General features: G+C 38.4%; 9 protein-coding genes and 3 non-coding genes across 15 annotated transcripts in view; 8 read left to right on the plus strand and 4 right to left on the minus strand.

Moving 5' to 3' along the window:
• Positions 1-497: 497 nt before the first annotated feature.
• On the plus strand, positions 498-13,797 carry LOC146469915 (uncharacterized). Its single transcript, XM_085122755.1, has 7 exons — positions 498-1,273; positions 3,912-3,955; positions 5,089-7,448; positions 8,613-8,658; positions 9,366-9,608; positions 11,259-11,336; positions 11,959-13,797. Exons 1-7 carry the CDS (start codon positions 528-530, stop codon positions 12,150-12,152), a joined length of 3,711 nt encoding a protein of 1,236 aa, XP_084978881.1. The 5' UTR covers positions 498-527; the 3' UTR covers positions 12,153-13,797.
• Positions 13,798-14,478: 681 nt separating this feature from the next.
• On the minus strand, positions 14,479-27,311 carry LOC146469916 (uncharacterized). The gene is made up of 5 exons (XM_085122771.1): positions 26,695-27,311; positions 18,586-18,890; positions 17,462-17,563; positions 16,772-17,098; positions 14,479-16,044 (listed from the first exon to the last, which is right to left on the minus strand). The coding sequence occupies exons 1-5, from the start codon at positions 26,796-26,798 to the stop codon at positions 15,803-15,805; spliced, it is 1,080 nt and encodes a 359-aa protein (XP_084978897.1). The 5' UTR covers positions 26,799-27,311; the 3' UTR covers positions 14,479-15,802.
• A 6,995-nt stretch (positions 27,312-34,306) lies between these two features.
• LOC146469917 (ephrin-B2a-like) lies at positions 34,307-42,998 on the minus strand. The gene is made up of 5 exons (XM_085122775.1): positions 42,754-42,998; positions 38,524-38,822; positions 37,561-37,662; positions 36,982-37,161; positions 34,307-36,227 (listed from the first exon to the last, which is right to left on the minus strand). Exons 1-5 carry the CDS (start codon positions 42,861-42,863, stop codon positions 35,998-36,000), a joined length of 921 nt encoding a protein of 306 aa, XP_084978901.1. The 5' UTR covers positions 42,864-42,998; the 3' UTR covers positions 34,307-35,997.
• Positions 42,999-47,612: 4,614 nt separating this feature from the next.
• On the plus strand, positions 47,613-57,700 carry LOC146469918 (ras-related protein Rab-11A). The gene is made up of 6 exons (XM_085122782.1): positions 47,613-47,907; positions 48,001-48,162; positions 48,513-48,546; positions 51,756-51,949; positions 53,011-53,091; positions 54,461-57,700. The coding sequence occupies exons 1-6, from the start codon at positions 47,868-47,870 to the stop codon at positions 54,604-54,606; spliced, it is 657 nt and encodes a 218-aa protein (XP_084978908.1). The 5' UTR covers positions 47,613-47,867; the 3' UTR covers positions 54,607-57,700.
• Positions 57,701-60,641: 2,941 nt separating this feature from the next.
• LOC146469919 (transient receptor potential cation channel subfamily A member 1-like) lies at positions 60,642-95,645 on the plus strand. Of its 3 annotated transcripts, none has more exons than XM_085122757.1 (30): positions 60,642-61,017; positions 71,935-72,031; positions 73,029-73,204; positions 73,754-73,870; positions 74,471-74,579; positions 75,802-75,908; positions 75,997-76,044; positions 76,837-76,973; positions 77,319-77,367; positions 77,577-77,765; positions 80,145-80,237; positions 81,087-81,169; positions 81,571-81,732; positions 82,774-82,891; positions 83,570-83,739; positions 84,276-84,357; positions 84,893-84,952; positions 85,445-85,525; positions 85,798-85,868; positions 87,834-88,029; positions 88,776-88,960; positions 89,390-89,450; positions 89,592-89,666; positions 89,811-90,014; positions 91,108-91,176; positions 91,467-91,577; positions 92,586-92,710; positions 93,243-93,363; positions 93,978-94,046; positions 94,657-95,645. In XM_085122757.1, the coding sequence occupies exons 1-30, from the start codon at positions 60,967-60,969 to the stop codon at positions 94,669-94,671; spliced, it is 3,231 nt and encodes a 1,076-aa protein (XP_084978883.1). In that variant the 5' UTR covers positions 60,642-60,966; the 3' UTR covers positions 94,672-95,645. The 3 variants fall into 3 exon arrangements, with proteins under 3 accessions (XP_084978883.1, XP_084978882.1, XP_084978885.1); XM_085122756.1 differs by lacking the exon at positions 60,642-61,017 and adding an exon at positions 66,232-67,162; XM_085122759.1 differs by lacking the exon at positions 60,642-61,017 and adding an exon at positions 70,521-70,620.
• On the plus strand, positions 75,378-75,459 carry Trnas-gcu (transfer RNA serine (anticodon GCU)). Its single transcript has one exon. It is a non-coding gene; the product is annotated as a tRNA-Ser (tRNA).
• On the plus strand, positions 78,130-78,211 carry Trnas-gcu (transfer RNA serine (anticodon GCU)). The gene has a single exon. It is a non-coding gene; the product is annotated as a tRNA-Ser (tRNA).
• Trnas-gcu (transfer RNA serine (anticodon GCU)) lies at positions 79,050-79,131 on the plus strand. The gene has a single exon. It is a non-coding gene; the product is annotated as a tRNA-Ser (tRNA).
• An 8,895-nt stretch (positions 95,646-104,540) lies between the features above and the next one.
• On the plus strand, positions 104,541-115,509 carry LOC146469923 (astacin-like metalloprotease toxin 2). The gene is made up of 5 exons (XM_085122672.1): positions 104,541-104,655; positions 112,917-113,069; positions 113,579-113,708; positions 114,845-114,939; positions 115,370-115,509. The coding sequence occupies exons 1-5, from the start codon at positions 104,541-104,543 to the stop codon at positions 115,507-115,509; spliced, it is 633 nt and encodes a 210-aa protein (XP_084978798.1).
• Positions 115,510-115,714: 205 nt separating this feature from the next.
• Positions 115,715-116,992, minus strand: LOC146469924 (uncharacterized). The gene is made up of 2 exons (XM_085122789.1): positions 116,467-116,992; positions 115,715-116,245 (listed from the first exon to the last, which is right to left on the minus strand). Exons 1-2 carry the CDS (start codon positions 116,727-116,729, stop codon positions 115,798-115,800), a joined length of 711 nt encoding a protein of 236 aa, XP_084978915.1. The 5' UTR covers positions 116,730-116,992; the 3' UTR covers positions 115,715-115,797.
• Positions 116,993-117,905: 913 nt separating this feature from the next.
• LOC146469925 (D-galactoside-specific lectin-like) lies at positions 117,906-119,885 on the plus strand. Its single transcript, XM_085122673.1, has 4 exons — positions 117,906-117,971; positions 118,611-118,686; positions 119,043-119,209; positions 119,546-119,885. The coding sequence occupies exons 1-4, from the start codon at positions 117,906-117,908 to the stop codon at positions 119,666-119,668; spliced, it is 432 nt and encodes a 143-aa protein (XP_084978799.1). The 3' UTR covers positions 119,669-119,885.
• A 2,283-nt stretch (positions 119,886-122,168) lies between these two features.
• The window catches only part of LOC146469926 (cold shock domain-containing protein E1-like), a 23,179-nt gene continuing 2,444 nt past the window's right edge, over positions 122,169-142,903 (minus strand). The window contains exons 3-30 of one of the 2 annotated variants that reach the window (XR_014867131.1): positions 141,509-141,692; positions 140,968-141,095; positions 140,452-140,485; positions 139,898-139,994; positions 139,118-139,212; positions 137,757-137,831; positions 137,117-137,173; positions 136,378-136,478; positions 134,997-135,060; positions 134,106-134,168; positions 133,899-133,985; positions 133,253-133,520; positions 132,659-132,741; positions 131,501-131,596; positions 131,272-131,319; positions 130,684-130,755; positions 130,314-130,396; positions 129,583-129,691; positions 128,928-129,020; positions 128,492-128,571; positions 127,718-127,907; positions 127,148-127,315; positions 126,300-126,407; positions 126,136-126,219; positions 125,011-125,090; positions 124,718-124,786; positions 122,399-123,579; positions 122,169-122,361 (exon numbers count right to left, since the gene is read on the minus strand). Coding sequence is in view for 1 of the 2 variants with exons in the window: in XM_085122763.1 (XP_084978889.1) it covers positions 123,369-123,579; positions 124,718-124,786; positions 125,011-125,090; positions 126,136-126,219; positions 126,300-126,407; positions 127,148-127,315; positions 127,718-127,907; positions 128,492-128,571; positions 128,928-129,020; positions 129,583-129,691; positions 130,314-130,396; positions 130,684-130,755; positions 131,272-131,319; positions 131,501-131,596; positions 132,659-132,741; positions 133,253-133,520; positions 133,899-133,985; positions 134,106-134,168; positions 134,997-135,060; positions 136,378-136,478; positions 137,117-137,173; positions 137,757-137,831; positions 139,118-139,212; positions 139,898-139,994; positions 140,452-140,485; positions 140,968-141,095; positions 141,509-141,529 (2,664 nt within the window). In the remaining variant the exon portion in view is untranslated. Of the gene's footprint in view, positions 123,580-124,717; positions 124,787-125,010; positions 125,091-126,135; positions 126,220-126,299; positions 126,408-127,147; positions 127,316-127,717; positions 127,908-128,491; positions 128,572-128,927; positions 129,021-129,582; positions 129,692-130,313; positions 130,397-130,683; positions 130,756-131,271; positions 131,320-131,500; positions 131,597-132,658; positions 132,742-133,252; positions 133,521-133,898; positions 133,986-134,105; positions 134,169-134,996; positions 135,061-136,377; positions 136,479-137,116; positions 137,174-137,756; positions 137,832-139,117; positions 139,213-139,897; positions 139,995-140,451; positions 140,486-140,967; positions 141,096-141,508; positions 141,693-142,903 lie in introns of both variants that reach the window. The other variant, XM_085122763.1, reaches the window with a different exon arrangement.

The raw sequence follows: 142,903 nt of genomic DNA on the forward strand, positions 1-142,903 counted from the left end.
TATGTTTCTGTGTCTATTCTTTTAAGGTGCCCTAAATTTTGCTATTGCAATGGATGACTTGTTTCATTGTTTAAACACTACAGCATACTACACATAGTCCATTACGCAACAAGTCCCTTCAACTAGTCCCCTTGTGTGTTATCTTTTACAATAGCTTGTGATTGATGATATTCTTGGCTTTACATATTTCATTGCAGGGTATGATTGAGTCTGCCAAAGTTGACTGTCTTAATCATGTCACTGCTTCTAGAGAGAGAAAAGTCCAGTTTACAGATTCATTGAAACTTGTCTTAGAACACCGCAAACAAAATACAAATCCACAATTCTACGAAGAAATGTGCAGACTTGTTTTAGAACTGCAAAGTCTTCTTGGAATGAAGGAGAAGACATTTGAAACCTTTTTTGATTACGGCATGTTCCTTTTTGCCCAAGGAAACTATTCCGGAGCTAGAAATGCCTTGGAAAATGCTCTTATGGGATTTAGGGCATTCAGCAAACCTTCCCTTACAGGCAAGTGCCACTTTCAGATGGGTGTCGTGCACTGTCACATGGAAAGCTTTCAAGAAGCTTTGACATCATTTCAAGAAGCTCTGGAATGCAACCAGATTATGGTTGGAAAGGGAAACATGTCAACTGCTATTTGCTACCACTGGCTGGGATATGTGTACCGGAGACAACATATCATGGATAAAGCCTTTGAAACACAGAGCAGAGCACTGAAAGAGATGGAAGAAAACACAGGGGACATTACAACGGGAAGCTTTATTAGTGACTCATGCTTCGAGTTAGGATGCATTTATCATGAGAAAGGACACTTGAAAAATGCTGTTGAGTTCCATCAAAGATCTTTATTGATACGTGAGGAGCGAGGTGCTGGTTTTAAGCGTAAGCTTCAGTCATATCTCTATCTTGCCAAGGTTTTGATGAGTGAGAGACTCAAAAGGCCTTGTGCATCTAATGAGTATGCCAAAATAACATCTGAAATTGTTTCTTTGCTCGACAAAGCTTTGACACTGTGTAAAGAACAATCCCAGTGTGGAAACTTATGTGAGAGATTTCCAGTTATCATTACTGCACACACATACCGACTAGCAAGCATTAGAGAACTTCTGTTGTTAGCACAGGAACTTTGTGCAAATCTTATCTCCAACGTAGCAGAAGGGAGCAAAGATGACAAACAGAAAAATGAGAATCTTATCAGAGAATTCAAGAAATTGATGAGGACAGTTTTGGATGAAAGTGAACTGCAAGAAACATCGTGTGGAGAGAGCAGGTACAGTGTAAATTTGTATGGCTGTTGTCAGTAGATGTTAGTTTTAAAAGACTTGGGTAAGGAGGTGGGGCTGGTACAATCATTACTAGTCTGACTGATCTCTGGTGAAAAACCCTTGAAATTAATTCTTCATTCTTTATTGACACCTTGCCTTCCAGGGCTTTTCTGGAATGCTGTATCCCCCCCCCCCCCCCTTTCCCACAAATGTTGCAGCTCTTCTATTTTTAGGTCTACATGTAGATTTTAACTGGTTCTCACCCTGGCTGTGACATGCTGTTTCTCCATATTTGTCGCCAACCATGTTTGTTTTTTTCGTTTTCCTTGTGATTTCAATTATGTTTTACACACGCCTTTTAAACAAGAAAAGTACAGTGTTGTGGGGCTCACGTAAATGCTAAATGAAATCTTCCCTGTATGGAAGACTAACCGTTTTAATAAGCCCTGCCAAACATAAGAATACTAACATACCCAGCCATTTTTAATGTATATCTTTCTTATATAATAGTTAATATATTTGGTTCTTGTTTTCCATTTCAATTGTTTTCTATTAGACTTGAACAAGGGAAACATAATAAGAATTAACCTGCTCATTTGCAAAATTTCAAACCAAACCTAAACTTAAAGCACAGTGGGAGAGTACTTGCCTCCCATCAATGTGGCCCGGGTTCAATTCCTGGACTCAGCATCATATGTGGGTTGAGTTTGTTCTTGGTTCTCGTCCCTTCTCTGAGGGTTTTTCTCCGAGTTCTCCAGTTTTCCTCCCTCCACAAAAACCAACATTTTCAAATTTCAAGTGGACCTGGAAACAGTGGATAGAAGAGCCACCTCATGGATTTCACTGAAATTCCCAATTGAGTTTGACACTTTTAGATATTTACATGTACATATATATTCTCCAGGCCAACTGGAAGAGTGTAAAAGACCTATTTTTAATACTTACGTGACACAAATTGCTGTCAGCGTCACATCAAAAAAATACTCTGCATACATGCATACTTCAGCAGCATTTTCCTTGGTATAATGACCTATAAAGTATGTATTTAAAAGTATAGGAAAACAAAGAAATTGTTTATATTCCTTGTTTGTACAGGTGTACATCTTCAAATTTGCCAACAAGATCTGGGAGTGGCAAACAAAGATTGAATCACAAAAAATAGTTCCAACAAAAGAAAAAAAAAGAAAACTGGCAAATCCCAAAACAAAGCTGATTCCATACAGAATGTTGACAAGTGGTTAAATAAGTTTATCATAGTTGACAGATGTATCTTTTTGGCCATTGACACAGGCATACTCGGAAATACGTATTTGTACAAAATCCAAGTTCTCCCAACACGAGTCAAACCCATGATCTTCTAAGTACTTGTTTGGATGCTCTACCACTGAGCTACAGTCTGAGAGTTGTGGGAGCTAAGGCCATTAAACTACATGCTCAATAGAACCATGCTAACTTGACAGCTCCCAAGGGAAACCAAAACTAGTTTGAGTTCGCGGGGCTGGTTTTGAATTTCAAGTATCCTGTCAATAATTAGTTTGTGTTAACCATAATTATATTTATTAAGTCAAAATAGAGCAAGTGAAACTACAGTGTATAAGTTGTGTTAGTTCGGTTTTATTGTTAATTAGTGTAGTTTTTTCTGTCGTTGTTTGTTGATAGTTATAACTCAAAAACCACCTAAACCTTTTAGTCACCTTAAATAAATTAATTTTGTTAGAGGTGGCTGTGAACCCATCCCAGTACATTTTTTTGTAAAACTTTGCAAAAAATTATCTTAACATGCTGATCATAGTTCCGTAACAAAAAATGTGGTCATTTCTTAGCTGTAACCACTTTAAGCTAAAACTAGGGGAGTTTTTAACAGGTTATGCTGTTTCTATGGTAACTTATTTTATTAAAAATGACCATAACTTGTTTACCAATGTTTAGGCATTTGCTTGACACCATTATTGTAGTATTTGGCTGATAAAGAGCTGTAGTAATAATTTATCTAATTGTAATTGCTGGGAAGAACTGGAAACTGCCGTGAACCTGACCTGACAATTCAACTTGGGAATTCTTTTCCATGAGAAATTAGATCTTCAGATTCCCTGAAGTCATTTAAGAGACAATTAAAGGACATGATTTGTTAGTCTGTTTAATTTTACTTCTTAAATTGTAATTAACACGTGTATTTGAAGTTTTGAAGTTTATTTGCCTTTCTTTCTGATATATATTTCCCACTGTGCATGTATGTTTAGCTATGTAGTTTCATATCTAAACTCCACCATTCAAAGCAAAATAATTTTCCCTGAATTATGGAGTCAAATTTACTTTTTAGGTATATTGTTATCTGTCGTAGCTATAAGTAACTCTTGGTTTTGTGCATGTGGAGCTTTGAATTTGTAGTTTTAGTTACATGTAATCGGGGTCATCTGGGAGAACAGTGCTTTATTTGATACTTAGGCTAGGTCCACGAGAGGATTAAGGTGGGGACAGCAAGTCTTTTGTGACTCACTTAGCTCACAGCTCATGCTATAATCCTCTCACGGCTGACTGTAATAGAGAGCTTGCTCGCAGGCTTTTAAATACTGACTGATGTTACTTGAATAAATAGAGCTTTTCATCATCATTACTAAAACAAATCTTATTCTTTTACTTTAGGGATGAGGTCCTACATCTGGCTGATGATCAAGAACGTGAACAAGGTGTGAAAGTGTCTTCAGATGAATCATATTAATATTAATGTTTTGGTCCTACAGGGTATCTGAGTTTTATCAGTCATCTTTTAGGTGATGGCAATACTTATACAGGTCATTTATTATAACATTATATTAAAATTGATTATTAATAAAGATCACTTGGTGTCACTGCAGTGCCAAATTTCACCAGTGATTTTCTCTCAACAAGCAAACTATTGCCAACAAGGGCATGTTTAAAATCTGTATGTGTTTCTATACAGTTCTCATTATCACTTTAATGAGTGCCTTTCTGTACTTCCAACATAATTATTCAACCAATAGACATTGACAATTTGATCAAGTTTTCAAAATGATGGACTTACATGCAGTTGAATCCATCTTTGAGCTATGACTTGTGGTGATGTATAAGGAAAAAAACCCGTTTCTGATTTTGCAAGCTGTGTTGCGAACCAGTGGGTTTCATGATTGTATTTGAGATGACATTACAAAGTAGTAATTGTTCAGTTTTCAAAGTTTTCCTTAGCACTGCTAGTAGTAAAGTTTTAAAAAGCTTTATTGTCGTGTCAATTCAAGTTAAGTTAATGACAATCCTACTGTTCACAGTGTAGCCGTAGTTTGGCTTGGTTATTTGTATACTTACGTTACTGATTGTGGGTCACGTGATGGCCACCAATTCTTACGCCTGTAGTGCAAGGTTGTGATCAAGGGCGACCTACACCATTTGCAATGTCTTACATGGTTGGTCAAGAGGACAAAAGAATGAACAACAGAACAATGCTCCCAACCCTAAAAAAACAATACAGCTGCAGGTTATCAGGGTCCAGTGAAAATAGAGTTTTTGCAGGGTGCAGGTCTACTGTGTGATCATGAATGTTTACAAAAAGACCCTTTCGTTAAATGTCCCGCTGAATCTCAGTTTCCTTGACAAAACGTCAACATTCATATTTGATCAATGGCGTGCACCAGCTTAACCTGTTTCCCCAGCTCGGGATCATTCAACATAAAATGTAATACAATGGCACTCTTTTTTTATGTTTTTATGTTTAACTTTTTTTGTTGTTGTTTGTTATTGTATTGTTCAATTATTTTTCATTTTTCCCTTTCTGTCTCTCAAACGTTTGAAATATTTTTCTTTGCAGTGGCTCCTCCAGAGATCAATTTGCGTGGCCGTTTGGCCTTGGAAGCCTACAACAAAGCCCTTACTGAAGGAAAGACTTGTGTGAAGAGGGTTCCAGTTATGTTGATTGGACAGGATCGCTCTGGAAAAACCAGCCTGAAGAAATCACTGAGGGGGAATCCCTTCAACCCAGACGAAGACAGCACTGTGGGGGTAGATGTTGATCCCTCGTACTTCCAAGTAACCACTGAGGTCTGGAAGGCGGGAGAGAAGGATCAAGTATCAAATTTTGAAGACGCAATTTCTTATGAGCATCATGCGGCTCGATTGGTCGTCGAACATTTGAAGGAGGACAAATGCATTCTTGAGGAAAGGGCCGCCGAGTCTGTGCAGATTGAAAACATTCCCCTGGTTGACACAGTCGCTCCAAGTGTCAATGTTAGCAGTGAGTTTAATGAGGCCTCTTTAGACGAGTCTAGTGCAAGTAGTCATGTCTTAGCTGAATTTCCTTCAGATGTCAAAGAAGCTGTGCTAAATGAGACGTCAGGAAATGACACAGAATCTGTTCAGTTGTCCAGAGTTCCAGATTCCGACACCGTTGCTCATCCTACAGAGAAGAACGAAAACGTTCACCCTCTCCCCTCAGCAAAGATACCAGATGAGATAGAAACCCTGATTACAAAGTTACTGCAGGAAGTCGACCAAGTGAAAGAAGAAGATATTTATTCCGTTCTATGGGATTTTGGCGGACAATCAGTGTACTATGTAACGCATCCGCTATTTCTTACCTCAAGAGCAATGTATTTGTTGGTTTACGACCTCAGCCGAGATCCTCACGAAAGAGCCAAACCTGTTATGAAGCAGGGGATATTCAAGCAAATTGAAGACAGCTTTGACACGAAAACTAACCTAAAGTATCTTGATTGTTGGATGAGTTCCATTGCTGCTCTCGCCAGTCAAGATGAGAACCACCCTGTACATTCAAGATCAAAATCAAAGTTGCTGCCAGAGAAACTTCCTCCTGTGTTCCTAGTCTGTACGCATGCGGATATACCTTTTGGTGGAGTGGATCCTTTTGTACTAGCTCGTGAGGTTTATGGTTCTTTACAGACCAAAGCGCACAGAGCGCAGTTGTACGGTGATGTGTTTGTGATGGATAACACTAAATCAGGCCTTGAATCGGAGTGTTCGGAAGTTACACGCCTCCGAGAAACAGTACTTGCTGTTGCTAAGGAGCTACCGCAGATGAAAGAGGTCATTCCAGTCAGGTGGATGAAATATGAGAAGGCGCTCCAAATCACTCGGGAGGCGGGTCATAAGTGGATTTATGTTGAACGAGCAAGACAAATCGCATCTGAAGTGTGCAAAATTGATGACGAGCAAGAGTTTGTGACATTGCTTAACTTGTTGCATGATCAGAGAATTTTGATACATTTTGATGACACACCTGAATTGAAGAAATTGGTTGTCTTGGACCCTCAGTGGTTAATTGATGTGTTCAAGAAAGTCATTACAGTGAAGCCTTATGACTACCAAGAGAAAGAGTTCACAGAACTGTGGCATAAACTTGAGACAACGGGAATCCTGGAAGAAACGCTATTGCGACATGTTTGGGGTCCTTTGTTAGACCAGCAAGAAACCTCTGAAAGCCTCATTGCAATCATGGAGAAATTCAGCTTGCTGTGTCCTTGGCCTTCATCAGATGCCTCATGCAGCAACCAGTACCTGGTGCCGTCCATGTTGATGTCGCATCCACCGCAAGACATCATCAAGTTGGTTACCTCAGCACAACTTCCTTCTCTTTTCGTTAAGTTTGAATCTGGGCAAGTTCCTCTAGGCTTGTTTCCTCGATTCATCTTGCAGTTCTTTCAATGGGGCAGAGATGAATTTTGGAGCGCAGTTGACCCTCAGTTGTATCGAAATTTTGCCAGGTTTTACACTTCTGGAGACGATGACTGCTCTGTTGTTCTTTTTTGTCATTCCTCATCCATTGAGGTTGTTGTTCACGGAGGAAATGTCAGTCCTGAATTAGCGGAAGGTCTGAACACCTCTGCCGATGCGTTTGAAGTGTCCTGTGCTCGAACTGTGTATAGACAGCTGGGTTTAATGCTTGAATGCATGCGCAAGGAGTTCTGTTGGTTGAGGAACATGAGGTATGAACTGTGCGTCATTTGCCCGGTCTGTTGCCAAAGAAGAGTAGTGAACTATTGCCGCACCCACCACAAACAGAGTTGTCAGAGAGACGAATGCATGCACTTCTGGTCCGAGTCTGAGCTGCGCAGTGCCAATCATTTCATTATTTGCACAAGGTCGGCTACTGCATTGAAAAACAAAGTACATGTCAACCAGTTTGCAGCTTGGTTTGCATTCCCGGATGAGCCGGTAAATAAACACACTTCATTTAAAACTTTATTGAATAGTTCGCTGGAATAATATAATTAGTTTAGTAGAACTTTCGAAAAGCAATGAATTACTGGTACAATATTCACTAGTGAACTCATTCAAAAGCAAAGAAAAGCTACCTTCAAAACATATAGAATACAACGTCAAATAGTCAAATCATTTGCCGTTCAAGACCGGCTAATCTTGAAGCATTAGTACATTCGTGTATTCGCTGGTTTAGGGACCGGTCATGTGGTCAGTGTCGGCTCTCCGGTGAGTAGCGCAACATTTTGTAGGTTGAGGAGTCTTGTTATCTCCAGTATTTCCTCAAGGCTGGAAAATTTGCTGTGAAAGTATAGTCTTAACAGAATGTTTTCATTGAGATGTTACTGACGCCAGACGATCTGTTGTTCAGTCACTTCAATGAGTTGACGATGATGAAGGGCAGTATAACCGCTACCTTCTATCTCGTATATACATATATGTGTGTCTATATAGTATCCTACGGATGCCACTGGTTAAGCTATCCCTTTTGAAGCTAAAGAGCCTATTGTAGGTTCAAGGCTGTTGCCTTACAGGAGCCCGGTAGCCTGGGGAACCGAAGAAAATACTCTGGGCTTTTTTTGTAGCAGCACCCAACACTTCACATGTTGGGCTCCTAAGTTTTCGGCCCAGTTTGGCCTTGTGGGCTCCTTGAAATTTCTCACTTAGGCAACGGTGTTGAGGTTACACTCAAACTTTACTGATCTCAAACTAACGCGTAATTACAGATTCTTTTACTTATTCAGGCAAAAACTAACGAAAGAAAAGTCCTACGTTTCGGCGACATCTTAGCGCCATTGTCAAGGGAAACTAAAATTAAATATGCGATTGCAAGAGTACTGAGAGTTCAGAGTCACTTATTTGCATAAGTTAGACAAAGACCTTAGCGCAAATAGAGTTTCCCTTGACAATGGCGCTAAGATGTCGCCGAAACGTAGGACTTTTCTTTCGTTAGTTTTTGCTTGTATATGTTTATCTAAATCATTGCTTTTACTTATTGTCGGTCATTTTGCCAATCTCAGTAGAATTACCCAAGGATGTTTTGATAATTGTAGAATGACTACTTTTCTACGTAAAAAAAAAACCAGCTTTTTATTTTGTTGTCTTGGTTATTTATCACAGATTGAGAAGGATGAACGAGATGGAAGACTTTTGCCTTCTAGTGAAGGTAATATTTCTGTTTCTTTAGTATTTCCTCTTAAATTGATCAAGAGATCAATCCAATAATCTTTGTAAAAATTCGTCAGTTGGGCGTTTCGCACTGAAGAAATCACATTTATCTGACATTTAGGTATCACATGGGCATAGTTGGCCGCGTTCTGACAAAAATTGAGCAATTGAAACATGATTTGTCAACCTGACAGGAGTAGTCCAAGGTTTCCTTCTCTGCGAAGTCCTTGATAGTTTGGTTTGTTTGTTTACTTTTTACAAATTTACCTATAATAGTGTAATCTGGCCCCTTATCTTTCCATTGTTATTTATTTCGCCATCACGCAGTGTTATTGCCTCTAACTTGAATTTTTCTTCTGAGGTAAAACACGTTTTCCATACCAGGCCATGCATGCATGTGTTTTACTGCGGCCACTTGTTCGAAAGCCGATTAACGTTAATCCACCATTAAACGTTAACTGAGGTTTTCAGCTCGCTCGTTAAAAATGTTTTTAAAATCTAATTTTAAGCCAAGGGTAAAGAAAAGTCAAACTGAGGAACAGAAAGCTTTATTGTTTAGTAATTAAAATTCTCGTTAATCCAGGATTAGCTTTATCGGGCCTTGAACAACTGGGCCCAGTATGTTACGTTATGCCAGGGCAAAACGTTATACAGTACAAAGAAGGCGACCTCAAGCAAAAGGTGTCTTCATCTTCTATTTTACAGCAAATGAAGACAAATCCTTGAGTCTATCCGGCAAGGTGTTGGAGTCGCTGTTGTCGCCGTCATGTGATCCAAGGGAGGTCGTTCGTCACCTGGAACAGAGTCTGCCGTTGAACCAAGCCTCCTTGGAGCATCCGGAGCCTAGGACAAAGAGATTGATCCGCTGCCTGACAATGAAGGCAAAACATTCAAACAGGCTTGATGTGGTCAAACACTTGAGGGAAATTACACCAGCTGGGACTACTGGTAAGCTTGGAATTCCTTAATGCATCCTCGCATGCACGTTGTACCTGTCTAGGTTATTCGTTCTTGTTTTTTTCTTTCTTTTTTACCCTAATGTGTTCTATCTCTTGCCTCAAACATCCTTGTGCTAGTCGCAGTGGTCAAAAATTCAATTCGTCTATGTTAGGTACCGTATTTACTCGAATAAGCGCCGCCCCCGAATAAGCGCCGCCCTCGATTAAGCGCCGCACATGGAGCGGAATGGTTAATAAGCGCCGCCCTCGAATAAGCGCCGCAGCTCCGGTGCGGCGCTTATTTGAGTATTTCCATAAAATGATAAAAATACACTGCAATCGCTGCAATGCGGTTCTAAGCCAGCAATGGAAATTAATTTTCATCAATAGTGATGTTTTTCAGTTCGAAGTGAGTATATCTTGATGCTCTTTCATTCAGTTCTCTCTTCAAAATGTTCGCGTTCTTCAGTTCTTGCGTGAAGGCTGTAAACTTCGCCGGTACGACAAGCCCAACCTCTCTCTTTCTCTTCCCTGTAACTGTTGCAGCAAGGAAATGTTTTGGCTTTGTGGTATGAGCCTTTTAATAAGCGCCGCCCTCAAATAAGCGCCGCCCTCGAATAAGCGCCGCACAGGAGACACGAACAATTAAATAAGCGCCGCGGCGCTTATTCGAGTAAATACGGTACTTTTCAAGTTTTGGTTTTTTAATCCGAGGTAAGGCACTTAACAGAAACTGGACGACTGTTAGAGGATGTATGTACTATAGCACACTCCACAATTTTACGTGAGTTGGTCTGACGTACTATATCAAAAGGTCTGAACTGTTGTGGAAACGGAGTGGGACTGGGAAGAGTCGTGCAAGGCCCTCGAGACATCCACCCTATTTCGTTTTTCACCGCGAGGTTAAAAATATTCTCAGCACACTGGATTATTTGCATGAATAAATCTGGAAACGAAATCGTAGAAAGAAAGACAGTGCTGTGTATTCATTACTACGGAAATGCATGAGGTTAAGTTACAAGTTAAAACTAAATGTATTTATCATGGGTTACGTAACCTCATTTTTGGGTGTTTGTGACACTTTGTCTCAATGCTTCATTAGCGGGGCGTCGGGTATATATATGCTGAGGCCTCGATTTGTATTCATTCGAGTCATACGACCGCACTCAGTTCGCCCTCTAAATTAAATACCCAATGACTATATTTTATCAAGTGGTTTATTTTTCAAGTCTTGGCTTGTCATGTTTTGCTTTTGCATTATTCTAGCTTATGCTTTGATTGTTATATTAGTGCTATACAGTTGTAATTTTGTTTTTCTTATATTTTGCGCCAAATTGTTTATGAATATACTGTTTGTAATTCATTTGATATTGAAGACATAATAAAGAGGGTCGTACACGGCTCGTGTTGACACGCCCCATAAATGGTTGCTTATTACATGATAAATGTTTTATATTCGGTTGAGCGGGTGAGCGAATTAGAATATAAAAAAGGTAAATAACGCTCACTGTTCACACGTAGCCCTTGTCTGCCCGCTGGACTGTAGGTGATCAGTCTCCAGGCTGCCTTGTTTCCTTGTGTTAATATTTCCCCTTCAGAATACTACGCTTTTCATTGCGGTTTCGTCTCTCTGATCTAACCACACAGCTTTTCCTTCCAGGTCCTTTGCTTCCTGGGAACCTAGATATTCGGAATATTCCTGTTCGCCAGATGAGAGAACTAACAATTGACTTGAGCAGTAAGTGTTAGAGTGTAGATCGTATTGACTTTCACAAACAATTATTTGGAACAACCGCCGTGTACTGATAGAAGGAAAAAATTATTTACTTCAACCTGAACGTACAGATAGCAGGAAGAACTTGTTTAAAGAAAGTAATATCTTCTTTCCTTCCAAAAAAATTAAAGTAAAATATCGCATTGATATTCCATTTACACTTTACTTCGGTTCAATTAGCGCTATCCTACTAACATGGAAAACGGTCGTGTGTTCTCCTCCCACACACCACCCTGTGATTATCCCTCTACCCCGGCCCAAGTAACGAAACTAGGAACATCGGAAACTATGGATTTACTAAAGAAAACATCTTCAAAGTTTATACACTGCCTTATTCAATAACGAAAGACACAACGTTCCTTGCTGTTCAGTTCAAGGTAATCCACCATATTCCGTCAACGAAAGCCTTCCTGGCGTTTTTTGTATCGTTCTGTAAAGCAAGACGATTAACGACTTTACATTAACAAGAGCAAAGTTCAAAAAGATTTTTGTTTTGTCCTATTCCGTGTACATGTAAATTTCATGTAGTTTGCACACGGGATTTATGAGCATTATGCAAATAAGTGCTTGCCTGTTTGTGTTGCAGGCGGAGAAGAGTGGAAATATGTCGCTGAGAGACTGGGCCTCACCCCAAAAGAGATACGTTACCTTGACAAGCGGACTTTGAACCCAAGTGACGCCGCATTGGCGTTCATTAGTCAGCGGTGCTACATTAATGTAGACGATTTGTACGATGTCCTGAACGACTGTCAGCTACCTGTGATGGCCGACCTTCTGTGAAAGGGGTCATCTCCTGTAGGAAACTTTCCTCGCGATCAGTAAGACATTCAAATATCTACCTGTCGAGGTAGTCTGCTCAAAAGAATTCATTCTAGATTGCATCTTCAGATGGTAAATGAGGATCTCGCTCGTGCAAACAGTAAAAAATATTCACTTTTTCACCAGGAAAGCTCGAGGAAAACAGGGAGCCTAGAGAAACAGAAAATGTCCAACGACTAAAACAAACAACCAAATATAGGTTAGGGTCAGTTATTGAAAGACAGTTTAGACGGTGTCTTACAAAGCCACGTTTTCAATTTTGCGACCAATCATATCTAAACATTGTCTGCTGCTGACGGTACGAAGAAGGCTTGCATCCCAAACTAGAAAACTATTTATCTACTAATTTTAAAACACTTATAACAGATTTGGAGGCCCACTGATTGTCTTTATTCGCGGCCTAAGTCAAACTTGTTTAAATAACTGGCCTTATGTGTTTATAATCCTGTGAATATTCCTTTGAAAGCGCGGAAAGGAGTTTTACATTTTGTTAGTGGCCAGCGCCAGAGCTGTGAAGAGACTAGGAGAATTTAGTTTAAAAAAATATATTAAATAATAATAATAAGAAGAAGAAGAAGAAGAAAATTAAATAATCTCTTTATTAACATATTCCAAGCAAATTGCTATTTACAAGTGAAACGTAGAAAAAAGAACTATTAAAACAATTCATTTCGATTAAAAAAGAGACTACTTTCAAGCACAACAGAGCTATTTTCCAGCACATTATTTAGAAAGAAAAAAACAAATGTCATAAAGTCATATCATGATCGTATTCTAACTAAACATTGTGTGGCTCTATGACTGAAAATTATGAAGTTTTTTCAATAACTTTTAGACACTCCTTCAAACCATTAGAACAAATGTCATCTGCGACTCTCTTGTATATGTCGACCAAAATTTAACTTGGGAATTTTTGGTGGTTCTTGTAAAATCACATACCCATTTTCGTCTCCAGAGTCTCCTGTCCCTCTTACCCGGCGGGGCCTTCGCACGAGGGAAAGGAGCAACTGGTCTTCGTGCCCAGCCTGGGGCGGCTAAGAGGACCAGGCGACTGTGGGGACGAGAACGTCACATACTTTGCAATTTGTACAAAGCCTGCTCACGCCTGAGCCTTCTACGCAGACTCTATGTGGGCTCGTCTCGCATTCCTCCCGTTTGTTGTAGGAGAGGAATGCGTGACAAGCCCAGGGTCTGCCTGAGAGGCTACTTACGCCTTGGGGGCAATTAAATCTTTAAGACGCAGTATTGTCTAGCATTCTCTTTATATTATCGCACACTGCTTTATTAAGCAGAGATATCAAGGAAGTATAGAAAATGAACAAGAAAGTTAAACGCCTTTCCGTTATAACTGATCATTCTCCCATCTAGCACTAAAAGAATCAATATTTAAAGCAGCGAGGATAATGTACATGTTGATATTTAGAGGATTTGTTATACCGTCCAATAAAACAATGAATGCATACAATAGTCTAGCGCCGTCACACTTTGACTATCGTTTCGTTGTAAAGGTGAACTATGGCAAAAGTTTCCAAGTAGCTTCAGGAGCAGCCAGCTTATCACCATTGCAATATCAGTAAAAAGCTCCGAGGATTGGGGAGCGCAAAAAATTAGAATCGAAAGCTATTTCCCACCCCCCCCCCCCCCCCAAAAAAAAAAACACATTCTGGGTCCGCTACTGCTCTTCTACTTTGGGTAACAAATGTCCTCTTCCGGTGGGCGTTGGTAGGTGAGCGCCAAAACTCTTATCTTCCTCGTCCTCGGTCATCTTCCCAGTCGTCAAAATAACATCTGAGCGGCCGGCTTTGAGGGAAACGGTTACAGGCTACGCTTTTCTTTCCCGCCAAAAAGCAGCGCCTGGGAACGAAAGCTAAAGCAGTCACTCGTTCCCAGTACCACTGAGAGGGCACAGTAGAAACTTCGCCGAGTCATGTGACTTAGTCATGAGGGGAGCTACAGTAGGTAGCCTGTAGAACATACGCTCTACGTTTCAGAGGCCAGCGCAAAGTCCCAGGAGATCGTGGAAAGCGAATGACTAGGCTCGATTGCCAGCTGCTTTTCGGGAAGGGAGCAGCGGAAATCGAGCCTAGCGAGTGACCCGTCACTCTGGGCTACTAACTTGGTAAGCAGATAGGCTCCCCATGATCCACTGCGATTAAAAGGGGAAACTGGAAACGAGTCTGAATCCGGAGCCATCTGACAGTTTTTAGTAAAAAAAAAAAAGTAAGGCCGGAAGTTTGGTGCTTTTTGTAAAGCAGGGAGAATTACACTGACAGACCAGCAGCCCATATCAAATCAGTGCTGAACTTTATTTTTCAACGTGCAGATAACTGAACATATCAGGTTCAAAATATTTCATCTTCATTAAATAGAGATTATATACATATAATAAAGTATCTTATTTAAAATATATTTATAAAATATTGAGAAAATCACGTGATTATGCGGAAGATTTCAGTTTGAGAAGCGCGTACCAAGCTATATTCGTCCTTCTAAACGCTGACATCCCGTTTCTACTTTCTTGTTTTCCAATCTATTTGGGTTCACGAACAGTCGATCATCGAAAATTAAAACTGCGAACTCACTCAAATTAACAATCTAAGCGAAAGAAAACGAAAAAAAAAAAAACGTTGAAAAAATCTCTTTTTCAAATCTCTGATGAACCTTCTCTGATTACTTTAAAATAATCTCTACAACTACCTCACAAATGTGTATAAGATAATTAAATAGTAATTTGATTGTCGCTAGGTCGTGTCTTTTAATACAAAACGACACGGTAATATTGCTTTCCTTCAACACAAAACTCGAGTATTAGCTCTTTTAACACTACGTTAATTAACTAAACGGTTCGACATCTTAGCAATTCAACCTAAAACAAACGACGGTTTTCGCCACTATTTTGGCAGGATAATAAACTACTTCTCTGATCTCTTTTCTACTTGACACTGGTAGAAGGATAGGTCAGATATGACCTCAGTTGATATCAGCATGTACGCAGTCGATCGATGTGGCCCCAGTTGTTTAAAGAGCAGATAACTTTATCCAGCGGATAAAATGTATTGGTTGGAGAAAATTTTATCCGCTGGATAGCGATTTATCTACTGGATAGAGTTATTCGCTCTGGTCTCTTCTATCTGCCTAGAATCGACCACCCCAGCTTTTCGAGGTAATTGTCTGTCACTCTTAAACGAGGTCGACTATAGTGTCCCCATGGGGAATCCAGTGTCTATACTGGATGATTTTTCGGTCTTTATAGCGAAGAATTTGAGCGTTAAACGTTCTTGTTCTTCCTTATTTTGAGTTTTTTCTTTTATTTCTTTCTTTTTTCGTTTTACTAGACTTGATCTCAAGCTTACCGTAATTAATTAAAACACGAGGCCATTTATCTGGACACTCGGTTATCATAGTGTACACCGTCTTCCACGCTGGTATGACTCCGTTTTCAAAGTGACAAAAATTCCACTGCTAAAAGTTCCATTCATAAATTAATGGCCTTGAAGCTCTGTAACTAGAATATCGCTCTTCTCCCATCACCCGACGCTAGACTAGCTTTACGGCTGCGAAGTCATTTCATCGTCTTTTCTCCGCCGTTTCAGTGACTTTCAAGCCTCTCCTCAAACCTCCGTTACATCCGCTGATCTTCTGAATAATAATAAAGTTTTTTCCACCATTGATTCTGTTTTTGGAGGTTCCAAGCGTTTCACAGGTACAGCCTCATCTACCTGATGGTCCTTGCCCGGTAGATCGTAGTCCTGTTGCCGAAATCTTAAGCGACAAACTAAGATAACGTTTCCCAATAACGAGAGTAGAAGACAGGCCATCAACGGAATTATAATGATCCAATTTAGACCTGAAACTGAGAGAAAAATTACAAGGACAGTGAATAAATAGGAACTCTCCAGGAAATGCTTAACCTGCGAGAGCAGACTCCTTTCCAGCTTTTGTTTCACCAGCCACTCTTTTCTCGGAGGGTGAAACAAAAGGCGTCTTGCTCTCGAAGGTTAGATGGATAGCTTTATTAAGAAGTAAAATCATTGCAGCCCACGGGCCGGCTGAAATACGAATTTCTTTACAAGGGAACTAAAAATTTATCTTTAAATATATGGTTAGACTTTTACTTTAAAAATCCTTTAAAAGAGTACTTTAAAAAAGCCTAGGAAACGAAGCTGGGAGTTGTAAAATGGAAGAAACGTGTAATAGAATATGTGGATTCAAGCTTGAAGTATGCTTATTTTTTAAATTACAATAGAACCGTGCCGCTGGATTTTCAAATTAATCATAAGGGAAGTGCTAGCTATCTTAGCTACTGATTGCGAGACATAGTCTCAACAAACTTGGGGACAAGTTGGAATAGACAAGAGTGGCTGGAGTGACACCCTTGTCAGAAAAATGGTGAAGTCCAATTATATTTGGACAACGACTAGTGTAAGCCTCCTGGCATTTTGTCATGGCAAAGGTAACGCCTTAAGGACCCTCAATGTCGGATATCTGCTTAACCAAGTACTACAGTTGGTATTCATTAAGCGACTAATTGCATTTGAGGCATTACTTTGAGTTTTCGGTAATATTTCCGCCGTATTTACCTGCTTCTAGAAGACTTCTACGATGCTCAGCTACCTGATCATCCGTACTCGCACGTGCCAACACTTTCTGCGTCACCTGTTCCGTTGTCTTGGTGATAGCACTTGAACTGGACCGACTGGTCGGTAGACTTGTTGGTAACCGGACACCCCCGACAAGCGCATGCGTCGTTGACTCCGTGGCCCGAACAGTCGTTGCGGTTGCATTTGTAGATAATATCGTAGATTGACTGACCGTCACAGTGCTCCTTATATTTGTTGTTCCCCTTGTTGGCGTCGTTGTTCTTGCTGTTGTTTTGGTTGTTGTTGCGCGCCGGTTGCAACGAGGATCTTAAAAATATACAACAAAAGCCGCTTGTAAGAGAAACAACATGTCAGATGGATCACGAGATTTGTTTTTATAATCCAAGAAGTAGCCCCTTTTTCTTTTCCAAGAGGACGTTTTCAAATCAGAAGTTGGTGTCACAAAACATAAACAAAAACAAACAATGCTGGGAGAGTGGCGCAAAGTATTGTCTAGAGAAAAATGACTAGCATAGCAATACTGAATAAATAAGAAGGAAAACAACAATACGTAGCCGTTTCCAAGGGTAAGGTAGTTTTTTTTTGTTTGTTTGTTTGTTTGTTTTGTTGTTGTTGTTTTTTGCGACATTGGTGAAACTTCTTTCCAGTCCATTTGAGTATAACTCTCACCTTTGCTATTAATGCACACAGTTATCCGTAGTTTCATATTTGCATGCTGGCAGTTCCCTCCTGATCTGCTGTAAACCGATCCGCGGCTATCATCCGAAGTAGCTGAAATTTACCAGATTAAAAATTAATTTGGAGAGTCACATCTTAACAGAATCTAGCCATCAATCGTCAAACTCCATCGGAACGGTCTGTGATGGCTTGGGATTGCATTCCATCACTGACGAAAATCACTGTCCACCAAGACTCAAAGATTACGTTATTGAAAATATGATTCCATGTCATTTTCAACTCTCAAAACTAATCTCAGATGACGGATCGCACATATGATAGCAATGAAATCATGGGAAAGAACAAGGGTCGCATTCTATGGAGGCAGAATTTTGCACAATTCCAATTTGGGACGATGCAGTTTCAAGAATGGTGCAACATAACAACCGCATGAAATATTGAGCGCAAAGCCCGGCCTTAAAACATGAAAACGCTTTGTGGATGAAACTGCAAGGGTCACCATTCAAACGAAAACTGTTGAACTTAAAATTTCTGTGGTGCTGTCATAGTTTCTGTTCTTTTCTAAGGTTAGATTTTGGCACTTTCACGAGATTACCGTATTAAATGTTCATAGGTACGTAGCCTAACCCTTTATTCTTTGAAAAAGAAGCGCTTCTAGACCACCCATTTGGTCTCGGTAAGCAGACAAGGTGTTTTTATCATTGTAATTTGCAACACACAGAAGAAAATACCAATCTTTTAACAACTCGGTCGCAGGATTTTTTTAATTATCGTGAATTGGTTGCACGAGAGTAACAAATGGAATTTCCCCATCTGGTCGCTTACGAGAGGCAATCCCTCTGGAAGGTTCGACAAAAAAGGAGGATTTGATTCTAAGCATCTGTACAGCGAACAAATTGGGAGAGCTCCAAACTAGATATCTGCTTACCCGTCATATAACTGTTGTTCACTTGTGAACAAAGTTTACCTAGATAGTTCCTGTAGCGTTTTGTAACGTTAATTGATTTTTAAAACCCCTAAGAACGCGCTCGTCCGTAAGTAAACGTTTAAAGCAAACAAAAGCGTGAACGTGTGGTCAGGGCCTTATAAACCATAATTATACCTACAACACATACCAATAAAATAATACTCTCTTCCTGGAATAAATACTTGACTGGAAACAGCGCTGTATCTGTGGAACACTAGGGTGTAGTACTTAAGCTCGAGAGGACTGTTGCATCGAAGGAGCAGTCTACTCCCCTGGGTATAGTCTGTGTTGCACCGCTCGTAGCTCTCACGTGACACAATCCAGAGGTTTTGATAAAGTTTGTCTTTGGACGCGCTGTCTTTTACTCTTTTCATAACAGTCGTTGGGTTTGGGCATACTATGTGAACTCTAGACATCGGAAGAACGTAAATTACGCTGTCGTTTCTGTCAAAACTGAAACCAAAATAACGAAATTCAAACGTAAACACAGAGTACTATTGTATCGCAAAACCAACCAGTTACAATACATGGGGGGGGGGGGGGGGACTCAAGAACGTTTTATACTGAGAGACTCCACCCCTAGGTCCAAACACTTACCCTTCAATATACCTCTTTTTACAGGAAAGGTAACCCCTTCATATTCCTTCCATAGGAAATGGTAACCCTTTCACATACCTACAGGCGAAACACTCTATCTTTTTTTCGTTGGGTCTGTTCAAGATACTTTTAAAAGCCCTTTTAAATACCTAAATGACAGTTTTCCCTACCCTTTTCAATACTTCAGCTCGTCAAATACCTACATTTTTATATAACTCCATCCTGAAAAAGGTAACCCTACCGGGCAGAGCCTCACTGTATAATCCAACAATTATAGGGAGTAGTCCCCCCGGGGGGGAGGGGTACAATGAAGATCTTGCCATGGTTTTGTGACTGATGTCCCTAGTGAACACTGTTATCTACCTACGGAGACAGGGCATTCCAAACAACCAGGCCTAAACATAACTGCATCTCTTTCTTGAATCCAGTCAATACTTAAAAAACAAACTGTTGGGGACTTTTCCTTTGTAAGTAATTTCGATCTGCAACTGTAGCTTGTATATTGGGGAGCTGCGGTGGTGCACTGGTGACAGCACTCGCCTCTCGCCAGCGTGCCAAGTTCGATCACTCAGAGCACATATGTGGGCTGAGTTTGTTGGTTTTCCCTCTCCTCAACATTACCGAAATTCCAATCTGATCCGATATCCGAGGGCGCCAAGTTTGTTGGTGTCTATTAATGTCGCCATCATCAAACAAAGGCGATATATATTTTGTATTGTCTCGACAAAAATCTGTCTCCTCCTATCCCTGGGTGCGGTCGAAGTCTATCGTGACCCGTACCCACATGAATGGCCTTCGCCCGACGAATATCCTACCGCACCCCAGGAAGAAAAAAGACCCTAGTATCGTTTCGCGACAGAAGTCTGTTGCTATGCCAACAATAATCCACTGTTGAGAAACAATACTTAAAATACATCTGAACATAGACGGGGTTTGTGAATCTGACCCCAGCTTACTTTTCACTGCTATGCTAATCCGTTTTCTCTAGCCAATCCTTTCGCTACTCCGTTGCATACTTTGATTCACACAAACTGACCAAACCGTTTCCCTCGTTAAGAAAGAAAGAAATCTCACGAGCCGCATGGTTTCATTTGAACTCCCTCGCCTGGTGTTGTTTAAATTGATGGGCGAAAAAATTGTCTTTATCTTCAGGTAACTGAACTGAAAACTAAAATTTTGCTCTTAAAATTTATGCATTATTACCATCAAAACACTTTACTTGGTATCTATTTCTTGTTTTCTGGATATTAATCCTCGGTTCTTAATGATTCAACCTTCAACTTTAAAGGCTCGATCATACAGATTAAGCGACACAGATGCCACCATACTGGAGCCTTCTTCGAGGACTGAACTGGAGGCCTCTGAAGTAATACTGGTGTAAAACGTTCCCTGTCACGCCATGAAAAGGGCTTGAAAATCTCACAATCCCACCCCCTACCCCACCGCAAAAAGGGCTTGAAAATCTCACAATCCTACCCCCTTCCCCACCGCAAAAAGGGCTTGAAAGTCTCACAATCGTACCCCCTACCCCACCGGAAAAAGGGCTTGAAAGTCTCACACCCCTACCCCCCCACCCCACCCCACCGCAAAAAGGGCTTGAAAGTCTCGCAATGTCAACCCCTACCCCATCAGAGTAACTTCCTATTAAAGTAGGGTGGGGTGGAACAAGTTGAAAAGATTACTACTCCTTGTGAGGTAAATAAAGTTGCTTTATCGTTTTATGGGATTAACAAAGGAATTAAATAAATAAGGAAAGAACTAAATGCTTTCCTTGTTTATGGTATGTCGGATACACTACCGAAAAAAATAGAAATAAGCCCTAGACGATAACATTGCAAGGGGGCTCCTTTAGTGCTAACAATATCCCAAGGAGAGCTTAAGTGCGTACGGAAATGGGCAGACCACCACTCTTAGCCAAACCACAGGGTGAAAGATAAACAACAAACGCGTTGAGCACGCGATTTTTGGCAACAGAAAAGCTGTATCCTAACGAACGCCTGAAAGCTGCAGATGTCACTTACTGTGTAGTAATAAAGGAGAAGGTATGAAAGATTACAAGAAAAAACTTATGGAGTAATAGAAAGCGAAGAGGAATTTGCGTGTGGTGTCTCGCAATAACAATGCAACAATAACTTTACATGAATGGAGTCACGAGTTGATTAAAATGCCCTAGCGGTAAAGCCAGTCATTTCCGTACAAGAATAAAACAATTGTACAACAAAAAGAAAATATCTTTCAAGATAAAAGGGAAATACACACTTAGCGACGACAAAATGAATGACAATATTATCAGATAACTATAGCGCTATTGTACAGAACGAATGAGAAAAGATTGTTTTACATGTCTGGTCTAAATCGAAAAAGGACGCGAGACAGCTGCTTACAGCAACATGATAGGGATGAAATAATTTTTTCTTAGTATTCCAAGTCGATGAACAAGGAAAGCATTATTACTGCAAACTTGTTGTTTTTCGGCAATATAGGCGCGTGGTGAGGGCGTCCTTTTAGTCCAATATTTCAAAAAGCGACGAACACGATGATTTTTAAGTGGAAATTTGCTCTTTTTTGTTTATACTACAAATAACGTTATACTCTTCCTCTAGCCAACAAATAATTTGTTTTTCTTTTCTTTTCTTTTTTCGTTGATCGTGTTCTTTCGCCAGAATAACTATCGCATCACCCGTTAGATTCTAAATGATAACGCTCTCCGATATGCCGAGCTTATACATAATTAATGTGTTCTAGGCACCCCCCTTGAGGGGGTGTAAGTGTCCGCTCTGCCCATCTCTAGATACTCAAACATATCTTACCTTGACCTACAACTCTTTTAAACCGGCAAAACAACTTGTGCTGTGCGTCAGAAAACTAAATTTATGATAAGGAAACATCACGCAGAACAATTTGTTTACATCACTACTCAGTAAAAATCACTCTGTTTTCATCGCTAAAATTAAAACGTGTTCATGAAATTATAATGACTTATCGAACGGCGAAGCATTGATAAACCTGTATAGCTCCTCTATGTAAGGATGACTTTTTGGCTAACCAGTAATATCACAGAGACACACTGGTGCATTAACGGCAGCCGCAAACAGTGAGATATGTTGTTACGGCGGCCGTCCCATGGACATCCTTCAAACACGCATGTTTTTCTCATTCATTTAGTCAAGACTGTTGACAAGCTAGCGCTATCGCGGGAGGTGAAAAAGAGGCAGTACCTTGCATTCCAATGAAATTAAAGGTAGTCTGCAGATACAACAATGCCCCTTGGTTGAATTAACGATTAAACCAGATGAGTCAATGTGCGCGCACGGGCGTGATATTCAGACAGGAGTGCAACCATATCGACAAAAGCGGCTTGTTTTGGTCTTTTTTCGCGTGAGAAAGAAACCTTCGCTAGTCCTGGGAGGTTTCCTGTGCGCTTCCTTAATTATAGCGTGATTGGAAGTTGAGTTACGAAAATTACTTCCGTATGTCTTGTAATAATCTGTCTGATAGATTTCAATTGAAGCTTTTTGTTCCAAAGGAAACAATTGGAAATTGTAATTGTGCGAAAAAAGTGAAAGTTCCCGCTTTACCTAACAACAGTTACACTGATGCGTGCACAGGATAAAGTCACTTGAAGTAAAGCGCATATTGCTGGCGTGTTTGGGTGCACACCACGAAATTGTGCTAAACCAACTATGGCCATATCAAACAAAAACAGGAAATCACTTTTGCAGTTTTTATCATCTTGTTTTAGAAATATAAGATTGTGAATGACAATTTTATCGAGAGCCTTTTAATTGTGCGCAAAAACAACGAAGGTAGGCTTCGAAAACTCCAAAACACTGCAAAAACACGACCTTGGGTGGATTCATACAGTAGAATTTAAAAATCTGAAAGAGGATTATTTGAATCGAGGAGGATTGAAATAACTTCTTTTAGTATTCCCGGGCAAGGAAAACTTAAAGAAACATCACTTTTTGGAACTCGGGTGCGTGAAAATTAAACGGGCACAAACATTTTTGCATTTGAATTTCTTATGTACTAGATATTCCTTCACAAACTCGCAAGTGAAAGAAGGAAAAAAGACATGCACTGGAAGGTGATATTGAAATAATGCTGCTCTCAAAAACGTAGACATGACGGTTTGTACAACGTCATCTCCAAAACAGTTCCCTTTTTGCTTGTGCTGCGCGTACATATCACATTCAAGACGACCCGGCATGCAAAGGGCGAACCCGAGCCCCCCCCCCCCCCCCCCCTTTTTTTTTTTCGGAATTACTGGAATTTTATTACATTGCCACGCATGGGGTTGGATTTGTGAAATTTTTAGACGAACTAATACTTAATTTCCACCATATGGCAAAACAAAACCGAAATAGTAGTCTCGTTATAACTAATGAAAGACATGTCGAAAAACATGGAATTATCGATCCAATTTTATCTTTCAATACCGCTCTTTTGTTTTTATCGACTTAATACTGTTTTGGCCGCCAAAGGTCAACATTGAGCTTCTGCAAGCTTTTTTTTTTTCTCAGTTTTGTTTTGTTTTGCTTTGGTTGGTTTTTTGTTTTCACAAAGGCTTACGATTTAAAATTGTCCATCAAGTAAAATTAGTAGTTTATTTTTATACCAAAATTAGATCGCTAACTTCGCCAGAGAATTTAACATTTTTTAAAAAGCCTGTTTTATTCAATCTTGTTGGGCCTGTCAGTAGTAGATTTAAACAGCAGAAGACGCATATCGCCTTGTAATTACCTGAACTTAATATATACGTATGTGCTTAAAGAAAGCACTCATTTGGTTGAATATTAGGGTAATATCTTGCTGCAATGATCACTGATAACATCAGTCCACCTAAATTTTTATTAACTTTGTTGGAACGGTTAGAGCGATATTCAGGCAGAAAGACAGTTTCAATTACGTTGTGGAACAGAGCCAAAGTGAGGCTTGACACAATGATATTGGCTGAAGATATTTCAAAGCTAGCCAAGGTGCATTTGAGACGCGATCAGCCTCTCTGACAAGGGATAAGCAAAGCTTGGTGCACTAATTTAATTCCATTCAATGGAATTTATACGCCTGACCTTCTTTGCGCCCCAAGAGTTTATTCTTATCCGTCAATGATTAACAAAGAACACGCGAGATTTTAAAGCTTGTACCAGTTTGTAACCCTTAAGTTAAATTCGATGGATGCTATCGGAGCAAAGTGTAACCGTTTTGGAGCGACAACACCAACATTTTCGTTTGCTCTTAGCTTTGCTTTCGTAAGGACACTTCTGTGATTAAACAGAGCGAACATAGCATTGGCATGACCTCAGCGAAGTTCTATCACACCGTCGCAGACATGATCCATCAAAAAAACCAATCTGACACTCTATAAAATCCTTCAAATGTAATTATATCTTAATGCGTTGATGGACACAAATTGCCGATGCAGCAACTCAATCAACTTTTCCAACATATTTAATGCATATTTTTTTTTTGCTAGAATTTCTGTTTAAACCAAAACAACTTTGCTGTGAAATGCACCAAGGACGTTTTTTCTTGTCAGTTAAGAAATTCAATAGTCGGAAAAAGGGAATAGAATAAAGAGGAAGCGATTAACACCCAAAGGTGTCTACATTCATTAATTCCTTTCTAATTACTTTAAACTCGAGCTTTGTTACAGACGTACTGAAACTACAGTGTGTATTAAAAATGACGCCATCGTTACAAATATTTGCATGTCAGTATCTTATCTGTAGAAACGACGAACTAGTCTATAATGGCTAGCTTTTATATTTTTCTCCCTAAGAACAAAAGGTGTTAATACCCGACGAATGTGTCATTCATCACTTTGCAAATTAAGTCCAATTTTCGTCCTGGAGAATTTATAAATTGATACGAAATTGAGCTCAGTGTGGGCATCAAAACATTCAATATTTTGACTGATCCCTCAACTATAGGATTTCAAGTTTAGTGATTTCGAGTGCAGCTTTCAACAAGGGTAAAATTTGGCCCCCTCGGAGTTACGTTTACGCCAAAATTGTTTACAGACTTTTTTCAGATTTCTGCGCAATGTTATTGCAATTTTACACTACATCTTGCGAGTTTTCGCTTCGAAATGTGATCTTCTTTCTATTCTAATTGAAAGTCGTCAATATTATCCTTAGAAACAACAGAATTAACTGAAAAAACATATGGGGATTTCAAATTCCATAAGTTCGCAGACTTAATTTTTGTGCAAACAGGATTACCCGCAAAGACAAACTGCCCGAAGCCGAATTCATACATATGTCTTTTGTCTCGAGACTCAAGGTAATCAATTGTCTTGATTCTACGCTACATGCATCTCAGCTTATCTGCAATGTCCTATTGTTTAAGAGCAACGCATTTTGATCAAACTTAATTTACGTTGGATAACCCATAACAATTGATGGGTCATTCACTGTTGTTTGAGGCTGCGACAGCTAAAGGCGAACGGAAAAAGCAACTCAAGCGGTTAAAAAAAATTGATGCAAGCACATTAAATAAGTAAATAAAGACCTTGGTTTGTGTTCTTAGCATCCAGAAAGTTAGCGACGCTAAAAACACGTTCTGTGCATGCACTCTACCCATCAAAACCTGTTGCCTCGGTTTACAAGTTTTCTAAAACAGCTGTTGTTAAAAATAGATGTGGTTCCTTTAAATTCGTCCGCATCTAACCCAAGACGTTTGTCACGGTGGTATTCACTTAATTAAAAGAGGTTGCAAATTAAATATAAATTGACAAATTTTGTAGTGCTCTACATTAGCTGTGTACACATCAACTATTAGGAATGCTGTCTTCATTCCACGTCTTCAGTTTCACAGCGTTCTTGTTTTTCCAAGACACTCTCAAAATACTTTTACATGCTGAGTACACACGACGCTCCAAGGGTTATCAATTCTGCAGTTATTATTGTATCTTATAGATGTCAAGCTAATATAGAACGAGTAATAAACTATATCAAGCACAGAGACTTTATAATACGCTATTTTCGAGAAGGTATAAATTGAAAAAAGGCTTTCAGGACGCAGAACAGAACGCGAGGGCAATGTAAACAACGCGGCATGAATGTAACGAAACAAAAACTATTGACCGCGAAGCTTTAGTAGCTGAAGGTTTCATGGTGGATTTATCGTAGAACGTGTAATGAAAGTTGGCACTCAGCAACCACGATATTGCCTTCTCCGTTGACAAATAAACAGTTTGTAGCTACCAAATTGCTTCCCTTTAGCGTAAAGGAATAAAAAGGGCTTTCATGACCAGAGCTGTAGAAAATATTAAGCGCCAAAAGCTTTATCAGTATCTTTTGACACATTACACGATAAGTTAACCGCCAATAAGTTTACGGAGTAATTTCCTCGTTACACGATCGAACTGATAACAGTGATTTACTTCGCGAGCGTACAATGGTTAAAGCAATTGTAAAATACGTAATTAGAATGCGAGACAATAGGAAATTTTGTAATCTCTGTAGGGAATTAAATCAAATGATTTGTTCGTAAGAACCGTGTGAATTTCACAGAACCGACATAAAAACACAACCCAGGTATGGCTCGACAATTGAATCGGACGAGATGCTGAAAGGTCTGACTGAAATCCCTGATTTACGCAATCTCAATAGCAATCACACATAAATAACCTACAGACAGAAACATGTTGACTTACAGAGGATTTTGAGGCGACCATTGGATCGATGGATAAACGGCACACTCCAAAACCTTGAAAAACACCATCATTTGAGTCACAAAAAGCGCTTGATTACGATGCATGTTGAAGGTCGATCCTGCACTGCCAGCCGCTAGTCATGTGCAATGAAATAAATCTGGCTCGTTACGCCAATGGTTTTTCCCTGCTCAGGTTTCCGTTTCGGAGAAGAAGAGAATTTCACAGCTTCCTTCAAGGCCACGTTCGCACACCGGAAACGCTTTGGTTCGTTTAATCCTCTTGCGCAAATAGCCGTGTTTTCATTCAGGAATATCAGCCTCCTGTTCCATCCAGTTCTATATACCTAATATGGCACGCTCGTTGAGCACTCGTTGACAACGTCGTCGGTGTTGTTTTGGCACACGCGAGCGACCACCGCGCGTGTTTTCTGTCACCTCAAAACCAAACGCTTTGAATTTGTATTATGGAACTTTAACACATGCAAATGACTTTGTAAGATTCTCTCGTTGTGTTTTTTCAGAGTATTTGGCTCGATTTGCGCTTCATACGCCACTGCACTTGACGACACCGCACTTGAAATCTAAAACCCACTCATTCATTGAAAGGCGTTGAAAACTGAGTAGACAGATGTTGATTGACAATCCTACGGTCTCCCACCCCGTGAACTTACCAAATTTTCCCTCCCCTCCCTCAGCAATATTACTGTTGTTTTTCTTCGTACGTGTCTTCAGCGAATATTAGGTGTTATCAGAATTCGTAAAAACCTCTTACAACAACGGCGAAAATGAGCAGATGTTTGCTACATTCAATTCCAATGCTCTAGATGACCTTTATGAAGCCGAATAATTTGGATATTTACACAAAAAGTTGCGAAAGTGTTCATTCGCATAATAGGGCTCGCTGAAGTTGATTTTATTAATTGCCAGCCCCCTGCTGAAAACACCATTACATCCCGCAAAGAATAGCTAATAAATCGCTAAGTTTTGTATTCCGAATTCGAAATTTAATTTCTGAAAGTTTATTTCTAGTCAAACCTAAGTGAATTATGCATCAGGAGGATATGAAAGGAGATTGGGGAAAAAATATGTAACTATATGAATTGGTGCACATGCGAATAAAGCAAACTTCTTTGTATTTTTTTAGTAAACATATGTAATCAAAATTATAAATAAAGCAATAGATGTTACCATTCAATGTTTCATATTTTAATGTTTCATATTTTAATTTAAAAAAAAATTGCGGTTAAACGATAGAGGGATTCTACCAACAAGCAAAACAATGAAACAGGTCGGAACAAAGTCACATTATAACGAAAAAAGCCACAAGCGTGGAAGTTTTCTGCTGGGACGAAATTGGATGTTCCAGGGATGTACAATCATTCAATGGAAACTTTTATTCTAACTCAACGGAGGGTAAAAGAAAATGATTTCTGCTCTTATTAAAATGTGTTCATCGATCGCGGCAGGTCTCTATCCTCCCTGCTGTTTTTGCTATTGGTTTACAAGAACGGTTTGGCTATCACGGAAAGTATGAATTTGTTGATCGATGACCTGTCATGCAGCATTTTCAAAGTCACGCGATACAATCACATGATAAATGATATTTTGATCAGTTTTAATTGCAATTTTATTAATAGCAGTTCTATTCAAAGGTACATAAAGTGATGCGAACGACTGAGAAATTTGAATTAAAATGTTCTCTCAAGAACGCATGTACTGATGATATCTTTGAATTCAAACTGGCTTTTCAAACAAAATTTAAAATCTAAATAGAAAACAAACAGGTAACTGAGTCGCATTGGTCTCAAGGAGGGTTCAAATTGACATGAGTTTCATTCCAGTACATTACGCTACAAAAAATAGAAATTCAGTCTGAACTGCCACATATTCAAAAAATAAGTATGGCGGATATGAAAGTGGCTATTTCGGCACGGTACTTTCAAACCCCTACACCAGATTATACAATTTTGTTGGTGGAAAAAAAGCTAATGACTAAAAATAGGGTAGAAACTTACCAACAACATGAAGTACGGTTGAATGACTTCTATCAATCAGTTCAGATACTTTTTTTTTGTTTATCCCAAGTAAAATCTTTTAATTGTCACAAATTAGACCAGACCAGCAAAGGATCTAAATGGTAGTCAGTTTTTTCTCAATTTAGCCGTGAATTTTCACAGCTCTTTAATGTTTATGACCTGAAAATTTCAGGCTTTAGTCGTTGAACGCTTTAATACTAATTGATTTGCATATCAACTTGACATACATTTAAAGTGATAATCAATTATCAGAATCTTCTTTCCTCAAATGCAAATAAGGCTTGTGAAAGGGGTTACAACTTCACCAGTTACAGCCGATAGGAATGGAATCTGCCCTCTGTTCGTGACTCACGGTGGCCATTCGGTTTTCAAAGTAACAAAAGTGCATTAGTTGTTGTTTGTGTGGCCAGTGGGCAGATTTACCCCGATTTTGGCCTGTTTTTCACGGGCCACTGAAATTTGACGTAGAAATTAAATTATTGTTTAGTTTTAAAGCCGTTTACTTTCTTTCAAAGGCCGGCCTTTTCATGCGTTTCATCTTCTCAATCGCCATAACATTGTGTGTCTACAGTTTGACGAAATAAAGGGCAGTTTAAACGCGTAGAAGCATATTTTCAAAAGCCTGCAACACTCAAAGGGTTATAAATGACGCAAATACATGTATGGAAGAGGTCAAGTAGCTTTAATTTGTTTTGCCTCCTGGATGAGACTTTGATATCTGCTCAGCGGGAAGTCATTCACTTTATGTAGAACCAAAGCTGTTTGACTGTTCAAACTAAGCAGTCCTATAATTTGTAGCCTTTGAGTGACTTTAAAAAGTTACCTAAATGAACAATACGTCCTGTAATTAATACATGCCGTTCAATGTGTTAAACAACATTCCCAGCTAATTACTACATAAGCCTATTAGTTGCTAAGAGAGACTATCAATATTTACATACATTATAGGCCTAATCCAGAGCGTTGTAACAAGTAGTGATTACCCTTCATATAAATTATAAGGAGTCGTGGATTTCAAATTGTACAAGACTCTCTAACAACTGATTATCGAAAATCTGATATAAGTAGGAGTCACACTGTTGCGATTTTCACAACAATAGTCGCACGGGATCAAGATAAGGTTTTTCACATTTTCTGCAGAAGTGTTAAGCATTATTCGAGCAATTTAGTGGCGTTTTTCGCTCAAAATTATTTTTAAGAATAAAAACTAGCAATAAGAGTCTTGCACAACGTTTCAATGTCCCCCATGACATTATTTTCAAGTGACAACAACAAAGTTCAATGATGTATGCGGTGGAAGGTGTGGGGTGATGTCATGGCGTCATCGAAACAAGTTGTGCAAAACCCTTATCGCTAATTTTTATTCTTAAATGTTTGTCTAAATTTAATCTCATTCGAAATTTTTTTTAGAGATTATCAAAGCATATTTAAAAAATGAGAATGAAAATGAAATGAAAATGGGAAGTACAGATAAGGATTTTTAGAATTCAAACGCCAAGCTGCCGAACTCTAATAGAGAGTTAAGAAGAGGTACAACCCTCGCTAACTCGAACCTCGCGCTAACTCGAACCAATTTTCTTTTCCTTTCAGGTCATTTTCTACATACATCAGTGGACTCCCGATAACTCGAGCCTTCAAGGGAAATTGAAAAAGGGTCGAACCTTTTTCAATTTCCCTTGAAGGTTCGAGTTATCGGGAGTCGACTGTACAATAGATTTGAAGCTTCAGAGTCAAAGGCCACGTTAGGATATCTTCTCCATTAACTTGTATACCTTGCTGTTATTTCACTCACACGTCGTTGTTAGAGTTGTTAATGAGCATTTTACTGCCGGAGTTATTTTGGGTGAGATTGAAAAGCATACTCACTTCACTTTACTTCATTTAAGCGCAATGTATTTAGCGCAGACACTAATTGAAGGGGGGGGGGGACACTTTTCAGATCGAATTGGAATTTAGAAGTATTGGTTTTTGAGGATAAGGGAAAACCGGAGTACCCGGAGAAAAACCTCTTGGAGCAAGGACGAAACAAAAGCCGCCTAATCGAGATTCTTGTAACACTGCAAAAGGCCACACCGATTTGACTCTTCAGTGACTCTTTGTTTCATACTGATTGCAGAAACTACAAAAAAAGGCAAAAAACAAACAAGAAGATCACATCTGCATAAATAATGTTATGGCGTCATGATTGTGTAACGTATTATAAAGTTTCATCTCGCACCGGCGGGAATGAACACTTGTTAAAGGAAGGGAAATGGCCACTTACAATACCATGTCGTTTTTCCCTTTTTCCTAAGTAGAAATGGTCAGAGAGAGTCGAGTTACACCAAGTGGTGACCCTCAATGGCTAGCGCCAATTGCAAGGTGTGCATTTCTCAAAGCTCCCGAAGAGCTTTCGGGTCCGAAAAGTAATTTTCTTATCCCTTTTCTACAGATTGCCGGTTGTTTTTCGTCCAGGTAACTCTTGAATAATGTAAGGAAAACTTGGACAAACAGCAGCAAAGTGAAGCTGAATCTTTGTGTAGATCAGGATCAGCAACGTTGCAACAAAACCTAACTGACCAAATGCATCGCTGATTGGACACCTATAAAAAGGGTAATTTTATTGCCCAATATTTCGGTTAAACAAAACTAACCTTCTTCAGGGGCTGCAAAAAGCTAAGTACAAATTGGAAATAAACGGTTAGAATATTTAAATGATATTAATGAAAAGATGAGATATTGATTGGCTGATAAACATAGAAGGCAGAAAAGTGTACAAAAGCCACTATAAAATATAAAAATAAATAGCTAGATTAAGTTTCATCGCGTCTGTTCATGAACAGATGAACTGAGACTATTTTTATATAGCGCGTGGCTTTCGTACACGTTTCTGCTTTCTATGATTGTCAACCAATCATCTCATCTTTTCATTAGTATCATTTTAAATGTTGTAACCATTTATTTCCATTTTTACTTAGCTTTTTGCAGCCCTGAAAAGGGTTAGTTTTGTCTCTCTGACATATTGGGTAATAAAAGTACCCTTTTTAGCTGTCCGATCAGCCTTGAATTTGGTTTTACATTTTTCGTACACACTACGTTGAACTCAAAGGTGTTTTTTTATCGTAAACTTAAATGCTTTTGCTCTCAAATTTCTAAAACGTTGTATTTTTGGTAATAAAGTTTGCGCATGTAAAATTGCTTTTCGGGTCCGAAATCTTTTTGATAGTTTGAGAAACGCACGCCGTCTGGCCTCGGATGAGAACACTTGGTTATACTAAGGCCCAAGAAATCGTCGAGTGAAGTTGATGTTTTTTCCAGCTTCAAATAAACGCATTGGAAGAGGGGAGAAAACTACTTTACTGTGAGTTTAATTCAACTTTATCTGGGAAAAATCTAAACTTTATTTAGTTGAAATACAATTTTACTATTATCCATGATATGAACGACACAATGAGCCGCCAAAAGTGGACTGATAGCGGCGGGCAGGGGCGCCTTCTTTCACAGACGTCTGATCACACTGTAGATAGAACGTAAAGTGAACACGTATTGCTGCCGGCTGAATCACTCATACTACATGCTACAAAAAATCACGAATATTTGGTTATATAGATAGATAAATAGTTTATTAATCAAGATCTTGCAGCCACTGGCTGAATTACGTCTGATTTTATACGATAAAAGATATAAGAATGAATCACAATACTAAGCTAAAAAACTATAAATCAAGAATTTCAAATATAGAAGGACAAAATATAATTAAGAGAACAATATTACATTTTGCTTTATGGATATAGTGATATATAAAACTATTGCGAGTACAGATGGTGTGGAGGCGCCGTGTAGTAAAACAGTGCTGAATTCCTTAGATTGATTTCGCACTCATTCTTGGGAGGCAGTAAGCTATACAGCTTGTGCGAGGGATTAGACAGATAGATAAAGAGCTTATCACATAAGAACTCGCGGCGCTCGTGTAAGGGAATTAGACCAGTCCAGTCATAAATCAATTAGTCATTATATATGGCCAAATGCAAACAAATAAACACCTCATTTCAGCTGTACTCTGAACATAGCTTTAATCACTAGTCTAACAAGTCACAGAGAGATGTTAATATGAAGAGAACTGATAAAAATTAACTGTTAAAAAAATTCTTACCATAAAGCAAAACACTGCCTACGGTAACAAAGTAGATTAAAAGAGCCTCTGGCTGAAGAAAATCCCGCTCTGTCGATGAGGCGACAAAAAGGTTTTTTTATACCGGCTACAAGTGATCGATCCGTCTCACCTGCATTAGCAGTTGAAAGTTCTTCAGTTTCGATACTGCTTCTGGTGCAAAGTTTTTTACGGTTCTTCAAATGACCTGGCGCCATCCCTATAGTTGAAGATTTATTCACAAAACTGTGCAATCTGATAAGGCTTCACAATTTTTAACTCTAGATTGTTGCATGCACTTAAACATCAGAGAACGCGGCCTTGACCCTATCTAGATCTTGAACGTTTGTTACTTTTAACACTGGAGCAAAATTTATCTGGGAACAACTTGGTGTAGTAGGTCAATGTTCAGTGACGGATATGCATCTTACCATGGTACCACATTTTTGCAGGCAGTTTTTTTCGAAAAATACGAATTTTTCTGTTTTAAACTGAACAAAAACTAAGTTTCTGAAGTTTGGGAAAATCCAGGAATCCAAGATGGCCGCCGTGTGGAATCATAACGCAATCACTTCCCTTTGCAGACCTCAGAGGAAACAACTTTTCACGTATGAATGTCATGGTTATAGGTTAAATACTCTCGGAGTTATAATCAAGGTGGTAGGAAATAAATGAAGCTCTTTCTTCGCTGATCCTTAGCTTTCACAAATTTGGCCACATGCTTTTTGCAGTCGGAATCGATCTAGGGAGTAGTTCAAGCAAACGCGAAATTTCAAGCACTCTGTACATTAAATTAGTGTTCTCGGATAAGGACGATAAACCGTAGGCCCCGTCTCACAACACTTCAATGTTCATAACCCTGTAGGACGTTAAAGAACCCAGACACTTATCGTAAAGAGTAGGGCATGGAGTTCCCGGTGTGCTGGTCTGGTCTTTGTGCTGTTTCATGATTTCATGGGTTGGGAGGGTAGGATGAGGTCGCTAATGGAGATATGCTGATGTAAACCGCATTTGAATATATATAAATAGAAAATGCGGTATATAAATACATTACCATTACCATTACAAAATCACCTGTTCGCTTGTTTATATCAATGAAATAACAAATAAAATCGGGAAGTTCCTGTCAGAAACTTTAATTGATTTGCTGGCACTATTTCCATTTCGAAAAAGTCGTAGGATTTTTGTCGGACGTGCCAAAGCAACCAGTTTCCAGGAAATTGAGGGTTGGCAAAAAGGAGTGCGTCGAGAGAAGGGGGAGGGTGGGGGGGGGGGGGGGGAAGCCCGACAGGCATCCTTCCCAAAAATAACTATACGTTCGAATCACAATTATAACTCAAGCAAATTTTTCGGGTACAAACTTTTGTGCTTCCTTTGAAAGTTGCCCGGAGTTACCACCGAGACCCTATTTTACAGCTTGTTAGGAATAAATGCACATTGCGCTAAAATGACGAACTCCATTCCTTTATTTTAACTTAATATCAAGTAATGGAGGTCAAAGCCAGACATTTTTCATGCATGCGAACTTTATTGATTTGTCAAAACGTAAGCGTTAATATTTATTAAAATTGAATGCAACAAGCACTTTGCGCGTATGTGTGATTTCAAACGAATTAAAATTTTTTTACTTTGACTGCTGATCCTGTACCTGGATTCAGATGCATCAGTTGATGAAATACAGTCTCCTCTACAGAATTCAAAAAGTTATCTACGCATCTAGATCGCTTTACTTACTGGATTAATATGGAATACTAATACTGCAGGTGAACCTAATGTCTATCTCATGTTCACCTTTTGCTATTTTACGCTGGCTGATTCGGTTCCCCGGCATAAAATGCCCAGGTAGATCGCTGGTAGTTTGTATCCCCCGCCAAAAAATCAAGACCGCCGATCAAGTGACTTTCTCCTTCCTAAAGAACATGACAAAATTTCAAATTCCGTAACTTAACGGAACCAAAATCTTTTCCCATCCAGGCGAAAAGCCTCATTTTCAATCACAAACTTGCAAATTCATTGGTAGATAAAAAAAAAAACTTACGTGATGAGGCAAAAACAAAAACAAAAAATGGAAATTGAAATTTTGTTCAAATGGAGCGGTATATTTTTGTTCCGACCTCGGATAGGGGCGTAAAAAGTGGAGCACCCGGCCAACGGTTGTTTGTTTATTCCGGAAAAGGCCAGTATACCCGCACGCTCCATTTGTGTCTCAGCCTGTACAACCTTAATGAAAAGCATCCCAGATATGCTCTAAGGAATAAAGATCCTGGCATGAGAAGGAAAACCTTTTCAAATATATATATAATTTTAGTCTAACAAACATCGGTCATTCACTGTATTGCATTGCATTATTTTACTGTGGCAGATTTTTAAGTAAACTATAAATCTTAGCTTGGTAGCGTAATCTTATGGGATCACATTTTGTAATAATAATTTATATTTCAGCAAGCAAAAACAAACGAAAACATGAAAGAAACGTGCGGAAGAGAGGCCCCGACAATTCACTTGCAAATGCGTGTTAATTTCGCGTTAACGTTTTCTCCCTCGCTCAATTCCACTCTTTGAAAATCTTGATTAGATCTACAATGTAACTTCGTTAGCACCAGCAAGTCGGGGTTGTCAAAATAACGTTTGATAACTGAGTACTTCAGTCGGCAGCACTTAGACTGCGGAACTATATTCTTATCTTAAGAATATTATTTTCCTAATACCATTCAAAACAGCAGCCTTTATACCTGAAGCAATACCTGAAGCTATTTTCAGCTCTATCAAGAACTTTGTCGGCCACTGTTGCATGTCCATAATCCTTTTCTTTGATATAACTTATATTAATATCTTTAATACGCAGGGTTGGGGGGGAGGAGCTGGGGGAAGGGAGAGAGAGAGAGAAAAAAACGAGGAAATGAAACGCGCCGCAGGCGATATCTCTCGAATGCTTAGTTTACTTCTTCCCAGTCTCTACCCATTTTGTCCTTCTCGCCTGCCTCCGCTTTGCTTATTTTCCTCTTCTTAGTTTCTGCGCGGTCAGTTTCCTTCTCTCAGTCTCTGGTGGATTATGACTGTATGTAAGAACCTTTGCAAAGGAGACAGAGCTCTTTTGAAGTTCTCCTGACGATAGAAACGGTGGTCGTTGGCTCATCCACTAAACTGATTTCAATAGCAACCCACTGCTCCAGTCCCCATCAGGGCAATCACGTGACGAAGTGCTGCCATTCGATGATGGCGGAGCTTTCGCTTTTCTGTTCTGGTTTAACCGGTAAATCAGGAAAATAGAAATTATAAGCAGGAGTACGCATATGAACGCAAGAAAACCGATGGTTATGAGATAACTTCTCTCCTTTAGTACAACGTCTCTTTCCTTTTCGGGATTGCCTGTTGAAAGAAATTAAAATGTCGATTTTAGACACATCGTTTAGCTGCGAAATAACTTATATATGTCATGTTTTAACGGCCGATAACAAAACAAAAAAGATCACACAACCCTCCTCACCAGTCATAAGAAATGCAAGTCCTCACTCAATGCGAACAACATGCGTTTACAGAACGCTTTTTTCATCCCCTATAAAATTTTGTAATGGGACGCATCTCCATAGTGTAGCCGTAGCCTTGCATACTAGTTAAGTTATTTAAACAAATTTGAACAAGTAATGCATGATTAACCACTTGTAATTCCACATGTAGCCGTGTTCTTCGTAATCTACACTTCCTTCTAGTCGTCATATTTCCAGCAATACAATTTTAAGACCGCAAAGATGTTGTTTTATTGTGTCTTGGAATTAACACTTTATTCGCGGATTACTTCAGACTAACGATTGTGCATCGGTAGAACTGTCAACGCGTAGCCTGATTGAGGCAGTTGTCCATCCATTATGTTCCTTGCCTAAGAACTTGATGCTATCGTCAATCGCAGGGACACCCCCCCCCCCCCCCCCAGGATTTTTTTCCCAATGGTTCCCTGGTACCCAGAGAAGAGAGACGATTGGGAAAGGTCAGTCTCGAACCAAAGGCCTTCCGATCATTCCATGGAAATTCCGAGGCTCTAGCTAGCCACTAAACCCCACGACCCCGAGTGCACCCTCCACAACAAAGCCACATAAATAACTAAGCCACATTTTTTTTCTTTTACCTGGAGAGCTTATCCGTGTCGTAGGAATGGTATAGTTTGTAATGAGATATTGCAATGAGGTTTTGTTAACAGCAAGAGTAGTTATGACTGCGGTTGTCGGCTTCTTGGTTGTACTGACAGTTGTAGTAGCTTGTGTAGGGACTATTCCGTTACACAAGTCATCACTTTGACAAAGTGGATCTACAAAGAAAAAAGCAGAGAGCAGAGACTCCCTCAATAGTATAAACCGTAGCTCCAGCTCCTTTTTCCTCCTGCATTCTTACCTATTGAATACTGTATACATCGTCGATTATTTGCAGATAAAACCAAACACTCGTTTCCACTCCTCGCCGACACAGCACCACACAGTTTCTTTAGAAACTAACCTCCTTATCCATTTTTGTAAACTAACTTCATCATTGGGATGAACGAAAGGTTGTAATACAGTGCAACTGACTGAATGGTAGAATATCTGCTACATGCGGTGTGAGGTAATTACAACGCTAAACGAAGAGACGATCAAGTCCATCCTTCCTTTGAAAAATTACTTAAGTATCATGAGGTATTATCTTGCAATTAATTCCTTTTGCAATCACGTACCTGCCCTGTTCTTACAAATATGGAATTTCAGCTTCATGTTGTGCGTCTTGCAGTGTCCTCCAGATTTGCTGTCAATGTTAGATTGTGTTCCATCGGAAGTGGCTAGCAGCACGAGAAAATGACAGAAGACAGATGTAAAATTCACTGTCCTTTCGCGTAGTATGAGAGTGAGAAAAAAAACCCTTTCGGTTGGGGTTTCTCCTATAGACCACTACGTTAAGTGCCCCCTTCCTCCCTCCCTTGGGATTCTATGACCTCTTTTGTGCATCAGCTTTTCAGAAAGTGTAGCGATTAAAATCCAAGTATTATAAAGAGTAGCGCACAGAAAATGGTATAACAAAGGACACCAATACACTAAGAAGAAATTCATGGCACAAATAATTACAATAATTACATTTGACACCGGACTGAGAAAAAAATTAGGCTTCCGCTTTCTTTGTGGTATAAGGAACTGGGGTACAATTTTTTGGTCGATGTATGTTTCGGTCAAAGTTGGTACAAAGTGTGAAAACGTTACAGCCATGCTCCCCATACAAAGCTTGATTGAATACCTCCTCAGGCATGGAAGCCAACGCAGCTATATGTTTGCAATATTTTTTATTCTATCCACAATAAGGTAAACTTGGCCACCTTAAAGATTCAAAAGCTGACGTTTCGAGCGTTTGCCCTTCATCAGAGCGAATCGACGAAGGGCAAACGCTCGAAGGATCAGCATTCGAATCTCAATTTACCTTATCAACTCTGTCGATTAAGCCAAACATTCGTTTCTTCTTTAGAAGCTAACCTTCTTACATTTTTGTAGTTTAAATACGCACGATTTCAGTTTGACTTCCGAATTTGCTATTCAGCCAATGAATTAGTTCGTCATTATTAGCATGTCCTGTGTAAATTAAACTAAATTACTGGACCTATATTAGTTAAAATGCTTCAGTGCCTATGGACTTTTAAGCCAGATTCACATACCTATAAAATAGTAATCCTTTCCGGGTTCAAAAACAGGGTCATTGCCAGCACTGTATTTCCTAAATATCACCTGTTCATAATTTAAACTCAAGGGCTTATCGCACAGAATCACTTTCCTGTCCACCAACGGGTTTACCTCACAACGCTCATAGCCTTGTTTGCTGACCAGCCAGAGGTTTTCGTACTGCGGGTTCAGATTATTATTGCTGCGGATTCTAGTTACTATGGTAGCAGTGTTCGGGCAAACGAAGTACAGTGTGGACTGGGGATAAACGCATTGCGTTCTGTTACTCTGGAATCTGAAAGAATAAAAGTAGAAATAAAGTTACGTTTTTCAATCAGTGTGAAAAGTAACTTACTTCGCTTTTACTTTGATTTTAGTTTTGAAAGAAAAACTCGCGGCACTCTTCAGCCATTCAACTCAATCGTGCCTTGCGGCTTCGCGTTTTCCTATGCTTTTTCTGGCACCCAAAGGAAAAAGATACGGAAATTTTCATGTTCTTGATTTTACTCCCAGGAACACGGAAATTTCAATATAACCGAAATAATTGCGAACGGGTAATTCTGGGTTACTGTAGGGTCTTGCATAAAAAGGACAAATACCATTTCTTTCATTTATCGCGGGTGCATGGCTGATTATCTATAATTTTTGCGGGAGGCAGCTTAGCCTAGCAGTTAGCGCGCTCTTACCACTGGGATTTGTTTCACGGTAGCCCTTTTTCAACTTTGTAAATAGCCAACTGGTTTGCCTCCCACCAACTGGGATTTTTAACAAATGTTATGTTCACTTTGTATATTTATTTCATTGATTTATAGTGTCCCCAATTATCAGCTACAGTGCTAAATACTTTGACACTTAAATAAAGTCATTATTTCATTTTATTTTTATTTATTTTACTTGGCTTCAAAACACATATCATCTGTTTCTGATATTTTTATAACTATTATTTTGTAGTGTATTATCTATTTGTAGATCGAATAAGTGAAAGCCGTTCAATGTTTTCTGTTTCACTTTTTAACGTCTTTCGTGTTGCTGCAGCCGTAAACAACGTACCGCAGCACCATCTTTCTTCCTTTGCATAAAGAAAAACACTGAAACAGAGAATCCGCTAAAGTGGCGTTCTTGTATTGACGTCACAGGTCCACTATCCCTAGTCTCCTGCCTTGCGCGGTTTTGTACACACCCGGAAGTGAAATTTCACGTCTTTGACCGCCTCAAACGAGAGGAAGAAAAATCGATAGCGAATTTATTTTTTCGATTTTCATACGAGAACAACAAGAAGATTCGATCAAGCAAATAAAAAAAATCTGTCATATACACTTTAAGAACCGCCATAAGCTAGGGTTTTGAAATTTGTCTTTTAAGCTGAACGACCTCATTAATATATAACCCAATACTTAATTTTTTTTCTTTTTTTTTAACTGAACAAGTTTTAGAATTTCTAGGAATAAGCCAAAATATATGTTTACAATCGAATGCGTCATTATTGAGCAAACTCGTTCCCAAGGTCTCTCCTCTTCACGTCCCAGGGAGCGTGAAGACGAGAGACCCTGGGAACGAGGTTGCATTTTGAGGGATGGTACTGAAAAATCTTCAAAATGATCGCTCCAAAAATAGTATGCGCTATTTTGAAGAAATACTTTAAAGGACTAGATAAAACGTATCCTATAAATTGGTACATTCCGTTTACGAATTGACTTGTCTGGTCGGCCAGTTCTGACAAATGACGATAAAGCTATGATCACATGACCACACCGGATATTTCTGCAAGTAATCTGTACAGTAGACCACTTTCGCGCATGTGTGTTTGGCTTTTTGTTCCACTATTGCTGGAAGAAAATGTAGAGCGAAGGCGGATAGACTACCATTATAACGGTACTTCGCTATCAAATAGCGGTTTTCCTGGTGGTTCCGAAAGTCATTTCAGACGGATAAACATGAATGAAAACGGTATTTGTAGACAGTCTTTTGCAGGTGGCAGGGCCTGAAACCAATCACAACGGAAAACGCTGATTGAATCGGGTAAAACAGATTATCCGACCACCCTATTTTTTGCTAAACTAAACAAGCACTTGATGCACGTTTCGCTTTGTCGTTTCGCTCTGAAGGGCTTACGCTCGAAACGTCAGCACTCGAATCTCTTTACGGTGGCCAAATTACCTTTAGTGATCAACTCTCCAAACATTCGTATCAAAGCACTGTACGTATAAATAAAACTATGCAATGTTGTCTAACCGCTTCAGGCAGCGAAAACGTCACTATTTCAACGAATTCGCGTTTTTTCAAACGTCGCCGCGATTATTCCAACTCGCTTTAAATGTCAAATGTAGGTGAAAATTCCTGGAGTTGAATTCTTGAAAACCGCACCCTAGTTTAGAAAGATAGTGAAATTCGTCTTCGTGTGTTTACGCCCTCCATAAACGTCCAAACAGGAAATTTCGCGTCCTAGTCGTGCAGTGACGGAAACAAATGTACCAAAAAGTGTAATGCTCGTGCAGAGTTGTTCTTTTGGTTATTAAGCCTATTGCTTTTGACGTTCTCGTTGCCGCTGCCGTCGTTGTTGCTAAAGTTTGCAGGAGCTGGCCGTGGCCTTTACACATTCTTCGGTCACGTTGCATGAAATTTTGTTTTCTCAGGTAGTAGCCGTTAGTCACGTGCAAATGCCATATCCATGATTGCAATACGATTTTTGCGTATACAATTTTATCAAACGTAACGATATTAATTTTGCCATCGGCAATACAGGCTATCATCTTACCGAGACAACAAAGCAGGTGGTATTAAAAACAAAATTCAATTGGAAAACTGACATCATCATGGTTACGAATTCATCAGCAAATCCCCCTTGATATCAACTCTAAGAAAGTTCAAAAGGAATTCGAGTTTGGGTTTGTTTCTTGTACCGTGGGCAATGCAAGCAATTTTCCTCTGGAATCGGTGGCAATATGCCGCAGCACTGTCGAATTCAGCTGCAAATTGCAGAATACTTCACGCGTAATATTCTAAAAATAGAAATTATGCACGTTTTTCCATGGCAACATCCAGGCAGTCTATTCCAAAACGCATAATATGTAAGAAAAAGCAAGATAATGTTGAGTTAAATAGTAAATGTAAATAAATAGTGTGGACAATTTTATAAAGTAAATTTCTGCAGGAAATTTAGGGTCTTTTTCTACGGGATTATCAACCAATACTGTATATCTCGGTAATCGGTCACCCCAGTAGGGAATCCATTTTTCCGAGAACGTTCATGCAGTCATACGATTTTAATTATTAACCAACAACACAACAGGGCTCGATCGTGGGTCTTCTTTAGCTTTTAAAACATTTTCTACGCACTCAATTCGGTTGCTGATACTTACGGTGCTTAGGTAGGCAATTATTCACAAGACCGGAAGTCGTAGGTACATTGAAAAATTGAAACACCGGAAAGGTGTGAACGGGAAAAAGAAAATGCTCTGAAGTGAAAGTAAAATATTCCTGGTTGTCATGACGGCTTAATCGGTGAGCTCTTTCTCTGAAACAGCCAGAGCAATCTTGCAGTTATAAACACCAGTAGAGCGTTTTGTCAACTAGCTTCAACTGCTCAAAGGTGACAGTGATCTATAGACTAGGAAATTATTTCCCATATTGTAAAAACCTCATTCTCTATGCAAACACGGCTTGAACCTGAATATGCAAGTTCAGTTCATCGGACAAATTCGTTTCAGCTGGTGAAGAGGGAATAAAGCACAGAATATAGCAAATATTTGTTACTCAGCCTGGTTCTAGTTCAAAGATAATATAAATTATACTCAGTTTCAGGGCAAGAGCTTCTCATTGTCCGTGCCGGCTGTGCCCCGTAGTATGAATAAACAAGTATTAAAACCCCTACCCCGTCTTGCACACGCAATATTTTAAATACGTTTTTCAATAATTAAATATTCACTCCTCGTGTTGTTCGCTAAAGTAATGTTTAGAAACCTTTTACTCTTCCGATCATGCCTGTTTTAAGTTTCTTTTCCCCTCTTTATGTTGAAAGGTGTGTTGCGTAGCTAAATAATCCACTTCCGCTCTCGGGCGATAAAATCTTGCAGTTTTCGTCAGCTAATTATCGAAGGATCTTCGATTGCCTATTTCGTAGTCGTCATCTCGGAGAATAGAATCATGTGGCACTTGTCGAAACCTAATTTTTGCACTCAAAACTGTCTACAATCAAACGTTTTTTGACAAACAAATGTAGTACTTACATTGGGTTCATATGTGTCCAATGAATCGATGGGTACTGGTCGCTTCTTCCCACATCCAACATCAAAATAAGAAAGATAACAACACGCTGTATTCTGTAGAAAACTTCCATTTTCTCTTTTTTTAATTACTTAACTTGTATCGCCGATTGTGGCTGAGTGATACTGCCAGGTCTTACCATGAGTTCCAATTTTAATGCCCAGAAAAATTTCCCCGAAAATTTGCATTTGCAGTAAACAACTTACGTAATTTCCGGTAATTCCGACTACTTACGGAAATATAAAAGACAAGACAAAACTGCTTGTATATAGTTTATTAAGATTTTAGGGATAAAATTAATCACTGTTTTTCCGTACAGTTAAACTGAAAACACAGTTTTGGACCCGCAAACAAGCACCGATTTTGTAATGCCGGGACTACGAACAATCTAAATTGGAATTCATTCAAGCGTTGCGTGACAGTTTCCGCGAACCTCAGTTGTCTCGTGATTTTCAAATGACTCCACTTATTTTGTGTCTAATTACATAAGAAAGTAAATATATATAGTATACCGTTAACTCCCTTAATTGCGGATACTCTCGTGACCGCGATTAATTTTAGTCCCATAAAAGGGTAATAGTGGAAATTTATAATGGTAATTGAACTGAGTGGAGTGTAATGTTGTCTGAAATCATACGCGTGATTTCAAAATCGAATGAGCGTGCAGCGCGAGCTCGATTTGAAATCACAAGCATGATTTCAGACCAAAGTTGCACGTCACAAAGTTCAATTACCACTTTATTACATTTATTTTGATATCACAGAGTTTTATTGTCAATATTACATTCTATTTTTGTTGCTTCATTTCCATTTTGATGGGCTAAAGAAAGGATGCGATTTAGATAAAAAAAAAATGGTGCAATTTAGGAATAAATCGCACTGTTGAGAGCCAATCAGATTGCAAGGATCACCAATGATTTCAAAATGGGTGTAATAAGGTCTAATAAATTTGGTAAAACGTCTGTAATTTATTTTTCCCCGGGTGATTTAGCTGCTGTCCGTGTTATCGGGGTGTTCGTAATAGTGAGCCAGAGGTGTCCGCAAGGCGAGAGTTGGCTGTAATGATGATAGATGTCATAGATAGGGTGTTTTACCTTCTAATACCTTCGTTCCCGGTCTTTGCTAAGCACTCGAGGTTGTTGTTTGCTTAGTGACCTGGCCTATGATTGGAAGCGAGGCTGGGGGTGACCCTGTTCTGATACAAACCTCACTCAGTTTTCATATGTAAATGCAAACCCAGTTAGCATAAGAACAGCTTGATCCACATATGAAAAGCAGTGAGGTTTGGATCAAGACGAAGTCACCCCCAGCCTCGCTTCCAATCCGAAGCCAGGTCACCATGCACAGAATAAATGGGCTATTACGGTGAGCCACTCTGAACGATTAAATATCGCCATGAATGAAGCTCTAGCTTTCAAGGAGGCCTCTCTTTCCTTGGAGAGGCCTTTTTCGCCCTCAAGCAGAGACTATACTAGCAAAGGGAAAAAGAAGAGCGCTTCAGAAGAAGCCGGAACTGAGAGTGATAAAATTATGTCCCCCGCGTGCTGGTCAAAGGTATGCGCATACGTCAGATTTCCCAGATGTCACGCATTCAGTCTCGTTCCCAGAGCCTTCGTTACTCTTATAACTCTCCACTTGGCAAGGGTAACGAAGGCTCTGAGAACAAGATTGTCACGCATTCAAACTGCAGAATACCCTGCCACATCATAGGCCTTGTAGCAGGCGTAAACGGGGAGGGGAGCGAGAAAAAGTGAGGGAAGAAAGCGGGGATTGTCCCGCTTTTTTCTCTTACTTTCTTTTCGCTCCCCTCCCCTTCCCTGAAGGCGATTACGCCTGCTCAGCGCAGGCTGGCTGGCCACATCAAGTCTACTGAAAGGGGTGGCTACTCGGTATGTGCTGTGTTAATTTAAGATGTTGAACCGAGATCTTAGTAGCTGGTTATGCGGTAAGCAGTACGCAATGAATAATAAATTCACTGATGCCAAACCGGAAGTTTGCTACGCAGCACTGGCGAAGGTACGCGGCGGTACGCAATAGACGTCACGCTAACTAGGTAACACCTCTGTATGTGCAGTACGCGTGACAATTAAACCTTGCATTAATTAGCTTCCGCTCACCACGTAGTAGACGCCTACACAGAATATTGTTCTACTGACAGGGTATTCTGCAGTTAAACCCAACAATAAACAGACTGGCTCCAAAACGCTGGAAACTTTTTTGTTAGGGAATTAGTAAGCTCAAAGGCTTGAAACAGCATTGATATAACTTGGAACACAGTTACACTTTTTTAGAACGTCTAATTTTGAGGCTGAGGCTGAACGTTCTTACTTTTTGGCCATTTTGGCAATTTGATGCCAAATTATCGAGGCCAGAGGCTAGAAATAAAGCCTGTCAGGGCATAATTCAGCTGTAACTCTATTGGCGTTCAAACGATTAAAATTTAAATTTTCTCAGAATTCCGAGGCTTTGTACCCAAGTAGCCAAGTAACAAGCCAGTAACCTTAGGTCAAAAACACTTATTTCCGGCCTCTGCATGTCACACATTCTTCCAGTCTCCCAGTGCGTGGCGAACTTCTTAACATATCCGCTTCTTTTGAATGCATATCAATGCGCATGGATTTCTAGAAGGCACCTAACAGGATGAAGAATAGGTAAGATATGTAGAATGGAATTTGTGAACAATCCCTTTTATAAGCTAAATTCACCGCAGAAACCCTTGTACCCGGCAGGGGTAGTTGGGAGGGGGGGGGGGGTGAGGGAGAGACGTCATATATTTTGTTACGTTTCGGTACTATACATTGCTAAGTGTGTAATTTTGCAAGTAAATGCGTGTGAGCGTTAAAGAGTCAGTTACACAATCGCAGGTCAGTTTTTCAAAAATTAAAAAAAAACAGTTTGCTCTTTGGTTAGACAAGGTTCCAATGTTGAACTTGCTGAAAGAAAGTTTCCAAAATCATGAAAATAACGCGAGATTTGTCAGTGAGACTGTTTTAGGAACCTGTACGTTGTTCATTCGTGTTTTTCATTTCAACCAATTGGTCAAATGTAAAATCAAAATGCTATCAGTCTCAGTGACTTTTGTGCGGCAGAAAATTTAGTGGAGAAGTGGACAATAAAAACAGTATAGCGTTTCTGTATCGGGACTACCGGTTTGATAAATGCACCTTGAAAAATGGATGTTCTCAAAATTAGTCTATAAGCCCTACCTGTAAGAGCATCAACTTTCCGCCAACCAACCGTCAGCCGATAGTCCCTCGGCAGAAGTATGACGCCATAAGTATCAGTCTATCATTCTTATGTATAGTAGCAGTTCTATTATTTATAAAACCGTAAATACTTACGTCAAGTTATAAAGAGGGAGTGGACTGATCATCAAAGGGGTTTTCTCATTGCCAGGCGGTTTGGGACTGGCACTAGTTAAATCTGTAATAACCATAGTAATAATAATAGTAATAACTAGTAGTAATGGAAGATTATAGTGCGTCGACTTAGGCCCCTAGGCTTCTAACTGGGTTGCATAAATCATGTTAAGATTACAGGAACCTGTAAATTAAATTGTTATAAAAATAAATATCAAAAGGTGTCAAAATGGTTTTAAAAAACATAGACGTTTCTTCAGTGTGGTCATGTCATGTATTTCCGAGGAACTTTTCTTTCACCGTTCATTATAAAAACGTCACAATAGCATCTTGACGTCCCGCGCGCGTTTCGTACCGTTCCTCGTGGTTTCGCTGCGAAAAGTACAAGACAAGGTAAGATCCTTTTCTTTCTGAAATATCCGCCGCATCCTTGGTAGGATGCCCTATAAACACCTGGGACAGGTAGCATAAAACGTTTCTAACGGCTGTTGACAATTATTCCCAGACAATAACCTAATGTTTTGCAACTATACTTACAGGTTCCTGTAATCTTAACATGTTTTATGCAACCCAGTCAGAAGCCTAGGGGCCTAAGTCGACGCACTATAATCAGTTCGATTACTACTAGTTAATATCTATTTTTATATCAATCCCATCCGATATACAATCCTATCCGATATACAACCTCTTTTCTCGATTACACGCGCTTAGGAACATTTACAGCGGTAGGCTGCTGCCGCTGAACATTTACAGCGGTAGGCACTAGGTACGAAACGCGCTGGGCATGATGGACTGTCATGTTCATTATGCTATTGTGACGGTGCGATTTTACACCGACATATTTTCTCGATTTTTTGCGCTAAGGAACACGCGCGCTGGGCATGATGGACAGTATTGGGACGACTCGATTAGGAAGCGTCTCCTTCGTCGACGCAGTAATAATAATAATAATCCATTTATATAGCGCCTTTTCTACAAGAGCAAAGGCGCTGTTTACAAAAAATTAGATAGAACTAAAAAAGTAGAAATGATCACAAGAAATTCGCATTAAACTAGACGCTAACTACAAGATAAATAAATGTACACAATTACAAAAATCAGATAACAAATTTTTAAAAAAACATCACGATTCATAAGCTCGCACAAAAAGAAAATCATCAATCGAGTTTGCAGATTTAATGTCCTCAGGTAAGCTATTCCAAAGTTCGTTTACCATACGAATTAAGATCTATCTGTTTACCCCATACATTTCACCAATAAAAACACCACGAAACACTGCAAACAAAGTATTGCAAAATATCATTCCTAAAAATTCCCTGACACCAACTCTTGTTCGTAGTTGGTAAGTTACGTGCTGATCTGTGACGTGGAAAGCGTGACACACAGCTTGTGGCGTAACAAAGAACTACAGTTATGACATGTACTCGTTCCCAGGAGCTTATGTCATGTCCAAATTTGGAATCCTCCAGGCCCAGTCCTGTAGGGCGGCCATTTTGTATCGCTTCCGCCCGTTAGTGAAAACTACAATCTATCAAAAATCTTTGTCATCCCGTAACCTTTTTCTTGGTTCTTTGGTCATCGAAGACAAGAAAAGCCTTCTTTCAATTTTATCCGACAATTTTGGGTTCTCAAATTCTATTCGTAGCAGGAGGGTGTGATTTGGAGACGTAGGATTTGAAAGACGGTTTATTTATCTAGGATTACTGAAGTTTACCGCTATGGGGACGAAAGATGACGAATATGACTATCTTTTTAAAGGTATTCATGTACTAAATCATTCTTATGCTTCTGCTCCAGTGGCGTTGTGTATACGTGGACGACATTTCTAAATGTTATTGTATGTTTCAACAGTTGTACTTATTGGCGACTCCGGCGTTGGCAAGTCAAATCTCCTCTCTCGGTTCACAAGAAACGAGTTCAATTTGGAGTCGAAGTCCACCATTGGGGTAGAATTCGCTACCCGAAGTATACAAGTTGACGGAAAAACTATTAAGGCACAGATCTGGGACACTGGTAAGCAGGCATTGGCATTTTGTTTACCAGCGTTTCGTTTGTTTGGACGTATAAATTGCTCAATCTGTTAACCTGGTGTAAGCTTTCATCCATAAGGGGGAGTGTAGGTTGATTTTTCCTCCCGGAAGCCAGGAAAAAAATAAGTTTTCTAGAACTTTTGAGCCAAAATATGAAGAAATCTTTGCAGTTTGTAAACAGCTAGACATGTAACGAAGTTCGGTGTATATTGTAGGTGGGTTGAAATGGAAAAATCTTGATCACGCATATTTTTATATGAGCAGTGGCTCCCTCGGGTGGTAATGTTGATATTGATCCTTCTGTATTAACCTCGCTTCTTTCACTTTTCGTAGCCGGACAAGAAAGATACAGAGCCATAACGAGCGCGTAAGTTTTTCCAAAACGTCAGAAAGTTGTAATTATTTGTACATGTACAATATACAGGTCGTCAGGAACGGCGGATTAGTAAATATTATTGTCCAATCTTCCCACGTTATGTTGTAGTTAATAATATTAAATTTTCAAAAGCGTCAAACATATTTTTTTGAAATATGCAAAATATTTGCCTTCTCGTATCCCTGAAAATTGTTCTGATCCATAAATGAGCGTGAAACCCATATACATGTAAGATGTTTTAACTTGTGCCACAACCAATATTGTATGAATGTATTGATATTTACTACTCATTGTCCGAATCTTCTCAAAACTCAATATTTTCTTCCTATTAACCACTAAAATAATTTTAATAATGAGGGTTCTGATGACAGATACATTTTATTGCAAAGTTTATATCTACCAGCTCTATTATTCCACTTAAAAAAGCAGGTGTGTGGTATCATAGTTAATAAAAGGCAATGGTTATGAAGCCTGACAAACTTCTTTGTTGTATGTTTTTGTTCGCGTTTTTGGCCTTGACCGTGCGCAAACTGCAATAGATTTTGAGATGTGTTGGAGCAACTGACAAATCGAAGCATTCCAGTTAAGATATTCAACTGTAGTGTGAACGTTAAAACAGAGGATTGTGCATGGTCGAGGCTGTTCCAACACCATTGTTTTCATGGCAAGGTTTCATAACCAGTCCCTCGATTAACTATGGTTGTTTTAAGGATCCACCTAGTCTCAATTAAACTGAGCTGCTGTGAAGGCAAAATTTGTCTCTGTAATCACTAAAACACAACCTCCACATTTACAGAATAAACAAGTCTGAAAAAATTAACCTATCATGCACCCTGCTGGCCAAAACCGGCCATGATTTCACACATTATCACGTTCGCTTTGCGTTTAGTTCCTGCCTTCCCTAGAAGGGATATTTTTGTCCCCTCTTGTTCTCGTCATCTTCAGAAAGGACTGACCAATCAGAATCCACTACGCATATATTTATGCGTCTTAGGGGGACCTAGACAAAACAGCTTTTCGTCTACGCAAAGCCATCTCCAATTCAATTTCAGTTTTTGTTATTGCATGGGCCGGACCGCTAAATTTTTAGTCGCTGATTTTCACGTTTTCCAAAGGAAAACACACCTGTTTCGAAATGGTAAATCGAAAGAAGAACTGCTCAGGAACACTCGACAATTTCGACAGCAGAAATCCAAAAAATAACAGCGAAGAAATTGTGCTTCGAGGCAACATTGTTGTGTGATCCAGGCAATGAGCTAGCAGGCATCTCAAATCATTATTCAGGCCACGGACTTTCTGCGAAATTTTCGAGTACTTCTGGGAATTCAACAGCCAAAAAATTACAAATTTGTACTGAAATACTATTTTAATTGACCGATTCTTTGTATTCTGAACAGTTTTTGCGAAATTTTTGAAAAACGTGCCCTGCATGGCCGACAAATTCGCTTTGAAATGGACTTGTAGTTCCTTCAAATCGCTTGCACGTCTCTCGTCTCGCTTTTAGAATTATACGCGTTTCTTTTCTAGGCGTAAGCAAAGACTTTTCTGAGTAAATTTTTCATTTAGGAAAGCTCTTTGTGTGTTTTTTCTTTCTATTTTTGTTGACAAAATGTGACAACTGCGTAATCTTGAATAAACAAACACATTCCCTCAAGAGGGATCAAATTTTGCCCATGCGACACAAGGATCAAATTTCAAGTTTGTTTCAAGTTTGTTTTTTTGGAAAACTTTTAATTTGCAACTAGTGTATTTTATTCCATAATTAGTAATTGTAACTATTTTAGACCAAAGGGGTGTTATTGTTTGTTTTTTTGCCCTGTAAGCTCTATATTTTAACTGCTCATGGGGTTAGAAATAACCACTTTGCTATTCTGCTGAATTTTGGAAAACCTCTGGAAATGGTTGGTGCACAATGGGTAAATGTGACCTTTTTTGTAATTCATCGATTGCACACCTATACATGTATATTATGTGATCACAAACCACTCATGCTCATTGCTTTGAAAGGACTCCACTCTCCCAGGGTTTTCTTTTGTTTGCTACCACCAGCCAGTTTCAACACAGTAATGAAAAGGAACTTTTGCATTTGTTTCTATCGAAAGGGCAAAGTTTCAAATATCTGGGCGTTTTTAACTTGTGAGTCAGGTGTGATCAACAAAATGTTTGGTCATGGCAAGTCTTGAATCAAGGTACAAACAACAACCATTGTACAATAATAAAAGGAAGGAGAAACCCCATCAGCTACAATTTTGTTTAATTTTCAATTTCATTTTGAAGAAGAGGAAGAAAAATCACAACAGGAGAGGTTCATAAATTATGCCTTGGTGATATGGCAGGCCTTCCACAATTCCATAATCAGGTTGAATGAATACAGAGTTTTTGCAAACTTGTTACTTGTCAGGTTTGAGGGAAAGGACTATGAAATTAAGAGAAGAAAGCAAGTGGTATACATGTAGATTGTACTGTGCAACAAACCTGTTGTAATCTCACCTAACACTTTTAACACTAACATGTTGCTAACATAACAGGTTTGATCCCATTCATTCTGATTCAAACACTTCAATCTGATATGATATTTACCATTCATTTTCAATGGTTGTATGGTGAGGGATTTGAAATTGAAGTATACTCTCTGGAGGACAGATACATTCTCTACTGGAGCAGATTTGTTTATTTGGGTCAGGTGTTGTCAACCTTCTCACTGTTAACATGCAATACATTATTCTACACATATATATACATATATAGTTCAGGACCAAGAGAAACAGCTTTGTATCCAGTGTATGTGTTATTCTGACTGATGAACAAGCTCAGAATACTATGCTATTTCCATTTGTATTCATTTCACACAGGATTGTTCATTTAATCATTTGCCACATTTACTTGGTACTGTAATTGACAACTAATCGAAGTCTTCTTTAGGAAGGTTTCCTTTAATAGTGACCCTCCATGTTAAGTCAGTTGGTTGAGAGTTGTATCATAGAAATTTGTCCCACTGGTTAAAGTTCACTTGGAGGGGACTTGTTAAATTAATGCATTTTGTACATAATTTTTTAAAGATACTATGTAAAAAAAACAGCATTACATTTATAAATAGTTGCTTGTACTGCCAAATCTTTCTGTTGCTTTACTGTGAGTTTGAAAGGAACTTTGTACCGACTGGTTGTCTTATTACATCTCATTATATTTTATTTAAACAGATATTACAGAGGAGCTGTTGGGGCTCTTTTGGTTTATGATATTGCAAAGCACTTGACATATGAAAATGTAGAAAGGTGGCTTAAAGAACTTCGGGATCATGCCGACAGTAACATTGTTATAATGCTAGTCGGCAACAAGAGTGATCTACGACATCTCAGAGCTGTTCCCACAGATGAGGCCAAAGCCTTTGCAGGTACATGTCTTCAATGTTGACAAAAATTATCTTTTGTCATGTATTTGTGGTAGCTCTAGTTGAGTTTCATTGTTCAGGTATGCCATGTAGTCAGTGTAGTTTTTATTATTACATGAAGCTTTGGCTTGCGCTGATACAGTACACATGTACTGTGCCCAATCCAAAGCACTGAACTAGCCATGTTGCATAACAGAGTCTGTACAAGTTAACAGTGTAACTAAGGTTTCTATTGGAAGAAGTTAGCTAGGTCCTTTAGTGTTTGAGCAATCTGTTATTTTTCTCAAGGATGATAGGGTAAACTAAACATGCGGTGATATGGAAAAAACACCAGCCATGAGAAAATGGGCTGCATAGCATTCTGCCTTTGCCCCTGTGCAATGGTCTCCTCACCAGAGTGGATTTTGTCCTTGCATTGCATTATTTCCCTAAAAGGAATGTGGGAGTACTTGTTATGAAACAAGCTAAGAATGTCAATCAAGTGCAGAGTCACCCCAGGGCGTTTGTCGTGTTTCCCAAAGGTTTGCTTTTAGCCTTTTGTACATCTGGTTAGCTGGAGAAAATGTGGAGATACATGTTTTTATTGTCTAACAAAACAACACACCCTGATGAAGAGAACAAATAGGCGACTATATTTTCTTTGGCTATTCTATACTACCTGTTAAAATCTACATGTATTATTGCAGGGGTTTCATTATTGTTTGGGGTAGGAGGGTTCTTAGTGGTTAATAGACTTGGACCGCTCTTTAATTTGTCTTGTTTAGACTTCTTATAAAACTCTCCAAAAGCAGATACTGTGTTCAGAGTACATGTAAGTGGGTCCCAGTACTCAAGTCCTGGCTTCTAATAAAACCTCTGTGTATTGGCAGGAATTTACAGTCACTAAGCTAGGGTGGCTTCTTATCAAGGAATTTTACCATTTTCTGTGCCTGAGGATATGATTGAAAGTAAAGTGACCCATCTTGTGTCAGATTACAACAAGAAATTTTCTTGTCCTCTGTGTACAGTAGAGTGATTTTTTTGCATGTTGGATTTGAAATTGTTAATTTTATGATTGATTTCAGAGAAAAATGGGCTTTCATTCATTGAGACATCAGCTCTGGATTCGACAAATGTGGAGGTGGCCTTTCATAACATTTTAACAGGTCAGTAAAGATTTAGCAGGACATGTGCTAGTAGAAAGCTTACCTTTCATCATCTCTTGTTCAAGTATAATGTGAATTGCATTCCTATGAGGGCCTCGAGTCTAAGCTTGACAGAGACCTTTGTCAGTGATTTTGGTGTAAAATTTGTTTTTCCCAGTTAAAGATTTCCAGGCCCCTGTTGTTCCCGTGGTTAAATCAAAATCCATCAGATTAAATGTACTCCAACCAATACATTTTATCTGCTGGATAGCGATTATCCGCAAGATAAATTTATCTGCACTTTGAACAGCTGGAGCCAGGTGTATAATTTTACATGAACGCCCATAACTTATTAAGCACAAACCAAGCTCGAGTAAGCTGATAGTAAATGACTGAGAAAATGTGGCCAAATCTGGGGGAGATTGGAGTTTGTTCAAGTTAGCGGGGAGGAGTTAACCGAGTTCAGGCAGCAGGTTGATGCTGATTAGTTTCTTTTTCCAAAAGACAATTATGACAATAGATGGACAAAAATGGCTCTCCAGGCGAGGCGGAGGATTAAATACAACATCATTTGCCACAGGAACGGGAGTGAATGTGTTCATAGTCTTAAAAGAGTGCGGATGTACAATGCCAAAACTGCCTGCTTTTCTATCGTTTCAAAAAATAACATCACATTATCTTAATGAGCATGTCAGGGAACTTAAGCAACGACTTGGCAAAGCCAACGCCAACAAAAACGTCACTTGAAAATATAACTTTGCGTTACTTGTAGTACTTCGCTATTATTCCAATTCTTTCAACTTGTAATATGTGGCATAGTACCTGGGAACCTGATTGATAGGAACAGCATTCATGTAAGAAAGGAGAATGAAATCAATTCCCCGTCATGTGCTCACATTATCCACAAAACCTTGAATTTGGCGATTTCACATTGTTGTTTTGCTGATGATGCAAAGAAATGTACAAAAACATATAACGCACGCACAAAGCAATTGTTTTTGCTCATTAAACCTATTGTTTTGTGGCGTTCTGATTGGCCTCGTCGTTGTTGCTGCTTAAGTTCCCTATTCATGAGATTGAAACCAACCTGTAGGGACAAAATGAAGCCAACCGATTCAAAGAAACTTCAAACCCCACGGAGCTGATTATGAAAAAAAAGTCCAATGTTTTCAGGTTTAATGACCAAAACCTTAAGTGCATAACTGGCAAAAACACATTGTACAAGATTTGTACATATTTCAGTATACCACTAAAAGAAAAGTTTCTCAGGGTTTGCAGTAAAAGTGCACTTATTTATTTATTTATTTATTTATTTATTTATTTATTTATTTATTTATTTATTTATTTATTTATTTATTTATTTATTTATTTATTTATTTATTTATTTCAGAAATCTACCACATTGTATCCCAAAAGCAAATTCATGACTCTCCTGGATCGGATGGAAACCAGCCAAGCAACAATGTGCAGCCAATTCACGTAGAACCCACAACAAGAGCTGACCACGACAAGAAAGTACAATGTTGTAATGCTTAATTAGCTCATCAACCTTTAGTGTTTTGTTGACAAATACATATTGGGCTGTAAGCCTTTCATTATACTGTACCATAACAGAACCTGGCTTTTCAACGGCCTTCCTTATTTCCCTAGTATATTAATGTTAAATTGAATAGTCCAGACACAAAGATACTGGAAAGAATATTGTTAATTTTTGTTGGAAAAAAAATGCAGGGTCGTGTGTCTTGGAGCTTTTGGTTTTTTAATTTGTACGGCACAGTCCCTTGTCATTTAAAAAACTACTTATGAATAATTAATTTTGCAATTTTGCCAAGTTCATGTTTTGTTTGGATCAGCCGTTTGGTTCAATCTTGAACCAGTCATGGTTAATTGGTTGGTGCTTCTCTTTTTAAAACATGTTCCAGCTATCAGTATGCCTGTATAGCTGGTATAATAATCAATTCCTGCTGCTTTCTCAGGCCAGATATTCCTCCCCTGGTCAAGGTCAAAGTTGGAACTGCAGAACAATGAAAATAAGTGGCAAAGCCACAACAGGCCCCCTCCCTCAAGGCTTTTCTGCTCATTCTTACAGCGTTATCCACCCGCCACACAGACACTATTTTGAGCTGTGATAACATGTTCATCAATAATAATTATGTTTGTTTATTTGCTTGTCACAGCACTTGACAGTAAGAACCTATGAAAGCAGCAGTTGCAAGACATGTTTTCCCCAATCTTTTCCATGCAATCTGAAGTCATTCAAAAAGTTTGTCAACATGCAAACTAAAGACAGTTTTTACTTGAGCGTTGGATCAAGTTTATGAAAATTTCAGCCAATATCACCATGAGGAAACCTTTGATCCAAACAAAACACAGTCATATTCCTGGTTACCATCCATTTCTTTGCCAGTTGAGAGAGTAAATGCAGAGTACATGTAAGGTAATTTTCATTCCGTGGTTAGTTTGTATTACATTATTTCGTGTACAGATTTGAGGGTGATCACTTTTCATTAAAACTTGTGTATTGATGCAAGGTATCTAAGACCACCTTTACGTGTACACTGTAGACTTGGGGTCATTGATGGGACACTTTATTAGGCATTAAAATGTGTTCAGTTGCTAGTTGAGCATCCTTTGCTGATGATCAGGAATATGACCCTTTGGTAACAATGAAGTTCCTGTATACATGATCATGTAGGTGCCAAAAAAGTTTGTTAAGGACGGTGTCTACTTTTGTTACTGTGCATATGTTCTGCACATTTCAAGATATTTCGGTGTCCTATGGGTGGTGCCTACTAATACAGGGCGGTAACCATGTATTTTTCAGAGATAATAAAGCTTCAACTTGATTAAAAAAAGCCATACATTGCTTTGTATTTAGCACTTATTATTGTTTCTTGATAATCTCTAAAAAATGCTTGGTCACGCCCAATTTTCTTTTTGGATTCCAATAGCCTTTGCTAAGATCTGCTTTTCCTGCATAGTAATAAACTGTGCAAAACTATCGCTCTATTAGTAGGCGCCATCCTTAAGTGCCATTGTCTCAACACCACTCCAACATTGATTCCTGGTGTTCTCCTAGGCAAAGATGAATACAAAGGGTGTGTGCGATTGACCCTATTCCGCAGTAGGAATACATATACAATGATGACAAGAAATCCCTCATAAGAGGATTTTGGTCTTACTGGAGTACAAAATTTATTATCTTATGTCAGCAAAAACGTGCAGAAATGTCTTCCCAAATTTACTAACAGCGGTTCTGCTTATTCTTATTCCGGAATAAAGTCGATTGAGCACCACCTAAGCACTGTGTCCAAGAAATATTTTGGGCACATCTTGCTCCAACTGCATTGACTCATGACTCTTTCCTGAGGGTGCACCAAGTCTTAATGGGAACTAAAGCTAAGAGCTGTTACTATATTAACAATGTTTTGGCCAGATTAAGTTTGCATGGTCCAAAGTGTACGTTTACGACTGAATTGGGTGTGGGTGGTAGGTATCATTTCTTTGTTCACCCACATCTCTACAGTGCCTTTTTCAAATGTTTCAGTTTTATTTCTGTCAAATGTGCATGTATGTAGACCCAAGGAATTACTGAAAATGCAAATTTCTTCTACTTTTAGTAATATTGTGTTTCAAACTTTTCGTAATAGTGATGTGTAAAATGTTTGTCCCCAACCCAACCTGGTAGTTGAAGAGAAAAAAAAAATATAGTAGATAATGCTATTTTGCTGCCTTAAGGGAGCCAAAAAATTTGTGTAAAAAGGCAGACACTAAGGGAAGCAAGCAGTAACTGAATTACTGTGCAACCGCATACACTGTACCTGTTAATTTAAGATCGGTAACTAGAGGCTTGAACTACCATAATAGTGTGAGATGCAATGGTTTTCTCTCAATCATCTGCAATATGAATTGAAGTCATTTCTTTAGCAAAAAGCTCAGTAGCTTTCACTTGTAGTTTGATGCATGCATAAATAGTACAGTCAAACCCTGTTGTTGCAGACACCACTTGGACCAAAGGAAGTGTCCGTTTTATGAAGTGTCCTTGTTAAGCGGGCTGTTAATAAAATAATTTTTTTTGGAAAATGTTTGGAGTGGGACCAAGAAAGGTGTCCATAATAACTGATGAGTGTCTGCATTAAGCGGGTGTCCGGAAAGCGGGGTTCCACTGCAAATTCTTTGCCAAACAAGAAATGTTGTCTGAAAGCCACTTTGGGCTACACTTACTTTCCTTGTTCTACCAGTTAAACTAATCAGTACTGAAAATGAAGGCAATAATAATTATGTGGATAATTATCTTGCCTCGTCAATATGAGCGTGGGTAGCACAGGTTAATGTCTCTAATGTTAATTATATATTTTGACGAAAAAAAACAATGTAGAAAAATGCCTCAGTTAGCGAGAGCAAGACATGTAATTTACAGAATTGTTGTTAATTATTCGACACATTGAAAAGTGATTGTATATTACGTAATGTGAACACATTTTCAGTTTAAGTAAGCTTTAGTTTTGGGCACGTTTTGATCCGGTTGATTACGTCAGCAAGAGTGTCTTAATAATTTTTCAGCACTGATTCAATGTGTATGAGTAATTTGCAAATATGGTTAAAATACAGTGCCAATATTATGCCTTTATATAGTCTGTCCTGTATACTGAGTCATTGACAGATTTAAAGGGAGGTGGGGTTGGGGGCAAGGGGATCCCTTCCCCCTATTTGTTTTAGACCGAAATCGAAATCTTTCAAGTGAATGAAGACAAACTTATTGGAAACGGAATCGTTCCATTTGTATAACGACCCGTGCCAAACGCATCGCGAGACAAGTGGCTTTTTTCTCGCGAGAAACTTTCGGTGATTTCGTAATTTCCGGTGTACTGTGTATCAAAATTGCCGCTTCAGTGATTCTCGCAAGTGTCGTATCGAGAGACGAGAGTCGCGGTTCTCGACTCAAGAGACGCGATTCCCGTCTTGCGAGAAACGAGACGAGACTGAGCGGTAGTGCATTTCTTTTTATGAAGAGAAACAAGTCGAGAGCGGGGGTGCTTACCATTTACATGGAAAACCCGGACATTCCAGTTGGAAAATCATATGGTACGCATCATTCCATTTGGAATACTTCTAAGATTATGGGCTTCTGGTCAAAGTGATGCATTTTTATTTCTCCTTTTGGGATTTACAGCTGATGTTCATACATTTCGCATGTTACCCATCTTCTGTTAAGACAAGCTAAATCATTTCGCGTTATACCGAAAATTTCCATCCGGGTGATTTGCGTAAATGGTAAGCACCCCGGGCCTCCAACTTACCTGAAGGTCTGGAATTGCCACTGAATCTGTTTTACCCTAATAGAGCAGATTTTAATTGAGTGTCGTAAAAGCAAAACCAAAGTAGTTACTCTGCCCAATCACAACAGAGGTAAACATCAGAATTCAAAGTAAATACACGTAATGGACGACAAGCGCGGGAAAACGCGTTGCGTGCAAGTCGCGATTGGTCAGTCTGGTTTTGCTTCTCATTGGTTGAGATTTGCTATCCAATCACAGAGCGTAGTAAAGCCAAGCCAAAGAAAATTTTAAATTACTAATTAGCCTCTAATCCCCAGTATAGACTTTTTACAGATATGGCTGACATTTTTAATATTCTTTTGTCTCATTCAAGCTGGCCCTACTAGGCTCGTTCGAGGTGAAAATTAATCTCGTACCCTGATCTCAGTCGGTTCGGGAATGTCGACCGTGGGAGATCTGCGTACGAGATTAGGCGAAAATATTCTTTTGATTTTTGAACTCCGGAACGAGGTTAGTAGGGCTAATTTGGATGCAAACAAAAGAATATTAAAATGTCAACCATGTTACACCTGTCGGGTTGGGGGAAGATGTGATCATATCCTTAATTCTTTCTGATTCATGCGCATTGCTATAACAACGAGAAGTTGACTTTTGATCACTTTGAGCTTTCAAAAGGCTGAGTTAAGAGTTCACCTGGAAGCCAGTGTGTTTGAACTCAGTTTCAATGTTCGAGTTTTTTGCACAACCCCAAAATGCCACCATAGTTTTGTCGCGCACAGCCACATAACTCTCTACCAGAGCGTTCTTGTTTGGTGGCTGAATACAGCTTGCTTGATCGCTGAGTACATCTGGAATCATAGAACGTGTCGGGATATCATCTAAAAAATTGACAAACGCAAACAAACGTACAGTCAACTTCCTACCTCCAGCCTGTCGTGTATGAATTGCTTTCTAAACGGACGAGAAGAGCGTTCTCCGTTTCACCTGAGGTGAAAAAAGGACGTCACGTGAGTTTTTTTTTTTAATTAAATTATGGAATATATAAGAAAATAAGGCCATACAGTTTGAGAATTATCAAGGTTTGAATGGTCTAAAACTTCAAAGGATTACTAGGGGAGAAAGTACTGAAAAGGTACGGAGAGGTAACAAGCAAGGTCTTGCAAACAAGACATTTTTCCATACAAATTACCATCATAATTAGTCGACATTAGGTCGCGTTGACACCATTGACATACGAATGGACATGGTTGGAGCAAAATCATGAGTGAGACCTCAAACCTGCTTAACTTCAATTTGTTCTTCTTCCAACCGCTTGAATAAATCTGAGATAGCAAAAAAATAAAATAAAAGAAGACAAAAAAAGAGAGACGTATAATAATTTTTTCTCCCGCGTGCAGCCCCCTCCCCCCCCCCCCCCCCCCCCCACCGTGCACCTGTGAGTGGATCTGATCAGATTTCAGCCTGTACAAAACATTGGGCAATTGATCACGAGACATCACTGACATGGTCTGAATTTGCATCTACATTGTAACCATGGAAACAGAAATATATGAATATTAACGAAGTAGGGGTCATACGAACAAAAATTCGCAAAGCAAGAGAAGCATTTCTAATTTCCAAGGGCAGGAATCTTGAACTTTAGGGATGAATATACGCGATGAAACTTAATCTTTTTTTTTTTTTCTATTTTTATAGTGGCTTTTGTACACGTTTCTACTTTCTCTCTTCGTCAACCAATCATATTTCAGTTTTTCATTTTTACTTTTTTTTTTTTGCAGCCCCTGAAGAAGGTTAGTTTTGTCTTACCGAAATATTGGGCAATGAAATTACCCCTTGTAATAGCTGTCCGACCAGCCAAATGTCACTACAACAATGACCCTTGCATTGGTCGGTTACATTTCTACACTTGTAAAGATCCGGCTTCACTTTGCTGCTGTTTGTACAAGTGGTTCTTGCATTATTCAAGAGTCCTAAAAACAGCTGATTTAACAACGCTATTTCCTCAGCGACAAATCTCCCTTCTAAAATTAGCCAATAGAACAAGCCATTTCCGAGTTGTTGTAAACCTCATTATGAAAGCGAGGCTAAGTACGAAGGGCAGTTTTCTCTGAATATGAAAACTTAAAAACATGCACTTATTAGCCTCGGTTTCATAACGAGGTTCAAAGCAAGCTGGCGATACATCCGGCTTTTCCCCACATGATTTGGTAAAAAGAACCATCTGCATTTCCGTCAATAATTTGCATTTGGCAAAATAGAGATCAGACAGGCTAAAATTCAATATTTTTAATTAATGCTTTGTATGTCTGTTGGATATTGCACTTTTCTTTTTTTTAATTCACAGTTGAACACACACAAAATACCGTGGGTTTTTTTTTGTGCAAACCAATAGCGATTCGTACTCCTCTCTGGGAATATTTTTTCTGGGATTTTAATATCAGTTGTTTCTCTACGCAAGCGAATGAAGGGCTGCCTGACGTTTGACTTGATAACTAAGAACGCATTTCAAGTACATCACGGCACTCTGTCGGTAACTTGAGTGAAGCCGTGCCCACCTCCTCGAGTCGGTCATGGCTCCGTGCGGAAGGCGTTAGGATCGCCAAAACATGGCACTGAAATGAGGGCTTCCCGATATCTGCGGTCAAAGAGACTCAGTTTTACAAGAAAGGTAAGACCAAAAAACAGCATGGCGATGTTAAATTACTTTCTGTACTTCTAGCATTCTGAAATGTCCGTCTTATTGTGATTTCCTATTTAACATTTGACTGTTATAGTCGGTATTTGAAACGAGTATTTCATAAACATAAATATCTGAAACATACGAAAGGGACCTTTTGAATCCGGTAACATTTTACGAATGTACCGTTAAATTTTCTTCTTGCCTTAAATGTTTATTCCATTTGATTTCATAATAAATCAACTATCAGACCGAGCTGAATGGCAGCTGAGATGAGAATCAGTGCTAGATACAACACTACTAACCACATTAGTCTTGTTTTCGTTTCAAAAGCGATCTTTTAAAAAAGCAAAGCCACATAAATGCTGGCCAATGACACAGTTTAACAATCATTGTACATACAAAATCTCAGGCTTATCCTTGAACGCTTTTCTGAGTAAAAGGACACGGCACAGGAATAAGAACTTTTCTTCTGATAGCGAATTTAGTTGGCATCTATCATTGTGACAGCAGATGTTTTAATTTTTCGGTGAATTTTCATTTGAAACGAATTTTTAGGAACCGTCACTTGGTCAGAACTTCAACATAAATCAACAAACTCAAAAATCGACCAGAAATGTAAACCTGGAACGGAATTGGAGAACATCACGGACTGTGTTAAATGTTTCTTCGCCTGAACAGCCATGATTATCAAATATGGCGATAAACAACGACACGTTCTGAGTCTTTGCGGTTTTGTTATTGTGTAGTTTATTTTGTTAATTGCTTGCATTTAGAACCAGGGTAGAACTTTCATTGTCTGGGGTAATTTTCTTCCGCTACGGTAGTATTATTGCACCAGCTCGACTGAAAGAAGATTTCCTGGTTCAATATTTTTTTGTTTGAGTCGAGGCCGGTTCAATGCGGTTTGTAAATTCATGTGAAAGGAATACTTTTCTTTAGAGAAACATAATTTACCTCAAACAACTCTTTGAAAACGATGAAACTCGAAATTTTAGCTGAGTTCAAGGATCGATTCAAACGTACCTTCTCATCAACAAGAGGCTGAGACGTTCTCGGTAGAAAAATAATAGCACTATAGTAGGTGTTAACACGACAATTGCTTTTCATTCGGCTCATTAAACCTTAAAATCGCTGTGCCGCTGTAGTAATATTTATTCAGAGACAAGCGGTTTTCTATGAAACCTATTACAACCGGAAAATAAGAAATGAAAAGGGCTAATTAGAGCATCTTTCGAGGAAAACCGTTTCATATTTATATCCGAGTTAATTCCGCTATATTTTTGACGGAACCGTTCCGTTATTCTTTAATTAAATCTTTATTTTACAGGAAAAAATTAAGAATATGTAAGATGTTACGAATATTCTGACGAAAGTGCTGATAAAACTGAACTTAGATAACCTTATCTCTTCTCTTAATTTTAATCTACATTTTAAGATTAGTCAGCTTCCTTATCGTCCCTATGAAAGCCGGAAAAATTCCATCAACAAATTTCGCGAAACAAAAACAAACAAAAATTAGACAACCATTCTGATAACTTGCAGGCCGACTTGACAGTTTCAACTCTGGCACAATCGAGGGCACCCAACGGTTCATTTTGGTGAATACATGTTCCGGGAAGGCCCTTTAAAATAACCTCAGAAATTCGGGTTTAGTTTTAAAGAAAGTCTACAGTTTTCTTCGGCAAAATGGTAGAAGCCTGGTAGAAGTCCAATCCTTTAACTGAAACAGGCAGGAATGGTGGAGCGAGATAACGAGCGAAGGGGGACTGGAGGAGAGGTCTCTCTAGTTGTCCTGTTTGTCGTTTGCTCCAGTCTTCAAATGGCAATGGTCGCGAGATGACCTGGAAGTTTTCCAAAACAAGCGCGCTTGCTCCGGATAGACTAAAACCAATAGGGACAGAAACTCTTACCGTTGCATTTGTACAGTATGTATTGGATTTCCAGCATTTTGATCGGCTTAACGCAGCTGCCCACTCACATTGTGCAAAACACGTCATGAAGTAAAAAAAAAAAAAAAGTCGGTTATGAAACCGTAACCGTCCTCCGACATGTAGCAAGATTTGTATCGCTCTACTGATAGCGAGCCAAAAAGGAAAGTCATAATTTTTAGGTTTTAATTTTATAAATGTATAGTTAACTCTCTCAGCAGTACGTTAATAAGACTTCCTCAAAGTCCGTTTTCGTGGAGCAGTCCACTTCGTCGCTCGTCCATTACTTTTTCGGCACATAAGAAGACAAGTTGAGGCAAGTCTATATGTTAATTGCGGGATACTCTTAGAAAAGGCTGGTCCAGGCTAAATTTCACTTTTAAAATGTAAATAAACTGTCGTTTAAGGCTGTTGCCTCTCTAAGGTAGACAGAAAGAACTATTCCCGAGGGCCAGTCCACATTAATATCAATAGTATCGAGTATATTACTCACATTTGTAGTTATTTTAGTCTGTAGTCATGTAATATTTATCACTTGGCCACAGTTTACACTTTTTCATCATTATAAAACGCTCGCGTTTTATCAGTACGCCGATTAGTAGCATACTGGGCAGACTGCAGATTCAGGAAAAAAACTGAATATACGATGGGATTTATAGATTCATTTTATCACCATTCCACATTTTTAACAGTACGCATTTTCAACATTTCCATTTTGTACGCTGCTAATTTCCCACCCACACTGCATTTTGTACAATCTTCTATTTCCACACTCCGCACTTTTCCACCCACACTCCTCATTATCTACACTCCGTACTTTCTGCGCTCCACATTTTTTATTGCCTCTCCGTATTTTTCCACCCACACTCCTCATTATCTACACTCCGTATTTTCTGCGCTCCACATTTTTTATTGACTCTCCGTATTTTTCCACCCACACTCTTCATTTTCTACACTCGGTATTTTTTACACTCAACATTTTCCACCCACACTCCTCATTTTAATTTGTACACTTTGTACTTTCTACCCTCCACATTTTTTATAGGCTCTCCGCATTTTTCCACCCACGCTCATCATTTTCTACACTCCAGTTCTCTGCATTACTTATTTTCTTCCCACACTACATTTTGTATACTCTTCGCAGAGTTCCACACTCCGCATTTTTCCAACCACACTGTTCATTTTCTACACCGACCTCGTATATTCTACACTCTCCATTTTCTATTGGCCCTTCGCATTTTCTACATACACTCCACATTTCCTACTGCCCTTTTCCCACACTCCGTATTTTCCAAATTCCGGACTCCGCCCTTCATTTTTGTCAGTAGCTGTAGTATGTAGTTCATGATAAACCAAGAAGAATAGTTGGCGAGATAACTAGCCCGACTGAGGTTGTGCAAAACGTTGCACAGTGTAACACTCTCTGAACTGAACAAGCCTCACAACCGTTGATGCTGCAGTTTGTCTGCACGAAGTAGAATCGAGTCCTACCTCTCGCAACCATTACAGTAACAACAGAAACATCGTTGACAAGATGCAAAAAATGCCTATTGTAAGATACGGGAACAAAATTATGATGGTTAGATGGCTACTTGATGGTTAGCAATTCGAGAAAGATTTGCGAAGTAAGGCATAAAATACGTTCAATTCGAAAATGGAGTTTGTAGTCAATTTGAAATCTTTGACGAATGTAGTGTAATTAGCAGTCTTCTTTTCTTGAGGAGTTTAAAACTTATTCAGAGTGGCATACAGGGAACTTGGGGGTGCTTTCCATTTTATAAGATTTACCAGTCTGATCAACTGTTGTAAAATGGAACGATCAAACCGGGCCATCTGCGAAGAATGTCTCTTGCTATTTTCTTTTCCTTTTCTCAATTTCCCACATAAGTGAAAATCTAAAGAAGAGAATTAGGGCAACGAACCGGTTCAGTTAACCAACAGTCAGGGGCCCGTTTCTGGAAAGTCCCGGTAACTTACCGAGCCCGATAAGTATATTTTTATGTTTTTTCGCCGATTACACAATGATTACAGACATGGTACTTGGCCAATGTTTTCATAAGCTAACACAAATTGATTTCTTTAAAGAAACATTTATCACCAAAATCACTTATCGGGCCCGGTAAGTTACCGGGTCTTTCGAGAAACAGGCGGCCTCAGGGGCCCGTTTCTGGAAAGTCCCAGTAACTTACCGAGCCCGATAAGTATATTTTTATGTTTTTTCGCCGATTACACAATGATTACAGACATGGTACTTGGCCAATGTTTTCTTAAGCTAACACAAATTGACTTCTTTAAAGAAACATTTATCACCAAAATCACTTATCGGGCCCGGTAAGTTACCGGGTCTTTCGAGAAACGGGCCCCCCGGTTAGTTACCGGGTCTTTCGAGAAGCAGGCCCCTAGGGCCCGTTTCTGGAAAGTCCCGGTAACTTACCGGGCTTTTAAATGTTGTTTTCGCCGATTAAACAGGTGATTACATGCAGACATGGTACTAAGCCAATGTTTTCATACAGTTGCAAGATTTTAAAATTTGGTATTCAAAGCTAGCAAAAATTGACTTCTGCTAAGAAACATTTATCACCAAAATCACTTATCGGGCCCGGTAAGTTACCGGGTCTTTCGAGAAAGAGGCCCCTGGTCCGATCGGTCAACGTGGACCTCCTTCAAAGATGGTCCCTTTTTCCGGAAAATTTCCGGTCATACTGAACCGTTTCATTCGATTTCCAACCGAAATTTTGGAATTTTGACATAATGAAGCACCCTGGTACAGCCAACAAAACCATGGTAACGAATTCCCTCCTGTGGAGCGTGCGCAGTAATGATTATGTAGTTATCAATTTGCTGCGGGATTTGCTTAGCAAACATGCATAATGGTTTCCAGCCTTCAACCGCACTTATTACTGTCATAAATAACCCGGTTTCCCATTATTCAAGATACGAGCTCCGGTAATTTATGTTGCACTCTCGACATTAGCATTTCAGCCTGTGTTTGTCTTCTCGGTGTATTGTGAAAGCGAGCAATTATCCTTTTCAACGAGGACTTGCCATGCAATCACTATAATACTGTCCGTATTTTCTTATCTGAGCTTTGCGTTGTTTTGATTCATAAAAGCACCAACACATTATTTTCTCTGTTGGGAGCAAAGTGCGATTTCTCATGAATTATTCACTCAAGATTAAAACAATTTGCTTTGTTATCAGTGACAGCTGAACAATATTGTTTACATTTTTACAGCCAATAATTATCCGGGAAGCTTTTTAGTTTTCGGTCCGCGCTCTTAAGTAATTGGCAAATGTAGCATTGTTTAATAATGCTGAAACTGATTTTAAAAGAACGTATCCACGTTCTAAAAGTTGTGGCTTTATTTTAATGAAGTAGTTATCCAACGAAATTAATCTGTTCCCTCGAATGATTCATTCAGGATAACTTTCTTCATTGAATCAGACCAGGATTGGAGGATAAAATGTTTTGATGGTATCACTGTTTTCATTCTACTGAATCGTTTCGACGGAAGTTTTCTAACGGATTAAATGGAGACTTTTAATAAGCTCGCCAACGAATACTGGTCGCCAGCAAGCGAGCCATGAGACACGTTTTTTTTTTCTTTTTTCAAAACAAAGCGTAGATGACAGCAAAAAGGAAAAATATATCTCCGCTGGTAACCAACGGGGACGAACACGCAAAGAACAAGTCGTTTTACTGGATTTCTCTGCCGAATATTTCTTGATTTATTTTTGAACTTAATGCGATGGCATCAAAATGGGAAAAAGTGAAGTATGTTTCTCGCGTTCGACCAGACTCCGATGATGGAAGAACAGACGAGTGTAACGACTCCTTGGACAATATTGACGTCAGGTTTAATGGTGAATATTCGGCACAGGCGACCGGACAACGTTTCAATTACCACGTCCATCAAGAGAGACTAAGTTTGCATCACTCTCAACCGATTTTGAAGGCGAATTCTTACGATTGTTTACGTCTTTCAGTTCCTCAAGACATAGGGAGGCGAAATAGTCACGAATCAGACACGGATGGAGTTTCTAGGAAAAGAACTTCCAGTGTATTTTCTTTGCTTAATGGCCATGAAATTGATGGAGATCTTCCAAAACGATCTCAATCTTTCCTTAAAGATAATCGGCGGGTACTTGTAAAGGAATTGTTTGCGAAACATTTGCATGATGATGGGAAATCTTACAGGTTGAAGGTAAGTCGGTCTAGCGTATATGAACAAACGTTGAAGTCCACAAATCGCGTTTTGAGTTTTTGGTTGTGAATTTTTAATTGACACCAAGGTTAAATCTATATGCAAATTTCTTTAAAAATAAACGACAACAAGTTCAACGACAGTCATCGTAATACTGATGAGTTAACGTGTTTTCCCCGTGAAGATTACGAGAACTGACCGGTACAACCGCAACGAGAATTCAAAACGACGTTTTTCGGTTACATTAATTTAAATAACACGTTCAAAATGTCTGCTGCTCCAATGAAACATTGCAGAACAAAAATTGATATTGGTCTTTGACTTTAACCAATTTAAGTCAATAACATTCGTTGATTCGTTACATCTTACAACGCACTAATAGGTAGAAATTCAGCTGTTGATAAGAGTAAAAACTGAGGTTAGATAAAGTACCATTTTTAAAGAAGGCAGGAAAAGGTTTCATCCCTTAAATTATTATTTTTTAATAAAACCATACTTTTGCCTAGTATATAAACCTGCTTAAGGATATTAATGAAAATTAATTTCCTTTTGTCCTAAATGTCTTTTCCTTAGAGAAAGATTTTAATTTATACGGAATAAAAGAAACGTCATTTAAAACATGCAGTGTTGGGGTGGGTAATTAGGCAGTTATGTCTTCGAAGGTGTCAAAACTTTCAAATGATATTCTTTGAAAGTGTGAGCTGTGAAGTGTAGAAGATTTTTTCTCTGTTTATCCCACGTTGACGAAAAGGTTATAAAAATTGCGACTATTGAAATCAATCTGCACATAACCGTGAGTTCTAAACTGAAATATCACGGGAATCGAAGTTATAAACATTGGTGACTAATAGCGGTAGCCATAGCAACACTGAAAAGTGACAAGCAGAGGGAAGCATTTGAAAAGCTGTTTTCTTTGTCGAGTATTTAAATCACATTTAAACATCAGCATGAGTTAAAAACTAATACACAGTAATACAGTCAAGGCGACTGCATTGAGTGGTCACCGTATAATAATTAATTTGTTTATTCCATCAAAAATCTGCAGAATTATGCCAAAAGTGTATCTTTGAGCGTTTTCACGTCAAATTGCAGCCAAACTACCTAGAATGTTTTTGTTTGTAGCTCAAATTCTATCTTTTCCTTTTTTGAAGCTTTTGTGCGGGCATGCACAGAAAACAACATTTTGAAATTTTTTTCCTATAATTTTCCGTGAAGGACTCTTTGTTTTATTTATTTATTTATTTATTTATTTATTTATTCATTTGTTGCTCTTTTTTCTTAATTTTTCTCTCTTTTTATTTCAATGGTTTGTCGACCTTGTGCCTTCTCTCTTTCTGTTGAAAAACTTTGGCCTGACCCCGATAGTTCAAAGAGCGGACAACTGTATCCAGTAGATAAATCGCTATCGATCCAACGGATAAAATGTGCTCCAACAAATCACATTTTATTCCGCTGGATTGCAATTTTGTCCACTGGATAGAGTTATCCACTCTGAGAAACCGGGACCTGATAAACTTTATTGCCAAGTGGAAGCTTTCATCACACACGGCAACTGGCATGCGGCCATGCTTTTCTCCAATTTTGCGAGGCAAAAATCGTTTTGGGGCGGATTTACGTGCCGGAGGGTCCCTCGGAAAGGGGGATCCCCTTATCTTTTTAGACCATGGGAAGGAGGTTGCCGAACTTCAACAAGTATAACAACCACACCACAGGACGCAAATGTGTAAAATTTGATCAGTCATTCTGTCTAAATTTGCCGGGAAATTGCAGCGCAACCTGAAATTAGTAAGCCGTTCCCCGAGGGTGACCGCTTAATTCAGGTTTGATTGTAGATGTAAATTTCAATTGGAAATTTGAAATAAAAACATGGTTAGACACAGGGGGGAATTTGGAAGATTATTGACTGCGGTTCTTTTTAGACAATTACCAATGAAATTTTCCCAGTCGCATAAGTAAAGCTAGAAGTCAGCGATAAAGCCTCTGTGAAGATATGTGGATGGCAAGGGGTATGCAATATGCAACTTACCAGTGTCATCCGTGGAGCCTTTTTAATTGTCGTGTGGGCACTGGGAAAGCGGATGCACCTGCGCCTGCGTATTTCACAACAATGTTTCTGAGACAAAGTTTAATTTCCTTCACAGTAGAGAACAGGCTCTACTAGAAAAAGTGTAGGACAAAAATTCGCCTTTAATTTTCACCCGAAAATCAGTAAATTAATTCTACAAAATAAGGGGGAAATTAACGACAAATTAGATTTCCGATTAAGTACTGAAATGGTCGGGAAAGCAGGAAATTATTAGCTACATAAATAAAACGACATTTTTAATATAATGCGTGTTTGGATGTGGCTCTCGCTCTCTCATCGAACAATTTGCGCGACTTATGATTCAGACCAACTTGATTACAGTTCTTTGTGCACGCGTCTTTGTTGTGATCAGACAACAAATGAAGTAATCCTTTGCTTTAGTTCGCGATAACTTTTTATCTTACTCGACATGCTTATCCATAGGTCGAGAAATTAAAGAAAAGGGACAATCTAGAGAGTTTAAAACCAACTGTTTTCCCCAGATTGGTCCCCGGCAATTCAAACATTAACAAAGTTCTGTTCTGTGTTCATACCCTATTAAAGGAACATTGAGATTCATTTGCCTAACTAGAACTCTTTCGGAGGTCATTTAGTGGCTGGGAAAAATTAAACTTAAGATTTTTAACACGTCCTTAAAATATTACCAAACTTTGGTTCCCCTGTGGGGGCAAAACGAAAAAACCAAAGTACGCAGATTGTTATGTTAGTAATCAGTATAACGAAAGCTAAATAATACTTTCCGAGAATACTTTCCAAAAAAATAAATAAAATAACACAGCTCACGTCAATAGCGGTATAGGGGGAAGTTGCTGTATTCCTTTCGTAACAAAGATTCATTGAGAGTTTCAATGTCAAATCTAAATAATTTAGTTGTGGATAACTTAAGCCACTGGGCAAGGACCTTTAGTTGGCTTTGAGAGGTAATTTTGTTTTCAGCCAATAAGCTTTTCCAAAAGTAAATAAGGATCAATTTCAATGTATCTTACCCGAGGACTGTGGTTTTCCTTTGTTTTCATTAATATGAGACCTTCTGACTTTTTACACACAGAGCCAGGATCAGATTTTTGTTGTTTTGTTTTCAAATCTTATGTATCATTATTTTCGTTTAAATACAACCGATCCAAAGGAATGTTTGTCTTTTTTTCCCAAAGTTTGGCTTTGGTATTTTACTTTCCTGAACAACAGATTATTCTATATCCGAAAAATATTAAGTTTAAATTATTAAAATGTATTGACAGATGTTTTGGCGGTCTTGCTGTTCAAAACCAAAGAAAAGAATGCAAAGAATCAAATCCCCAGATTATTTTCATGATGTTCCGTGAAGTCTTCTTCAACAATGAAATGCCGAGGCTGTGTTTTGGTGAGATGTAAGGTAACCATTCAGATCACCTCCAAAAATACGTTTTAGTTTATACCTCCGGAAAGATTTAAAATAATCTTAGATCTTCGTAAATTCAGACAAATCACGACCGGAGACAGGTTAGCTTTGCTTGGATTTACTAGGGGCGGTTTATTTTGCTCGCCTTGTCTTTGTCTGTTAAATAGATTTCTCGCTGGTGTTAAAATTCATGATACTTTCATTGATTAGCAGGATACACATCTATTTCAAAGAACCATCCAATTCAAAATGACAGCGACAAATTTGCCGCTGAGTGAAACCGACGATTTGACTAAACACTTTGATTCTTTAGTTTTCAGCACTAAACCGGCCGTGCCTGAGTTCAATCAGCCAAATTTAATATGACATCGACCGTTTTTGTCTGTCTGTGTTTCTTATTTCATCAAATCCTTCGGAATTGGATTCTTTGCTTAAGTATTTACATGTCAGGATAATGTATGATGGAATAAAATAAACCAAACAAGAAATGGCATAGAAAATGCTACTTACGGGAAACTAAGATTAGCAGAGTTAATATTGCCCTAAATTGACTTTTTACACCCTAAGAGAGACAGCCAATCTGATGCGCACACGCAAGCCACCGCTAAACGTTTAATTTATTCGGTCTTTTTATAGCACTGAAATATATTATCATTTTGTATTCAAGAAATTAACTTGGGTCTCAAATAAAACTCGGGTCAGAATCAGATCTGGATTACAATCTCTTCTGAGATAAACAAACAAATAGACGGTTCTTGGATGCGCAGAAAGCAATTCATACATGCGCTTCCCTCGCAGCCATCGTCTTTTATAAACACGTATCGATGGAAGACGCAACTTGACTGTATTGTCTACACTTTTGTACGTATACGACGCTATGTTACACACTGTTACATAACAGCTATTGTCTTCAACAACTAACGTTATTGGTGCGAAAAGTCTGGCTTGTTTTAACGAACAAAAGGTCGGTGAACAACGTGTGTAGGTTACGTAGCACTCGCACAAAGTCAAATGAAATAGTAAAGTGTAATTTTATGAGTGCTGTAAAGGGGAAATTAAAACCCTTAAACTTCTGCTGAATTTTGCAGTATCTCGTATAAATTATTGCTGGCAAACTATTCGGAGTAACTGACCAGACCCTGGGGGAACCGGCGTGCTATACGCTATCACGCCAACTGTGCGGAGGAGTGGGGGTGGGGGGATTGCTTGTTACTTCATGTTAAGCTAAGCTACCACGGAAACTTAGCCTTTCCGTCAGTGTACATTGAGCTAACCATTACTAGACAGACGTTTGTTTTGTTTGTTTAGTCAGGTGAATATGGCGACAGCGAGAGGGAAACACTACACACTTTATCAAGAAAAGGGAACACACAAGAAATCAGGCTACTAATTCAACAGAATGAAGGTTAGGGATCGTTCGATTGATCCTATCCCGGAATAGGAATACATACAATGATGTCCAGAAATCCCTCATAAGAGGTTTTGGATTACTGGAGTACAAAATTATCATGTGTCAGCAAAGGTGTACAAAAATTTCTTCCCAAATTTACTTAAAAAGAGAAATCTAACAGCTATTCCGCTTATTCTTAATCCAGAACAGTAAATCGAACGCAACATTAGTTTACAATAACAAGGGCCTAACCTGGACCATTCTATTTTTAGCAATAGTTACAGATAAACCACAACCACCAACGAAGTAATTGAACTAAACTTAACTACTAACCATCTTAACTAAAGGCAATCCGTGTTAAAAATTTTCACGAGTTGGGATCAACTCTGATACTTTCTTAGATCTTGGATTTGTTTCCTTTCGTTTATTTTTTTGTTTTTTGTACTCTTTTAATCAATGGCTAAGTCATACCGTTCCAATTCCTTTCAGCCCTTTTCCAAGTTTTCACCTTCGTTCTCTTTTTTAATGACTTTGCTCTCTTCGAACCTTCCTGATGTTCAGCGTTTAGAGTGTCCGATCAGCGTGTCAGTATTGACCAAACTTTTTAACACGCAGATAAACGCGGAATTTGCAAGATAACATTCCTTGAGAAAGAATTCCGCTACTTACTCGTACAAGATAAAACTCCGCTACATTTAGACTTGACGTTCCAGAGATAACTGAGTTCCTAGTTATCCCTCGAGTCACACTCAAATCCGAAAAATCAAATAAATATTTTCACTAGTTCCAGTTCCTACTCGTTTACAACACTGCGTTCGGGATGTCAGAGGGTGGTAAATAGTTTCAGATTACTTTTGGCGCTGGTAAAAAGAAAACAACCAGAAATGATATGTAGATCCGTTGGTTTAATTTTGTGTAAAAAAAACAACAACAACAACAGATCAACCTGCTACATTGTTTTTCATTTTACAAGTAAATCTTTGACATATCCTGTCATACACCTTCAATGCAGATATTGACAAAAGAGACAGTTATGGTAAGACTGCCCTGCACTGTGCCGTATCTGCAGGACAGGCCAATACGGTGAAATATCTTCTCCACAATCATGCCAACCCAAACGTTAAAGATCACCGTGAGGAGGCGCCCCTGCACGCCGCAGTGCGGACTGGGAACGTGGAAGTGGTGGAGGTATACTGATTTATGTCTGACTGGAAAATAAGATGATTTTTGAAGACGTTCAAGTCTATTTATTGTTGCTTATGTTGTAAATGTGAATTCAAAAAGCTCATGGTTCAGACGAAGAAAATTAAAGTACAGTAGAACCCCGTAAAATCTAACTCCTCCTTAACTGGAAGAATTCCGTTTTCCCCTGGATTTAACTTCATTTTTTTTTTTCAGTCATTTACTAACAGCTTACTCGAACTAGGTTAACTTGAACTCCTTGCTAACTTGAACGAATTTTACTTCCCCCTGCCTCCATTTTACTCTATTATAGAACTGAAGACGATCGCTAAACCTCAAAAGGTCAGAACATAGTTGATTGACTTGTCGGAATTATTAAGCTTTGAATAACAATTTTTATAGTGATACTGTTTGCAATTAGTTGCAAGGAGAACTTCACACAATTTTTATTTTCCCGCTAACTGACTCTTAAATGTTAACCTGGAACCTTTTTTAGCAGTATTCATGACATTTGAATCTGCCCGTTCATAATGCAATTTGATTGTTTCTTTCCAGGCCTTACTGTACCACAAGGCGACCGATGTTAACATCGAGGGAAGAAACAAATATACTCCTCTGCACAATGCTGCTCATCTGGAACATAGAAACGCGCTAGAAATCTGTCAAAAACTGGTAAGAATGTTATCAACCAAAGAAGAGTTTGTCGTTTCATTTGACCTATCAGTTTACACAGATCTACACAAAATTTTTCTATTGCGCATTTCATTTCTGCCGGAATCTGGTTCAATTGCGTGCAAAATGTAATGGAGAAAGACAAAGACATGGAAGCCTGGAGAACGTATGGAAAGAAGAATGTTTAAAACTTCTCTGTTCGGTTCAAGTTCAAGTGCTGTTGCTGTAAGCGTCTTGACCAAGTCGCGTATTAGTAAGTTCGATCACCAATAGGCCATTTCCGAGTTGCTGTGAAACTCATTATGAAAGCGAGGCTAAGTGCAAATCTTTTCATATGAAATTAGTTTTGTTTGCATTTGAATGAAAACTAATTTACATAACAAAAACGTTGCACTTAGCCTCGCTTTTATAATGAGGTTCAAAGCAACTCAGAAATGGCTAGGCCCTATTCGCAGAGATGAGCTGTTTATAATATTAAACGCTCTTTAATAAAAGATGACGTGTCTCCTGTTAACTCCAATAATTTTTTATGCTTATTAATCCCTGATATTTAAAATTGTCTACTTATTTGATATGTCCACTTATTTACTTTCTTTTCAGCTGGACTGTGGTGCAAAAGTGACGGCTAGGGGAGTAGATCACATGACCCCGCTTAGCGTGGCAGCTCAGAAGGGTTCTGCGGAAATCATGGCGTTGTTCTTCAAGAGATGTATACCATGTGACGTTTTCTATTCCCTCAATGTCAATGCTCTTACTAAAATAACTGTAAAACCTAGCAATAGCTATCACAACAGCTTGCTGGACAATGTCTCACTCAGCTTGCTGTATAGTTCGTCGGGTCCTTTTTTCAATATCTATACTTGAAAGAAGCCGATTCCATTTGGTCGAGCGTTTGTTCTCAAAACGTGGTGAGAACAAAGAAGTACGCTACTCGCCTACGGCTCGTAGCATGACTGATGTTCTTACCTCGATGTTACGCCCTTTGTGCGTTATTAGAGTACTCATACACAGCCAAATAAATGCTGTTTGTTTTATACACTGTTTTGATACCAATTATCCTACAAGAGATAACAATATTGTCAAAAATGGTAGTAGTGATGATTTGAACGGAGATTGAGCTAGTTTTTATCGCGCCATTCATGATTTCTAACAAGAGAAAACGCCTATTGGCTAATGCAAGTTCTGATTGGCTATACAACATTTTACGAGGAACTCCCTGCGGCTCTTGACGTCTGTACTTCAATCTCAAACTCCTCTAGACCAATCAATTGCGAGGTTTACACCGTCCGTTGTATAAATACTAGAAGGATAAACGTATTTGAGTGGAAGTCGTTCATTCACATGTAATCAAAGTCACCATTCCACTTAGCATACGTACAGTTATAAGTTGGCGTGAAGCCGCAAATCAGCATAAACAGGGCAAGAAGATATGACATGCAAGCAGTGAAACTGAGGCAAAGGCGATAAAATGACAGCAAACATTTTTGTAAAGTGATAAAGGGATTCTGACGAGGTGGCCGAGTGGTTAAGGCGTTGGACTGCTAATCCAATGTGCTCTGCACGCGTGGGTTCGAATCCCATCCTCGTCGCACCTTGATTTTGACTTTTTTTCTTTTTAATTATAATTCACAAGAAACAAGCATTTCCATTCCCCGAATAAGTGATATTTTACTTGCAAAATGAAAAAGCAAAATACTTGCCATAACACAAAAGTGGTGGTCACAGCAGATAAATATTTTTGATTTTTATAATCATTGTGTGCATTGAACGAGAAAGCTATTTTTTTGGAAACGAAAGCTTTCGTCTTTTTCTTAGTTTTTAGCGGGTTACTCTTAGAATCCCGTGAAAATTTTACCCATCAATTTGCACGACTTCTAACGGCCCCGCAAATATCAGACATCCGGGGTATTTATTATATTCCTCTACCGCAGGTAGCGAGGTCCAGAGAGGTGCAAAACAACAGCAAGAGTTACTGTATGGTGTTGACTTTGAAGGAAGCTCCTTACTACATCTTACGATAGATAGCGGCGTTTTGAAGGTAAGGTAAAAAATAGTTTTAACTAGTTTCTTCTCTAATACATTTTTCTTAATGTCGAAGCATAAATTTTTGGCTTTCTATTTTTCAGGCAGTTAAGTTATGTCTCGACTTTGGTTGTTCTGTAACAGCTGTTAAGGTAAGAGAAGTTGTTGTTGTAACATTTTTATGCTTTTACAATTGGTCGTTTAAACGTTGTGTGAGTTTATAAACAAGCCGCTTTTTTGTCAGTTTTTTGGCAGCCATCTCGGAAATAGTGACAGCAACGAAGTCCATAAAATTGTCTCGTCCTATTTGCTTTTGATAAATATTTAAACTACCCTTTTTTATTCTGTCTTTTTCTTACTTTTATTCTTAATTTCATTGTCCGAAGTATTTAAATTAGTGTCTTTTATGTAAAAATGGTTCCCTCCTAGCCCGCCTAAATTAGAGTTGCTCTGAATTGCCGGCCATGCAAGGGTGGTAAAGCAAATTAAACTTGAATGTTAAAAAATATGAAAAGTTGAAAGTAAAAGTTATTTTTTTCGAATCCAGTAAGTTTCATTGTTTGATTCCTTGTGCTATGAGCTAAATATTAAACAAAAAACTCGTTTAATTAGGGTTTAATAATAGACCCTTGCTCAAAACTATTTTCAAGCCGGGCTAAGGCAATTACCCATATGTTTTAGTCTTTTGGTCAGTTTTAGCTCTGATAATATAATTTGGACCAGCTTACAGGCGTTTTATGAAGTCCTTGGATTAAGTCAAAGTTCTTGCGCTGTTGACAAAGTATAATTCATTTGCAAATGCGTACTGAAATTTCATTTACTTGAAAGTTGTTCAGCCTTTTCATGTTTTATGTCAGTGATTTTAAAAGCCTTTTATTGATGATTATGCCAATAAAAGCAGTGTATTTTTTTTCTTTTTTGCTTTTTGCTCGTTGTCATACCAGCGTATGGATGGTGGTACTCCCATTCACTTGGCTTGCCGCCTCGGTGCACTGGAAATCCTGCAGTGTTTGTACGAACACGAGCCAGCCGCTTTTCAATATGCTTTAGTAGACAAAGAAGCCATGACTCCCTTACACAGGTAAACACTGTATACATTTATATAATTTTATTTTTTGTCATTTCATTACTCATGCTCTTTTTCACTCTCACTGGTTAAAAAACTTGTGAGTGTTAAATGACCTGAAAGGAAAGGAAAATTGGTTCGAGTTAGCGCGAGGTTCGAGTTAGCGAGAGTTCGAGTTATCGGGAATTGACTGTACTACCCTAGAGTTAATTCTCCCAACGATTACGCTTGGCCACATCAAAACATGAACACAGTTCACGGCAATCAGACTTGCTGAATAAAAATAAGTCTGCCAAGCAAGTGGCCTAGTCGAAGGGTTCGAATTATTTCTAATTGAAATGTTTGTAATCTTTCTTGTAGGTGCGCCATGTATAACCATGTCGGTGTTGTCCAATTTCTTGTGGATCATGTAAGTAAATTAGCTATATTAATACAGACCCTTTCGTGTTGTCATGGAAACCATAAAAGATGGGTGTTTACCGTATATCAGTTTACCTCCCCTTGGGCCTTATGCCTCACCGACCCCTCCCCTCCTATAGAAAGTTTCCCCAAACTTTAAATTTGCTTTTATTTCAAGTATAAATACATTTTCATTTGCTGATCCTATTTTCCAAACAGGGAGTCGATTTGAACCCGCGTGATCGAGAAAGGTGCACACCATTACTATTGGGAGCGGCTCATGGATGTTCAGCGGTTGTGTCACTCTTATTAGAAAATGGAGCTGACGTCACGTGTGAAGATGAAAAAAGACGAACTGCGCTGCACTGGGCAGTAGGGCAGGACAAGACCATCGAGCGGCTGTTGAAGGTAATGTCACGCACTAATGCCTCTTGCTGGGGTGGGGGACTTCTCTAGCTATTTTGACAATGCATAGCTATTCAAATCATTTAGTACGTAAACATATTGTAATTTACTATTTCGTGCGACAATGTGCATGTTCACAACCGATTTTGTCTATATTTTTTCTATTTATTTTACATATTAACACCATTTACACTTGTTTATAAAAATAAGGTTAGGGTTCCATGTAATACACTCTCCCGGGTTTTAAGTGGGAAGATTTAAATCCAAATTGTTTCTTTCTCAAACGAATAAACAGCCAAACATTTGCTTTCTCAACTTTACTGTCTACTTTGGCCAGGTCAATAATTTAGCAAAATTAATTGCACTTGACGAGGTGGCCGAGTGGTTAAGGCGTTGGACTGCTAATCCAATGTGCTCTGCACGCGTGGGTTCGAATCCCATCCTCGTCGCGCTCTGCTTTTGTGTTATATTTTTATAACTAAAATTGCCAAGAAACGAGCAACAGTAAAACTGAAGTCCGTTCCTGGAAGATCTGACCTTTTACTTGTAAAATTAGTGACTTTTTAACGGATGACGTTTAAACATGTTATTTTACTACAAAAATGTTCGCCCTTATAATTTTTCGACCGTAAACTTATTAGCTTCGGTCAAAAATCTTTCGGACGATTTCTTGGGACATTTCGGACAGGATGTAATGTGTAAATAATGTTTAACTCATTGAACTCGAAGACAACAATTTTCCTCGGGATAAATTATACAATTTAAACAAAAACAGCACCGAGGAGAGTAAAGAGTGCATAAAAACTAACTTCTAGCGTGGCTGTACATTTTATCTTCCATGCTGACTCTAACAAATTTCAAAACTCGTAAATTCAGCAATATTGAAAATGTTCGGTTACGTTGTTTGGACCTACGGAAAAAGAATTGTCCTTGGAAAGTCGTCTGAACATTTTTTTGATTAAAGTAATGATGTCAGCCTGAGGAAAACACTTCGACCACTGGACTGAAATCAAGTTCATATTTCTGGGCGTTTATTTTTCCCTTAAAAGAACGGAAGATTTAAAAGTTATGTTTGAAAGAAGGAATATGAAATCACATATGTTTGTTTGAAACGCGAGTGGTTCCATGTAATGCACGCTTCCTTCTTTTCGGTGGGAAGATTTGATCCCAAGTCCTTTGCATCTTGGGCAAAGGACAATAACCGGCCACACGTTTGCTTTCTCAACACTGTTTTTTTGTTTGGCCAGGCCATTTGAATAAAGTAACTTAACCGGTATATTTTCACCTGACGAGGTGGCCGAGTGGTTAAGGCGTTGGACTGCTAATCCAATGTGCTCTGCACGCGTGGGTTCGAATCCCATCCTCGTCGAGGCCTTATTTTGAACTTTATTCTTATGAAACGTTCCATGAAACCGACAACAGCAAGAGCAACGACAAAAAATTTTAAAGCTGTACATGGTAAACTAGAAAAACTTTTTTTTCAACATTTAAAATAATAATTTTTCAAGAAATATTATCTTATGGTTGTGTTTTCACTAGGACAATTTTAGCTAGATAAAGCCGGAAAAGTCCGGAAATACAGTGAAAACAGTTCGTCTTTTGTTTAGCGAGTTAAAAATGCAAGCTGTTTTCACGAGAGAAAACAAGAGATTAACTCGCCTTTAAGACCGGAAAATCATGCAGAGTTATACTACCTCGCGAGATGGTATAACTTGTCCTGGTAAATGCTGCAGCCAATCACATTGCACGTAGTGACAGCCGCCTGTCAAGTAATTTGGCAATATTATTTACTAGACGCTAGTTTTGTGTTTCAGTTCGCCTCGTGGTTCACTTTGCGAAACAGAAAAACGACAGATGACCTCAACGATACCTCAAAACCAAAGCTGTGGTCTTGCCGGATAAGCCCACACGGCCTTGCACTTACGGCGGTGAATGTTGTTTTGCCGTTGGACAACATTTCGTCGCATCCTCCTCATCTGTAGAGACGTTAATCGCATCCTCTGAGAGAAACCCCTTCTTTTTGGCATAAATATAGCGAGAATCAACATAAAAGAAGCTATTAAAAGCGGTTCGTCTGCTGCCATTTTGAAAGTTGCGCGCTTTTGTAATTTGAATATTTAATTTAGCGGCTCAAATTCCGGGTTAAAAACAGATACCAAGTTTAACTAGTTAATGTCAGTCTGTAAACAATCACCAAGAAAGAATGTTCAGCTAGTAAATTGGCCTAGTGAAAACACAACCTATGTCCGAAAAACTTGTAACGTTGTTTTATGAATGTGTTGTTGTTATTGTTGTTTGTTTGTTGGTTGGTTGGTTTATTTTTGACAAACACACTTTGCTATTGAACACTTGTTCTGCAAATTTGTTTTACCTGTCAAACAGGATCATCACGTTCAGGAACTAAAACTTGTGAATCTACAGGACAGCACAGGTGCAACAGCTCTTCATTATGCAGCACAGGGAGGATTCCTCAAGGTGAAATTTAACTGAAATAACAGTGTAGTGTATATTCGTCTAGGATAACCCCATCCGTGACTGAATGGGCCTTAGCACTGACTGGTTACGTGGTACAAAATCAGCCATACTGGATGGCAAAAGAACGCAGTAGATTCGAACGCAAGGGAATTCCAACCTGTCAAGTTTGACTTTCCTTTGTTGTCGATGTACCAGTGGAGGATGCCAAGCTTTTTTGCCATCCATTATGGCGGATTATTTACCATGTGACCAGTTAGTGCAAAAGGTCCATTCCTCTGCTAACAAAGGGGGCCCTCGTAAAACCGTTACAATGCTATAGGCCATTTCCGAGTTGCTGTGAACCTCATTATGAAAGCGAGACTAAGTGCAAAGCTTTTCAAATGGAAATTAGTTTTGTTTGCTTTGGGTGAAAACTAATTTTCATAATAAAAGACTTTGCACTTAGCCTCGCTTTAATAATTAGGTTCAAAGCGACTCGGAAATGGACTATTGCAACTCAAAATCACGATCAAGAAAACTGAAGCAAACACGTGAGACGTTAACGTCCTTGGGTAGACTTTATTTAAAGTTAATGCACCGTACCTTTTTCACATTTTAGCTGTCAATAGTATTGTTGTGAATCGTAATTTTGCTGGACTAGGTCTTAAATACATATTACGCGTCCCATTGAAACTTCCAAGATGGTCTTGGGAGTGTATCCTTGGAAACAGCAAGCTATTCTATTTGGTCGGTTTTGAAGTAACTAATCGATAAGCTGACGAGAAGACTTGTATCGAGCTAAAATATTTATGACTAAATTCAGAAATTCAGATGTGATAAATTTTAACAAGGATGGACGAATCTTTTTAGAGCGTCCTTTTGCTCCTGAAGAACGGAACAGACCCAAGCTTGAAGAACAATAAACTTGAAACTCCACTTCATTTAGCTGCCAGGTAAGAAATTTAAAAAATTTTCAGTGATAACCTATTTTATGAGCCATTAAAGGTAAAGCTAAAGATAAATTATTCTACTGGCAGGAGCGTTTTTGCGAAGGTTTTAGAAGTATTCGAAATTTTATTTTCAGTTGGCATTGATAGCTGGAGAGGTTTAGCTTAACAAAATTTGGTTATTTTAGTTTAGCGTAGCTTGCTTAGTTTATGCTAGTTTAGAGGTTAGTTTAGTTTAGTTTAGTTTAGTTTATAATTTATTAAGTTGAATTAGTTTAGCCCAGTTTAGTTTGGTTAACTTTAATTTAGTTCAATTTAGGTTTGACTTTCTAAAAGCGTTAATTATAGCTCATACCTCTCTCAAGAACTATTCATCTTACAAACGTTCTTCTTGTTTCATTTTTCAGTCATGGCTGGCTTCCTATTGTGAAGAAGCTGATGGAAGGTCGGCAGACTCGTTTGATGAATGTAGGTAACTTGAGTGATCACACTCCTCTGCATTTGGCTGCTTCCAACGGACAAGACAAGGTTGTGAAATTTCTCCTGGACAGAGGGGCTACTATAGAAAGGTAACAATTACATTCATGTAACAAATGGTAAACGGCTCAGCGTGTAATCAGATATTGAGCTTTAGTGAATGCGGGAGGCTGCTTAAAAAGTGCAGCGACTCAACATAACTTGCTGCTGCGCTTGAAAAAACCTCCCCAAATACATCCATAACTCACCAGTGCATTCTAAACCGTTTGATTTACCATTGGTTTTTATCACATATCTTAATAGGGGATGTAAAGGCGCGTAATACAAATCCTACTTTGTCAAAGATTTATTGATGTAATCCTGTTGTTTTCCGTCTCCAAGTAGATTTTAAAACGTGACTTAACCTGACTTAATGAATCCGATACGTTTTAAGCAATTTTTGGTTAAGAAAAGTTGAAAAACTCCACTGCTAAACCGGAATTATGTTCTCGTATATAAATTAATGAGAGCTAATTATGTTAGTTTAAATCGGTTTCTTCTTACATATAAATTTTCAGATTCATGATGTGCCTGATACATCTCAGTTTTTATAATAACGCTTTTTATCAATTTTTTATTAGAGATACCCTGAATGCGATATAATAAAGTTATCTTATCCTATCTAGAGAACACAAGCAAAGAAAATTGAATAAATATGTTTATTCAGATTGACGATCAAATGCCCCTCCCCAAAGACAAACGTTTCAATTTCTGGTATACATTATTTGGAAACTGGTTCTTTCACATTTTGTCAAATTTCCTCACATACCTTTTGTTGAGACCCTTTTTGGAAAGCCAGTCGCTCACAAAGCGATATTTCCCCCCTTGAACTCGACGATGCATCAGGAACCTCGTGTATTTGACACTTCAGGTTTAAATTCCCTACCCCACCCAGGTAAAGTTCAAATCCCCCACCTTCTGGAAGGCCTTTCCCGTCAAATGCCCTACTTTCTGGTCACGGAAAATGGTCAAACGCACGGGGTATGCCCGGGGGAATTTTGAAGGTTCGAATTGATTGGCGCATTACAGCTCATAAAAATCGGTTGAAGAGGTCTTAGAAACGGCCTGTTTTAATACCCCACCGTTATCTTCAGAGATACAGATGGACGTACTCCACTGCATTTCGCGGCAGCGAAAGGATCATTGAAAAGTGTTCAGCTCATCTGCACTGCGAGTCCTAACTGCATCAACGTGGAGGATAATGCCGACCAGGTGAGGAAACCTTCATTAGAAAGATTATATAGTAACTCTTTTGAGTAAATACCTTGAGAGAGTTCAAAACAGTTGAAGTTCCGAAGGTTCCATTTAGATTAAATACTATTCCTTTTTCATCCAGCTTGTTTTGGAACATGCAAAATCGAAGATTTTATGTCCAATTTTTTGAATGCAGTAATTCAGCAACAGTCAGTGTCACCAACAGCCACTGATATTGTTGGACGATAATCGCTACTACTTTCACTCTGACACTTACAACAACAACAACAACAACAACAACAAGCTATATTTACATGACCATATAGATTGTTACAGTATTGCAAAAGCGCCAAGAGAGTCCTGAAGTGTTTCCAACTAATGAAAAATAAACATAAAATACATCATCAGATTCATCAGATTATATTATATGGTAACAAACTGTTTCTGAAATCAAAACAAAAAGAATTTAACTTAACCATCTGCTTATTAACAACACAATCAGAGGAGTTCGTCAACGCTACAATAAATTCTGTAATTTTCAAATGTTTCTTGAAGTTTGCAAATTTAGTACCTATTTTGCACTTGTCAAACAACTGAGACTTCTGGGTGCAAACCATCTACAATGCAAGAAAATCAAAAGTAGGTGTAATCTTGCATAATCTTTACGTTGATACTTACCCTCCCCTCTCTCCTCAGGACACCGCTTTACATCTGGCGGCTAAAAATGGCCATGCAGCTTTAGTGACGTATTTGCTATCCCATGAATCCCAGAACGTGACGTACAACGGGTACAACCAGAATGCTTTGGATGTTGCCATAGAAGCAGGAAAAGAGCAAGTGGTTTTGGCCATCGCAGACCACCCACGGTAAGAGAACAGCCGGTCATGGCGGACAAGAAAGGCCAAGAAGACACGCGTTTAGTTCTTGTTTTTGATATTTTTTCTCAAACGCATTAAAAATTTATCAAGAGAAAACAAAGTAAATCACTTTCAATCTGTGACCGTGGTTTGGATACGTGTTTTTAATTACCATAAAATTTTGCCAACGTAACCTTAGTCTTGAATTTCTCCAAAAATTATTGATCATTTGAGAAGCCATTTCAAACGCTCAAAGTCGAAGTCGTTTAAAAAAAAAATCGGCTGCACCTCGACTTTTCAACCTGCTTCTCAGTGTTTGGATATCTGATGGAACATGCTTTCTCGTGTTTGATATTTTACAAATTTGGTAAGCACAGAAAGATGGTCATAGAGTGAGTCTGAAAAATCTGTAGGGATGATCCGATCTATGTTAAATTGTCATACGAACAACACGTATGAAAGAAGCCCAGCCCAGTAGAGCGAAACAGGAAACACCACAAGCAAATCCTGCTCTAATTAATACATTTTGAATTCTGCTTTACTAGATGGAGAGAAATGTGTCATCGTGTTGAGGAAGGCTTAACGCAACTACAACGGCTTGTTATAAAGATGCCACTGGCCGCCGAGGTGTGCTATTGCTAATAAATCCTGTGCACGTAAAAAATCCAACACCTTTTCCCTAATACCATATCTGGTATTAGGGTTAAAGCCAAACAAGAACAAGAGCGTAAACGTCTACTTTTTAATCGCCAGATATTTTATCTGGACATGTAAAATGTGCAATATTTCTCCCAAAATAAAAAACTTTTTCCTTTTCCTCTCACATTACGACATAACGAAAATCAAGCAAGAAGCTAAAAGATATTAATGAGTACGCCTTTGTCACTGACTGAAAATACCTCCATCACCTTTTCAGTTGCTAGCCATGCATATTTATTTTTTGAAAGAAATAATTTAAGATTAAGAGAAAAGATCAGTTTATATTCGTTTATATTTCCGATGATGTTTTATGTTTTCTTAAAATATTCATCTTGCACTGAACTGAGTAGACTGAGCCTAATATTTTAAATTCGTCAAAAAGAGACTTCTCTTACTACAATATCTGTCAGTTTAATAAAATAAGCCAACACAGTGTTGTCCTTTTTGTGTGCTTCTTTCCCAGAAATTTCTTGACAAGTGCGTGGAAGAATCTGGTGAGAAAGATAAGAGTGAAGATTATTCGGTAAGTAATCAAATCACTTTTAAAAAGGGTCCAAAATGGAAATTTAAAAAATATTACAGTCAACCCAGGTCACGCGTGAACGATATTTTTGAAATTTGAATGGAGTTTTGAAATTTACATGTCAGTTTTGAAAATCGCCAACGAGATTTCAGAGTTCCCGTATAAATTTCCCTAGCTTTTTGACGGTATAAAGCTATGAATTTTTCTTTACATTGCAAAATTGAATATTTCAAGAATAACAATTGTTTCCCAAGTATTTTGAATCTTTTTTTCAGTTAATGCGTCTTTTTCGGAACGATTTCCAGAGAAATGTCCAACATTCCGTTCACACGTCGGACATTACAGAGAGAAATTCGAATGTTCATTTCATTCTTGGAAATACTGTTCACGCGTGACCTGGGTTGACTGTAAAATGCAGGAAAGCCCCGCTAACTCGAACCCCCAAAACAAATTAACAGACAAAGTTTATTTTAAATATCTTCTGTTCTCCAGGTAACGTACGACTTCATGTTATTGCAAGGCATGCCGGATCTTAGAAAACACGATCCCAAGAAATACCTCGACAGCTTACATGTAAGTTGCAGTTACACCTCTATTGTGTGGTGTGAAAATGGGGCGACCTGTAGCGTTTGCAGCGTCTTATATGGTTTGTTGAAAAGACAAGAGAACGAACAACAGAACAATGTTCCCAGCCCTAAAAACAATGCAGCCGCAGGTTATAAGGGTCCAGTGAAAATAGAGCTTTTGAAGGGTGGAGGTCCATTGGCAAATATGCCTTTCTTCAATGAAACGAAAAGTACACCGTCTTGGTTATTATTTTAATTGTATTGTTATTTCCTTTGCAGACTATGGTAAAATATAAAAGAGTTAACTGTTTGTCGCATCCCGTTACCGGTGCAATTATGAACATTAAATGGTGAGGAGATTTAGGAAATATACTTCAAAAACTCATTAATAATTCATAAGCCCATTGACCTATCAAATGGTCGATAATACATCACGTGCAGTGAATTTATGTCGATAAACCTCGTCTTATTAGTACGCGGTGTTTTATCAGCTGATAAAACACTCCTTATTAGTATGCGGTGTTTTTCTCGTATGCTAATTTCCAACGTTCACAAAAGCATCATTGTTATGAACTCTCTTGGCACACGCTTTTCCAGGAATGTTTTGAAGCCGTTCAAAAAACTTGCAGCACGTGTTTTATCGGGTCTAAAACCACTCGGCTGCGTCTCGTGGTTTTAAACCCGATAAAACACTCCTGCTCGTTTTTTTAACATTACATAGAACTATGTCTTTAAAACCAACCTTATGCCATTTTCATCTCCAGACACAAATTCCTTAGTCTCTTTGGTCAGTGGTTGGTCTCCAGGCGACCAACCGCTGGCCAAACAGCCTGAGGACACGGTACGAGAGATTGCTCTCCAACATAGGACTGCTGATATATATTTTTTAAAACATCTATGATGAATAATTAGAGATGAATCCACTTACAATAAAATGTTTCATGTCATATCTATCGCTACTCGAACTCGTATGTAAGTTTAAAAGCAAGTTTTTAAAATGTGTTTTAAAACGCTACTGTCAGGCTCAATTCACCAAAATATGTAAATACCGCCTTCATTAAACAGTTATCATTAAAATAAAAATTGACGCAGCAAATACAACATCCATGATATGCTTTCCTTTGTAATCTGTGTAATTATGTTATATCTGTAATTTCTCGTTCATGTCTACCCAGTTAATATAGCTTTTAATGTAGTATTTATTGTAATGTAAATTCGTAAATATGTAATAAATAATAAATAAATAAATGGGAATTTCAGTGGAATCCACGGGGTGGCTCTTCTCTCCACTGTTTCCAGGTCGAATTGGAATTTGGAAATGTTGGTTTTTGTGGAGGGAGGAAAACCGGAGTACCCGGAGAAAAACCCTCGGAGCAGGGACGAGAACCAACAACAAACTCAACCCACATATGACGCCGAGTCCGGGAATCGAACCCGGGCCACATTGGTGGGAGGCGAGTGCTCTCACCACTGCGCCATCCCGGCTTCCTAGTCAACTATAAGTGAGAATGATGTATTATTCTAGAAAGTGACACAGGCATACTCGGAAAAAAGAAATCCGAGTTCTCCTATCAGAAGTCGAACCTAAGACCTTCCAATTACTAGTTCGGATGCTCTACCACTGAGCTACAGGAGACTCGTGGGAGCTAAGGCCATTAAACTAGGTTCATGGGACAAATATCCTGCATACCGAGTATGCCTGTGTCACACTTTCTAGAATAATACTTCATTTTCATTTATTCACCAGGCTTGAAATATACCATGACATTTATTTCATAGACCACACGTTCGACGTTCAAATCCTAGCAGTATGCAGGTTATTTGTCGCATGAACGCAGTTTAATCCGAACTAGTAATCGGAAGGTCTAAGGTTCGACTCCGGATAGGAGCACTCGGATTTCTTTTTAATTTCCGAGTATGCCTTTGTCACTTTCTACAATATTACATCATTCTCATTCATTCACCAAGCTTGAAATATACCATCACTTTTATTTCATAGTTAACTATATTTTTAAATTTGATGGTTATTTGTTTTGTTTTGTTTCAATGTAATTTGTTAGTGGCGAAATAAAAAATAACAAATAAAGTTATCCAGCTCTAGTTTTTATAACCAAGAAACGTTTGAAAAAACTTCGGTATCATATTTGTAATCGCACGCTTCTAAGTACATCATCTCATCAGCTTGATCCTAATGCTTGTAAAGTAATCGTGTATTAGTATAATCAGTGTTTTGCAATAACATCATTCAACTTTTTCTTAACAAGTGATTTTTCTGAGTGTTATATTTACGCCAGTCATTTTGCGTTCCATTTCAGGCGGAGTGTTGGCTGGAAGGCTTATGTTATGAATCTTGGATTTTATATTTTATTCTTGGTTATGTTAACCAGCATGACCGTGCTACTGGAAAATGAAAGCAAAACACAGAGTCGCTTGTTGGATATTCCACGGTTTGCCATTGTAGTTATGAGCTTATTCCATCTTCTTAAAGAAGTGTTTCAAATATGGGATGAGGTGAGACAATGTAACGTAGACTCGAAACCCCAAAACTGTTTTATTTTAACCACAACCAGAAAAAAAACACCAAAAACTATTTTATTTTAATAACGGTATAAATAACCACGAAAAGCTGTTTTATTTTAACCACGGTATAAATAACCACCAAAAACTTTCCATCATACAACATTTGCAGAAATCATGCTCGACAAGAGTGCGAGGTGATATGGGCAATATTTATCATTAAATTTACCGAACTCAGTAACAGCTCAACCCTGACAGAAAATAATCACAAAGGCAAACATTCATGGTATTTTTATTCATCCTTTGGCAATGACAACCGTGACATCACAGCCAAAGTACCAACGATTTACATTCACCCATACTACCTTTCGGCCTCGTCACGTAAGCTAAATGTCCTTAGGTTAAAGTAGCTGTATAAAAAATAAACTGCGTTAATTGTTCAGACCTTATTATCAAAGTGTAAACTCGTGCTTGCGTACTATAAAATCTGTAATTTTAAAAAGCGATCTATCTTAATCAGTTTTTTTATGCTCGCTTTGTATTGTCATACAGTCATGTATTCCAGCCACACTAAAGCAAAATATGAACTACTTTTCCCCTGCAAATAAACAAACTTGCCCCATATCGGTGTAAACATCTATACATTTGACCAAGGCAGGTAAAAACTGTGTAGATGGATAGATTTAAAGCTTGTCGGTGTGCGATTAGTAGATAACATTGCGTTCTCTTTGTCCCTGCAGAAATTCAAATACCTGTTGAAGATAGATAACTGGATGGAGTGGTTTTTATACATGACTAGTCTTGTGTACATGTTTCAATACCATGACTTGTACCATACTCAAGACAATTCTATATACAGCATCAAAGCTGTAGCAGCAACTGCAATCTTCATAGCCTGGGTTATATTTGTCCTTTATTTAAGAAGGTAAACAACTTCTCCTTGTAGTAAACCACAATTTATTTTCTTTTTTTTTCCCTTCTGACTAATGGAAGTTTCGAAGTTTCACAAGAAACGTGTCAGCTACCTGTAGTAAGAGTTAATGAAATCAAAACGAAAACCTTTTCTTCTGTTTTCAGTGTGTTTTGGTCAACAGCAAACAAAAGAACAAAAAGAGACAATTTTCATCATGGAAACTCTACAATAAGTGGCTTAAGTGTGCAAAAAGAAACTCCATCGTTTTTCCCTGAAACTATTGAATACGTTCTTTGGTTGCAGGCGCACGGGAGGAAATGAATCGCTCTGTCCTTTGAGAATCCATTTGATAATTTTTTTTTCATCTTTGTTTTCAAGGAGCATTTCGTGTTTTGCACAATTAACAAATGTTTCGTCTCTTCTTTATTTTATGAATTTCAGATTTTCTACGTTTGGTATTTACATTATAATGATGACAAATATAATCAGAACTCTTGTTAAGGTAGGACAATAGATGCCTCGGCTTTATGTATGTACACTGAACAAAGCATGCAAAACAGAGAGCAAATAATTCTTTCCTACAATTTGTTTCCTTATCTATATGGTCATCCCTAACTGTGCTGTTTTTTCTTCCCCTCTTTAGATCATTATTTTGTTTATTCCTTTTGTAATTGCTTTTGGAATTCCGTTTTACCTTCTACTTCGCGAGCGATTTCGGGTAAGCCAAGAAGATGTTTCATATTTGATAAACGATTTCGTCCTTGTATGTAGTGCACTTTCAAGTCTTAAAGATCACAAAGAAAGTACAAAACCCATTCTTAGTGCAAAGGCATTTACATTATTTTCCTCGAATCTTTCGTAGGATGGATCGGATGGATCAAATTCGACAGTATACCTGTTTGATTCCCTCCCGTACTCTCTGTTTACTACGTTTATGTTGATTCTTGGTGAGATGAAGTACCCGCACACAGTGTTCAAGTATCAGCCCCTACCCTACCCCTGGATAAGTTATGTTGTGTATATCATCTTCTGTTTATGTATGCCGATTATCATAAAGAATCTCTTGGTAAGTTGTGTTGTCCTGTTCCTAGGTTAACGTAAGTTTTATCGGTCCAAGTAACGAAAATAGTTCTCAGTTTAGTCTTGCTGTATATGTTAATCACCCTTTTTACAATAACTGTCAATATTGTCTCAGTTTACGCAACAGGACGGCTGCTGTGGTGGGACGGCAAACCGCCTTGTGTGACCAACGTGACGGCCAAGTTTTCATGACTCTAAATTGTAACATTCCTACCGCTGGTGGCTTTCAGGTTGTCACAGAGGAGAGAACACCAGTGTTAGTCAAAAATCGCCTGAGAATGTGAAGGTACTAAGATGACTGTTGGTCACACAACGATATTTCACCGTCCCCTTCCCTCAGTCGTCCTGTTGCGTACGCTCACTAGTACAAAGGTGCAGACGATATAAATGACGTCAGATTTAACGCGCGCGCTTTCCCAAGGGAAATAAGGCCAATTCCGCCCATATTTTTCCACATTATTGTAAAAAAAATAAATTTTCTATGGTTTATACTTCTATAGTCAACAAAATTACTCCAAAAATGTTCAAACCTTGGCAGTGAAGCTACTCGTCTGCGGCTCGTGGTTCCACTTGAGTTTTGAACATTTTATGACGTATAACCCATAGAAAAATGTTGTCGAATTTTTTAATTTTTATTGCCCTTTCTTTTCCCAACGTCTCATATTTTCAAATGATAAAATACTACTGCTTAGTCCCCTAAGTAACGCTATCACCTCTAAAGCAGTGATTCCCCAAAAGTAATGATGAATTTGCTTGCATTAATGATGACGTTGATCCCCCGACCTCCACGCCCTCCTCAAAAACAACGATCTCGATCGTAACTTGTCTTTCTAAACGTTTTGAAAACGATTGAGTTGTTCCACGTTTATTTTTAGTTCCGGTAATTAACAAACCATACTGGACTTTTTTCCTGCTTTGATTTAAATAGACCACAGCAGAAAAGTTAGGTTACGAACACGCTAAATTAGCGAGGACCCAACTGAAGTAACGATCAAAAAAAGGCTAGAAAATCTAAAGGTCATAAAGGTTGCTGCTTTGTGAACGTTATTACTGTATATTGTACTTTTTATCTGCTGTAGATTGGTCTCTCAGTAGGTGACGTCAATAGAATTCTGCAGTCCGCAAAAATGGAGCAACATGCAATGCAGGTTGGTTTCGTATTCGATAATACAATTTTACGATTTTTGTTCTGCAATCTAACGTCAGTTTTAGCCAATCACATCACCAAAAACAGCATGATCTTCAACTAGTGGCTAAAGCTTTTACTCGATCTAATTACAATCCCAAAGTATTAAGTTATAAATAGCAATGCAACACACACTTCTTACTCTACACGACAGGCTAAATGCTTTCCGTTGATGCCATCATAGCCTTATATATCTTCAAGCTCACTTCGTCTTAAGGCCAATTTTTATTTTATTGCTTTCCACCCTTTAAGGTTGAATTGCTTCTAGAATTAGAGCGAGCCACGCCGAGGAACGTTTTAAGACGAATCTGGGTTCCATACTGTGTAGACTATCCCAACAGAAAACGAACCTGGAAGCAAAAGGTAAAGTGCACTTAAATGACAGGTAGGAATATGTTTAATTGACACTTTATTTCAAAATACAGCGTCACAACAAGAATTTACAAACAGAACGAAAAATTAATGGCTTAAGTTTTCCTAAAAAAACAGTGAGCTTGTACAGATCAGACTCTTGGACATTGGAAGGGAAAACGCGTGGGACACTCATCGTGCCATGAGGAATATAAAAAATAACGTCGGGATCCTTCGTGGTTTACCAATAAAAAAATATCCCTTCCTCCAAGTTGTGTTCTTACTGTTTGCATCGCTGTCCCTTAAGCACAAAACAAGGAATGTTTTGGAATAGATGTGATAATGTATTTTTTAAGCCAAGTAAATAAATGAGAATGGTGTATTATTCAGTCACAAGAACCTAGTTTAATGCCTAGCTCCCACAAGTCTCCTGTAGCTCAGTGGCAGAGCATCCGAACTAGTAATCGGAAGGTCATAGGCTACTCCTGTCAGTAAAACTCGAATTTCTTTTTTTCCGACTGACTGAATAATTACATCATTGCATCATCAAAACATGCCTTACAAGTCCTCCCGAAAATGGTCCCCGCCGGTGACATTTTAGCGTTTAGTTAGTTGCATTTATACACGATAAAAAATTACAACAGAGCAGATGTGGTCAGCTGATGTGGTGTTATGAATGAAATATAAAAATGTAATAAAAATAACACATTTCAATACTTAAAAAACTAAAACTATTTGCAGTGATCCTAAAACAAACAACTTAGACACATTTACATTCAAATCAAAAGTCCAAATTATTTACAGAAGAATAGTTTTCAGTTTATTTGTTTTAAAAAGTGCAGGACGAGAAGATATTCCAGCAACAACCGAGATTGTTGCCGGAAAAAAGCTGCTTGTATTTATTCGTCAATGGACTAACATCCTGCCCAGAGGGAGTAGTATTAATTCAAGTAGGTTCATGCTACAGGAACTGGGTTTCAATTTTTCTCCACTGGCTAAGTTGCGTTTGTTTTTCTTCAGTTAGTAGAGTTTGGTTCTCCTAAGAGAGTTACAGCGACTCAACAGACTTATGTGAATCCTGCTCTGGTACAAATAAACGACAAGGTCACAAAACTTACGGACAAGGTCGAACAACAAGAGGACAAGTTAGTAATCGTTTAAATTAATTTCAACTTGATTTATTGTGTTACTGGCCTTTATTGTGATTGTATACAATTTGTTTTCTTTCATACTTAATGTATTTTTTCGTTCCGGCCATCATCATTTGTTTGCCTTTATGTATATAACAAATTATTAAAAATATACAGCAAGTTGTTAGGCGAGGAGACCTCAGGAAACCACCAGGCTTATTGGAGAGGCCACCTCTACATCACAATATTAAACAAGATAAGGGCTGCGAAAAAGGGCGGCAGAATCTAACTCAGAAATTATTTTAATAAAAACTCTAGTACTTTGTTCTGTTATGTATCTAGATCAAACGTTAGGTAGTTGGTTGGCTGGCTGGCTCATTGGATGGCTGGTTGATTAGTTGGTTGGTTGGTTTTGAAGGGATGGTGCTGCAAAAGCAACATGAATTACTTTCGGCATTGAAGACTTCTTTCATGCTCCTTTTTGAAAAATTGTCAAGTATAAATAAAATGTTTGCCAACATTTAATTCATGCCGTACTTATTACCAGGTTACAAAACATCATTCGCCTTCTTGGAAGACTTGATCAACGACTGACAGAGATGAGTTCCGGAGGAAAACCGCTGACAACTGCAGCGGATGGGCAGCAGGCGCTGACCAGAGAAACTACGGTCTGATTTGAACTATTTGTTATGTTATGCATGGTTGCTTTATTTAGGCATCAAACGTTTTTAAAGATTCCCCTTGAAACATTGCCATGACCAACAATATTCTTTACTTTTTCCTATCTAAGATTCTTTTATCTAACGCTTGAGAATTCTTATCTTCAGACTTTCTTCCCACAAAACTTTTCGTGTGTTAAAAAAGTACATTATATAGAAAAATAAAGAAATATCTAGCTTTTCAAGCTTTTTCAATATGTTTGTTACCTCAGACTTTTCCAAGTAAGAAGCAAACTATTAAAGTGCTTCTAGAGGAAGAACGCCTGTCCGTCAAGCCATTCATCCCCTCCCCCTACCTCCCAATCGTGTCCAATCATACACTCACTGTCAATCGCTCATCAACAGATCTCTGTTTCTCACCCGCCGTATTTCAAATTCCCCATCGATTCAGTCGTTCTTCCTCGTTTGTTACAAACAATCAAATCAACAGCCCTTGTATATTGCCGTGGCTCGAGGGACCATGAATGGCAGCAAACGAAAATACCAAGACCTTGTTGAGCCTTTAATGCAGCAAGTCTGTTTTTTCTGTTGTTTGTTCTCACTGTAATTGTTATTTATTTTAGGTGGTTCCTACGCACAGCAGCTTCTCGCCAGAACGTCAGCCTTCCGGGATGATGAGGAGGCAATCTATGGTAAAACGCGTCGCTTCAATTCCGCGATAATTACACAACTGAGACCCGTGAACATGTATAGTTATAGTCGACGGTCTTGAAAGTCTCGACTTAAGACTGCAACCATTTTATGTTGCGACTCTTTATCCAACGTGAGCTACCAAATCTGTTCTAAGCTTGGCATGTAAAACAAATGAAAGATAATGCCAAGCTAGTAAGTCTGAACGTCTTACATGCATATGTTTAAATTTTTTGACAAAAGGCTGGAGTTCGCGATCTATATGATGGAAATGTAGTGATTTCCCCGAGCCTTAGAACAGATCAGCTACCCGGATTGTATTAATTACAAAGTAGCAGCATAAAATGATTATGACAATAACGAAAAGAATACACAGGGCGACAAAAAAAACCATTAGTAGCTCAGCTAAATGAGTTCAGGATGAGATAAATAATAACGCTTCTGAGAATGATGTATTATTCTAGAAAGTGACACAGGCATACTCGGAAAAAAGAAATCCGAGTGCTCTTATCAGGAGTCGGACCTAAGACCTTCTGATTACTAGTTCGGATGCTACTCTGCTGAATCGAAGAAAGGGAAGAAAATTTCTTATTCTTCTTCTTTTTGTTGTAGGAGTCCACAGTTTAAGCCCTAAGACTGATGCCTATGTCAACAGCTACGGACAAACTTGGTTCATACAAGAATCTGGCAATGACCCGGCTCTGACACAACGCTGACGCGCAGAAAAAAAAGACAACGTTTCAAGCTGCTATCACAGTTAATTTGGGTTTCAATCTTCTGTTGTGGATGACAGACAACATCTGGGATCACGAACTAAGTCGAAAAATGCTTTAAAAAAAACCTGGACACCTTTATTGGATAAAAACACAATTACTGCTTGACGCAGTGGTTTTCATTGTGGCCCAAAACTGAACATCGCTGGCTCAAATCTTTTTCTGAAATGTTCCCTGGAAAGAGTAGAAAATTAAATGCGCGACGGCAGAGAAGGCCTTGTATGGAAACGAATAATATAATGCAATTGATCTTTTCTTCTGAAAAGCTTCTTAAAGACTAACAGTAATAATTTGCCTGAAGTTGAAACTTGCTTATTGGAAAGTAATAAGGTTACCATGAACTTTGAAATAAGGCTTGATTGGGGAGGACGGAAGCATGTCATTTTTTGTGTTTTATTGTCTCAATGTGCGCATCAGAGAGAAGAACTCTTAAATCTACCTCCTGTGGAAAGTGAAAAAAAAAAAAAAAGCATCGCATGCAACAATTGTTAAACTTTTCGGAGCGTTGTTAAACATGCTCGTGCAGCTTGCTTCGCGCAAAAAATCGAAATGGTCGCTCTGTTGCCTTCAGCTAGTGTTGCAAATGATACGTTCTTTATTTATTGATATGTTTTATATTTCTTTTTTATTTAAAAAAATTGTTTGCTCAGTTGTTTGACAATTGACCAGTGAGGAAACATATATTTATTAAATCTATTTGTCCAAATTAAAATTTTGAAATTTTCATCCTCTGTAGTTTTTAAGGGCGGACAAGCAATGTCTATTATGTTTCTATCAACTAGTAGTTTAAGCTCTAAACAATATAAAATAAAAGGTGCTTTAAAATTCCTCTTTGTCCTTTCGGTTCTTTTGTACTGAAAACAATCCATGGTAAAGTCCGGGAACTGATAAACGTGATATATGTGGCGCAGAAAATGAAACAAAAAAGTGTATGCAACAAGTAAATTCTCTGATGACAATATGTGAATGAAAGTCGTAAAAAGCAATATCCATATCAAGTAATTTGGCAATGAGAATAATTCACGAACATCTTAACGGAATAAGTTAGGTTTTCGCCAAAGCTATACACACGAAACACAAACGATGAAATTAATTGTCGTGTGGCAAAACGTATAACGACGGGATTTCACTAGTGACTGTGGCATTCTCTCCCAGACAAAATACGAATTTGTACGAAAATAAACAAATTTAAGAGGGAGATTGTAAATTGTAGATTTAAACATGTTAATCCTTATAGTTAAGATTATTAGATTCTAGTTCACATTTTATTTATTTTCCTTTTTTGATGCTGATTTCAGTAGCTTGTTCTGATTTTGAATGTTTTGGGGAAGGTAAGTTATAACAACATGCCAGATATTTTCAAACATGATTCGCAGGCTTGCTATAATTCCGTCCGTGATCATGTTTTGAATACAAAGAGCATCGATGAAATGAAAGAGCATCGATGAAATAGCTGCTCACTCTGAGCTCTTACCTATTGTCGGATTTTATGACTAAAAATTATTTTATTGTTCGTACTTCCTCGTGTTCCTCAACAATGCCTAGATGTCTAAAAAAAAATGGAAAAAGGCCAAAGTTGGGAAATGCTCGATTGTCTTAATAGCTGAAAGGTGTCAAGTAGTTGAAGGTTCAATATTAAACATAGCTTGTGAGCAAATTTCGGAAAATTAGCGATAAGAAGCGACCTCATAATCACAAAAAAATTCGAAATAGGTTTGGTGAGATGTGGGAAGGAACAGGATTTGATATACGATAAAGTTTGAGATTACGCGCAAGGCAGGAGATGGAAAAACCATCAAGTAGTATACCTCGCTGAGGTGGGATGCGGGATTTCGACAAACTAATGATTACTCCACAGCAAAGCAACTCTGAATATTGGCTTTAGTATTGTTTAGCTGAATCGCTTGTAACCTTGAATAAGTGGCAAAAATTGAGCATAAAGTAAATTTACTTTTAAAGGAAGCCAAGAATGAGCAAGTTTGGTATGTATAAACAAAAGAAGTGCTTTGTTTGAATGGTTTTCATTTCAGAATCAGTAAATTTGAAATGAGACATACAGCTGAGTACTCGAAATCGAAATGAAAGAACACCGCTCGAATGTAACTGAAAGCAGTTTGGATAACCTGTACAGATGTTTGCAGTTTATTTCAATCATCGAGATCGCCTTGTTTATTCAAGAAATCCTTCCTTCACAATCAACCGCGAAAATGATCTCTAAATGACATTTATTATTGTTGAGGAGAAATATAAAACTGACAAATCGCGGTGTCTAAGTATACCGCGACTGAAGCAAACAAGACAAAGAATCACATTACAGTTTGAAGATGGCGAGCAGATTGTGTACTGTTTTCCTCCTGGTATTGATAACCGGCTGCTTGGCGCAGTTTCCAGGTAAAATTATTTTGTTATTATTAAGACACTTACAGTAACTTTTAACTATTTACTAATACTAATACTAATTTATTATTTCTAAAGTGCTTTATACTAAGGTTCTAAAGCGTTTAACAAGAAATATGAACTATAGAATGATTAAAAACTAATAAAAAAAACTTATTAATCTTGTCATGATAATAGTTTAAAAGCTATAATCAGAACATAATAACACTTAAATAAGTGCAATTTCAAAGTCCACAGAATGTTAAAATGTTTAAGCTCAAGCTCCTCGCGTTTTGACCTAGAATTTACCCACCTCATTATTCTACATGCATGATTAATGACGCGATCTCTTGATCCCAAAAATGTTTATTACAATTCGAAGCATTTTTGTTGAGCTTTAAAGGTGACTTGCAAAACGTGCCCACTCTAGTTATTCTCTTCTACTAACAATTTTTCACTCAAACAAAAGACTTTCAAAACAGGAAAGTTACCAACCAGACGTCACAAAATATGAGTCATATTTTGTTTCAATTGTCAAGAAATAAATATTTTGCCATACAGGTCGATAAAGAGAACATATGCTTTCATTATGGACTTAAAAGGTAAACATTTGTCCAAACTTTATCCCTTTGGTTTATTCTTGAGTCTTTTCCGTGTCTGTTGATTTTTTTTCTCGGCAGGCCAAGGAAACAAATACTATGGTTCAATCTGCGAGAATCAAAAAGGAATTCTGCGCTGTCCTGGTACCCAGACGATAACAGTCAAGTTTGCCAACTATGGCAGAACTCGCTTCCTTAAATGTGGCATGGGGTTCAATACCAAATGTATTTCCAAAACATCACTAAAAATAGTGAGTATTTCTCGTTCATTTTACACTCTTTTTCAACAATGACAAGCATAGTGTAAAATATCAAAGGATTCCGCCACTCCCAACCCCAGGGTTATCGAAGCTTTTTTCAATTTCCCTTGAAGTTTCGAGTTATCGGGAGTCGACTGTATAATGAGCACAACAGAGGGGAATGGGAGAGGAACGGGGAAGGCAAATAACTGTCCCTATAAGAATTATCATATCCGAAATTCTGTAACAGTTTGTCCAGAATTTAGGTTTGGCTTTGTTCTCGTGTTGTACGATACTGTAAGTGAGAAACAGATTCCTTGTTCTGTAGGTGAGCGATCTCTGTAACGGGAAAAACAGTTGCGCCCTTCATGCTTCAGACGATGTGTTTGGTGATCCGTGCTCCTGGACTAAGAAGTACTTGGCTTTGTACTGGGAGTGTGACTAAGGTAACACAATCATTGCCGACTAAAAACAAGGTGTTTACGAATTATATCTAACACGAGAAAGCGTGTTTCATCCGATACCCAAACACTGAGAAGTAGGTTGAAAAGACGAGGCGCAGCCCAGTTCTTTTTTTTTTTTTTAACGACGTCGAGGTGTTTGGATATCTGATGAAACACACTTTCGAGTGTTTGATATGGCTTCTCAAATGATCAGTAATTCTTGGCGAAATTCAAGGTTAAAGTTGGCAAACTTTTATGTTTATTAGGAACACATACCCAAACCACGTCCATTGATTTTCTTTGTTTTCTCTTGATAAATTATTAATGAGATTGAGAACTGTACAACAAAGATATCATGCTTGACCCTGTAAACACGTTCCTCAGCAGAAATCGTGTGAAAGAATTACATTAAACCGCTAAAATTTCGGACGCATTAAATTTTGGACGGTTTATTTTAGACGTACAATTTTGGAACTGAATATTATTGATTTCGTACAAGGTCTTATAATACGAGGAACTACTAATACAATGTAGGGTAAATAAAGATGCTTGAGTAAAATAAGAGATGTAAACTGTTAAGAAATTAATTATCAATTTGTCCGAGATTAAAAGCTTCCGAAATTTTTGGGAAAATATTATCTACAGTCTTATTTATTGGAGGACATGCGCTCTGAGCACTGAGCCATCGGCCATATACGCTGAAATTGTTGATGGTTTGAGTTCTTGTACAGTCAGCAGTCCGAGGTTAAAGTCGAAAAACGGACGTTATGTACTTGTATTTTTTTTATCTATTAATTTGTTTGTTTGTTTGAACTTTTGAAGATATAAAATCTAATTATTTTAACGCAGATGTGTTCATCCGACCCTTCTAACGGAAAACGTCTATTACCTGTTATTTCCTCAAGGGTTTTAGTTATAACTAGACCTTACTAATACCAATTTAATGTTTACCTTTATTTTACAGAACTCTAGAGGATGACTGACAATTTCGAGCGTTCGGGAACTGAACGTAATTAAGTCAAAGTCAAATGCAATAAAAATGTCAAAAGAATTGTAAACCGTTTTGCCTGTTTTTTCTTAAAGAACGATTACTAAGCGCCTCAACAGTACTGCATGCCATTTCCTTGTTTGCTTCGGGAATCATTAAGGACTAGGCCCGTTTACGCATGCAGGATTTGATGCACCTTTTGTTGCACTTCACTGCACCCCCCCTCCCCCCCCCCCTCGTTCCTCATCCTCCTCCTCTTCCCTATTTTTGCTCTCGTCCTAGTTTCCCTGGGGTTAAAAAGCGAAAAACGTACAAAAATCCACGGAAACCCTTGAAAAATCTGTGACAGTGCAAGATTTTTCGCCCCATGCTTCACCAACAGAAAAAGAAATTGGCCGACAAATTATAACGTATAAATTGGCCCATATCGCGGGCCGCGTGAAACGCGCTTCGCAGTGACCTTCTTGGTTGGTCAGTCGTGCGTTACGTTTCCAAAAACTTTCGAAACGTCTCTTGTCTGGAAGAAATATTTTAAGTGCACAATTGACAGTACCAGAAATCTCAAAGGTTGAAAGCTTTTGAAGATTAAGTGGCACATCGGGCTAGTCATAGAAAACTGATACGAAAAGTACTTTTCGATCCTGAAAACTCTTTGGCAGTTTTTAGAAACGCACGTCAGAAAAAACAAATGCGATAGGAAAGAGCTTAGTATGAGGTGTGATAACTTCAAGGGGCAGTGTCACCTATTTTGTATGATGCTGCTTTGAAGGGCGAAAAGCCAAATTTATATCGACAGAATCATTACAATAATGGTTAAGCCTTGTTAACAATAACCCTACTACTACACAGAAACTAGTATTAGTTATCTTTGGCCGCGGATGGCCAAGATTGAAATGGATTGCAAATTGAAAAAATTGGTCAATATTTCAAGTTCTTCCAGTGTATTTTGGAGAAATCGCTATAAGGGGATTCGATTTTGTTCTCCCCAGGAAAAATCATCTTTTTCTCGCTGCTCTGAGAGCAACTTGATGTTAGCGTAAAGGGATCTTGTCCAATATTTGAGTTGTTTTGACCAAAATACGGAGAAATCTCCGCAACAGTGCGCCGTTAAATGCATGCAGACTACAACTGAAAAGTCGTACCATGGAGTGGTTGTTCGGCGATATAAAGGATCGCAGTATCTTCCCTATGATCATCTAGAGATTCCCCTTTTCATCTGTTCATTCAGTGATGGGCCGGTTGGTCCTACGTAACTGCTAATCATTCTTTGTAAATGGTTTGAACCCAGGAGTCATGTCATAAGTACGTAAATTATGATCATCCGGGTGAGTGTAGTCCTGAGAAGGACTGTTTGTGGTGACTTTAACTGACGTTTCGACAACCTGAGCGGAAGTCATCTTCAGAGTCAAGTGAATTGTGGAACGTCAGTAGGTGGTATATACGTGTCTGGTTGTTAACCCGATTGGTCAACGAAGTCCAGATGTTATTGGTCGTTTGTCAGTAAGCCGTGATGTTATTGGCTGTGAAGACTGTAAAAAGTGATTGGTGCGTTTCGATCCGTCTTTTGTTAGGCAAAAAATCCGTGGGTCTATTGTTAGTAAAATGTCTATTGTTTGTCTGTTTCGTTGTTGTTGTCAATAAGTCGTTTGTATGGTGCAGGTAGTTGTAGGCAACGGTTGAGTGGCGTAGTGTACAGTAGGTAATGCACTTGGCAGAGTCCCAGTCGATTCTGTGGTTCGTTTGTAAATGGTGCTCAGCAATGTGATTGTTGATATCACCATTTCTAGTTGCTCGTTTGTGTTCAGTCAGTCGTACGTTTAAATTTCTGCCGGTCTCACCAATATAAGTGGCCTGGCAGTCGCAGCATTTGATCTTGTAAACTGCTCCCTGTCTGCGGTTCGGTTCGTCTTTGTCCTTTACTTTCGCCAGTAGTTGTCGTAAAGTAGTTATAGGTTTGTGAGCTACACGGATATTGTAGGGTTGTAGAATCCCAAGCTTCCCTTGCTCCGGTATATTTGAATGAAGCAATGAATGTTGTAAACACAAGTTTGATAAGCCTGTACGGTTCTCAGCCAAGTGTGTTGGCAATTCTCGTGATTTTGCTCAGACGACTAAAGAGTATTAGTGAAGGTCATTCTTCATAAAATATACCATATAAACAATCAAAAATAACATGTATTTTTGTAATTCATTTTTGTAATTCAGACTTTATAATTCCTCGATACAACACTGTTGCCTATGGTAAACATTCAATTAAATTTTTAGGCCCTTATATATTTATTGAGAAAACCACCTACGAACATGAGATTGCTGTGTGAGCTGAATAGTTTTAAAAGCCAGAAAAATTAGGAAAGTGAACTTATAGATGACCAGTGTGGAACAGAATGCATTTTATGTAATTCTTAAATTAATAGTTGAACGTATATTTTGTATTACATTTTCTGAACCTAGTTTAATGGCCTTAGCTCACACCAGTCTGCTGTAGCTCAGTGGTAGAGCATCCGAACTAGTAATCGGAAGGTCTTAAGTTCGACTCCTGATAGGAGCACTCAGATTTTTTTTTTCCGAATTCAAGGTGGGAGTGTGTCGCCATCATGTTTTGAATATTTATATACATCAGTGTAAGAAAGATAAACACATGTGTTTAGTGATCTATGCTTTTAATCAAGATTGCATCCATTACAGAGGCACGTCGTCTAAGATTTTGTGAACTTCCAAACTTCCAAACTTCCGCCACAAATTCCGCCTCGAACTAGTGAGAAAGTTTCGTATTATAACAACCGTTTGCAATAAATGAATTCTTCGGTATTTGCTCTTGGAGGCAAGATATTTTGAGGTTATCATGACAGTGTCCAGAAAATACAGAACTCTCGAAGAACGGTAAACTTGGCTGTTCGGAAGACCTTTTTTTTTAATGCTGTTATTTTTTTTTTCCAATGGCTTTCTTTTCTAGCAAAAAATGTTTTTCGAAAATAAAAAATAAATACAGCTGATTTACTGCAAAATAAATAAAATCTAATAAAAAGATTTCTAAATCTTAAATACCTGGGTGCTTTGACTGCTAACAAAGGGTCTCACCTTCAAGCGCAGCTGCTAAAATTCCGAGACCGGAAACAAAGAAGCTGATATTCCATGGGTTAAAGCAAATAAGCTATAACTAAACATTCTGAGCTAGCGCTGGAGAAATTTTGAGGAAGTCATTACCTTATCTGGCGAGTTTTAACGCAGAAGAATGCGTACGAGTAGGTGCTTACTTCTGGTTTTTCTTGTTGGGTTCCTAACGCAGGGTAAGTCCCATTCACTTGAGGATAGCTTAAGCCGTTGTTATATGGGAGACCCCTAAATGTCGAGCTCTCCCTACGACCTTGCTACGTTCTCGGAAAGTTTTATACGTTACAGCTTAACTTTTATTAGAATTCATACATAAAAGTTCAAACTCGCTCCTTAACCTTCATGCAGCCGCATCGACGCTCCAGGGCTTGTAAAGAGTTTCAACAATTTCCTCATGCAATTTCGTTGATTCTTGCCCTCCTCAAGCTATTAAAGTGTTTCTGGATAGCTGAGAAAACCCTCACTTGCGGTTCGGAATCTTTCTACACCATCTCGGAAACCGGCGAATTGGCTTGCTTTGATCTTTTCAAAGTCTCGAGGCATGGAAACTTCGAGTCAAATTTCATTCTCACTGATGTCGGCATTTATTTTTCCTGTAACAGAACAACTTCTCTTTCTAATTTTTGCGATGTTTTATATGTAAATCTACAGTATCTTATAATTTTATCTATTATTTATTGTTCTTTTGGTTGTAGGTTATGGCGCCAAAAAGTACTACACAACTATCTGTCAGAACAAAACAGCAGAAGTGAATTGTCCTGTAGGTCAAACCATCCGCTTTTTGTACGCCAATTACGGCAGAAGACATTTTCTGAAGTGTGGGATTGGTCTGAATGTTAAATGTATTTCTGTCAACTCCCAAACACAAGTAAGTGATAGATGGGACAATTATTTTATGTTTTATCTAACATCGATGCCAGATCATAACATGTTTATTTCTCGTATCACTCACCCAGTCACTCACTCATTTACTGACTTACTTACTGACTGACTGACTGACTGACTGACTGACTGACTGACTGACTGACTGACTGACTGACTTATAATACTTGTTTACTGCCCTCAAGTTTGCTTACACTTCATTGGATGTTTCGGGCTGCATTGTTAATATAACGAGTTTATCCGGTGTTCGAAGTTTCATTGTTGGTATTCCGAAGTGGTAGTTCCACCGTTTCAGGTTCTGGGGGAGAATTCCTGCTTTTTTGACCGTGCTCGGTTGTGCCAGGATGCACTCTTGTAATACACCGAAGGCCTTTGATTAATCTACGGACTTCTCCACGAACGTTTTCATTCCTTCCATAGTTCAACAGGGGATTTAACAATCCATTGAGGGTGATTAAAATTGTATAGAATGGCCTGAAAGGAACGAAATCTGAACCTGAGAATCCCTGTAGCGCTAGAACTAACGGAGCAAAAAGCGCTGGGAGAAAGGTAAAACAGAGCACTATCAGAATCAGACCAATTGCGTTCGCTAGTTTTTTCTCGTGCCTTAATGCGGCCATCATTTGACCTTCGTACTGTCCCATGGCCTGTCTGTGCCTTTTGTTGGCGATGAATATCCCAACATAAGAGTAAATCATGGTGGCAATGCTAATGACATAAACCAAAACAGCAGCAGCTCGTAATGGAGGATAAATCCTTGGGACGTACTCTGATACGTACGCCAGTATCAACATTACGATACTGAAGACCCAGATGAACGATACTTTTTTGAGAACAAGTGATCGTGTGTGGTGGCCCCGGTACACGTTTGGTTTGGTTACTGCAAAATGTCGGTCCTTGCTGATAATTGCCAGGTTAGCCATGGTTGACAGGTAACAGAAAACTGAAAATGCCCGTGCAAATGCAGCCATGTCTTCAGGGCAGAATTCTTCATGTGTGATTCTTCCAAAGTCTACAACAATGGAATAAATTGCCCAAAAGAGGTCAGTTATTGAGAGGCTGCAGAGCAAGAGTAATGCTGGATGATGGAGGGATCTTGTTCGAACCACTGCAGTCAAAACAAGGAGGTTAATTACGAACGACATGACAGCGAGCAACAGATTAAGAGGAACCAGGACAAAGTCTGTAACGACACTGACTGTACGTTGCACATCCTGAGGAATGTTAGGAATGAGACAGCTTTGGTGAGGAGCATTCTCTGACGCCATAGACTCATTGCTTAAAAATAAAATTGCCTACAAGGAGAAATAGTATTTAGAGTGAGATGGCCTGGATTGACAAAATCACGAATTTAATGATTCCTTTCAAACCATCATTAGTTCTACTTTGTTCTATGTTCGCGATGGCAACTTATTTGATATTACACGCCCGCGCTCCATCACACGATCTCTATCACCACAAAGCGCTGGGACCTTTGAGATGACTAACCTGTACTTAACCCTGACATTTTGGACATGTCGTTCACATATCAGTTGAGCTCCTTGCCCATGGTAAATACTTTGCAATGACTCACTCGAACCAAAACACCCAAACGTACCTACTATGTCTCCGACGTGTATCAAAATGGTATCACGTATATATCGCACCAAACCATATTGAATTTCTTTATCGGAGCAACATTTTGTTGGGTCGCAATAATTCTGCTCACAACTGTTGATGTGTTTCTTCAATTCTAACTATTCTGATTATCATGGCTCTCACGTGTTCAAAGACCAAAAATGGGTCTGATTCACATAAACGTTTCTGCGACCTAACTATGATGTATAATTCATTTCATCCCCTCCAGAGTAAATCAAATAATGATAATAACAGTGATAGTTTGAAACATTTTTGATTACTCTCTACTTAGGCTAACGACGTCCCTCGCTTTTCGCCAGAAAAAAATTGTTTACGTGGCGACATAGGATTAGGTTTTTTTTTCCCATACGAGTTCACACCTTTTAATAATGACTTAAATATAGAAACAGGACTCTTTTAAAACAGCTCTGCTGAATTCGATATTCCCTGTTAAAATGGTATAAAAGTAAATCAAACAAAAAATAAATAACTTACCATATTTATATATTTTCTTCAATCAAAACTGATCGAACAGAGTTGCCAGCGAATACCTCTCTTCTTCGCAGCCGATTGTGATCCGAAGACAGTGTTCAACAAACGCGAGTTGGAAAGCAAGAATGCTTTTAATTGATTACACAAACTGTCACAGTAGTTGGCTATGTGAGAAATCGGTTAAGCTCCATCGGCCCTTTGCCTCTTCCTATTGAGATCAGTTTGTTGGTCGATTCAGTTGTGTTATGGCTTACAACAGTCGATATAATAATTTTAATGCCGCAAAATCCCGGTAATAAAAATTGCCGTAAAAATTAATAAAAAGACAGCTGCACTGAAAAACCAAAAGGCAGTTACAAAAAAAATATATTAAAACACTTAAACCGGTAATAGCCTTTGCCGCACTTTATTTAAGGTTTTTATTATCAAAAGGTCTGGACATCAGGAAATTCATAGTAAGTTTTAGATATAAAACAACGATTTTCAATTTAACATACATGTTTCGGTACTTCAACACGTTAATTTAAGCTTATCTTGTATTCCTAAGCAGTTACTAGTAATTTATATTCAACTGAATTTGATTGCATCTTCTGTGACATTTGCACTGAAGAAGGCAGAAACTTATTTTGGTTTACATTATGCCTTTTAAGCCGTCAATAAACCGACAGTTTTCATGTTACCGAGTAAAGGCTTAATTTTATAATTAAGTCCGCCTTTGAATATCTCGGCGTACCGATGCAATTTTAATTTTCACTAAAATCAAAACTTCATAGGAACAGACCATTCCCCGAAAAAACTTTAGTGGCGGCTTTCTTCTTTCCCAGAAACGTAATTGAATTCATTGATTGATTTCTTTTCTGAATATGGTAGATGAAATCTTGCCGACATTTACAGGAGTTCACTCCTATCACGAATAAAGTTTGAGCCCGATTCAAGTTCGAGTCACGAGCCAAGTTCGAGTCAGAATCCAACTTTTATTTCTCGATTTTTTTACTTTTTTGTGTGTCTCCTGGTTGTTATTCTGAAACATTTTAAGTAGCTGGGCACAGACCCTTATATAAAAAAGGCCAGTGATATAAAACAAAACCACCCTGTATAACTCAATGCCAACAAACGACCTTATATAAATACATGTTTTAAAAAGACCCTTATATAATTTGTAGCTTCCAAAATTCCTTATAAACGTCGCCAGAGTCCCTGTGAAAGACCTTAATAAAAACGGTGTTTATAAGACTCTTTAAAAACGGCGATTTTAAGACTCCTTGTAAACGGCGATTATAAGACCTTGATAACGGTGTTTATAAGACGCCTTATAAACGGCGATTTTAAAACTTCTTAAAATCAACGATTTTAAGACTCCTTAAAATTGGAGTTTATGAGACTCCTTATAAACGGCGGGAATTATAACGCCCCTTAAAAACGGCGTTTAAAGGCGCCTTAAATTCGGCGATTTTAAGACGCCTTAAAAACGGCGCTTATAAGACGCATTGTCTCTCGTTTGCATAATGATGTAGTAGGTTTTTTTTTTCGCAAACAAAGCGAGACAACCATCTCAATTTACTCCATGCTCGCGGGCTCTTTGAAAAAAATTTTAAAGGTCTTGGAAGTTACTTTGCCTGTCTTGGGCCTTTCTTATGAGTGAATAAGTTTGCGTAAACTTCATCAACAACACCGAACAAATACTTTAAGCAAAATCATAGATGCGAGAATGAATGAGGAATTGGGTTGATTTCGTTCAAAAAACTGCTACCAATAATGAACTCTCACGATCGCACCGACAGGGAAAAAATCTCGTTCATGTTTAATGTTTCCAACAGTTGGCACACCAGCAAGTTTCATAATAAAAGAAACGGAGCCTGACTCAAACTTGACTCGCGACTCGAAGTTGACTCGGGATCAAACTTCTCCAACTCATTAATAATTCATCAAGAGAAATCGAAGAAAGTCACCACTGCGGACCGTAGTTTGGATATGTGTTCCTAATAACAGGAAAATTTTCCCAATTTCAGCCTTGAATTTCTCCAAGAATTATTGATCATTTGAGAAGCCATATCAAACATCAAAATTGTGTTTCATCAGATATCCAAACACATCGAGGTCGTTTAAAAAAACTCGGCTACGCCTCGTTTTCTCAACCTTCTTCACAGTTTTTGGATATCTGATGAAACGCGCTTTCCCGTGTTTGATATCTTACTTAACTCATGCAACGAGTAAACTCCTGCGAGCCTCTTCAGGCTTCGCTGTGTAGGGTGCTGACTTTAATTGTACTTTTTATTTCTAATAATGACTCAATGTAGAAATAGGACTCTTTGAAACCAGCTCTACTGAATTGGATATTCCATGTTAAAACATTTGGTTTAAAAGTAAATCAATCCTCTGTAATATAAAAAAACTTTCCATAGTTTTATATTTTCTTCAATCAAGTCACTATGAAAGCGAGCCTAAGTGTAAAACTTTTCATATGAAAATTAGTTTTGTTTGCATATGAAATAAAACTAATTTTCATAATAACAAAAACTTTGCACTTAGCCTTGCTTTCATAATGAGGTTCAAAGCAACTCGGAAATGGTCTATTGAAAATTGTCGTTTTGTATCTAAACGTTATTGCGCTTTTATTTTGCTTTTAAGACGTAATTAAAGTGACAGTTTTTATGTTACCTTAAAGGCTTTAAGGCGTGCCAATGCACCTGAAATTTTCATTAAAATCAAAACTTCATAGTGACAGACTATTGTCAACAAAACTTAGGCGGCGGTTTTCCTCTTTGCCAGAGGCTTAATTGAAATCATTGATTTTCTTTTCTATATACGACAGGTGAATATTATCGTCATTTATAGCGACAAATTGATGGTAAAAAAATCAATCTTGGCCAACTCGTGAGCAAAGTTTTTGGTTTTTTTTTTTTGCTTCAAATTTTGAGCATGCGCAATTGTGTTATGTGTCATATTCTTGACACATTTTGACGTTGTGAAACGGATCATTGCCAGATGTTCTCTCCCGAGGAGTGAGAGGATCTGGGTACGAAATTAGCTTGCTTAGATAAGTTCGTTACTTTTTAACATATATATCCATACATACATGACTTTTATTTAAACCTCGGATTTACAGAGTAGCTGTAGAAGCTAATATCTCCGAGATACGACTTATCTATTTATCTATTTACGTATGACTTATCTATTTACTTTCAAGGCCCCTATCTGTTCAAATAAAACTTATAAGCGTATGTCCCAATGCAAATTCTCATTGTACCTGAAGAAGGCTGGTTTGGCCAGCAGAAAAATAGTAACCTTTAAAACGTAATTCTACTTTGTATCGGTCTCTGCTTCTTTTATCAAATAAAACGTATGCATACAATAACAAGCGTAGAGCTTGACTCTAGTCCCCAGGTCCAAGGAAGTGATTACCGAAAAGCAAAGATTCTTTACACTGGAAAGCAGATGCAAATGTTCAGAGCGGTGTTAAAACACCGGTCCGGTCCTGTGGGGGAGGGCGGAGAGTGGGGCTTATTTTTGGGAACGAATTATTATTGGATGGGAAGGATTTTACGTTTAAGAATTGGTTGGGGTTCACAACAGAAACAGTTATCTCGAAGAGAGGGATGATTATATTTCAAAAAGTATGGCCTCTGTAGCGGTTCGTTTCTAAACTGGATATGGATTTTGACTTCTTTTTTAGGTCAGTATCAAGTGTGGTGGGAAAAACAGATGTCTGCTTCAGGCCTCCAACGAAGTGTTTGGCAATCCGTGCCCAATGACGCCCAAGTACCTTGAATTGTACTGGCAATGCCTGTAATATGAAAATAAACATCTTAATAAAGTTTGGCGTCTCTTCTTTGTCGTATTTCTCAGGATGAATTTGTCCAGCCCTTGGAAACACTCGGACGTAACATTTGCTGTGTTATTTTATAAGACATGAGTTAGTATCACACCTGGCAATTACTGGGTTCTTTAAATCACATCAATTCCCGTCTGAAAGCGAACTGTGTGCGATAAAGAAAGAAAAATGTTGCGTTTCAAGCCTTTATTTGAAAGGTCATTGGTCCTTCGGGTATTTACAGATTTTTTCCTTGGCCACAGTACTCGTGACGTACTCGTGAAAAGTTGAATATTATTCATCTTTTTCAACGTCAGTTATATCATGAAACCGAGGGCTATTCGTCCTATTGGCAGAAAGTGCAAACTGCTAACTCTATTATGCGAAGATAAGTCAGGATTGTAACTTAACTAGTGGCGTGAGCAGTCGTACGTTTTACACAGATCCCAAACACGAGTGACAATGTAGATTATGTAATTTGGAGGTAAGAACAAGAAGACCATGATGCACGTTTCTGGAGGCTCAACGCGCGTCAAGCAAATTACGAAAAGAAAGAGACCTAATAAAAGGGCGTCTTGTTGCTAAGACTTTCTATCGCATTTAAACATAAAAAAGCAAAAAGGCTCAAAAATTCAGGCCTGAATAACTAACCCATGACTCTGTGATACCAGTGCTGTGCTCTACCAATTACCTGAGCTATCAAGCCAACTGGAAGCTGATCACTTTGTGAATTCGGAATATACCCGTGAAGATGAACAGTGATGATACATAATGAAATATCATATATTTGAATTGCGTCTGAAAGACTTACTAGATCCATAGACTCTATTTTAACTTGAATTTTAAAGAGCAGCCTATTAGTTTAAAATATCTTCGGGAACAATAAAGATACATTAAATAACATAAAAATTTTGCTACGTATTCAAATCGACAGCCGGTCACAAAGTAAAGTTTAGTTGCCGTAGTTGTTGCTTAAAATCAACCAAAGAACATTAAAGTGTTCTGATGATATCATGGAGGGAGAATTTAAAGTATAGTGTATGCCATAGATAGTTGTTAACGGCTTAGGAATTAAAGCTGAGAATGTTGCTACCTCTTAAAGGATAAGCGAGCGACCATTTCAGTCACGTACGCAAGACTACATTTACACTAGAGGAGATTTTTTCGGATTCACAAATCTTTCCGAATTTATTACGGGATTATCGGAATCGCAGGCATTTATACTAAAGGGTAAACCGAGGAAATTCATGCGGTTACCAGCGCAGTTTGCCGTTTGCTCATCCTTGGCGGACATCATCAAAAATGCCGCCGAAAAAGAGACAGAGAACGGATTCAGATTTGGATTCGTCAAGAATCCGGAAAAATCCCCTTTAGTGTAAAGTAGTCTTTAATTGCTGTCGCGGAAAGAAAGCCTGAAAGCCCTCGCGAAACAAACTGTTGTCATAACTGCGATGGTGTTTCATGTATTAAATCTTTCATTCGCAGGTCACTTTTAACCGGCCAATAAATATTTTGGCAGGCATGGCCGTAGCGTGAAGTAATAATATTTAACTTTCCAAAAGATCAGTGTTCACAAATGTAAAACAATGATCTTCTTGATATTAGGTAAGCTGATTTGTGCTCTGCACTTGAGTGTTCACAATGTGTCACAGGTGTCCAAAATTAATGAGAAAAGTAAGTGATAACAACTTGAAAACGTTTCCAACGGTTGAGTGAACAACGATTGATGGAAACAGAGAAAATTGGACATGTAATTAAAATGAAGAAAAGGAGCGAAACTTAACACAGCTGTAAAACAAAATATCATCTGTTTCACATTTATTGCACTGGATTTTATAACATTTACCAACAATGGCGATAAGCCAGTGGTGTATAAATAAATTCTTATGTTGAACATTTTTTGTTATATTAATTATCTCCACTGGACTTCAAGAATAGGCCATTTCCGAGTTGCTTTGAACCTCATTATTAAAGCGAGGCTTCGTGCTTAGTTTTTGTTATGAAAATTATTTTTCATTCATATGCAAACAAAACTAATTTTCTTAACAAAAACTATGCACGAAGCCTCGCTTTAATAATGAGGTTCAAAGCAACTCAGAAATGGCCTATTCATTGTGATATTGTTTTTTCTTAATTAAATTTGTTTATTTGGTTGTCTATCTTTCAAGTATTTCTAAACCAGTACCCGTCATACATGGCCATACAACAAAGAATAAATGTTGGTTCTTGAGTTGGAAATTCATTTCATGCATTGTCTCAGTACTGCTTAAACGAAAGGATCAGATTCACAGGGATCCGAGAGCTTTCATGGTTACAATGAAACTATTTTGGGTAATTCTAATAACCTGCGTGGCTCTTCCCATTTTCGCCAAAGGTAATGTAATTTTGTACTGTTCACTTGTTTTGTTTTGTAATCCCACAGAACTAGGATTTTATGGCATATTCAAACTGGCAATTGTACACCCTTTGTTTATCTGGATTTAACCAGAAGAATCCCTGAGAGAAGCTCTTTATTGAGATTAAGAATAGGGAACCACAAACTCAAGAAAGAGACGGGAAGATACGAGAAAATATAAAGGTGTGAAAGACTTTGCTCTCTCTGCGAGCTCAGTATTATCGAGGATAAAATTCGTTTTCTATTTCATTTTTGATGACACATGATGAAGTACATCGTAATTTTTTTCAGCTTATTTCAAACCCCAAAATTCTAGAATGGAACGGTTTGCGTACAAGTTTGGCGCTTTTTCAACAGAGTTTACTGGAACCAAGATAAACGATGATATTCTCTGACCTTTTTTTATTAAAGGCTGTAGAAACGACCACACGGTTTCAGAGAAATTGTTAATTCGTAGGAAGAGAGAAAACTAAGGAAACAGTAGAGGTCTTTCGATCCGACCGGCAATTGTTGTTTGACTTCTTTCTCACTTTAATTAATAAACAAGAAAAGATTTAGTAACGTATACATTTCCGAGTTTAAAGACCTTTATTCGTAACTAAATAACTTAAAAAAAAGTCGTGGCACCTCCACAGACTGGCTCTTTGCCCATGCACTGCTTCCAGGTCGAATTTGAATTTTGAAATATTGTTTTTTGTGGAAGGAGAAAAACCGTGGAACCGGGGGATAAAACCCTCGGAGAAAACGATGAGAACCAACAACAACCTCAACCCACATGATGATGTCAACTCCGAGAATCGAACCCGCACCACATTGGTGGGAAGCGAGTGCTCTCACCACTGTGCTATCCCCGCTGTTAATCGGCTTCTTACATAAACCGTATGGTACAATAATTTGAAATGTAATGTATCGCCTTCTCATCAGTATTATCAGACAATTTCTGGCTGGACAAGGCGATCAACACCAAAAAGCCACTGTGCCATCCCTGCTATCCATTTCTAGCGGCTAAGACGCACCTTATGTTAATCTCACCAACAGATGAAAAGGCGCTTTAAAAAAACAAATTGCAAAGTAGACATTGCATCAAAACTGAGGTTTGATTTTACTATCTCAGTCAAATTAAACATTCGGTTGTGAATATTTCAGATACAAAGAGGCGATTGTATGAAGGAGACTTACTTCTCACTGCAAATCAGTACAAGGAGCTGAAAACTGGTGCTCGCGGGCATAAACGAGGCTTCACGCCTGGTGGAAAATGGCCCGGAGGAAAGATCCCTTTTGAACTGGACAGCTCTTTGGGTAAGGCTATTTTTACGAAGTGTATTAGGAAATCCTGTGATGCAAGTGTGAAGTACATCATTCTCGTCTTACCTTTTGTTGTAAAAGGTGGCTTTCACTTTTGTGTCTGAAGATAGAATACTCTGGTGCGACCATTCAAATGAAAATAGTCGAGGAGTATTTTGTGTGCCTATTGCTTCTAACTTTCTCAATAATTCCGTGGACTGATGAAGTCAGCTAATCCTAAAGTGAGGCAATTAAAAAGAAAGCTTTTGAGCTGTTGGGCAAGGTAGTGCTCTTTATTATGATGCTGTAGAAAGGGGTTCTACCTTTTGAGTCTGTGAATGAAATCCTCGAATCGTTGAAAAGGACGATTAAAACGAAAGACAATTCTCCAGAGTAGAGCCTAGCTGCACTGTTTACCATGCTATAAAAGGTGGTTAAGTGTAACTTTTCAAAGAATAAAAGGATTACTGGAATGATTCTTAAAAATAACTGATTACTAAATTGGTATTAATTGACTTTTGAAGAGAAGAGTTGGAGAGCAGGAGATGCTATCGCTGGAGCAATGAAGGAGTGGACGGATAAATCATGCGTGGAATTTGTACCGCGTTCAAATGAAAGAGCCTATCTTCGTATTGTTCAAGACGATAAAGAACGGTGAGAAGTTTCATGATCATAAACTTTGTTTCCCACTAGCGGTGACTCGGGTGACTATGATGACAGTTCTGCGAAGGATTAAACAATTTCTGCATTTCGGCAACCGGGACATAAAAAAGCTCTTAATTCTGGGTTTCCATAAGGTGCGGCACGACAAGACTGAAAAATTATGAGTGTAAAAATTTGGTGTGAAAAACTGGGTATAAAAACCTCTCAACCTTTTAGAATAAATTAACTCCCTTCTTGCGCCAGACTCATGTGGCAGGGAAGAGGGGCGGCGGAGCAGACCCGAGGCGATTTGAACACCATGTAGCCTTACGACTTTTTCGGAAATTTATCTGGGAAAAATTTGATTTGGTTGATTAGTGTTCATTGACAATGATGTTACCATGGCCACCAGTATTTGACAGGCAGTTTTTTTATTTTAAGAAAATGGAAAATCCCTTTAAAATGAAGATTTACCACTTTTCTTACTATAGCCTTTTTTGTTGCCTAATTTCGGCGCTAGCTTTCCTGAAGTTTTGGGTAAACCAGAAATCCAAGATGGCGGTTCCAAGATGGCTACCATTTGGCAGTCATGACGTAATTGACACTATACAAAGTCCCGGCCTAGGGTTAAAAGAATCTAAAATTGTGCATGAAACATTTGCACACAAACAAGAATTGTTTTCTCCCGTCGTTCTCAGTTTTTTGATTATATAACACCAGCAATTTGGTTCTGCGAAATGCCGAGGTTCTTCCTTATTTTCACCAATATGCTTTGAACATAGTTCAAATAAATTGAACTTGTTTTAGCGTAGGTGACACTTCATAGTCTGACGATCCTGTTGTCCTCGGCGGATTCCGGATCGAATCAATATTTAGAAATATTGATTTGTCTGTCCGAATTTTAATAACAGCATTGGGCCACTTGTTTTACCGAGGGACTCAAGGAGAAATAAGACGTACTGATAATTGTCGTTTCAGCATAGATTTCATCCTTTTTTCGTATCATTTTAGACATGTCATTTTAGCAAAATACACCGTAGTTAGTTTTTTTAATTTGTAAAGCTCATTTAATTTGATCATATTTACATGAAATTTGCACGGTATACAAAGGAAGAAATGCTTTCATTCGTTACTGTTGTTTTGTGTAGCTGTGGCTCGACAGGTGTGGGTTACACAGGCAAACCATATTATCTGCTGCTTGCTCCAAGATGCTGGTGGCATGGGATGATTCTTCACGAACTCGGTAAGTGACACAATTTTCCCTTTGAGAAGTGGCCTATTAATTAGTAAAAAAAAAAAAGTTCCAGTAAAACTGAGAACAATTCAGTCGTTACTGTTGAGAATCATGTTGCCACAAACAAGAAGAGCCAAATAATATTCAAACAGTAAAGGCAAACCCTGATTTTCGTTTCGATTTTCGGGCTGTAATGCGCATTTCATATTTAACATATAAATTTGGGAAATATAAGTAATAAACGATTCCGGGAACCTCAATCTCAGATTAATTATTATTGTCATTGTCATTGTTATGGTTGTTATCGTTCTTGTTGTTTAATTATTATTGCTTAACTGATAACCGGGAAGTTCTTCTGAGATTTCATACTCGGCAAAATTTCCACTGTTTCTTAATTTGCCTCGATATCTTTTTTTAATCCTGTTTTGTTCGACTACAGGTCACGTGATTGGCTATTTACATGAACACACCCGCCCCGACCGTGACAAGTATGTGACAGTTAAATGGGATAACATCAAAACAGGTCGGTCGTCACTATCTGATTTTGGTTTAGCGAGGCGCTACTGTAATACGTTCTGAACAGAAAGGTTTTGTAAATTTTCCCTTATTGTTTCGTTAGCACCTTTATGTAGCCAATCATATTGCGAGTTTGCCTAATAGTCGATCATTAGGCCATGCCAATGCGTTTAAAGTGCCTATGAACCGAAAATTGTTTTCATTTAGTTTTAAATTTTACCTTTAAAAATACAGGTTTCCAAAGTTTGAGAACTGTAGACTTAAAAATGACGATTTTACAAGCCTTTAAAGTCGTGCTATTTTACTCTCAAAAATGGTATTTGAATCGCGCGGCCAAAATACCACGTGATATCAACCTCTGACGTAACTTTGTTGCCAAATTCGTTCCCGCAATATGGAGGAAAAGAGGCAGCGAGGGCGGTATTGCTTTGCTGGTACGCCAAACCAGCAAAGCTGCCAAAATAGACGTTTACCCGGGGTATACGAATGTTCCAATTTCCCGCTGATCCGGCTGTGAGGGCCAAATGGGTCCAGTTTGTCCGTAGACATAGGCGTGATTTCAAGAACTCCATAACGACGGCGATACGTTCGACCATCTTTGTCTCTCAGCAGTGGAGCGACTTGAAGCAGCACCGTTCTGTTGGTCAAAGCCAAATAATCTTCGTGTTGCGTTATGCACGACGTGCGTTCAATCGATCCATCGAAGAGCAGTTTCGCTAACGCATTGGCAATTTTCCTGCAGCAACGGTACTCTAGCGAACCTACTAAGTTCTCGACTTTGCATTCTGTACATTGGCACCTGAAAATATGAAGTCAACGTTAAAACAGAAATGAGCTTACAGCAAAAACGTCAGGCCATTCAAAATGAAAAAAAAGATCTTATATTTTGATAGGTCCTTTGACGATCGAAAGTTCAGACAGCCAGATTCAGGATGTAAGATCAACGAGTCGCAAGCTCAAAGTAAATCCGTTCGGACATTTTTGCGCATTAGTTAAGAATATAAAAATACCTATACTGACCAACTGTCTACAGGAACTCTTTTCTCATATCGCGCTTCCAGCACTGTTGGTGTAAGGCCATCTTCGTCTAATTCTTCGTCGACTTCGATTTCCTCTCCTGTGCTCTCGTCGCCAGCGTCAATTTGGGCCAGAGGTTCGTCTTGATATGGCGTAATTTCGCTATAAATTACATCGTAATTTTCATCGTTTCCCTCTTCGACATCTTCGTCCTCGCGGTTACCGGACATATCTGAAAATTCGCTCATTTCTGAATCGCTAGACATGTTTCCTTCCAAGCTCGCTCACTTCCCAACAAGGCACTTTGACAACGCAAACAAACCCGTGGCAACAAAGTGACGTCACGGTTTAGTGAATTTGGAAAATCTCGGCCCATTCCCCTGACCATTTTTAGGGTAAAATAGCACGACTTTGAAGGCTTGTAAAATCGTCATTTTTAAGCCTAGAGTTCTCAAACTTTGGAAACCTGCATTTTTTAAGGTAACCTTTAAAACTAAATAAAAACAATTTTCGGTTCATAGGCACTTTAAGCAGGGCTGGTTAGCAAAAATTGGTAGACACATTGTCAAACTGTTAGTGACAACTAATACTACTCTCTACTCTCTTCTTTCTAATCACAACAAATTTTGGGTGTTGGTAAACTCCAATCTGACGTTTATAAACGAGCGTCCTCCGCGTACTTACAAATTAAACGCGAGACCAAGAAGGGGATTCTGCCCGCGGAGACTTTGAACCTGAATACCTTTTTTAATATTTGAGCAAACGCCCTGAAGGACTTTTTCAAAAATTTATCTGGGAACAATTCCATGTCTTCGGTTACTGTTCATTGCCTTTGATGTTACCATGGCAACCAATTTTTTGACAGGAAGTTCATTTCAGAAATTGGAAAATCTCTTTTTAAAATGAGGAAAAATTACCTTTCTTTATGCAACACTTATGTTTTTAGTCCATATTAGTGTTCCTTTACTGGTTCTGGTTACTTTTCGTACAATTTCGGCGCTTTCCTGAAGTTTTGGGAAAATCCAGAAATCCAAGATGGTGGATCCAAGATGGCCGCCATTTGACATTTGGCATTTGACGTCATCATTTCTCGTTGCGAACCTCAAAGGAAATATCTTTGGACATTCTATCTCTCCTCCAAGTCTCACTGTCCTAGCTTTAATGCTTGCGAAGTTATTGAGGGGGAGGAAGGCGCACCCCCCCCCCCCGCCCCACCCACCCGGCCCCAGGAGTAAACAAAGAAGCTTTTGAATGTTTATAGTGTATAAAAGGTGGCTTTGCTAAGTTTTTCTATTATGGCATTGCCAGTCTGACAACTTAAGTTTGGCGTTGAGGTCGTGTCTACACTAGCTTTTTGCATTCCAGGGCGTGGTCGGGACTTTGATCGACAAAACAACAGCGATCCAAGCTCGTTTGTGACTCCTTATGATTACAGCAGTATCATGCATTATGGAGACGGATTTGCTTCTAAAAACGATCAGAAGACATTGGTTCCAACAAAGGCAGGGGTAAGACAGGAATTACCATCGATCCTTGTGGAGTGTTTTTACGGCGGCCATGCTGGAGGACTCAAACAATAAAAGATATTTGGATAAAAATAAAATTTATTTCCCAAAGGAAAATCATTCTATTGTTTGCTCTTTCAATATGGCCGCCGTTAACACACTCTATACCTGCGAAATACACCGGCTGTTTGAGGCGTTTGCCCCAAGCGGCGGGAAGCGATTGATGACACGCAGCTGTCTTGCCAGGAATCTTTACATTTTATAGCACGTCTTCGAAAATGTTTTCAGCCTATCGGGCAGAGAAAATTAGCAATGCTCCTGTCGAGATTAACTATCTTTAGATCTTTGAAGAGCTTTTAAAGCCTTCGGCAAAAATTGTTTGTAAAAACAATTTAAGTGAGAATCTCACTGGAAATAACTTAATTGATAATACATCCAATTCAAAATGTTTACAAGTTTTGTAATAACTAAACAGTCATATTTAAACTGACAAGCTGCATGTCTCGTGAAAACATATATGCAGGTAAAGCTTACATTATATTCATTCGTACGATTAAAGAATTTTAGTTTGGAATTTAGTTCAAAGTAGGACATACAGCAAGCAAACCAAAAATTGAGTTTCCTTATTTCTACCTAATATAGGAGACGATAGGACACTGGGAAAAACTCAGTGATATCGACATTCAGCAGGTGAATCTTCACTACAACTGTCCGGCAGGTCAGTGAAAACATATAATATCTGTGTGCGTATTCGTTCAAAAGGGGGCTTTTATGGGAGTTAAGAGTACACTTCAAAATTGGTTGGGAATAAAAGAAACTTTAAACAATAAGCTAACAACTTGAAACAGCTTATTGTAAGAGATTCATTATCGGAAGCTTAAGGATTCCAACATCTGAGATGTAGGAGATGGGGACGGATAATGGAATTTCCCTCTATGGTGTTTGTGAACACCTCATTTACTCTTTAAGGGCGTTTGAGTTCATTGTCATCGTCTTCCCCTAACAGTCTGCTAAAGCAATTGTGTTGAATACGTTCAGCCGGTTTCGTGCAAGAGCTTTCTTGTCTTTTTACAGATTCCTACATCTTTGAGAAGTCCATCTGTCAAGATAAAAGGGATAAAATCACGTGTTACGGGGAAAGGAAGATTAAAATAAAAAGTGCTTACTATGGTAGAACGAAAATTTTTAAATGCGGAGTTGGGCTGACGAGAAACTGTAAAGCACAGGGGTCAGAAGCCAAGGTAACGGTTTGTTTTTAAAAATAAATTGACTTGCTATACCACTCGTTAGATAAGCCAAGAATCACGCTGAACTTAATTACTTTCTATACCACTCATTAGATAAGTCAGCTATCTGGTGTTAAATAAGGAAACTGTTACAATACTCATCACAGGTATGTTAGCAACTTAAGCAGTTATGAAAAGAAAGCTCGAATTCATATCTTCCTTAGTATACCAACCAGGGGACCGTGTATAATCTACGTTAGTACATCGCTCTTGCCATTCTGGCAATCATCATAAGAAGGCAAAGAATAGTGGTTTAATGGCCGACTGACACATTTTGTTTTACCCCCAAAGATTAAGGAGGCATGCGATGGAAAAGCTTCTTGTGAGCTTGATGCATCTAACGACGTTTACGGAAACCCTTGCCCGGGGTATGCATCCAAGTACATCGAGGTCAAATATATGTGCACACCCTAACGCACGGTGATATACTATACAGGTAAGTGAATTGGGGAAAACTAATTTAAAAGTAACTCCTTTACGTCGGTCCACCAATACTTCACTAATCGTGTGTGTAAAACATTTTCTTGAGTTGAAGAACTAACATTTTAGAGGAACTAGAAAATAAATGGAAAATACTTCAATCTAGGGTTATAATTGTGGGAATTGTTATAACTTTTAAATACGTCTGCTAGCGAAGTAAGAATCAGGACTTCGTGCTCATAGCCCAGGCTGAAGTGGAATATCAGTTTTACGAGTTAATTCTAATTAATTTAAAAACCTTAAAGGATTTTAACGGGATAGTTAGTTGTGTAGGATATGCAGTTCCGGTTGAATTTATAAGTTTTTGACTCTACACTGTATGAAAGTAAAATTCTAAGCTTTAAACTCTGCTATAGAGTCTTGTTCACAGAGGTCACGTGACATGTGACCTGATCAGCCTTGCCCAGATTGCTGGAAGGTTGTATCTCCCCCCGTGTCTATTTAGGGTCAGCTTGTGGGCTCTGATGTAAATTGCCTGTCGAAGTCCTCTCTTAAAGGATTTGCTTTTTTTACTTTTCAGTGCCTGCATACCTCAAAGATGGCTTCTGACATGAGATTTAAAGCTGTTACTCGCTTGTTACAAGTAATTTAACAATTCAGTAAAGATACCAGCAGAGGTGTTTAATTGTCTCATTTTAATAGCTAGTGGTAATGTTAAAAGTGACATGAGACTTGCTCCGGTTGTTCAAAGTTCGGATAACTCTATTCAGTAGATAAATCACTATCCAGCGGATACAATTTTCTCCAACTAATATTTTATCCGCTGGATAAAGTTATCCACTCTTTGAACAACTGGGGCCATGGGAAAGAACCATTTCACCACGAATGGGCCTCAGTTGCAGCTAACGGTCACATGGTACAAAATTCTCTATGTTGGAGAGCAAGCTACGCTCTGGGACCATCCACAACAAAGAAAATTCAAGTTTGACTTGTTGAAGGTGCTATGTTTTGGATGTCCCAAGCGCAACTTGCTCTCCAGCATAACGGATTCTGTACCATGTGACCGTTAGCTGCAAAGGGCGTCTTTTTAAAACGTAGGGAAAAGAACAAGAGCCAATGGACAAGTACTGCCGGCAATTTTCACATGAGCGATCACACTTTAGGAAGTTATGCATCAGTCAGGTCAGTTCCAACTGAGCCTTGCCCATCTCCCGGGCAACCGAGGGGCTTTTCTTCACGTAAATAGTCCCATGTACGGGATTATTTTACCCTGGGGCATTTCACGGTCTCAGAGAAATTGTAGCCAGTTCACTACTCAATGGCGATCAACATTTGCTTCGTTAGCATATATATAAAAAAAGCGGCTGCAAACAAATGGACACCACCAACCAAAAGACAACCAGGTCATTCTTGGTGCAAGGCCCCTATGGAGACCAGCCTTAAAGCTGAATGGGCTACCCTGTGTAAATAAAGTTTTCCTTACTTACTAGAGTGCATATTGCTTTATTGTGAGAAGATTTTCGGAGAAATTATTTTTCAAAAATTGGAAATTATAAAGAGTATAGAGTTGCCACCCAGCCAAACATTCTTTGTAAAATCTTCACGACTCGAAAATTACTTTACATACTACTTATTGCAGAGGTGACCCTGCGGCAAAGGGCAGTTTATTTGGGCCAGTAAGAGACATCATCACAGTTTTGTTTAACTTACACGTAAAGTGACGTCTGGCACGTGCATTTCTACTACAAGAGATCCGACAACAAAACGAATTTAGAACAGTTTATTTGTGCGCGTGACCTCCTGAATTATTTTACATGTGATACTCCAATTTTCACGGGGTACTAAGTTTATCTTGCTCTTTCAATTTATTGTTTGCAAACGTTATCGTACATCTAATGCATGCTATTGAGGCAGTTCAATGAAAACCACCAAACCAGTGGAGGTGTTGTCAATTGTCAAGACAATTTCCGTTGTATTCTACATTCCGAAGAAATAAAAGGACAAAACACTGCACGGCGCAGGTGTTTATCTTATGGCCATTTTTCCCGCCATCTTTAGCACGAGATGAGGCACTCGCCAATTCCTCAACGAGCCAAACAAAGACAAATGGGAACTGCCAATTTCCAGTAGACTAGCGTCGCGTGTGTACGAACGTTGAAAGTTGATCTCTCCTAACAAGTTACGCTTACTCCCGCCACCAATACAATGGCCGTTTTTGTACTAGAGGACGCATTATCCGTCTGGGCGAACTTGGGCAAACATTTGTTGTTCGCCTGGTTGTTTCTAACTATCTTCGGTTGTTCGTCTTGAACGACGCACAGCAGAAGATAGGTCGTCCAGACGCATAATGCGTCTTGTCAAACGACAAATATTTTCCCAAGTTCGTCCAGACGGATAATGCGTCCTCTAGTAAAATACTGCCAATGTTGTTTCATTTGTATGGGCGCGAAAGCCACCCGCCCGCATCAAAAATGCCTCCGGCAAAAATCCAAACTGTTTTGACATGAATTTTTATTGCTCCATATGCGACTCATATTAACATTTCATTCTACATTTAAACTAAACCTACCCTAATCCAATTGTTTTTTTAAATTCACACTTTGTGCTGAAATCCTACAAAAAAATTGGTGCACTACTTTCTCAAGTCCCGCTCTATTATTGTTGCAAAACTATCTCGAGTAAAATTCCTTTCAACCCCCATAACATAGTTTACAAGTTGGTCACCTTTGTGGGGTGTTTCCACAAAACAAAGACATGGAAGAAATTCGTCTTGAAAACATGGCGTCCAATCAACCAAGAGGCTGCAAATCATGAGAGTCGCCAGACTTTGTCTTGGCTTAGGTTACTAATCTGAGATGTTCGCGGGCTCATAATCGTTCTTCTTATGTAGTTTCATATCAATTTGACTACAGAAAAAAAATAGAGAAATTGAACAAAAAAATGCACATTACACATTACATGGACATCCAACGGCATAACCACTCCCAGAGAGGTCTTTCGACTTCTTTCAAGGCTAAGGCAAGCTACATTAGGCGATTCTTGACTACCTTAATAACATTTCAAACGACACAGATAACTTCAGTCATTAAGGGAACTGTCTTCATCAACAACCGTGTTTTTCGGAGCATTCTAAGGCTATGTCTACACTATGCTGGATAGCATTTTGTGCCGTTGTGAAAAATACTCCGGCCTGGTGGAAACAGAAGTAGCACAAAACCGCCGCCATCTTTCCATTAGAATCCAGTCCTCGTTCCTCGTTGACTTCCGTTTCGGTTCGATTCTCTCCGGCTGTTTACACTACGCAAGAGAGTGTCACGAAATGTGACGATTCACTTTCAAGACCGAAGCAGCGCAGCATCGCTCCGGCGAAAAAATCGATCCGAAATTGGCGTTTTGTGTGTGAACGAAAGCCCTATCCGATATGTTTTTGCTGTCAACACAAGAGCTATCCACTACAGTGTAGACATAGCCTAAGACCCACTACACTCCTTGATGTTACCTTCGCAGCAGAATAACCTAATGTAGCGCGACCTAACCCATTAATGTCAACAAATACATGGCAAGCATCAACTTAATTATCGCCGCTTTTTTTGTTTGTTTTGTAGTTAGAACACTGAGCTACTATATTCGTTCAAAAAACATGCGATTTCATATAGTAAAGTTACAACTTTCTGCCTGCAATTGGCACTTAATCCTAATCGCATATCTTGGCTACAAGCTCCTCCAGCACGTGCCCTCCCTCAGCAGGTGTTCCGTTCTCTAACATTTCTGGGGTGTGGTTGGTCCCATTTTCGACGCACCCCTGGGCGTGGTCGGATGATGTACCCGCGGGGGACCAAAGGGTTCTTGGCTGCGTAAACCCTCTCGTACCGTCCGGCCCTGTAGGTTTTCGAATCACCTCGATCCTGTGGGAAATCAATGTTTCAAAATCAGTTTCCTTTCAACCTTACTCACCCTACAAAACACTCCTTCGCCGAGCTTCTCGCTATCTTCAGCAAAAACCTGTTTCCACCTGATAATGCTGTATACACGAAAACTCAGCGTTATATTTGCGTCATGTTGAATTCACTTTTTTAATTAATGCATTAATGCAAAAAATTCATTTCTTTCCGATTGTCTCCAAGGGTGCTTACCATTTACATGAAAAACGCGGAAATTCCAGTTGGGCTTCTGGTCAAAGTAATGCATTTTTATTACTCCTTTTGGGATTTACAGCTGATGTTCATACGTTTTGCATGTTACCCATCTTCTGTCAAGACAAGCCAAATCCATTTCGTATTTATGCCGAAAATTTCCATCCGGGTAGTTTGCTTTAATGGTAAGCACCCCAAATCTTCCATTCCCCCAAGAGTCCACAGAAATTTCTCTTGCTATTTAGGGAGAAAAATAAACTGCTGGATGCCCCTATATCCGGGTGGCATTGTGTTCATGAAGCTCTCCTATGTAAACATGGATCCTTTAAGTCCCAACAGTCACTAACATCTTAACTCTCCTTACATTATACCAAGTTGATCAAGCATGCAGGTTATGAGAATAAGGAAAATGATCACAAAAAATCAAATTCTTGATGTTGAATTCTCCCAACTAGTTTACAATCAATTCACGTCACGCGTGACCAGTATTTCTGAGAATGAAATGAACATTCGAATTTCTCTTTGCAATGTCCGACATGCGAACGGAATGTTGAACATTTCCCTGCAAATCCTTCCGAAAAAGACGCATTAACTGAAAAATAGAAGACTCAAAATACTTGGGAAACAACTGTTATTCTTAAAATACTTAATGCAGTAATGTAAAGAAAAATTCATAGCTTTTTACCGTCAATAAACTAGGGATATTTCTACGGAACTCTGAAATCTCGTTGGCGATGTTCAAAACTGACATGTAAATTTTAAAACTCCGTTCAAATTTCAGAAATACCGGTCACGCGTGACGTGGATTGACTGTAAGGGTTGACCAAGGTTTCATGAATCCAGCCCATCAAGGTTTTACCTATGAACGCTCCAAGTTAATACTTGTTAGGTCATTAAAAAGGTGGCTTACCTGGGCCCAGGACTCTCAACACTCTCAGAGTATGTTCTACGCATGAGCCTTTCTGGTCTCTGGGAATCACTGCATGAAAGACAAATCAAATACAGCGTGTTACTGAACAACGAAACATAGTGTATCAGGTTTAAATGTGACGGGCAAATACATCTAGTTCGACTGCTTGTAGTCAAACCAAAAGGCAGAGCTTCTTGTGTTTGCAAAGACAGTGCGAAAAACAAAATTTAGAGAACAGTAAAGACACTATGGATCATAAAGCATAACTGATAATAGCAACAAGATTTACTGACCAGATTCTTCGTAGGCTACAAGCACTCATTTTACGGGTCTTCTGATTCTGCACAACCACAAATTCAACCTCATCCCCTGCCTGCAGTGTTAAAAAAATGATGCTTCTTAGCGGTGTGGTATTCATTGGCGTAATAAAACTGACAAACAAACTTCCAAACAAGCCTCTATATTACCCAGTTAATTGTTATTCTCAGAAGATGTTTCCTTGATAGCGGTGCTACCTTAATTCCACTGCACAGTAAAAGCGTCATACCGCGTTTAGTTGACATAAACCGTTTCTACTACAGCACAAACTTTTTTCAGCAGACACTGTCGAAACCAAGGGGGTATGGAAAAGTCACCCTCACAGTATACCACATTTAACAACATGTTTTCTGAACGGAATGAGAATCTCAGTCCAGCAGAAACTGGGGTAAACTCACACCGGGATAACATGAAACAATACGAGATTTTGGATCAACAATGATCAAGGGAACGAATGCTGAGGTACAGGAGGAAACCGAGATGACTTCATAAAGGATTAAAACTGAAGTCATCAAGTATCAAGTAAATACTCGCTCATAGACGAATAAGGTCTTTCTAGCACAGTAGCTAAATAATAAACAGTGAAACCCGAGATATCGAAGATGCGAATTAAGAGAGGGCCACTGAAAATTTCTAAGTGTGCTTTCTAAAGGGGCATTGTAACTGAGATTTTGCTGTACTTTGGCCAAAATTGCTCAAATATATGATGAAAAACCTTTTTGCCAACATTAAATTGCTCTTTGAACACCGGAAAGGAAATATTAAGGGATTTCTCCAAGGAAGAACTAACTGTAATAAGTTTTTAGCGACTTCTCTTAATTAAATACACAAGAAGAACATGAAAAAGTTGTAATCCATTTCCATACTGCCAAACATAACTAACACTAGTTTCTGTGCACTAGCAGGGTTATGGTTCACAAAACTGAACCATTACCTTAAAGATTCCATGAAAAATGTTTTTTAGCCATTCAAAGTAACACTACTCCTTTTAAGTGTTGGAAACGACAGCCATTAAAAAAGGCAACGATTTGAAAGGATTAAAGAATGTTCAGGGAGAGCCAAAAACTTAAGGACAACAGGAAGAATTTCAACCCACTCACCTGAAGTTCGACTTCACCTTCCACTTCACTCATGTGGAAGAACAGATTCTTGCCTTCTTCATTTTCATATGCAATGAAACCAAACTGGTGAAAGATGGCAGAAGAACGTGTCAATAAACATGACAAGTAACAACATATCAACAAATTTACAAGTTTAAACGTACCTGGCCTTTGACCGACTCAACCCGTGCCCGCACGCGTTGACGTACGCTGATTATTTTCATAGCTCTCTCATTGCCTGTCTGTTTATCTACGCCTATTTGAAAACGGACCTAGAGAAAGAAAAATAAAAACAATGATGTAATGCAATAAGAACTCACTTGTTTCAAAAACAGTAGCTTAAAAACAATCAATTTTCAACTACGACATGGGATTGAGGGTATCCCACTTTTCCTTGTCTTGCACAAATTATCTGATTCTGGCAAAAACAATATCTTTTTAAATTTCAAATAAATTTCGCTCGTTATCTAGAAAGCATGCTTGTAAAACAGACACATTTCTAGTTAGCAGTTACGGGTATAAAAGTTCCTCAAACGTCAATTCAAATTCAAAAACTTGATGACAAAAAATGTTGTATTGGCTACCAAGGTAGGTCGTGATTTTCCAGGCCATTCAGCCATGATTTCCAGTTTAACCGCTTACAATGCGGATCATATACTAGAAATTTCCTACAAGGGGTCACCTTTGGGGTATTACACTTTTTCTGTTCAGTTGGAACAGAGATTACAATTCCATTTGCACAAAATTTCACGTCTCCATTTTCTTAGCTTTGAGTGCCATCACAAGTCTTTAATCTACCAATGAGACTAAGTTTGTAACTGAAACCTGGCTTTTTCCCAGGATGGACAAAGCATTTCCATTTGGCATGGGACATTTCCAGAATTACAAACCGAAGATTTTGGTTAAATGGGAAGTGTAACTGGTCATGACTACAAGCAACTGACAGAAAAACAAGAAGTCCATTCATCTACCTTTTCTCCAATAAGCAATTAATTTTTATTCAACAACAAACCTTGTCTCCTGGCTGGAGGACCGTCTTTTTATCCACCAGACTTGTGATTCCGTACTCAACAGAAAACAGCACCTCTTTATCCTGCTCCAACTGTTCAACGCCATTCTCCTCATCACTGTCTTGGTCTTCAGATGTGATGCGCTCAATCAAGCCAGCATACTCTACTTGCTGCAAAATTGAATACAACACAACTTGCCTATTGCTTACCTTTTCATAACATGACTTTAATACCAAAAAGATAATCATTGATGTCTCTGTTAAAAAGTAGGGCAACACTCGAGCCTTTGTAGACAGTCCAGCTTCTAATGCTTGCCACCAAACGAGGTTTATGACATAATTTTAATTTTAAACCCAGGAAGTTGTTCACCCTGCACAAGTACGTACATGTATTTGAGATAAGCCAGGATCCAAACCTACACCTACTTCTGGAAATGATTCACAGACTTTCTCTTTCACAGACTGGCAGTCTTCAGTAGGTACAGTAGGCCTATCCCCATTATGCATCCAAACTTGATTCAGTATAGTGTGAATAAATGGCCAGAAATGTAGCAACTGCTTCAATCTACACACCTGTGGATCAGCACGCCTCAAAGACCTCAGAACTCTACCCAGGTAAACCTCCGGTAGAATCTCCTCCTGAACTATGGTCCCTTGAGATAGTTTAACCACAGTCTCTGCACTGATTTTACCATTCTTACATCTGATACTGTACTCCATCTCATCACCAAGGACAAGCTCATTAGGGTCACCATCATACTCACTGCCAATCAATCAATCAATCAATCAATCAATCAATCAATCAATCAATCAATCAATCAATCAATCAATCAATCAATCATTAATTAATAAATAAATCAAACAATCAATAAATCAGTCAGCAAATCAATCCATCATTAATCAATCAATAATCAGTCAATCAGACAGTCAATCATCAATTAATTGACAAAATCAATAAATCAGTAAGCAAATCAATCAATCAATCAATCAATCAATCAATCAATCATCGGTCAATCAGTCAGTCGGTCAGTCCAGTCAGTCAATCACTCAATCAGAAGATCAATTAGTCAGTCAGTCAGTTGGTCAATCAATCAATCAATCAATCAATCAATCAACCAATCAACCAGTCAGTCAGAGAAGCAATCAATCAGTTAGCCTTCGTAAGTCAATCAGTCAGCCACTGAGACAAAATTTATGATTAACCAACAGTCACCCAAGCATGTCAGTTGCTAGTAATAAAATCAATAATTCAAATGATCAAGTTGAAGATCACTGTCTAATAATTATATTGATCAATTTTTACAAAGTTGCAGATACACATGTAAACACTAAGGAATGTTTACAAACCTGTAGTGAAAGAATACTTCCTTGTCGTGTTCGGATGTTTCCAAGAAACCAAAGTTCTCCTTGAGTGTAGCAACAAAGCCCTTTAAAATTGAACATAATTACATAATTATATCAACGTACAAAAGCCATTGTTCAAATTAATAATAACAAAAAATTTCTGAATTCATGACAACACACAGGATCAGCATCAACTGAGATCATAAATCACTGCAGTATAGTAGTTCCCGAACAAATTAGCAATGAAAATCAAAGAAACTAGGTTTTTTTGACTGGGAGCAAAATAAAAACATTGGTCACTTAAAAGGTAGTTTTAAGTCAACTGAGAATCAACCATTAGCCATCTGTGGATTTACTCATACCAGGACAGCACCATCTCAAAATTACATACAGTGTATACATTTGATTTCTGCTAACAGTGTAGCTTAAAATGCCTTACCTTGTGGCGCACTTCACTGTTTCTTTTCAGCACAGCCACATTCACTGCTCTCCTAAACCCAGTTCTCTGGCTTTCTGACAAATTGAACTCTACCTGAAAAGCAAAGAAATAACTCTCACTTCAGTATGAGATGCATCATCATTCATCTCACAAAAAGTCACAGAAGAGTTGATTGTGACGTTTTAACCCTTTCCCTCCCAAGAGTGCCATATGGCACAAGATGCAATTATGAGCTCAGTATTTGGTCAATTTGTGTGAAATTTGCAAACCAAACGATCTTGGAACGATCTACAAATTGAAGGCATAAAATCATGCCCCCCTCCTATAAGAGACTTGATTTACCACCCCTCAAAGTCATACTGGTGCGAGTTCACCCCTTAACTGTACCAAAGAGATTTTCCTTCAGAGAAGACATCACTCTCCCAGGAATATGGAACTGGTAGCTCATGCGCAGTCTTCAACATCCAATCCAAAGATGGTGTCACAATCACGTTGGTGGACATGAAGTGTCCCTTCATGGAAACACTGAATAAATCTAATTCCTTCATGTAAACGCGATATGAAACCACAATACCATACCAGTATGAAACTTGCACTGGTGCACCCTCTAAGTAAGCAAGCAAGCAAGTACATGCAAGTAATCATGATTAATTACCAGGTCTCCATATTGGAACCCTCCTCTCATTTCAAAGTTGTTCATGTCAAATGGCAGAGATTCCCTCACACCATCAATGCAGCAGTTGATCAGACCAGATTCACTCTCCCTGCAAAGCAATTTAAACACTCTCCTTTAAATTGGGGGTACAACATGCATTCTTGGAAAGCTGTACTTTTTAAGGCAGTGCCAAGGATCTAGTCAAAGTGCTAGCTGGAGCACAGGTCATAAAAAGCAGGTTGTAGTAATTACACTGTAGTTGGCTCAGTTAACCAAGAGACTTCAATGTGGGGTTCCACTCAACTTTGAAAACTGATAACTATTGAATGGGTGCATGGAAAAAAGTCCTAAGTGACATCTGATACACTACTCACTTCTCCTAGCAAATTGCCTTGTTCTTCCTTTTATTAGCAAAGGAGAATTTGACATGAGATCAGATGTCACTTTGGGCTTTTTTCCACCCACCTCTTCAATTATTGGACCACTACTCCTAGGCATTCCAACATTAGGATCAACAGTGTTACAGACACCCAGAATTTCCAGCTGAAAATGATCACAGAAGCAGGTATAATCTACATGTACCCTTGTGTGCTCACATTAACATGCAGAGAAGTGTTACCAGGCAGAGCGGGTCCCTCCATGACAGATAGGAAGAACTGGTAGGCAGACATGCAGTACCCAGGTGCTTAGGAAATAGTTGCAGCCTGGACTCAAAGTTAACATTCAAATACCTGTTGCTGTCCTTTCTTGGGCTGCGGGTGTTGTAGCATGGTTCTCGTTCAACATACCCTTCAAATATCTCAGATGATATCTTCTACAAAAGAGAATTTAATGTTAATGTTAAGCAGGTAATGCATTGGAGCTGAAGGTCAGTGATTCAATCTGTCAAGTTGTTTCTATACTCCATACTCTCTCCCTACACTGTACATAATTAGGTGTATACAGTAACTAGGGCATGGTCAGTAATGTGTGACAAAACAACCTCACTGACTGAAGCCAGAGGTACGAGGTAATAGCCTCAATGGTTACACTGTACACTTTAACGTGAAAAATGGAGATGAATTGCTGCACTTAGTGTAGGGCAAGGTTGAATGAAGTTACCTCCATTTGATATGTTCCTTTTGGTACAACTCTCACTCTAACAGCATGGAGACGTTTGATGGCTGACATGTCCTAATAAATAAATGAATTAATAAATAAATATATAAATACAGCTGTAAATAAATAAATAAATAAATAAATAAATATCAAAACAGAAGTAATACAACTTAATAAAGGTTGCAAGTATCACAGTTACTGAAGATTTATGTTCCCCCCTCCCCCCCGTCCCATTTGATGCATTTTGTACCAGTAAGGCAGTCAATAACCACATTGATTTAACCAATTTAAAATACATTATTGATGTGGTGTCACAATCCCACACTGCTTTTTGCCAAAAGTATCAAGAAATTGTCTGAAAGTTTTTTTGGTCCAAAGTTTGTCATCTGAAAAATTATAAGTCCAAACAGTATTGTAGTTCAAGTACATGTTTTTTTTTTAAAAGGGCTTTCCATACAAGGTAGTGATGATATATTTGCCAACAGACCTTAGGCTGGGAACCAATCAGATTGCTGAAAACTGTGATGTTGCAAGTATGTTACAACATTTGGATATGTTTGTCACTTGAAGAAGTGTAGTACATCTACCAACCTCAGAAACAGCAAACTCCACTTCATCGCCAACTTGAATCTGATGACCCTAATCAAGAGAAGCAGTACAAACAATATGTCTCCTTTAGAATTGGAATTTGTACAATAACACAATGATTCATCAGATGACAAGCAAGAAACAGCAAATTTGTAATCAAAATTATTTACACCTTTGCTCTACAACAAGGCTGTGCTTCATCTAATTTGCATTACTTTCCACAAAAACTTACAGAGTCCAGAAGTTCACTGAAGTGGAAGAACATCCTGGCATCTCTATCACAGCATTTAATGAACCCAAAGCCCTCCTTCAATGATACAACAACACCCTAAATGGAAAATGATCACATCAGCCATCAGCTCTTCAACACATAGAGATTATCTGGTAGCATATCACAGTTTTCATTTGAAAGGCATAAAATTGGACTTAATAAGTTATCACTCTGGCCATAAAATTACAGATGTGACAAGGACAAACACAATGATATTGACTATGATTTTACTTAACTAAAAAGTAGGATAAACTTTTTTCTGCAATGAGAGCTGACCAATAACCATGGAAGGATCTGACATCAACAAGAGAGTAGCAAAACAGCAAAGCCCCCTGCAAAACCCCTAAGCCCACCCCTGATAATTAAGCTTATGATGAGGGCTGCTGCACACTGTCTAACCTACATGTAGAACGTGTGCATTTATTTGGTTTTATCGACTAAGTTCATAAGTTAAAATTGAGGTCGTGAAGAGATGTTAGCTGTTGAATCTCTTAATAACCTGGCCAAATTACCTTGATAGAAGTTGACAAAACCAACTATTCATTTCCACTTGCCCATTGACACAGCACTACCGGGTAGTTTAATTTCTTCACACACTAACCCCCTTATCTAAATTTCATTTAACAAATCAAAGCATGTTGAAACAAAAACTGCAGAAAACAAAAATTACCTTTAGTACTCAACTCAAAAGTCTCTAAAAAGAAGCTAAGTCTAAGTAGATTGATAACAAAAGGACTAGACTGAAAGTAACAAGTTCGATAATAAGACATGTTCAGAAGATCAAAGTGGTTGTCCTGTGCAATTGGGATAAGTAATAGCATGCGCATGCGTGGTATGCAAAACAGAATGAGCACGACGTTTTTTTGATCCACCATGTTTTTATGACCAGTGAAAATTTATGAAATTAAACCGTAAATTCGTAACCGCCTTTGGATGTTATTTTGACCGAAAATCCTGACGAACATCACAGCATTCTCAAAAACAGCTCCTTGTGCCAACCATAAAGTGTTTTAAAACTAACAATAATTCTTTTGTGTTCATGGTTATCCTGATCATGTAACGAAGCAGTATTACCAGAAAAAAAACTTAACAAACAATTGATAAGGTAGCAGCCATTACCATTTCCCTTGTCTCTCCATTATCCGCTTCTGCAACATTCACCAAGCTGATGCTCGTGGCTCTTTTCAGTAAGTCGCGGCGATCTACAGTAAACAGCACATCAAACAGACAAATTTTAGGCTAAGAAGTCAGTACCATACATTTAATCTCTAGTCGCATGGGAAAAAGTTAGTTTTGTTTCCCTGAGAATCTACATCTTGGGAAAACTGAGGGAAATGCAATTCACATCTGAATGTCAGCAGTTTGAGGCCTACCCTGTGTTATTATATTGTTTCCTTGGACAAGAAACCTTGCTCCACATAGTGTCTTCACCTGGGTGTACCTGTGACATGAATGAACTAGCATCCCATTCAGACAGGGGGGAGTTAACAATACTCAGCTTTTTCATGCTATGGAAACCAGGCTACACTCACACCATGTGGGCCAATTGCAGCTTACCGGTACGTAGGTATGGTGTTACTGGACCTCTACCAGATTACCACTAACTGAATGAAGCTTTATATTGTCCAAGTGGACATACAAGTACATAATAATTGTGCCATTTTATCTGCACAAGTACAGTGTCATATCTTTGATGTTGCAACCAAAACCTACCAACTGCAATGTTAAATTCCACTACATCTCCAGCCCTGAGAGAAAAGTCCCCCTGTAGGTCCCTCTCAGAAAACACAATCTCTTCCTCAATGTCTTCATTATCAGGGTACTTGTAAACTATTTTGCCATGCAATGGATCATTCTGTCTTTTGGAAGCAGATTTACTCAGAGGTCGTTCCACAGTCCCCTGATATCTGACAGTGCTCACATCTTCAAACTTCACTGTGCCCTCTGGTAACTTTTCCACGCGTACTGCAACTTCTTTGCTCTACGAGATTTTGAAAACCAAATGAATGTAATTTAATGTACAAAATTACAACTTCCTGCCAGTGGATGTGACAAAGAATGCTCAACATGAAAGAGAAGGAAGATGCCTGTCAAGCAACTTAAGCAACTTCACATAGCACTGAAAGGATAAAAGAATCTTGATGACTAAGAAGCCAATGAGAGGCAAAAGAAGTATTTAGAATTGGGTTACTTACATTTAGGATGTTATAGTATTCTCTTGTGCAGGGAGCATGCAAGATTTTGTCAAAAAAGGTTCTCATAAAATAATAGGAAAAATACATCTGTTCATCTTTGTTGTCAAGACTCTTTGGTATGACAAAAAACTTTAACAGACATTCCTCCTGGACATTGTGCTTACATTTCTTGCTTGTATTCCAAATTCCACGTCATCTCCCAGCATGAGTTCATTGATATCTCCATTGAATTCGCTGTAGTGGAAGAAAATCTACCAGAGGAAAAACACAGAAAATGGCAATTAAAATACATGCATTATTTTCTAATCTTACGCACACTGTGAAACATTTGTCACTGCCAGGTAAATTTATGGATGAGTTGTAAATCTCACCTCGCTAACTTTGTCTGCCCTCTCAATAAATCCAAATGATTCTTTCATAGATGAAACAACCCCCTGAAACAGAAATGATCACAGTCAGAACTTATCTGTGAGGTAATCTCATGAAAATTTTACAGAGCCCCATTACAAAACCTTGCATGGATACATTGCACACAACAAACTGCAAAACAAGAACCTAAAGTAAGTCAGCTGAACACAATAGAGATTTGCTTCATTTTTCCATTTTCAATTTAGCAGTCTGTGCTAAAAATCAGCAGTCATCTACAAATAATTATATCTAAGATGACCGAAGAATAAGTATTCAGGCAACCATTTTTCATGAAAATTAAAGGCCTTGTCATCCACAAAAAAGTAACAGACAATGTAACCCAAAAATAAATTGAAGCAGATGTTTACATGTAAGTACATGGGACTGTGACAACCACTATTAAGTAACAAATTTGCCACTGAAAAAGGTTGCCCTATATTTTAAAAAGATGTAGAATTTTCTTATACTCTATAGGAAGAGTTTTCAGTTGATAAATAGAGGCAACCAGTGGATTCTGTTTAAACCCCACCCCTTACCCCCATATTGCCAGGTCTTTAACAATAATCCCCTATTCAAATGGACTCACAAAAAGTGGCTCCATTGTTGGTATTGTAAGTACAGTAAATATTGTTAGTACTGTAAGTATATTAAGTAATGTTGGTATTGTAAGTCATATTGTAATCATTGTATTTTCATTATATGTGCTCTATGTCAATAAATATATTCATTAAAAAAAAAAACAAGAAAGTGGCTCCTGATCTACAATAGAAAGGCACTTCACAACAATACATGTACATCTGTAGCCCTTCTTATCTTTTAAATACACCTATCAAATACTTAAATGCAATGCATACCTGGCATTTCTCAGTTTCTGCGAGTTCCACAAGAGTTAATTCACGTGCTCGGACCACTCCAGTTCTAGAAGAACAAGAATTTGAAAGTTCTACATAATGGCACTTCCATAAGCCAAGGTTTAAGCCTACAGTAGGGTGGCAAATTTCTGCAAATTAATTTTATGGCAACAAAACTACTGCAAGAATCTCCTCTCACAAGCATATGGCATGTTTTTGGGTAAGATACACACTGACAACAGACACATGCATGTTTGAGAAAAATGTTTGCTTCGAGGGTCTCTTCTCGCATCTTTTCACTTAACCCTTTCCTGCCCAAGAGTGCCATATGGCACAAGACGCAATTATGAGCTCAGTATTTGGTCAATTTGTGTGAAATTTGCACAACCAAAAGATCTTGGAGAGATCTACAAATTGAAGGCATAAAATCATGCCCCCCTCCTATATGGGACTTGATTTACCACCCCTCAAACTTTTGGATTTTTTTGCCTTTGTACGTTAAGGGCCCAGTTGATATCTTACAACAAGCAATGCACTAAGAGCTGTACATTAAGCTATAGTTTAGGGGGATACCCAGTATTATACAACGAATAGGAAAATTTTCAATGTTTTTCTTCTTTCGTTTTGGGCTTTTCTCACTCTAATATGTGACCTCCTCCATCTCTGTTGGTGTGATTTATAGCACACCCCAGAAAATACCTTTTAAATGGTATATCACATGTGGTCTCCCAGTTCATAGTTAACGATTTAGAAAAATTCGACATTTCCCTCGGGCAGGAAAGGGTTAAAATGAACATTTAACAAAATTATTATCCTGCGAAATTACACAGAATATTGCCTGATACTTAGCAGATGATGCCGTAGGCCAAGTTGCTAAAATCAGAGGATATTCCGCAAGATTGAGCAGGATAACTGTTTTATTATTCAACACAGTTTTATTGCAGAAATGCAGGAGAAGATCTTTATTTGGGCATTTTCCTTCCCAAAACACGAAATTACACATATCACAGGATATATTTGTTGACTATGGACGGCAGATACATGTATTCAATGCACCACGACCATTATTTGGGCAGTGTTGCAATGTGCTGAATAAAAAAAGGAAGACATCTGTAAAGTGTTCACAGGATGGCCACAATAAATAAATTTAAATAACTAAATAAATAAATACAGTCTTGGGGCTTTATTCTGTAGTTAGTGAATATCATTAGCACAGAATGATACTAAAATAGGCTTATTTCCGGTACAGAGATTTAGTGCGTTCAGGGTAACAAGCCACTGGGCAGTGACACAGATGTTGATACCTGAATCAGTGGTTATCCAAACATTATTTAAATGTACAGGGCTACACCACTGTCAGTAGTCAAAAGTACTTAAGGAGTACCTTTTGTCTGTGGCTACGTAAAATTCCACTTTGTCTCCCTTGTGAAGAGGTGTACCAGAGTTAGTGACATCATTTGAGGAAAATGAGAGATAAAAGAATTCCTGGAAAAAGAATTAACATCAGCATGAGAATTAAAAGTAATACAATCAACTAAAACCCTGCCTTTCAAGAGCACTCAACTCTGAAAAAGTCCCTAACAAAAAGAATGATGATTAGCTAAGCTTTATGTAACAGTGGACACCCAAAAAAACATACAAATCGATCAAAATCCTCTAATCACAATAACAACAACCCTTTTAAACCTGTTGAAAAAACATGTCTTTGTTACTAAAGATGATCTTTGTATGTTGTCCTTCAGCAGCATTTTAGAATAATAATATTAAAGTTCAATTGAGGCCTAAAGCTACTGTTTGGATAAAACATCATTAAAAATCCAAGCTTTTGCCAATAAATGGCATCATCCCTAATAGCAGCTTTAGGCCTCAACTGAACTTTAATATTATATTACTAAAGATTTTCAAATAAGGAATTCACAAAGCTGTGCCGCACAATTATCGGCAACAGTCGGCCAAGTTTTCAACATTATTTCTTCAGTATTTAAAAGTAATCAAACAACAGCAGTACCAGCATGAGGGCAAATTTGTAAAACACAAACAGCAGGGATGAACTGTACTATTTCATGCTACAAGCCTTGCATCCCAAAGAAAAATTTAAGAACATGCTTTCAATCTCTACTTACTCCATTTCTCTCATAGCTTACACGGCCCATATCTGGGTCAATAAGTCCATTTGATGGCTGAAAAAATAACAAAAATTCACACTCATTATACAGTTCCACAATGAGTAAGAACTAAAGGCAAATAATTACCACTAATGATATAGCTACAATATTATTTATTGAACTGAATAATCCCCTAATGAAATGGTTTAAACAATAATGGTGTGTTTCCAAAAGAGATTGAAAAGAGTCCAAAGAGTTTTTACACGTCTGAAGTATTCAGGAAAATAGTTACCAAAATCCTGGACCAACAAATGAAGAAATCTCAAAAACCTATCAAAATTAACTAAATTTTGGTATGGTCTGCAAATTTCATGATGCAGACCTTCATTTTAGAACACAATAGTAGCCACAGAAATAGCAGCACCTTCTTATGTCTGAAATGTGTACAACCACTAAACATACACATACATGTAGGTCATAACGAAATATTACATCAAGTGTCTTTATGCAGTAAATAAATTGCTACATAATTTAGTGCTGAACTTAAAATTTATGCTCCTGGAGTTACAGTTTACTACATGACACAGCACACTTTGAATAATATCTTATACATACATTGAAGACATTAAAAGTATAAATTTTACAAAGATGTACTCACAGATTTCACACTGTTCTTTAAGGGCAATTTGGGTTCAGCATCAATGATTCCATTCACCTTCTCTTCACTACGAATCTAAATAAAAATGAAAATTCTGGTTATTGGCAGGAAGCTCCAATGTACCATTTCAAGGCCTCTATTTGCCCAAGCACTAATTAAGTACATTTACATGTTGAAGTACACAAAGCCTATGTGTTGCGATTTTGCATAAATTTTGTTCTTTGTTATATAATTAAATTTTCCTGTACGTGTACTGTGCTTCTCCTTTGTAATTAATGTATACTAAGTACGTGTAGATCTTGTTTAGAATGGGCATTAAGGTGGCCAAATACAATTTTTTAGTGTACAGGTGTTAGAAGACGTTATTTGCAAACTATGTATTTCTGGACGCTCAAAATTGGTACGGTGTAAGACCAACTAAGAAAAAATGTATTTTCGTACGTCTTGTTGAGCTAAGTGCCGTTTCCATGGCAACACAGCGAAGTATTAAACGTCCATAAATAGTAGGTTTCCTTTATTTTTAGAAAATGTACTCATTAGATTTTTTCCATTTTTTGTATCCAGAACAACTCACAAAACACTGACACAGTTGCACTATTTTCATGTAATTTTGACAGAGAGATCTCCAAAAAATATTGATTTTGCATTTTAATGTTTTGTGAAGATACCCTCGGTAAGATTTAGGTTTCTCTTTGTAGGCGAGTTACGCTTTCAGGGAACTATTTTCATGCCAAATTTCAGAGAATTCTAATGCGCGGTTCCTTAGAAAACAGTTCATTTCCACAAAAACAACCAGTCGCAATTTTTTGGTCAAATGCGCATGCGTGGCTTTATTTGGGTTTCATTGCAAAAATGAAAAGCATGCGAAAGGTCTTGGCAAACGTTTTTTTTGCTCGGAAAGAAAAGAAAAAGAGTCCAGAAACGAGAAACTTAGTTATTTAGGATCAAAACTTAACTTTATTATCCATTTCATGTGAAATTGAGGGATCAATTTATCGACCGCCGTATTTGCGTACCACAACCCTAGCAAGCGCTTAATAACATCGCTTACAGAATTTGTTAAGCGCGCGCAAACTGTGTTCAGCCACCTTAAACACAAAAGAATAAGTCCTACATGTACATGTATGTAGAGTTGCAGGGGGGGGGGGGGGGTTCTAACCACTGAACAGGGACAAAATTCTGGATGACAGAAACTCTTATGAAACTTAACAAAATACTTCCACAAGGGGTCAAAGTTTATAAACACAGCCCTTTTCACTTTTCTGTCACACTACAGATACTGGATGACTGACACAATAATATTAAAGGCAGGAACAGTTTAGACAAAAAAGATCAATAGGGTCAAATGTTAACTAGCAAACCTCAAAGGAAACAGATCCTGCTTCAAGTCTAACCACACGGCAAGCAATTGGTTTGCCTGTTCGCTGATCTGAGGTAATCTCAAACTCCATCTCATCTGACAAAATCACACAGAACAAGAAAGCGTTATTTACATACAGGTATAGACCTGAGTTCAGTTGTTAAAAGCGCAGGGTTAAAGTGACTTTTGATTCCAGTTTACTCACCAATCGATAAAGATTTTTCCAAAATATTGCCTTTCAGTTTTGACTTTCACTTTTCTTTAACTTTACATGTAGCTTAAAAGTTAATTAGCTTTTAAAAACATTTCCAATGAGAGAGATGAAAACATCGGTTAACTTTTAATCATGGATTACCTTTAATCAGCTTACAAACAACTGGGCCCTGACCTTTTAGATTGCAAAATTTAATCCAACCAATTATATTTGACAACGGTGCAACATCTGCATGAGTCAAGTCTATCTTAAGAACAAAAGTTGTCCACATAATTTTATTTTATCCATACAATTTATAATTTAGAACAGAAACATTAAAACCAGCAAGTTCTGTTTTGACTTATTACCCCCTAGATAATAAGCCATGCCCCAGTTTTTCAACTACAGCTCAAAAGTAAAATCCCTTTTCAGACAGTAGGTTAGGCAAGTGTGCAAAGCATTAGGTGGTTTGCCTTACGGCTGCAAAAATGAAACATCAGGTGATTTAAACAATGTTGTTGGATAGATGAATGACAGGAGGGGTTTGTCACATCCTGAGAAAAAAACTTCTCATTTTTGCACATATACCTCCAACAGAGAGGTCCTCAGGCTCTTCGCTGATTTGGCTGTAATGGAAGAAAATCCGTAGGTCCCTCTCACAGCACTGAATAAAGCCATATGAATGCTGCAACAAACAAATGGCACAGAGAAGATTGAAGTTACAGTGTAAACATAAAGTATCGAGAAATGAGTACCAGGGCTAGCACTTGACTTTGGGAGTAGTAATGATCCTAGTTGCTAAACTAGTACTTTCAAAAACATGTCACATAAATGTAGGTGCCCACTTTGTTGCAGTAGCCATTGGGGCATAAGATTAAGATGCAACTCATTGCAAATGATGTGTGATTCACCTCTAGCCAAAAATCACTACAAGAATCACACAATCCACAAATTAAATATCCTAGAATTTAAAATCCAAAATAAATTTATATGCAAACAGAAAGAAAATTACGTCTACAGCTGTAGTAAGCTTCATGGCTGATTTTAAAAACTGAACAATAAAATTATCAAATAACAGTGTATACAGCAAAACCATAAACAATAATTTATTATTATCAGCATTAATAAAGTAACACACTTACCAAAAGTTTCTCAACCATACCAGTTTCTCTAGTACTGAAAGAAAAAAGCCAACCGAAGTACAGTGTAAAACACACAGTATCCAGATTTCAATGCAGACAAGAGTCTGTACAATTATATCTTACAATGAAAGTGTATGTCGAAGTTCATGGTACAATTCCTATGTTTAACCATCTCAAAAATGTGTTTGAACGATCTCTTTGGACATTGCTTCTCTCATGATCCCCAAAAAATGTTCATGATTATGATGCTACATGTAGATTAAAAAACAATATTTAGACTTGCAAAACAGCTGCAGAATGTGAAGACTTGTTTGAGAATAAGGACCTGTAAACAAAATTAAATTTTACAACAAGGAGTATCCAAATACTGTAGTTTAAAACCATTCAAGCACCATTCTCCAAATAACAGTGATCTTGGTGCCATTGTATATTTAAGTAATAATATTAATTATTTTTCTGGTAACAGCAAGTGAACATTCATGATTGTAAGATTTAACTAGAATAACAAAAACCTACCCAGCATGGCCTGAGAAAGAACTGCTACTACAGGAGTATGTTCTCCGTTGGTTGTGATTACCAATGTAATAATCACGGTCACTAAAGTCGTATGGACCTGTTCTGGTGCGGTCTCTACGTTCAGAACCCTGTAACAAGAACATCATCAACCTTTTAACCTCCATAGACTAGTCTGAAGAACCCTGATGAGCTTTTTCAAAATCATCCATTTTCAGTGGTCAAAAATGCTATTTGACTGTGGATGGAGGGCAAAGCATAGGGGAAATAAAGTATGTTTCCAAATTTACCTAGATCAGTCAAGATGGGGTCCCCTATACAAAATTTCAAAGCATAACCTTTAAAGCCCTACACCGCCCCACCCTCACCAATAATAACCTGCAATAACTAGATAGCAAGATCAGAGGAACTAGCTTGAAGCTAGAAAGACTAATTTTGTTGGTTATCTTCTCCAATCAAAAGCCCTGGAAACAATCAATAATTAATTGCATTTCATTACTAATCCACTAAGACCAAACTAACTTGATTCAATAGCAAGACTCACCCTCCAAGTTTCCGTTGCCATCTTCAGAACTTTGTAATGCACAGTTTGCCAAATTAAAAAAAAATATGTACAAATCCTTTGGAATCCTTTTCAAAACAGCTCCTCTAAATAACAAATTCTAACAATACAAAAAATGCTTTGAGAACATTAATTTGGCCTTGAAAATCCAGTCGCCAATATTTGCCTGCAAACAAAGGAAAAAGAAAACTACTATTACAATAAATACAAATATCAATGTTGTTTGTATTATATAACATGATTTAAACACATATTTCTGTTGTCTTTATAAATTTTTGACGCTACACCATATTGGAAGTAAAATTCTAAGCTTTCGACTCTGCCAGAGTCTTATTCACAGTGATTTGTACATCCCAACACAATTAACTGTTCCGCTAAATGACATTAATAAACATATAATTGATTAGTTATATTGTAAACTAAATAATACTGCTTGACCAGGGATAGAGCTAAGAAAATCATCAGCAGGCTCATTAATAAACCCAGCCACCTCCTTTGGACTGTGCACCTTTAAAATTAGCCTCATAACAAGAGCATAATAAGAGCATTTAATTATAAAAACGTCACGCATAAAGCAAATTGCGTAATTACATTACAAAAGAATAAATCTCAAGTCTTTGTGTTCTGTTGGAATTTCAGCTGGTAATAAGATCCCTTTCAGACGGTCTATTTTGTTGGTAGCCTGCTCTTAGAGATATCCCTGACTAACAGGAGGTACAGCTGTACATGTGACTAGATTAAAAATATAATGTATATACAGATAAAAGTACAGCAAGTTATGCCATGTTTACACTAGAGACTTAACAGAGACTTGGGTTTACTTCAAGGTTGAGTTACTTAGCTTTGGTAAATTGTGAAGTTGTTTACACTGAGTTCAATAACAGAAGTAACCTGTCAAGGATGGCAGTGAAAAAGAAATAGTCCTTTATTGGTACTGTCTTTATACCACTGTTACAATCATTTCCAAGGGTAGCTTCTGGCAAAAGCAGACCTTGCTTGACTGATTCAACGTGTGTTGTTAAAATGCATACAAGTGAAGACGTGCACTTTTCCTGATGTTAGAACGAAACCCATGCATGTTGGGAACACACATCAAGACAGGGCTCTACAGAGTTTGTGATGCCAGAAATTTAAAAAGAATTGGGATAGATTGCTTCCCTCCCTCTGTAATTTAAATAAAGAATATATCCATCTACTGTATATGCTGCAGGTATGAGAAACTTTGCTATAATTTGAGCATCAGAGCTAACGCGATCTGAGCACCAGATGTGTTATGAAACTTTAATTTTTTATGCCACCACAAGCAGAAATATCATTCTGTCATCTTGACCTCAGTTGCTGAGCTAAACCATGCTTTGGTGAAGTGTAATTTAAAAC

Source organism: Pavona decussata, unplaced genomic scaffold (assembly GCF_977016875.1).
Source record: "Pavona decussata unplaced genomic scaffold, jaPavDecu1.1 SCAFFOLD_115, whole genome shotgun sequence".
NCBI lineage: Eukaryota > Metazoa > Cnidaria > Anthozoa > Scleractinia > Agariciidae > Pavona > Pavona decussata.

Coding starts and splice junctions, on each gene's coding strand:
- LOC146469915 (XM_085122755.1), top strand. CDS start 528: ATGGGTGTCGTGCACTGTCACATGGAAAGCTTTCAAGAAGCTTTGACA. Junction 8,659..9,365: donor ACTTTTGCCTTCTAGTGAAG/GTAATATTTCTG, acceptor TCTATTTTACAG/CAAATGAAGACAAATCCTTG. Junction 11,337..11,958: donor ACTAACAATTGACTTGAGCA/GTAAGTGTTAGA, acceptor TTTGTGTTGCAG/GCGGAGAAGAGTGGAAATAT.
- LOC146469916 (XM_085122771.1), bottom strand. CDS start 26,798: ATGCATCGTAATCAAGCGCTTTTTGTGACTCAAATGATGGTGTTTTTC. Junction 18,891..26,694: donor TGGTCGCCTCAAAATCCTCT/GTAAGTCAACAT, acceptor TTTTGGTTTCAG/TTTTGACAGAAACGACAGCG. Junction 17,564..18,585: donor AAGAGAGTATTATTTTATTG/GTATGTGTTGTA, acceptor GGTAAATTTCAG/CTACTTCGGATGATAGCCGC.
- LOC146469917 (XM_085122775.1), bottom strand. CDS start 42,863: ATGGAAGTTTTCTACAGAATACAGCGTGTTGTTATCTTTCTTATTTTG. Junction 38,823..42,753: donor TGGACACATATGAACCCAAT/GTAAGTACTACA, acceptor TTATTCTTTCAG/ATTCCAGAGTAACAGAACGC. Junction 37,162..37,560: donor TATTTGTAAGAACAGGGCAG/GTACGTGATTGC, acceptor TTTTCTTTGTAG/ATCCACTTTGTCAAAGTGAT.
- LOC146469918 (XM_085122782.1), top strand. CDS start 47,868: ATGGGGACGAAAGATGACGAATATGACTATCTTTTTAAAG. Junction 48,163..48,512: donor GGCACAGATCTGGGACACTG/GTAAGCAGGCAT, acceptor CACTTTTCGTAG/CCGGACAAGAAAGATACAGA. Junction 51,950..53,010: donor TGAGGCCAAAGCCTTTGCAG/GTACATGTCTTC, acceptor GATTGATTTCAG/AGAAAAATGGGCTTTCATTC.
- LOC146469919 (XM_085122756.1), top strand. CDS start 66,707: ATGGCATCAAAATGGGAAAAAGTGAAGTATGTTTCTCGCGTTCGACCA. Junction 73,871..74,470: donor TAGAAATCTGTCAAAAACTG/GTAAGAATGTTA, acceptor CTTTCTTTTCAG/CTGGACTGTGGTGCAAAAGT. Junction 76,974..77,318: donor GCCATGACTCCCTTACACAG/GTAAACACTGTA, acceptor TCTTTCTTGTAG/GTGCGCCATGTATAACCATG.
- LOC146469923 (XM_085122672.1), top strand. CDS start 104,541: ATGGAGGGATCTTGTTCGAACCACTGCAGTCAAAACAAGGAGGTTAAT. Junction 104,656..112,916: donor AGTCTGTAACGACACTGACT/GTACGTTGCACA, acceptor TGAATATTTCAG/ATACAAAGAGGCGATTGTAT. Junction 113,070..113,578: donor TGAACTGGACAGCTCTTTGG/GTAAGGCTATTT, acceptor TGACTTTTGAAG/AGAAGAGTTGGAGAGCAGGA.
- LOC146469924 (XM_085122789.1), bottom strand. CDS start 116,729: ATGTCTAGCGATTCAGAAATGAGCGAATTTTCAGATATGTCCGGTAAC. Junction 116,246..116,466: donor AGAGTTCCTGTAGACAGTTG/GTCAGTATAGGT, acceptor TCATATTTTCAG/GTGCCAATGTACAGAATGCA.
- LOC146469925 (XM_085122673.1), top strand. CDS start 117,906: ATGCATTATGGAGACGGATTTGCTTCTAAAAACGATCAGAAGACATTG. Junction 117,972..118,610: donor TGGTTCCAACAAAGGCAGGG/GTAAGACAGGAA, acceptor TACCTAATATAG/GAGACGATAGGACACTGGGA. Junction 119,210..119,545: donor CACAGGGGTCAGAAGCCAAG/GTAACGGTTTGT, acceptor TTACCCCCAAAG/ATTAAGGAGGCATGCGATGG.